The sequence below is a fragment of the Ammodytes marinus genome, assembly GCF_949987685.1.
Source record: "Ammodytes marinus genome assembly, chromosome: 3".
Lineage (NCBI taxonomy): Eukaryota > Metazoa > Chordata > Actinopteri > Uranoscopiformes > Ammodytidae > Ammodytes > Ammodytes marinus.
The window spans coordinates 23534000-23678178 of record NC_137232.1 but is presented as its reverse complement, the minus strand read 5'-3'; the positions used below and the strand labels follow the sequence as shown (position 1 = coordinate 23678178).

The window sequence follows — 144179 nt, the reverse complement described above, 5'->3', positions numbered from 1 at the left end:
CAGGAAAGGGTCAAGCAGGGGATTTATTTTTTATTGTGAACGTCACCTCTCCTCTTTTTTATTCACCTTTTTATTTCAGACATGGACATGGACATGGTGGGGCCTAGCACTTTATTTACTTGGGGCTTACGAGCCTCTTCAGGCAAGGTGTGTCAGGACAAAGCCTGAGTGGCGTGTGGATGTTTATGTGTGCCTACACTTGCATCGGCTCATGGTTTCCAACGTAAAAGCAGCCAGGGGTGCGTGTGTGTGTGTGTGTGTGTGCAGTGTGTGGGCTCACAAGAGACAAGTCCGGTCGTTAGGGTTGGAGCTTCCCTACAACCTAATGAGGTCGGTGGAGGCTTGTTATCAACATCTCTGCTCAACACCTTCCAGTGAGCGGATGGTTTACCATTTTTACCCTTATGGCTTGATTTGAGTAGGTAATGGCGGAAATCACCAGTGAAATAACCTTTACGTCTGACATTGATGCATAGGGTGAAATTTGTACCCAGAGGGCTTCTGTCTTTATAAATTGTCCATCCATGCCTTTTCTATTTTATCTCCCTTTATGTCATTGTATTACTTCCTCTCAATGTGACTTGTCTTGAGGCTTCCTGAATGGTCTGCGATATTTCATTTATTTTCTTGTTTTTCTTACAGCAGCAGCTCATCAGTGAAAAGTCCCTTGTCAGTTTTACAATTTGTACTCAGAATGCCATTTCCAGTGAAACAGGTTATTGCACAGTATATGCCAATCAAATGAATGACTACGTAGTCCCTGTTGTATTTTTAAAGTAAAATCAGGCTGGTCATCACCCTGAAATAATGAATTGCATTGTCTTTTTCCGTTTACTCCTCTTTTCCTCTTTATTTTTCTGTCAAAATATAGACAAATTAAAATGCAAGCGTCCATAAAAGACAAGATGTGATTCACTGTTATAAGCACTTCCTTTTAAACAACAACTATTAAACTACTGTAGAGCACATCCGATTCGGTCAGCAGGAGTTTATAAGAAGAGGTTTATACAGTATTTTTGTTAGTATCATTTTTCCATCTCTTTGTTTTTAATGTTACGTAACTATTTTTTACAAGCTTATCTCAGTGTGGTGCCTCACCAAACTCAATGTACTTTTACATGTGAAGAATGTTTGAAGAAAAATTTGTGATGAGAGGTGCAAAGAGAAAGGGGGCATAATTGCAATGCCAAGATAATGACAAGGTAATTGCTACGCTGAATGAGCAGGTTTATTTTCAGCACAGTAAAAGTCAGAGCTGTTACCACCTACAGAGTCAGCCAGCCTGTAGAAAAAAGGCTTCACAACTGTAATGAATTGCTTCTTCACTCACACAGCAACTAAAGGGAGTTATTTTCAGAGAAAGGGAATTCACAAGATGCTTTTCCAGCATCAATGATTTTGACCTGACAACTACAGTAAGAGGGCTGTGACAGATAGAAAACTAATAACGATGAAGGCTATCGCAGGGTAGAATCAAACACTTTGACAATATTGACAGAGTGGTATCCGAGTGAGGTTTTGCTTCCCCTTTGCATTATAGTGGGAATCGGGACAAGATGTTATGTTTCAAGAGCTGGAGAGGGGTCACAAAACTAAAACCTAGTATGAACTGCACATGCTTAATTTTTTATTTATTTATTTAGTATTCTTTCGGACAATTCCACACAATACACAATTTTCTCTTGCAAATATTCATACATCATACTTTGTGTTGTCCGAAGGGAGACGGAAGAAGCCAAAGGCTTATCAGGTCCCGCCCCCATCCTTTAAATGCGGTAAATAATTAGCATTCACATCGGTTTAGAAAAGACAAATAGTGTTATATCAGTGATTCTTGAGAAGCGGGACAAAAGACCGTCTTCCAATATTACAGTTTTTTTCGATTGCTAAACCACAGTGGGCACAACTGGAGCGACATGTGCAAAACTCTAACAACAGTATGCAGAGCAGCGGTTCATTCGGGCCAAACTCTAGCTCGTTTTTCATTCATTAAACACAATTTTCAAAACTCTACACACCTATCTCATGGCTTAACCACAACCTGCACAACACTGTGGATTTCCAGCCCTTTTTTTCAAACGCTAACACACTACTGCCACAACCACAACTGTAAACCACACATTCAAAACAGAATGAATGCCTAGTGCATTTCAAACACTGCAGATTGCAATTTCAACTGAAACACTAAGACGGTGTCTTGTTTTAGACTTGTTAGTGAACATATACAGTATAAAGGGAAAGCTCAAAAATATATATTTTTTTGGAAATGGACCAATGAAGACAGGGTGTTGGAGGGAGAAGAGTGGCAGTGAGAGTGTGGATGTGTGGAGGAAGACATAGAGCTGTAATGTCTGATGAAATACAGTAAGGGCTACACTGATAGACCCTGTTGTGAATCATGGTCTCTCATTGAGAGAGGCAGGGTTGAGAGTGCAACCCAATCTGCAAAAATCTAAAGTTGCATCTGTAATACGAATTTTCCAGCAAACAAACAGCTTAGAGTTGCATCCTTACTGTAAATGACAACATTACAGGATAGATGTCTGTATTACAATTATAAAATATTTACACAGATGAATACTACATTTGGAAATGTTTTCAGTAAAATATACAAACTGTGTATCTATTGAAGCAAACTTCTGATTTTCATTTATTTTTGTTTTCCTAAAAAAACTGGTATGTTATAAAATAAACAATTTCATGTGAAAGAATTTCACCCTTTCATCAAAGAAAATATTACGTAATTTGTGTGAAATAACTCAAATTATTCAAACTGTAAAGATTAAAAGTTTGTAATTTATGTATTGGTTTGATGCTGGTGTTTGTACTCTGAGCATATTCTGAGTGACAGTGTGTGTTATCTCAGTGAGGACAATTCACAGTGTTTGTGATCACTATAGATCTCATGGGTCTAGCATAAATTGAGGGAAAATTAAATTGTGTTTTTGGTGTCTGGCGATGTTGACACAAAATAAGGAAGGGCAAGGTAAAAAGCCCATTTTGATAAAAAGGACAAAAGCTGGGAGGTTGTGTCAAAGCTTAGCTCAGTGGCTTAGTATATGTTGGATACATACATGTAATTTAATTTGCCTAAACATAGGGTTTGTATTTTTTCAACATTGCACCCTGTTTTGTCCTACTTCTCAATAATCACTGATATGTTATGCACACAAATTTGGTTTTCATCATTTAAAGTAAACACTTTCAGTTTGTTTCAGTTTGAATAGTTGCTTTTTGAAAGCGTTTTACATTAAAAACACATTATATTGGTATTAGAGCATTTCAAACAATGCCAAAGAACATACAAGCAACACGGATAAAACAGAGCAGAAGGACAGTAATTGGATGTGTCTTGCACTGTAGATGGGTAATGAAGGTGCTTTGGTAAATGGCATGTTTCCGTTTTTGTCAATGTTCTTTTGCATGCACGCCTAGTAGGCGGTTGAGTGAGTTTGACATTCAAATTTCAGGGCGGTAAAATAGCAGTGATTCAAACCAAGCAAATCATTGATCATATGGGAGCTTTGTCAGATTAACAGTGCAGTTTTTTGCAAAGTTCAATAAACTGTAAATTGCATCGCGGTCGTAGAACAGGATGACATTAGTATTAGAAAGAAAGAAAGAGACAAAGTTTTCAAAGAAAGTTTTTCTCTTCCAGTTGCTTGTTTGCAAACCATTTAAAATCCTACTGGATATAAGGCTGGAATTAAAGTTCCTGTGTATGTATGTAGCAGTATAAAGGCAGTTACACTACCACAACCAGTGGCGGCAAGATCACAGCCCAGAAAACATGCTTGAAGGCTTCTCTAATCAAGATAATACAATATTATTACCACAATGATTTAGTTACAAAAAAGCAAAACAAGACCATTTGTGTAAATACAAGGGAATTATAAAATTATCAGGATTAAACAAGTTTAAATTAGGATTTCCTTATAATTACTTGGCAAAATCATGCCTTTTTTCCCTTCACCATGACTTAATGTTCGTACAAGCTGGCTTTGATATCAAACAAACACATGGTAGCACGTAAATAGTAATGATCTACACCAGGGTTTCTCAACGGGGGCGGTACCGCCCCCCTGGGGGCCGTTCGTACAACCTAGGGGGGCGCTGGGAATATAATATAATAATTATATTTTAAACTTTCTTAAAAATCTTATAAATCTTTTGACTGCAAAAATAGGTTACCTGAAATAAACAGCCTATTTTAACTTTTCATGTTTCTAACCCCTCGACCTCTTTTTAACTATTCTCTCCAATGTTCTGCGGTCTGCTGACTGTCACAGCCTTAGAAAAGAGAAGGCTCTGCAGACAGCCAATCAGAGGTCTTTGAGTCAGAACAACCAGCCAATCAAAGCCTAAGCGGCAGAGGAATCAGCCAATCACAGACTAGTATAATGACGTTTACTGATATTGCTAATGCTAATGCTAGCGCAGCGAGATTCAAACTTAAACTAACTATTGTCTCTGAGGTGGAGAAAACACAGAGTAATCAGCCAAAGCATGGAGTTAACTAACACACAAGCAGAACCATGTTAAAGACACAACCCTCATATGTTGGAGAGGGACGATATACTAAACGCTGTAATAACATAACATAAACAAACATGGCGGATAGCAAGAAAAAGTGCCGGCAGTACAATGCCAATTACATTAGTTATGGATTTATCCCGTCACCGATGAACACCACTTTACCAATGTGCCTGCTCTGCGATCAGGTGTTCTCTAATGAGGCCATGAAACCCTCGCGACTACAGGAACATTTAGTGAAAAAACATCCCGAAAAATCAGCTAAAGATCCATCCTACTTTAAGTCTCTGAGGGATCAACATTCAAGACGGCCCACCATCAACTCTCTGTTCGCCCGGAACGTCAATCAAAGCGAAAGCGGGTTGGTGGCGTCCTACAACATTGCTTTATTAATTGCTAAGTCTGGCTTACCGTTCACTGTGGGTGAGTCTTTGTGCGCTAGAGTATCTCGGTAAAGTTAGGGGGGCGTTTGCTCAAAAAAGGTTGAGAACCACTGATCTACACCATGAATTCACACGGTTGTAATACCCATGTGTACAAATCAGATGTTTTAATCTCTGTAAGGCTTATAACCTATAGGTTTGTAAATGTTTGTGTCCGAATTTGCTATTTCCTCCTGGAATTATTATTTGTTTTCTTTTTATCTGATGACTACGGAGCCCCTCTGGTGACATCTGTGAAGAAAAAAAAAATCTGTTTGCTCGATTTAGTGATCTGTTTGCATGACTTAATAATCTGTGGCCACAATTTATTAAATTGTGGGAACGAGATAATTAATTTGTGGCCACAGTTTAATAATTCGTGGGAACGAGATACTTAGGCTATGTTGTGGCCACGAATTAACAATTATAAAAGGAGTGTGTGCTGTGTTGTCTATAGTTGTAGTGTGTGTACTTCCGCCTGCACCAGATGCATGCGCACTCGTTGGTCATCAACGAGGTTGCAAAGTAGTAACTTCGGGAATATCTCTCCAAATAAATGTTTTTATTCTTCCTACGTGTTGACGATCTGTATTCAGTCATTGCGCCGCGGCCGAAGTGACAGAACCAGTTCTGTTGAACCAGCTGATCGTATTTTAAGGCTAATTCAAATTTCAGTTGCAACATCTGCCTTTCATTGCCCTACACAAATAAAAACGAAAAATAGCCAAACGGAATAATGGATAAATAAAGCCAGCTCAACTAGGTAGGCTACAGGTTGTGAAGGTAACGGAAGTAGGCTATCCTGTAAACCCTGTTGGCTCACGCATACGCCCCCTTCAGTGAGGCAGAGGAAGCCTACTTACTGGCTGCCTCATTTCATGCCTTTTTCAGCGCGGTTTTATGTTAGATCAGCATTTTATTTAGTCATGAAATAAAATGGCATTAAATAGGCTATCATTGTAAATCCTTCCGAGGTTAAAATAGAACGATATTTCTTCTAGCTTGTCCATAGCCGACATGGTCTAACCCCTGCTGCAACGATAGACAGGGACTACAGACGAAAATTAGCCATGTGGCTATAATCTGGCTCAATTGTATATTGTGCACTGTCCCTGCTAAAATAAACAATAAATAAATAAATGAGACAGCACACACTCCTTTTATAATTGTTAATTCGTGGCCACAACATAAGTAGATCGTTCCCACAAATTATTAAACTGTGGCCACAAATTAATTATCTCGTTCCCACAAATTATTAAACTGTGGCCACAGATTATTAAATCATGCAAACAGATCACTAAGTCGGGCAAACATTTTTTTTTTTTTCGGATGTCACCAGAGGGGCTCCGTAGATGACAGATAGAAAACAGCATAACCACAGGCTACATGGAAGACATGTCATTACCAAGTACAAGACAAACATACCCACTTGTGTTTCTTATCTGTTTTTGTTGGGCACTTGAGACGAGGGAGCTCTCCATTCTGCAGAGAAAAGCCTTGTCACTACTGTGGAAGTCCAGGATAGCCAGATAATGCCTCCTGCTTTCATAGATCAGTGCCGGGGTCACATGGGAATAGGAGGATGCAGTTAGAAGTTAGGCTGAGGGATTGTGGGTAGAAAGTGGTCAGGCTATTTAAGGCGAGACACCCCAGGTGAATAGGGATTTTTTTTTAACTTATAGATATCATCATGAAACTTTGCCAGTTGATTACTGACACAAACACAATCATTTTTTGTATTACATGTTTTTCTTTAATATTTTATTAAATATGCAAATATGGCAATATTTAACCAATTATGCGTAAATTTGGGTAATTTTTCGAGAAAGATTTTGAGATGTTGGATAAAGCCAGAGTTAAAATCTCTATTTTATTTTAACCACATATTAGTTTCTAAAGTTTTTACACAACAGATTTTGGATACAGCCTTTTTTCATTTAATAAATCAAAAAAGACTATGTACATGTCTTAGAAATGCATTTTCGGCATGTTTTTAGGAGGAAAATGTATCATAAATCAGACAATTAACAATATATTAACAAATCCTTCTGTAAAAACCTTTAAAATAGTGCTATGAATGATCATAGAAAGTTTGGTTGATGTCAGTGGTCTAGAAGTTGAGATATCTTTCGCAGAGTATTGGAAAAAGCTCATTTTGAGAAAACGGCCGTTAAAGATAAAAACGTGAATTCTGCTGATAATAGCTAGAGTAATTTATTGAATTAGGCCCTACACCCTTCAATGCCATATAGGCCTACCACTGCTTAACATATATAAACCATAGCATAGTAACATTTACATCCACATGCTAATTTAAACGTGGTTAATTCATTATTAGCCACTGTCTGTCAACCTGCTCCTGTCGGCACAGACGCTCTCTCTCCCCACCATCTCCCCTCTGATCGTCTGACAGTCTGTGTCTCTCCGACGTGATCGGCGTGATTTACATGTCTTTAACACTTCTCCCCTTCAAATGGCGATCATGTAATGTCCGTAGCCAATTGATTAAGTGTTTTTTTTGTCTTGGTTTGGCATATTTTCGACGTTTTCCCCATTTTATTTTGTGATTTTCGAGCTACCCGGGGCTAGCATCACGTGATGCATTTTAGCGAATCACATCGTCAGAAATGTGCATTAGCCAATGAGGTCGCTTTCCTAGCATTGAATCCCTCCTCACACTTTCACGATTGGTTACTGATACAAAGGAAATGACCATATTTGGATCAGATAACGTTGTTCTTGAGATTCAGAGCTTTCCAACAGTACCATGGTTATTATGATTCATACAGCGGTCGCGGTGCTGTATGTTACGTTAGAATGCTCACTTTTGACGAATTTAGGAGCAAAATACAGACGCAAGCAGTCAAAGTTTAGTAAAATAAACACCTAAAACGTATATTTTGGACATTTTATCCATACTAGTATGAAAGAAGACATGTTATGGAAGCTAAATAGACACAAATCTCAAAATTGACCAGTGCTTAAAAAAACGATGTTTTTGCCTGCCGTGTCTCGCCTTAAGGATTCTATGCAGGACAGGTCAACTGCGCACAATTCAGAGGTCGTCTGGTTGACTACAGCACCAGGGTTCTCAACTTTTGGAAATTGTTTAGAGTGAGACAGAAGCGGATTTCCCATGCTCATTTTATTGTGTGTTTTTAACACAAGTTCAGCTCAGTATAATTTATTTGTTTTAGGTAAAATATAGCCTATTGTTGTAATTTTATGATGAAAGTATAACTGGATTAATACCAAATGCCAGACTAGTGAGATGGGTGTTGGGCCTAGGGTAGTTGTTCGGGGTAGTTATTTCAGTAAAACTCTTAGTTCAGTTCAGCAAATATGGATACTGGATATTACTGATGCTCGCTGTTGTAGCTTCGAGTGGCAGATTTTGAGGCCTTCAGGATAGGGGTTTTCTGGCTCCCACTTGAAGCACTGTGGCTCCACACCAGCCATTTTGACCATCATAATGGACGACAATGTTGCTTCTAGGGCTAGTCTGTTTCTGGTGCTGGTCTTGTTAAGACCAACCATGGAGAAGACTATTTCGGCGTCCGCATTTGAATGTGGGAGCACTAAAACCAACTTGGCCCCTCAACTAGTAGGTGAAAAATAGAAAAGCAAGACCCATATAACATGGGTCTGCAGACCAATCTTCTGAAATGTTTTTACAGTTGCAGAGTTTAAGAGTCTGGGCCTATTATCTCATAATCCATCTATGAACCAACTAGTTTCCACAATCTTTTTTTTTTGCGGGGAGCATGCACAAGCATTATTCGTAGAAAAAAAAATGTGGGGGGCCCCACACAGGGTCTTGAAACGGGCCCCGAGATCGTTAAGACCGCCCCTGCACGCTTGTCGTGCCGCCTGACGAAATGCTGCGGCTTCTCTCTGCCCGTTCGCCTCTCCATTGAGAGTGTATTAGTGGGCGCAACAAACTCCTCGGCCCGTGTGAAACGGCCTTAACTACTGAACGAAGGAAATCAAATTAGTTTTTCCCCAAAAAACAGGACAAATTGTGTCCCGGGAGAGATTTTTCTTTCCCCGGGACAGCTGGTGAAAAAAGAGAACAATTTCGGGAAAAACGGGACGGGTGGCAACACTAGGTGATGGTGGTGACGGCCAGGATTTATCGAAGCTATATATATATAAAAAAAATAGTTTGGCAGAGTTATAATTTGCGTGAGAAATGCAAGGTGTGGCGTGGAGCGTGTGAATTGCCTGAAATGCGTGTGTCTCACTCTCATTGCGTGAGGGTTGAGAACCCTGCAGCACTATTTCATCTGTTTAATGATAAGAGATGATTATGCTGTAGCTGTTGCTCTGTAAACCAAATGTGTGTAAAACCTCAATATTACCACAAGATTTAAATAAAGAATAACGAAAAACATATACAGCTCCTCTTGTGCTTGTAATATCTAAGTGTCCTTTTTTTAATTCTGTGATATGTATGTGAGAATAGCAAAAGTCTATGATAGTGTTTGCGGAGTACACAAATGTATATAACCCACTCCAACGGAGTATTGCCTCTCTGATAGACAGCAGTCAGTTAAACTGGGAAGATACCAGTCTGAGTTTTTAACTGTTACAAATGGTGTCCCACAGGGCTCAATTTTAGGTCCAGTTCTTTTCACAATTTATATAAATAACATTGTTTCATCGCTAATAAACTGTCACGCCCATCTATACGCTGACGACACAGTACTGTATTGCATTTCCGATTCGGTGCACCAATCTATTGAGAACCTACAAAGCTCTTTTAACACCCTGCAGGACTGTCTAGTGGACCTCAGGCTTGTTCTTAATACAGACAAAACCAAATATATGTGTTTCTCCAGAGCAAAAACTATACATTTTAATGATCTTATTATTCACACAAATAATGGATCTCATATTGAAAGAGTCACTGAATATAAATATCTTGGCATCTGGATAGATGAAAAACTCTCTTTTACATTTCACATAAAAAATCTTGTCTGTCGTCTGCGACAAAAGATTGGATATTTTTATAGGAATAAAGCCACCTTCCCGTTGTTCAGTAGGAAAAGGATTATTGAGGCAGTTTTTATGTCTGTCCTTGATTACGGTGATGTGGTCTACCGGCATGCATCACATTCATGTCTAAAACTCCTAGACTCAGTTTTTCACTCTGCTTTAAGGTTCATCACAGGAGATGCTTATGACACACACCATTGTCTTTTATATGAGAAGGTTGGGTGGCCCTCCCTTAAAGAGAGACGTGATGCACATTGGCATGTTTTTATTTACAAAGCCTTGACTGGGAAGCTTCCTCGTTATTTAACAGAAATGCTGCTTGTTTCAGATGGGCTTTATCAGACCCGCTCCACTGACATACTTATGCTTTATGTCCCACAAGCCCGGTCTGAGCTGGGAAAGACAGCTTTTAGCTTCAGTGCACCTGACTCCTGGAACAACTTACAGCTAAAAATTAAACTAAATACATTCATATCCTTTGGCCAATTTAAACAGACTATCTTGGATCTGCCAAACACTACTTGTAACTGTTTTAATTAGACTATATTGTACTGTATGCCTTTTAATTGCTGCCACTCTTCCCCACTCTGTAAATGTTTCAATCGTTTTGTTTTTTCTTCTCTTCACTTGTTGTGTATTTGATGTTTTTGCATTGAATATTTTGTTTGTATTGTTGTTTTGAATTTGTTTTGACTCGACGTCATTGAAAATGAGGGTCACCCCTCAATTGGTCTCTCGAGGATAAATAAAAGTCAAATGAAAAATGAAAAAATGAAATAACAGGGGAGTAAATACATTTTAACATTTGGTTTTAAAAGTGTATTATATCAAATATTTAGTTTTTGTGTTAGTATCTATATTTGTTCCTATTTGTCTCTAAATCTAATAGTTTTGATGGTGTAATTGTATGTATACCAAAGCATGCTCCCTTAAATTACTGTTGCTAAAAAAACGGTTACATTTTTAAATTCACAAATTTTTTTTAAATATTCTCTGAGATTATTATGTTGTTTTCTTTTTAATAGGCCCAATTTTCGGCAATGACTATTCAAAGTCTGAATGCTTATTCATTTAACTTTTATTTATCCTCGAGAGACCAATTGAGGGGTGACCCTCATTTACAAGGACGTCTAGTTCAAACAAATTCAAAGGAAAAACAACAATACATACACAATATTCAATGCAAATACATCAAATACACAACAACAGGTGAAGAGAAAAAAAACTATTGAAACATTTACACAGTGGTGAAGACATTATGATGTGTTTATACTAAACACTCAGTGTATTAAAGCAGAGAGGAGAAGGTGGTCTTTGCATGCAACCGTATTTATTTACACTGTACACTGTAATGCTGTCTAACAAGCCACGCTTATCCAGGTGTGCATGCGCAAACTGTCCTTATAAAACAGGTTTATGCCAAAACTTATGATTATAGGTGAATCTGGCCTATAAGTATTTCCTAATTCCTAAACCAAAATGCAAAGTATAATTTTATGAGGACATCCACTGCAGGCAAAATACACGACAAGCGAGATTGTTTCTTGACATATACATTTAAAAAAAAAAAAAAGTCATGTACTTTAATCTCAGAAATTAAAATGTAGTTCTCAGAATGACATCCCTCCCAAGGCTCATTATCGTTCTTATATTACCTTCAATGTTTTTAATACGCGGCATTATAGATAACAGGAAAAAATTGACATATAACTAAACAACTGTTGTAAGTTCATTTCATCAACCGCAGCTATCTAGCTAAATGATGCTTACTCTGATAGTTGGTTAAAAACTTGATAAGTCTCCATCTGACTTTTTAATATTTCCAGCTGACTCATAAACAAGAAACAAATCTAACGGTTTCTTCATGTTCTTGGTGGCTATAGCTACTGCGAAGCTAAAGCTATTTTATAGAGGCTTAAACTGTCTTTAGTAAAGATTCAGCATCCTTACCAGATATATCCATGTTGAAGAGTTGTAAATAGAAAACAGTGTTGGTCTTTTTTACGTAGCAGAGCTATAGTTAACGCTTGTACTATAGCACAATATTATACAAAAAAAAGTTATTAGTAATAATAAGTTTGTTGTAAAAATTTAATCAAAATGTTATTTTTTCGAGCATAGTGGGTAGAGCCCACACTATAACAGCAGTCCTTGTTTCGGTGGTCGCAGGTTCGAGTCGACCCGTGCATGTTATCTCTCTCCCAATTTCCACTCACTGTCTACTTCAAACTGTCAAATAAAGGTTAAAACACCAAAAAATATCTTTAGAAAGTTATTGTTTTGGAGTGGTTGTTTAAGCACTGGGTTCAAAAACCCAGTAGATCAAGTTTCTATTGTGCGTATTTCCAGATAACTTATTTATGAAAAGTATTTGAGGACAAGGACTAACTGATTAATATGACTAATGTTATACTATCTTAGGTACAATTTGGTCTGGGGTTGCTGAAGAAAGCTTCCGTTTATCCAAAAGAGAGAAGGACAGATCACATACAGTGTTTTTTTCATATGCAGTAGACTAATAAATGTAAACCTACAGAAACTATTTACATATTTGCTTAGAGTGGTCACAGTGTGGTCTATCTGCTGCATCTGGCTGGGGGCTGCTATCTAGTCAGACTGGCCGCGTGAGTGCTGTGTGAGTGTTTAGGAGGAGGAGACAGCATCCCTCACTGAACTCAGCTCTCGTGAGCTTATATCCCGTAGCAGCTTTCGAAAGAGTCCATCATTTGAGTCGATCCTCATGGCGTGCTGTTAAAGCAGGGCATTTTGTGACATAAATTTCACTATAATGTATCAAAGAAAAAGTCTGGTGAAAAGTCACATCTTTGCAACCTTTCCCTAAATCCTTCAATTAAACAAAAAACTAAAGACTTTTCATACGATTTTGGCATTTTATTTAAAGATCTCCTATTATTCTACTTTTATGGTCTTAATTTCTTGTTAAAAACTGCTGTAGAGCAACCTGATATGAATCACATCACAAAAAACGATGTAGATTTTCGGGAAACGCTTCCTCTCATCTGGGCGATTCAGCCTCTTTAATGGGATTTGTTGTGAACATATAAATAAAATGAATATCACACAGAAATAAGACACATGATGAAGCATACTATATTTTCACAGCTACACACATTAGTTGTACAATGCTTGATCAGTGTGTATACAATGGATTGTGAGAACTTCAATATACCCTCACATTTGTATTTGTTGAAAAGTGCATTGTACCATACGTCAGATTGCGTTTATACTTTATGACTAGTGGCACTTGTCTCCAACACACATGGCCATAAAAAAGGCCACATTAAATTAAAGCACACATTTACACTTGGATTTGACATCCAATAACTGTTGGCACTGCAAAAGCTTGACATAATTTCAGCTACAACAGTCCATGTGATACATTTTTAGCTTGCTTTTGTTTTCTTTGCTGGCTGCCAGGTTGGTTTAATAGGACAATAGGACTCCCACTGGGTTCCATCTGTGATCATAAACTCCACTCCAGCTAAAGCTCCCAACCGTCCTGATCATTTAATGTGTCTGCGTTTCAGTGTGAGAGCTTTCTGAACCAGTAGCTTGACTGCTGTTCTTATTTACACTTCACATAGCACCCAGCAGCTGCTAGTGGAGGATTGCAACACCACCACTGACTGGACTGCTTCTTTGTCCAGAATTACTATAATTACGGGAGTGCCGCGAGATCTAGTACAACATAATGGACAACAAAAAAATAATCTTTCTTAAGACATCATTCAGTTGTTTTAACTCACATGTTCTTTGCTCAGACAAACAGGGTGCATGTTGGTTTGAACACAGAGAGTAAAAGGTGTTATCAATGCAGCACCTGGAAAAATTATTATAGAGAAAGTAGTATTGATCGGCAGCACAGTTATACCTTTGCAGATTTTGAAAGACCAATTTGTGCTCTGAGAGTACAATCTCTTTGTATTACAACTTTGAAGCTAATATTTTGGAGATATGACTACATTCATCATGATTATTATCTATTTTCTTCATTGTGTATCATATAAGCCCTGACAAACATACACCAGGCACCAGGACCTGCCATTGTAAGTGTTTTGTTTCATGCAGTATTGGTTGTCTAAATTTTCTGCGAATAAGGGCTTGATGACTCCGCCAGACTTGGCATCTCTGTAACAACATGAGGCAGTTTATTTCACTCTATTGCACTGGCAAGCATATAGACAATTACCCATTCTGGTCTTGTATCTAATAGGTTCTGGTTTTCTTCACTTTGGCATTGTGATTGTAAACTTTCTCTAGTATGGTTGGCAGAGGAGCTAGAGTTTTTTTTTACATAACTTATGAAATTCTCTCCTGTGGGACCAAGTGAAGTTGTTCACCTCCAATCAGTTTGCTTTGTTTTACTTTCAGTTTTACACCATACCTGTTGGCCCGGTGCCATGAACTAATCACACTGACAAAATTACTTGGCAGAGGGCCAATTACCAAGACAAGTCTTAGAGTTTTGCTTTCCTGGCTAGGTATCGGTTTCAGGTATTTTCTTTGCTGAAAATCTGTAAAATTAAGCACACCCCTGTGTTTGGCTTAGAAATAATTATAAGGGTATTTTCCTTTAATCTTATTATCATGTCCAAAGTTCTTTCTTAACCTGATCCTGTCTTTGCATTCCATCAAATTGTGGTAGGAATCACTTTGAAGCCCTGCATCAGTTTTGTCAAGGGCAGCAAACTGCATCATTCCACTTTGAGGCAATTTGTAAACCAGCTCATTCCCCATTTTTTAAGATTTTGTAGAACTCATTTTGATGAGATTTAAATTATTGGTGATTTCAATATTCACCTGAATTTGATCATCTACAATCATCTGAGTAAAACCTTTTGGGACTACATAATACATTTGGTTTTACTCATAGTGGCCGCGTTTCCCAGATTCGATCGTTCTTTGGGACCAAAGAAGGGTCTTTCTTTGGAGAACGCGTAAGATGAAGCGAAAGAAGTTTCTTAGTGGGAGCTGTCCACCGCGGTGGTGCTGAAACTGAATAAATCGATGCCAGGCGAATCAATCACCCACCTCTTTATCAGCGCATAAGTCACACACAGCACCCCGTGGTCTCCCCCACACAGGTGGAATTAGGCTACGCATGTATCGTGTATGTGTGGGGGTGTGTGTGGCAACAAGTGTATCCAAGTAGTAATCAAGCCCATTAGCGCATATATACCCCGTGGATATAGGCACACACATGTGAGAGTGGAAGAAAGCGTCAGCAAAAGAAACAAGCGGGCACCGTCGTTTACTGCGGAGGTGGGCGTCTTAGTGGACGAGGTCTGGCAGCACCGGGGAGTTTTATTCAGGGGAACAAGGGGCAAAAAGAACATCACGGTGAAGAACCGTGTTAGGCAGACCATAGCCGAAAATATGTCCCCCTTCAGCCCATGTGGCCTGCGTGACTGGTGTGCTGCGAGGAAGAAGTGGCAGGAGTTCTAGAACCAAACAAAGAGTGCGAAGGTTTCACTAATCAATCTCCCTTCGTTGCAGGTGATGCAGACGCCCAGTAAAGACAGCACGGAGTAACCCCTCCCCATATGGTTTCAATAAACAATTTTGGTTTCTTTTCAACCATGTATTGTGTGGATAATTTTGCATTGAAATGAGGGTGTCAAACCTAGCAACAAAAAGTCCCAGGCAAATTGTAATTTATCTAAGCGTAGGTTAATGACGTGTGCGTATTGTGCGCCCTTTCAACAGCATTCCAGTGCCAGACTTTCAGGTAAAGCACCCGGACACTGCAGCAATAATCCTAGTGTGCAGGACGTTACATGTAGCCTACATCTGCTGGTTCTGTTTATTTATTTCAGCCTTCAGGCCTGAGAGTTGATATTGGTGATGTGGTGGTTGTGGGTTTATGGTTTATGGTTTAGTGATCAGTGCTTGCTTGGTGACTGGTGGTAAAGGGGTAGGGGCTGTGGGTTGTTGGACCTCAGAAGAGGTTGATATGTTCCTAAAAACGCAGTGCAGCCAGGAGCTGCATCTCCGGGCTGAAGGCAAAATTGCAGCGGGTAGCTCTGGATGTGTGGAGACACCAGAGTGATCAGCCGTTGGATCTCCGCACGGGGCAGCCGGTACTTTGCCTGGACGGCCCGGTCTGATAGCACGTCCAGTGGGGAGAAGTGCCGACGCACGTATGCATTTATGTAAACCGTCTGGCTTCGCGTACGGCGGGGCTGTTGGTTCGCAGCGAGAAGGTGTTGTATTGCAGCCATGGTTTCTCACACGCACAGACTTTGGCAACGCCTTTATAGCAGGTGGAGCCGCTCTGCATGAGGTTCAGTTAAATCTGTTTCCTTGATATCTGTGAAATGCCACAGGGTTGTTGATGTTTTTTTTTGTATGTGTAGTAGTACTATAAACTCACATGTGTGTGGAAAACGTAAACGTCTAATTAAATTTTTTTTCTCTACTATTAGTTTATGTTTATTGCGCCAGGTCCGCATTGAGCATTGTTTTATTATTTCGAAAAGTGGAGGAAATACATTTCCCTGACGCGGCATGATCACTGACGATTTGGTCGCTAAGAAGGTTGTAAGAATGGGTCAGCTCCATCTTACACTTCTGTCTTAGTGAAAGAACTTGTTTAGCTAAGAACGAATCTGGGAAACGCAGTCTTCTTTCACAGCGTTCTTAAGAGCACTCCAAAGAAGTACCTAGCTCCAAAGAGGCTCTTAACGAATCTGGGAAACGCGGCCAGTGTGTGTGTGTGTGTGTGTGTGTGTGCGTGTGCGTGCGTGCATGTGTGTGTGTCAGAATGTGTAAGATATCTCAAAATCTGTTATAATTCATAAATATTCATCAATCATGTTTTTTCGCATTATACTGTATGTTGCACTCAAAATAATATCAAGCAGACTAGTGTCAGTTTTAAAAATGGCGTTTTGAAAATTCCTGATTTTGAAATAACCTTGTTGACCTGCAGACAAGAAAACAACACTTTCTTCATATCCTTGGATCAATCTAACCCTCTGTTTGTTGTACAACAAGAATGCCTACGTCTCCTCTCCCTCTCTTTATTTTCTCCCCCGTCTTCTCTATTCACTCTGGCTTCTCTTTGCTGGATCATAGGAGCTCTCTCCCCTAAGGGGATTTCAGCCTCTCCTGTCTTTTCTTTTATCTTCTGGGTGTTTCCTTTCTCCTCTCTGTGTAAAGTGTGTGCTTGAGCTTTGCTTCCTTGCTTCTTGTGTGTTTGTGTACAGTCCTCTTTTCACGCCTCCATGGATTTCCTCACCTGTACATATTTAGACATTTTCCAGTGCTGTCTCCTATGTTTCCAATCCATAATCTTGGCATCCTGATTCTCCACACTGTAAATGTATTATGTTGCTCTTTTCTGTGCACACAGAAATGCCTTTCTGTCCCCACTCTGTTGCTCTGCCTGTGGTTTCTTTCAATTATTGCTCCCCGTTAAAGGTGGTTTTCCTTATTCGAATTGGTGGGGTCTAGGGCCTGACCGATATATCGGCCGGCCGATTATAGCATATCTCCGAAAAACCGGCAATTGGCAAAAAATTGCCAATTTCTTATCGATTGTTTTTTTTTTATTTTTTCAAGCAATCATGTTGAGTGAGATGCATTGCTGCCCCGGAAGTAACCTACATGCATATAATTAAAGTTATAGCCTATTAACAGCAGCAGCAGGTGTGTTGTAATACATTGGATTAATTCACACTTGGCAGTTCCCCCTGACACCAATAGCAGAGTCATTGGTCATCTTTTGACTGTTAATAGTAATTGATAGAATTTATAAAGTGCTTTATTGGAGGTCATTCAAAGACATACACGTTTTGAGTTGACTTTTGAATGAGTTTATCTAGTCTGAGATGCTGATGTTTGGAGGGAGGGAGTTCCAGAGGGTTGGGTGCAGTTACATAGAATGCTTAATGTCTGAGTTTAAAAATGCGCACTTTAGACATACTACTTGTAACACTTTATTTATTTTTTTAGGTAATGCATATTTCAATAAATAAAAAGTTCCTGTACACCTATCGACAGTAAGTATTTATAAATATTTAAGGGTTAAACAAAGTAAATTTTATCAATATATATTTTGGGGATTTAAAAAAAAAATCGTCCGATTTAATCGTTATCGACGTCATTTTTCTCTGAAAATAATCGGCATCAGCACTCAAAAATCCATATCGGTCGGGCCCTAATTGGGTCTAAGATTGCTACAGATTGAAAAGTGCCTAGAGAACCTACTGGGCTTTGTAAATACAATTGCCTTTATCAGTTCTATGTCATTTTCACCGAAGCTGTGATAGTAGTAGCAGCAAGAAGCAGTTGTGGTTGTATGGGGGATGTGGATTGAGATTTGATCTTGCACTCAAAGCTGTTTGGCTAATGGGTCTCTCAGATTTTCTTCTGAAATCTACCATCATGGCCATGGAAGGAAGATAATTTGCACTGAATCCTCACAAATTTCCTCAAGTATAATACGGCCCATAATTAGACTTTTTCCAGAACCTTCAGGGACGACAGCAAAAGTGTTTTACTTTTAAAGAACTGCCTTTGAGTGAACTCCTACTGTTAAGTTGTGTTCCAGTGTAATGTATTGAGTCTATTTACAAAAGCCTGAATAGGGCTGGACGGTATGGACTATCAAGGTAACTTTATATCAAGGTATAATTTGAAGCAAAGACGGTTATTGTATATTGCTTTTGAAGGAGTAAAACACTGGTATGGAAGCTATTACTGTACTTGTGTATTACTATGACATAATTTCACGCTGTGTTAAAGGTGTTTGGTAACACACAAAAAAACTTTGTAGGTAGCACAAAAAAAACATATGTAGTAGGTAGCACTAAAAAACCTATGTGCTAGGTACAACCACAGATATTATATAACATGGATGTATCATCCGTGCTGAGCTCAGTTATTCACACGGCATCCAATAATCCTGGTTTATGCGCGTCGCCATTTTGTGAGATTTTTACTCCGCCTCACGTCGGGGGGAGGGAGATACGCCCATCTAGCTGACGTATACCTCTGAGGCAAAGTGTGGGACAACGGGCGGAGAGCTGTCACTCAAGAGATTTCGCCAATACATTTTAACCTCCAAAAGAATAAAAACTAGCCTGCTAGAAAAAATATCACCAGTGTTGTCATGGAGATATGACCTAAACATACAGACTAGAATGGTGGAAACAAGTGAGTCAAAGAAAAATTGTTCAGTCTTGGTACCACCCCCAGTAGCCACCGGAAGGTACTACAATGTGTGTCACTTCCCTATTGGATGCTGGTAAAAATCGCTGAGGTTGGGGCTTGGGTACAACAACAAAAAAAATGTGGTAGGTAGCACAAAAAAAACTTATGTATGTAGTAGGTAGCACAAAAAAAACTTATGCGGTAGGTAACACACAAAAAAAACGTATAAAGTAGGGAGCACAACAAAAAAAATGTATGTGTTTGGTAGCACAAAAAAAGTTATGTAGTAGGTAGCACAAAAAGAACGTATGTGTTAGGTAGCACAAAAAAAAATTATGTAGTAGGTAACACAAAAAAAAACCTTTGTAGTAGGTAACACATATCTATGTAGTAGGGACTACAATTAAGTTTGCTGCCAGAAGGCCGTTTATTTTAGTACTTTTTTTCAAGAGTAGTCTGGCTATGTATTTCTACGACAACTACTGCCGGTGCAGCGCAGCTGATTGATAGCAAACTAAAGCTGTGAAAAATATCTCAGTTTATCATACAATTAAACAGATATTTATCTTTTTAGGTAAGCATTTATATATTTGCTTTATCAGTCACAATAATGAAATCAGCAATACTGTGTGTTTTTTCTCAAGCACATACTGGCTTGGCATTCAATTGGGTCAGCCCGAGTAATTTATGTAAATTTGCATAAGCACTGTAAATAATACAGTGCTGCCCCCAGGGCAGCAGGTGGTCTTCTTGCTTCGAACATCAAAATATGGAAAGAAAAAAACGGTTATTCATGGGTTGCGCAGGTCACAGGGGAAAAGATCATTTACCCGCAGACATTTGTCTTATCTTTCGGTGCGAAGCTTCTGCCTTGATCTGGCGCCCTCAACTATTACAACTTAATGAGAGTTGGGAATCCCTTGAGGGATTAGCATTAGTACCTGCTACTGGCCTGAAGGTGTCTTTGCAAAGGTGGACGGGATATGGGTTACAGTAGTATTAGCCTCTGATTATTGTAACCAGAACAAGAAATTAAAATAAGATCACTTTCAATTATTTAGTAACAATCAACACTAAAGTTAGGAGAGCACCATTAAGGTCAGGACATGGGCAGTTCCAACAGAGAGTGGATTAGAACATTGCCATATTCAGGTATATGATTCATGTTTTAGCATTTGGCAGGTATCCGCTCTGTATGATATTTCCTGTGCAAGACACTGAATCAGTTTTGGGTCATGACCTCTGACTTACCTGTGGAGAAGACTATTATTATGAACAGATACCACGGGGATGTAATTTCAAGAATAAGATAGTAATAGTAAAGCCAAGGCAGCAGGAAGAGAGCAGATATTTTTGTTGACAAGCAAGCACCAGCTATCAGGCCAGCAGTGAGAACAGTCTCAAGTACTCTGAGTAAGGAAGTAGAGCAGGCAAATAAATAAGATTAGACAGCACAGGGCATCTGCAGGGTACAAATGCAAACTAGTGCCTTTAGAGCGCTGCTTACACATCCTAGGAGCGCACTTCCTTTACTCACACCCTCTCTTTCATCTCTCTAAATGTAAGTGCACTGAGGCTTTTCTTAACTCTCCTTTGATAACATCTTCTGAAAGGCATACTAAGCGATTTAATCTAGAACACTTTTTGTCAAAATCAGCAATTATCTCCTCACCACTCGCTATCTGTCCGTTGTGTATGCATGCTAAAAAAAAGTTAGGTGTTAACCATGATAGCATATAAAATGGATGTAGCATCCAGGCTGACCTCAGTTATACCAACTGCATCCAATCGTCCTGGCCTATGCGCGTCGCCATCTTGTCAGAGTTTGACTCCACCTCATTTCCTCTTGCCGAAAAAGGGCATTGATGTGACATCGGGGGGAAGGGGATATACCCATCTAGCTGACGTATACCTCCGAAGCGAAGTGAGGGCTAAAGGGCGGCTAGCTGTCACTCAGCTTGTCACGCCCTAATTATTCATATATTTTAACCTCCAAAGAATAAAAACTAGCAAGCTAGAAAAAAATTCACCCCCTCAGTGTTGTCATGGAGATATGAACTAAACATACAGACTAAAATGTTTTTTTGAACCAGGCCTTGAATAGGTTTAATAATGCTGTAAAAACGGCATATTTAACATGGGAGTCAAAGTTGCTCTGTTTTGAAACCTGCCCTTAGTGGCGGTGCTACTGCAATTTATGTCACTTCCGCATTGGATGCTGGTAGAACTTGCTGTGGTTGATGCTTGGTGTTAACACACGGCTGCCGCTCCGCTATAATGCCGATCTAAAAAGCCTTGCTCAGAGCCAGCAGCTGTTTATGTTTACTCTAACCGCGGCCAGAACGTTACAGATTGACGTTTCATGGAACGGCCCGGCCACCCGTTCTGAGTATCAACTATTGCCTTGGTTACTATAAACACAAACAAACAAACTGCATGCATAGTTTTGGAGACGTGGTTTATGCACCATGAAAATGACCTGCATTCAGTAGTTGCCCCATTTAATAACCTTCATAGTCAAGGCTGGAACAAGTGTGCAAACCTTGTCAAAGTGTAAAGTAATTTAATTTGTGCAGTGACATTCAGATGTACTCTAGGATAGACACCCAGGACTATCACAACAACACAAAATACAAATCGGTAAGAGATCGGTCATTTGAAAGTGAAACGTGTCCTGGAAATCTTTGAGGTTTTGATGATTTACAGAGATTGCCAAGGACTTGAAAATAATACCACTTCAAGGTCATGTAGGACTGGGAAGGGCAGAAAGCCATCATTTTAAGAATGGAAGCAAGCAATTAATAAATTCTGCAACATTAAAATAAAACAAAGCGTCAGGTTTAAAATGAAAAGAACATGAGGATTTATTTATCTCAGTTAACTCAATAAAGAGGATATCATCTAAAGGTACAACCATTGTAGTACAAAATCCCTGCTGATTTTTCACAGACACAACTGTTTCCTTAATGATTTGAGGGAAAGTAACACACAGAAAAGGTTGTACTGAAAGACAGTGCCTTTGGAAGATACCTTTTTGATTTGTATTACGCAGTGTCCTGAAGCCTCTTATTATTTCTGGCTAAACTATGGAATACAGGTACTAGAATTCATAACTCACATACAGTTTATTGATAATCACATTAGAATGCAATCTCTTTACAGCCAGTATGGGGAGGAGGAACAATAATTTAGCAGCCAAAAACAGTTTGTATGTCAATAAGCAATTTGGAACAGGGTAGTAATGTTCTGATTGTTAGCCTCATGGCTTGGGCACTTGAGATAGTCATGGGCGGAAAAAACATGAAATGTACTCTTTACTGACAGTATTCCCAACATTAAAAGCAGGGATTTACAATGTGCACATGTTAAAAAACATAGGTGCTAACTAAGTGTATACACATGACACACTGTATCATGCATTCCCTCTTCAAGAGCAGTGACAGATGACAGTCATAATGTACCAACTACAATGCAGGGAAACCATACTGACAACATTATCAAAAGAAACAATTACAAGGTAGGAAAAAAGTGATTGTTAAGTTGTGGAAATAAGCTGAAGAGATAAAAATAAGACATTAGTTGGGAATTTTAAATAGATTCCAGCAGCAGCCTGAAAGGCTGTTCAACCAATTAAAGTGTGAATGAACTGGAAGGAGGGAGTGAAAATAGAGATGTGAAAGTGGAGGATGACATAATCATTCACCCAGACAGGTATGAATGAACTGCAATGCATTGCAGGCTGTCATCATATCCTATTAGTTAAGTATGTATAAGGTAAGAGGCAAAACACAGTTTTAATTGCAGCAAAAGCTCAATATATACTGTATTTTATTGTATATTCTGCAATAATAATAACTGCTGCAACAAATACAAGATGTTACACAGTTGGATCAACTCTCACAAGGTTATTAAATAGTGTAGTTTCTTGGCTCCGTTACATCAAAGGTTTCGGTGTGAAGTTTGGTTGATAAATGAATCCGCTGAGACAGGATGAGTGAGGTGGATAGAGCGATTCCCAATTCCCTGCATGCCACACCTAGTCTCTCCTCCTGCGGGTGCCTTTTTAAAGTCCTATATAGAACCTACCCATTTTCTAATTAGCTGGAAGCAGTTTACATCCATATATGACCTATTTTACATATTACATATTACCTCATCGTACTGAAAAGGACTACCCATCCGTACTAACGTGGGAATATATATTAGCCAAGTTCCATGCATCTCAAATCTGAAGAGCACTTGACCAAGTGTATCTTGTAGCCTTCCCACGCAATGTTAGCCTTTAAGTTTACCCAGGATGTGGCCAAATACTGTAAATACTTTAACACAAAATGGCAACCCGCATGCAGAGAAACCAGGTGCGGTTAGATAGTATATTTTATAATGTCTAGGCCAGATACCACAATAGTTTACTGTACTTATGCATAATAATGTTGCAGGAATGGTTTCTGACACATTGGCTTAGCACACAGACATTTGGTTTTGTTTTGTTTTTTCTTCTGTCTGATCATTCAAGTCATGAAATTAGAATTAAAATATATATCATTTAACTTTCAAAGTCCTTTCAATCACAACACACCTGGGGCGCCCTTAGCTCAGCTGGATGGGGCGTAATTTTAAAGAATTAGCAAAGTAATGTGCTTAGCATGTGCTCATGACCAAGATACACTTAGGAGTGTGAGTCTTTAGGAGAGGCAATTATGCAGATGAAGTCATCTCAAAGGGGGTAACCAAGCCATTAGTTGTGCAGAATAACAATGGTGGGGATGAAGAGGTGAATAGCAGTGCTGAAGATTTGGATGGATGCAGTGGAGCAGGACCTTGATGAGGTTTCTGATGATGATTATTTGATTGGGAGGTGAATGGGGTTGAAGAGGGTTGCAACGAGCACACTAAAGTGACAACTGACCGTTTTACGATTTGACAGCAATTATTACATTTGACAGATAATGTTCTCATGGAGGTCATGGTGAATATGTTAAACTGACAGAGTGAAACGCCCACAGTCAGCTGGTTGAGTTGAAATTAGGAGAGAAATTGTAAGAGAGAGAAAGAGAGAAAATTTAGTCTGCTGCTCTCATCCTGAGCTGTTCAACACAATACCACTAATTAAGGTTTTCAGATATCATGATGATCTGTATTTAGAGCAGAGACAGCTCCACTTTTAGTTTGCCTCATCTGTATCTACACAAAATCTTGACATCCACATAGCTTCGTATTTATATTCTGCATTTGCATGTGTTGTGTTATTGTTGTAAAAAAACAAAGTTTTTGTGGTGGGGAAAATGTGTAATTTTCACAAATTGCTAATATGTTGTGGTGAATGCAGAGACTTTATGCTTTTACAATTGCTACTTACCAGCAGCCACAGGGCGCATTTTAATTCTAACAATTTCCCTAAATGAACCTCTTAAAGTCTAGATTTAGCCTGTTAAGTTCATTAAAGATGCCGGGGATTTTTATGGCTTTAGCTCAATCAGGTGAAATGATGATAGAGACCTTTCACATCACTTTATACACATTTGTATTCTTCACTATAATTTAAAATAAAGATGGAGCAATTACTGGGTGCAGCAGGGTTGAAGAGATTAATACAAAGTAATTGCTGCAAGAGTCTGGGTTCTGCCAAAACGTTCACTTTGTTTCTTTTGTCACAAGCGTGTGCAAACATTCACATGTGCGCAGCCACACTCAAATGCTGCCTTCTCTCTGTGTGTCTGAATGTTTTTGCAGGGCCCGTTCTTGGCCTTCGTCACTCACAGCTAATGGATGTCTTAACCCAGTATGCCTACAATGAGAGTTTCTTTGAAAATGGAACATGGGGCTTCAACAGGACAGATCAAGAGCAGAAGCACCCTTACAACTACTACGCCATGCTGCTCACTCTACTCATCTTTGTCATCGTCTTCGGCAACGTGCTGGTGTGCATCGCCGTGTCGAGAGAAAAGGCTCTGCAGACCACCACCAACTACCTGATAGTCAGCCTGGCTGTCGCTGACCTTCTGGTGGCCACTCTGGTTATGCCCTGGGTCGTCTACTTAGAGGTATGGACATGTTTCCCCTTTGTATATCTTATTTTGTATTATGCAGAAAAAATGCTTGTAACACTTTACAATAATGGTACATTAATTAACTGAGAGTTAATCCTTACTTAATGCTATTAATGCTTAGTTAATGCATATGCATGCTTAATTGTTAATGTTTAGTTATTTACCGTTAGTTAATTGTTGGTTAAGCATGAACTATGCTTAGTTTACTAATGCTTAGTTAAGCATTAACTAAGCATAACAGTGAGTTAATGTTTAGTTAATGCTTATTAAGAATTAAATAAGCATTAACTAAGAGTTAATAAATGTACCCTTATTGTTAAGTGTTACCAAAATGCTCCCTTTTTGTTTTTCTGTCTATCTTCTGGAGCAACATTAGAAAAAGTAGTCATTTGCAGACTGCATTTAAATAACTATACAAAGCTACTGTCTCTTTAATCACCAATTTCACACATGTATAAATTATTAATAAAACATCTGAGGGTATACGCTGCCAAAGCAACATATATTTTACTGTTCTAGAGAAAGATCAGTTTTTCACAGTAAGAGGTTAAAATACAGCAAAGCATGTTATGCATACAACCGGCATTTATATGAGGCAAGTTTTCAGTAAAATACTAATGGGAAGTGATCTTTGTAAAGCTGCCAGCAGTTACTAGCAGGTCAAAGTGCTCAAGGTGATACAAGGGTGAAGGCTAAAACAGCCAAATCAGCATTGTAAATATCAGTCAGTGGTTGTAGGCCAGGGAATGTAGAAACGCTATATGACCACATCAAAATGTCAGACCAGTCTATTCAGCCAGAGGTCAGATGTTTATGAATAATTCTTCCTAATTCAGGGGCACATCATTTTGCATTCTCTGCTGCGTGGATATTGCGGTTTTTTTCTTCTTCTTTTTTAAAGCTTTCTAGTGCAACCAGGACCAAGGTCCGACATTAAATCATCTGATCTCCAATCTACCAAATCAATAGCAAACAGGATGTGGGCTATCTTTCAGGGAAATCTCTCTCTCTCTCTCTCCCTCACTCTCTCTCTCTCTCTCTCTTTATCTCTCACTCTCTCTCTCTCTCTTTTTCTTTCAACCGTTACTCATCTATTCTGTCCATCTTCTCAGTCCTGGGTTTATTACTGACCACTATGCTTTAGGTCACGCTGTCTGTCGTGGAGAAAGGCAATCTTAGACTACAGGGACCTATAATCCTCCTGTGTCTCTTAGTGAGTCATGGTGATTATCACTCTGATCCGATAACAGTGTACAAATCCATCAAATGTCATGGTCTCCGTCCGTCTTAATGCGTGTTTGTTTGCACATGCGGCACAGTGGTGACAGGAAATGTGTCAGTGTAAAAGTAATTTTACATGAACGCAAATAATTTTACCTCTAGGCCAGTGTAATAAATGATTATTCCAATGCTGTTGAATGCACTTTTTGTGTCGGATCATTGGCACCAATTATGAAGCTAAAGTTTGTTTACCCATGATGAATGCAGACTGCATACTGTGTTTGTTTTTATCAGAACTATTCACTTGATTTCTCTGTTGACGTGGGCAGCTGGGTACACACAGAGGGAGTCTACTTCAAAGCACTTTGGGAAAATGGGTGTTGAATTGTAATCAGCCACACATCAGAGCTCCAAATTGTGGCATAAAGCCTCACTAATAAAATATTAACATGGGTATCACAGCAGAAAAAGTGAGTCGCTGATGGTGCAGAGTGTTTGATTTGAACCTTTGCTTGTAGGCAACACATCTGGACTGGAGTTGAGCCCTTGAACCGCTCTTTCATCACGTAGACATTGCAGCATGTTTTTTGACACCAAAGTGACAGTTAACACTTATTCAATAGCCATCTAGTCTCCTGTTTCTGCCGGCATCCCCTGCTTCTTTCTGTGTATCTTTGGAGAAAACTGTTCTCGCACAGCCCTTTGTGCATAATAATGAGATGTGGTCGCTTGTAGCCACTCATATGGGTCCAGCTCAAGAATCCTGCAGGTCCCACAATGCATATCAGGAACATTCTTTGTAAATGCTCTTATCTTTCAAACTACTTAGGGGGTTATGAGGGGTTATTTTTAACAAGAAAGCTTCCGCCAGAACAACAGACAGTCTTTAACTTTTTTCACAGACTTAGACTGCGTTCCACTGCCAATACTTCCATGCTATCAACTGTAGTATTACAGAAAAAGATTTAGGATGTCCCAAAACATGTGGTCAAATGCAGCATGCTGAAAAATGCCCTACGTCTGAAAGTGTCTTATTAGTGTGGAAATCATCAGCATGCTTTATTTAGCAATTCTACTGACTGAAAATAACCAGCGATGCGACAGACATTTAAGCAAGAGGCAAGTTGAAGGCGTGATAATACATTTGTAAAAGTATTTTCCAATTGTGTGCTGCATACAAACTATGTACTTTGTTTTATCACCAGCTGTAGTATGTAGTATAGTAAAATAAAGGGTACAGGATGGGTACACTATCCTTCATTTTAACAATATGTGGAGCACTTTAAGAGAAAAAGACATGCAGTTTAGCAGAAAAATGACTTTAGTCTCGTATATAACATTAGTCATTAGACTGTGCGATCTGGTGTTTCTGATGTATATTGTTGGATAATCAGTGAGATAATTTTGAAACTGGACCCTTGTTAGGTCTGAGGCATGTACGAATCGATCAGGGTGGGCTGATATTATTAACTTATTAATTTTGGGTACAATCAGACACAATTCAATTTAAAATTATCTCACTAAATAATTTATGTGAGCCACAGGAATTCAAATCTTGATCAGAGACCGCCACAATCGTTATTCCATTGAGGTTAAGAATTGGTTTCAGTTTCATGAAGACATATTTTTGTGGGGATGGGCACTGATACACGCTGTAACTGCAGTGTTTATGGTCTTCCATCCATCCAGACAGATTCTGTGGCCATAACACAGTTTATTCAGCAGTTTATTATGTAGACAACAACTCCAACTCCAACAGACGTTTTATCCGAACTAGGTACTGTCGTTTTAGGAAGGTCAAAATGTGTTTCCCAGCATGTGCATGTTTTTTGGATGCTCATCTAGATTTAGGACTGTTCAGATAGCCTGCACATAAGAAGTGGGGTAAACTGAAACAACCCTTGTAAATAAGAAATTATTTAGGAGTGGTAATAATGTTAATATTTCTGATTGCCCTCAGACCATCTACAAACAGGTAAGAACAGTTCATAACACTCTGAGGTAACAGCCATGGAGCGCTATGGTGGCAGATTGGTTACCTTGCATGCCATCTGATCACAACATTGCTGGTTCATTTCCGGCCGGCAACATTTATTGCATGTCACTGCCCCATATCTGTCCCGATATTTCCTCTCTGCTCTCAACTATCAAATAAAGGAACCCCCACCCCTCCCCCCCAGAAATATCCTAATGAAATAATAATAACAGACAGTTTAGAATAATTTATCAATAATACATTTGCAATTGTAATGTGAGAGTAAGAGGACCTCAAACAATGTTTGTAGACAGCTCACAACAGCTTTGGCTCAGAGTTTGAATGATTTCATGTTCTTTAAAATGTGCCCTCATCCATCAGAGACACACTTTTGGCTTTTCTCCCTTCTTTTGGACGCATAGCAACCCACACACACACGCGCACGCACACACGAGCACACACACACACACACACACACACGCTCTTCTTTTCTTTATCTATGTGCAACATTTTCTGTCTTTTTATTTATTTTCAGCGACTGTGGCTGTGACTGAGTTCCTCGTGTTGATTATGTATACGCATGAATTGCAGCGGGAGCTTAGTCACAGAGTGTAGGCAGAGAATTTAGCTTACCCTTTATCATTAAATGCTGAATTAGCTGTAATTTACAGTTTTTGCTTTTCTGCCAAGTGTGACTGATTCAGAGAGCATATGGAGGGAACATTATGCTCTAATAGAGGTTCAAGTTTGTTTAAAACCATGGTGAATAAAAATAGCAATAATGCGTGCCGAAATACTTAAGTCATTAAAGCTGGGGTGGAGGATTTGGGGAGAAAATGGCAGCTGGGATAGAGATTTGAATCCAAATACCTCAACCGCTCCACTTGTTCTCTTTGGTCCCTCCCTTATGGTCCCTCCCTGACATGCTCTACACCAACAACGTCGTGCCAAAGTGAATGGACAGTCCCAACAGCCAATAAGAACAGAGATTCGGAGCCTCGCTCTGGTCAAAGTGTCAGCTCATGTTAACTTCGACCAATCAGAAATCATATACCCCAGCTTTAACCTACGGAGGAGTGTATGAGTCAACATGAACTGGCTTTTCAAGATAAAAAAAATTATCTAAAAATGTAATTAATATTTTTACATTGAAGCCATATTATTTGTAATGTATTGTGCTCATACAGTAATTTGTAATATGTTTTAGGTAGTATCCTATAAGACCCAAGAAGAAACATCAACATTCAAATAACCACAACATACACATACAACAACACATACAAATTCAGACAGCTATCAATTTACAATTGAGTCAAACAAATGCAAAGCAAAAACAACAGCACAAACACGATATACAACTACTGTACGTCCAATACAAAACAAACTGATAAAGAGCCAAAACCATTGAAACATTTAGACAGCGATGTAGAATGGCTGCAATTAAAATGTCATGGGTGAAAGTACAATCTAGCCTAATTAACTCAGTTACAGGTAGAGTTTGGCAGATTTAAGATAATATGCCTTGATTTGTTAAAGGATATGAACGTATTTATTTTAATATGTTGCTGTAAGTTGTTCCGGGAGTCAGGGGCTCTGAAGCTAAAAGCAGTGTTTCCAAGCACAAATCAGGCTTGTGAAACATACATTTAAGCATATGATATCAACACAGCCACAGAAAGAGCAGGGTGCGATAGTTTAATATCCTCCTGATTTAAAGGGATGTCTCAAATTGCCATTTATACCCACTTTCTCAGTTCCTCGGCCCTCATTTTGGCATTTTCCCAACGCCTTACTGTATTTTTGCAAATTAAATTGGAATGCTGATACATTCTGCATTATTATTTTCTATGCACTGTGTGAATAAGCATGGATTAAGTTAGAGAAGTGGACGTGGGGGCGTGAAATATTAAGGACCAATTTTAAGAAATATATGTATCCCATGGTGATGATGACTATCCTTTTTCAGTGTGCATTTGTATTGATTTACACGCCCTGAGACATGATGCTATGAAAAGCAGTTTAATATCCACTGAATGCGTTTCTCACACTGATATGAATAGACCAGGGGCCTCATTTATCAACGGTGCGTACGCACAATAGAGTGCGTACGTGGCTCACTAAGCAACATTTGCGATTTATCAAAAGTATACTTGACGGGAAGAAGTGCGGTGTTCCACGCACAATATAACCCATGCGTACGGACAAAAAGTGGAGAAAGGAGAACTGGCGACTCCAGTCGGCAGATGAATGAAGTACGAGAACGAATGTGTCTGTGTAAAATTAATCGTATTAAGCCATGCATGCATGTCATACATCGGGAGTTCCTTTGCAAAACGGATAAAGCCATTCTTACAATTAATATGCCTCGACCGATTTTTCCATGGAGTGATACCAACAAAAACAAAACGAATTAGGATCTTAAATAGCCTACAAACGGAGACATATGAGTGCAAATAAAAACAAAATAGCAACGTTCGAATAAACTCTGCAGTTATTAAAGAATAACCTATCTGCATGTTGTGGAATTAATTCTGATAATATTGAGGTGGAATACAGCCTATTACTTTTACACTGACGCTGTTCTCGATGCCTCAGTCAGGCAGACAGGAGTGCACCTTTTCATACACTAATGATAAGCCTACTGTACATCACATAGGCTACTGTGATTTTTTTCACGGCTTTTAGTCCGTTTTATTTATGTGTTTTTCTTTGTGTTTAAGCACGTCGCAATTGTGTTTTGAAAGGGACTGTGAAGTTTATTATTAACCCTCCGCCGCCCGTCACTGCCCCTGGATGAATTCTCCGAATCTGTATCTCATGGGGGGTCTCAGTGCCCCCCGCTCGTGGCACAAACACTGTTGTGTGAGTGAGGATATGCACTTGTTTGCGTCCACTTTTATGTCGGATCACTTCTTTTTATTTCGGCCACAGCGTTCACAGAGATCGCCACAGGCTGCACTCTATCGCCTTTACGCTCACACTGCCACCAAACTATATTTTCCCTGTTCGCCACTTCTCCAACGGCTACTTCGGGGTGACCGCAGTGATCCACACCGTGTGGAGTTTATTTTTCCATTTCCCTTTCAGTCGGCGATTGCCACTACCGCCTTCATGCACTCAGTAAATGATATTCATTCGGGCGTGTCGATGACTATGTATGGGTAAATATGGGCGGTACGTGAAGCCCGCAAAGGCTGCGCCACATTTAGAGTTGATTGTGATTTATAAAGGGAAATAGGCGTAGGACGTGAGTGCGCACTGCTTCATAAATCGGAAAATATCTTTCGCACGCACTGCCCTAAATCCTACGAAAGCAACCTTCTAACGCAAATCCTACGCAAAGTTTGATAAATGAGGCCCCTGGGGCCTCATTTATAACGGTGTGCGTAGAAACCTTCCCAAAACATTGCGTTCGCACAAAGCCAAGAATGTGCTGCGCAAAAAAAAAGTTGAGATTTATAAAACTGTGCTGCGCACAGTTGCACGCAATCTTCCCTTTATAATTACCCACCTGCGGTGATTTGTGCGCGGACGATCTCCGCCCGGTGTCATCCCACTTCACCTCCCAGTTTCATCCCACAATCTACCATACATGGCGAATGCTAAATAGCTCCTGAATATGATGACGCACTTAATAAGCACGGAATTTTGACTGACATGAGGAAAAAAGGGAGGTAACCGGCCACAAAGAAAGCGACTGGGAAGGAAGAAAGCCCGTGCCATGCGTCGCTGTAACTGCCTCAAAAACACAAACACACACGCGCGCGCTGATCACATATCATGATTGGCACAGTCGTTATAGTCTTTGTTAAGATGTTTTGCCCAACTTTGTACTGTATGAAATATCACGTATTAGCGAAACTGTAGGACTAGCCTATATGTAGGACTATATAAAATGTGTTGTGAGAAATGAAATAATGCATTAGCCTATAGTATATTCCAAAGCATTGCTTCCCTTCCATAGATCAACACATTTCCAACAACGTCAGATTATAGGCTAGTTTAAACTTCGAGGGTTAGTTGTTATGGGAAAGAGATGCATAAAATAATTTGCTAAATTCATAACATGATTTTATCTAACGAAATATATAGTTTTAATTAATATAGTTGGCCTTAACTTTGTACAAAACTACTTTTTACACACAGCCTAAAATATAGACTATTTGCTCTCCCGCTGGCCACTCAGGGACACACCTCCCGACGTATATGATATTATTATAGAGTAGAACTATAAGATTCAATTTCAAAATATAATCAAAATATGTATAGACCTACTTGATAAGTAAATCAACCTACATCATTACTGCATGCCATAGACAACAGTAGCCTATATTCGCAACAATAGGTACGCACATAATTGATGAAATATATTGGGTGCCAAGGATATGTGTGTTTTTCCGATGACAGAGCTTTATTTCGTGGTGTTGCCATTGAGTGTCGCTGATTCCCCGAGTCAGCAAAACCTTGCGTGAGCTCTACGCATGGTCAAAAGTTTGCGTGGGAATACGCACACTTCTACGCAAAGAATTATTTTATAAATACCACCGTTTTGCCACCGCACATTTGACCGCACATTTCTGCCGTCTACGCAAGGTTTTTGTGCGTAGAAAGCTTTATAAATGAGGCCCCAGGGGCCTCATTTATAAAGCTTTGCGTGGGATTCACGTGGAAGCTGGCGTACGGAAGAAATGTAGGATGTACGTGCGAACAAAAATATTCGGATTTATAAAACAGTGCGGACTCACGTCCTACGCCTGTTTCCCTTTATAAATCACAATCTACTCTAAATGTGGCGCAGCCTTTGCGGGCTTCACGTACCGCCCATATTTACCCATACATAGTCATCGACACGCCCGAATTAATATCATTTACTGAGTGCATGAAGGCGGTAGTGGCAATCGCCGACTGAAAGGGAAATGGAAAAATAAACTCCACACGGTGTGGATCACTGCGGTCACCCCGAGGTACCCGTTGGAGAAGTGGCGAACAGGGAAAATATAGTTTGGTGGCAGTGTGAGCGTAAAGGCGATAGAGTGCAGCCTGTGGCGATCTCTGTGAACGCTGTGGCCGAAATAAAAAGAAGTGATCCGACATAAAAGTGGACGCAAACAAGTGCATATCCTCACACAACAGTGTTTGTGCCACAAGCGGGGGGCACTGAGACCCGGCCCCATGAGATACAGATTCGGAGAATTCATCCCGGGGCAGTGACGGGCGGCGGAGGGTTAATAATAAACTTCACAGTCCCTTTCAAAACACAATTGCGACGTGCTTAAACACAAAGAAAAACACATAGATAAAACGGACTAAAAGCCGTGAAAAAAATCACAGTAGCCTATGTGATGTACAGTAGGCTTATCATTAGTGTATGAAAAGGTGCACTCCTGTCTGCCTGACTGAGGCATCGAGAACAGCGTCAGTGTAAAAGTAATAGGCTGTATTCCACCTCAATATTATCAGAATTAATTCCACAACATGCAGATAGGTTATTCTTTAATAACTGCAGAGCGTATTCGAACGTTGCTATTTTGTTTTTATTTGCACTCATATGTCTCCGTTTGTAGGCTATTTAAGATCCTAATTCGTTTTGTTTTTGTTGGTATCACTCCATGGAAAAATCCGTGGAGGCATTTGTTCATTAGTTGTAAGAATGGCTTCATCCGTTTTGCAAAGGAACTCCCAATATATGATAGACCTACATGGCTTATAATAGGCCTATCTGGATACATTTTACACAAACACATTCGTTCTCGCACTTCATACATGTGCCGACGGAGTCGCCGTTTCTCCTTTCTCCACTTTCTGTGCGTACGCATGGGTCAGAGTTTGCGTGGAGGACCGCACATCTCCCGTCAAGTTTGGTTTTTATAAATCCCAATATTTGCTTAGAAATTGGCGTGCGCCCTCTTCTGGGCGTACGCAACGTTTATAAATGAGGCCCCAGGTCTGTATGGCGTTGCAGCCATACAGACCTGTAATTGTTTTGAGGCTCATAGGAATTCAACGGGCTGTAACTGATAAAGATTTAAAAGAGTATACGACCGTGCTGTTGGAGCTGATGCAAAGAACAAAATTTAGTGATGGTTACAAAGGAGAGAAACTGACACAGAACAAGAGGAAAGTGTAGAGTTTCCGAGAAGACAAATGTCAAGAGCAAAAGGTTGGAAGAATGCAAAAGAGAGGACAAGATGAGGAGTTGTTACAGGAACTCATTATGCTGTCAGATCATTCTGCAATCACTGCTAGTGTTGCAGACAACAGCGAGAGCATACAGTTCCTTAATGTGGCATTTAATTTTATGGAGACACAGCCCAGGGCCAAAGATTAATCATCCACACAGAGGCAGGAGTTACCTCGACACGACTCACATTTGCCTTACCCTTTTTAGAGCTGTGGGAGGAAGCAGGTAGGCTGTATTGGCAGGCAAGATGGGCGACGTCAACCCGCTCAGACCTGTCAAAGCATCAGTAGCACTGTTAGTTTCATCGTGGGGTTTGACCATGTAACAGGGAGCAACATTGGTATGACTACAAATGGGTTTCAACCGTGTCTTTGATTTAAAACAACCTGGGGCTGCCAGACCAGGATGCTTGTTAAATGTTGATTATCTCACTAACACTGTGGGTGTCTGTAGCTTTGCGATTATCTCACATCTGCAAAGAGTCATGAAGACATTTATGTTATGACCCGGTCTATGGGAACCCGGAGACACAACACAAATACGAAAATGCCCACTACCCGATCCCCAAACCACCACGCACAGACCTTACGAAAGTAAAATAGATGTAAATTTATTTCAGCTGAACAGTAAACAAAAGAGAGCAACAAAGCTTCAGGGTGAGTACTGCCAAAAACCTAACTAGAAACAAAAAAACAAGCGAATCCCCAACCTTAACTTGAAACAAACAAAGGAAACAAACTCTGGAAAAGAACTGGCAACTCACCCCTACCGGACACAACTGAATATAATAATTAACACATGACAAAATAATAGAAGTGGTTCGGGAAACCGTGAGTGCTGCTGCTCCCAACCATGCCACCGGCTGAGTGAATCCCGCGGAGTCTTTGAATGCCCGGAGGCTGATAGTGAGCCAATCAGCTTCCGCCACTTATGGAGCCAATCACTCGCACCTGCACCTGTGTAGAAAAGCTCATTCACACTTTGGTTGCGTTCCGAATCGCATACTTTCTACTATATAGTATGTAGAAAAAAGATTTAGGATGTCCCGATTCTTGTGGCCAGATTTAGGATGGTTAGAATACCCGGATGGTCTACTTCATGCGGCCAAGATTGTTAGTGTTGAAAAGTGCATCCTATTTGGGCGATTCTGACCCACAATCCAGTGCGCACGTGAAGTGACGTAACATCGACGAAGCCTATAGGTCCATGTTATGAAAACAAACGGGGATGCGACGGATATAAAAGCAAGAGGCAAGATCAAGGCGCAATGTTATGATGAAATAAGAGAGAAAAGTATGTCCCAATAGTATGTCTACTGCATCCTAACTAGATTCTTTTTATCGTCGGATGTAGTATGTAGAATAGAAAAAAGAAAGAGTATGCGATTCGGAACGCAACCTTAGAGGTCTCGCTCCCACCAACCACTCATGAAAACCAAAAGGAAAACAGCAAAGAACATAACAAAACTAACCATATACGGCCAGGGTCGTAACAACATGGTACAACCAAAGGAGATAAGATGTCCGGTCCGATGTAATTTGCAACATTCTTCTTCATAAAATAAATACAACAAATCATTATGTAAAAAAAAATTATTCCATAAAATGCATCTTTTTATTTTTTTATTATAGAAGAGATAGACTTTTCTCATTCACAACTCAGAGCTCTCAGTTGTGCTCCTGGATTTTAGTTTTGATGCTTATTCATTAGAACCTCATTCTCCCCCGTGGCTCAGTTTCGCCCTTTATCCCTTATCTCCTTCTGATACCTGTGTGGAGAAAAAAATATACACAGGGAGACTTGACTGTCAGGTTTTTTTTTTTTTGCGGAAAGATTCATGCTTAATTTCTGTCAACGCGTTGTCTTTCCTTGGCATGTGCAGCGGCTTTTGTGCGCTGGACTGTTGCTGTAAACTGTCTTTTGTTGATGTTTTTCTCTTCTAGGTAGTGGGAGAGTGGCGCTTTAGCAAGATACACTGTGACATCTTTGTCACTCTGGATGTGATGATGTGTACAGCCAGCATTCTCAATCTCTGTGCCATTAGCATTGACCGGTAAGTCTCCCACTGCCTGTCATGCTTCACGCATGGATTTCCAATTGAAATCTTTATCTTTGGAATAACAGAAAAGAACAGCTACCTTTTAATTACATGACCAGAAAAGTCTATATGTCTTTATACAGACTAAATGCCTTTACCATATGTGCATTTCACAACACACAACCTTTTTTTCATTGTTAATGTATATGTAAGTACTGTATATGGTTAAACTGAAAGATAAACATATAAATGGTTTTCTTCATCGCTTTACTGCCTGCTTCACCTCAGCTAAAAGTTTACTGGAGCTGCTACACTTTAACTTAATCAGAACCAATGTGGCACATAAACAATAAAATGTAGTAATGTTACTAATTTCAAAAGGTCAAAAAACTAAACTACTTTGAAAAGCTTCCAATAGTGCGAATGAGGCTACGATTATATGATAATACGGTAACACTTTACAATAAGATACACAAAATTGTAGTAGCTACTACATACCTACTACATAGATATGTGTTACCTACTACATAGGTTTTTTTTTGTGTTACCTACTACATAGGGTTTTTTTTGTGCTACCTAACACATAGGGGTAGCACAAAAAAAAACCCTATGTAGTAGGTAACACAAAAAAAAACCCTATGTAGTAGGTAACACAAAAAAAAACCTATGTGTTAGGTAGCACAAAAAAAACCTATGTGTTAGGTAGCACAAAAAAAAACCCTATGTAGTAGGTAACACAAAAAAAACCCTATGTAGTAGGTAACACAAAAAAAACCTAAGTGTTAGGTAGCACAAAAAAACCCTATGTAGTAGGTAACACAAAAAAAACCTATGTAGTAGGTAACACATATCTATGTAGTAGGTATGTAGTAGCTACTACAATTTTGTGTACCTTATTGTAAAGTGTTACCGATAATACACAGACAATAATATTCAAAATATATACAGCTCCTGAAAAAATTAAGAGACCAGTCTGGATTTCTCTTAAATCTTCATCTCTACATTTCTTAATGGAAATGCTCTTAATGGCAATATTCTTATTGTGAATTTGATAGAAATGTTGTCAGTAGTTTATAGTATAAAACCAAAATGTTTATTCTACTCAAACATAAACCTATACATAGTAAAACAAGAGACAGTGAACATTTGGAGTGGTCTCTTAATTTTTTCAAGAACTATATATTTTTTATGCCTGTAAATGATGTGTTTTATGTTTTGCCTGCCGTTGAGAATCTTAAAGGTTGAAATATTATTGTTGATATAAATCATCTAGTTTGTTTTGTTGTTAAACTGTGCCCTGTATCAGATCTAACTGAAGAAAAAGAAATACAATACACCAGTTAATATTCTTCCCCTTGATAATGGCGGATGTACGTTACAGTAATACACAATTTAATAAATTGCTATCTTCAACACTACTTCAAACGAGCAACTGTTCTGTCACAAGACTTCCTCCTAAATGAATGCCTTGATACAAAAATCCACTTATTAAGTTGTGTAACCGTCAAGACGACAGTTATTAATGACACTGCCTCTATGGAAGTGGAACACAAAATGCTGAAGAAAGTAGAGTAACACTGGAATGCTGTCCATCCAAAGGGCATGTAAAGCTCAAGCTTTCAATAAAGAGCGATAGGAAGTAATTATGTAGTGTTGACTACAGGAATATGTATTGAAAGTGTGAGAGCTCCATTGATTCTAAATGAAGCAAGTCTAAAGGATACAGAGGGTGCAGCATTTCCCGTTTATTATGGAAGTCTGTCGACTTTCTTTCCGCATGCGTGCATTAACATCTTAAATCCATATGCTAAAATACATATTCACCATGGGAACACAGTCTTATCGAAGCGACTGAATACAGATGCAAATGTCTCATATGTGGAGAAAAAACCGTAGGCCTATTAGTTTAAAGAATCCCATGGCAGTTCATTGTTGTTGTGTATTTGAAATGAATGTTACAAGCAAAGAGGAACAGCATCAAAATTAATATTTAGGTGTTATTTGTCTGACTTGTTCCTTCTTCTTCCTGGCTTCTTGTGAATACAAATCACAGAAGTGATGAGTGTGACAGTATATGAATCCCTTTCCCCTGGCTTGATGACATTTCAAGGTCTGTATGATGCTGATTTGTAGATATTCAGATAAGAGTAACAGGCAAATTTCCAGCTTCCTTTTATCGATTCAGCAGCTGCAGGCAGCATCTCAATTTATATATATAAAAATATTGTTTCTTTGTCTAAGAACACATTTCTTATTTAGCGATGTGAGAAGATTGTGGGGTCATCACATTATGGAAACTCATTTTGGTAATCTGTGTATTTGCATACAGGATTCACGCACATATGACTGTCATATTGTCATAAGTATTTATACATACATAGCAGGTGGAGTTACGTTGCCCTTACAGTTTTTCACAATTGTTTAAACACATTTTTTGGAACATCAGACACAATGTGCACAATCTGAAACTAATTTACCAACTGCTTAACCAATTCTGCTGAACTCCAAACACATTTCCTGCCTTAGACTCATATTCTCATTCGAAAACACAAATTTTTCACAACACTACACACAATTCTCTATATCTTGCACACTCTTCCTGAATTATCTCTCATGGTATTCACACAGAACACACTGCCGATCAAATTTCTAAACTCAAAAGGCTTTTGTGCAGTTAGCTATAGAAGGGTCAGAGATGAGCTCCTGTTTGCTGTGATTTACAGTAGACTGCACATTTTGGTACAAATACAGTTTTTGCCGAATACTGTAAACACTAAAAGTGACTGCTATGACCACAGCATCACAACCTCTAACTTTTGTAACTATGCCCTAAACCAAAGCACCAACCCTACAACCCTTTTGCACTGTGTTTGAAATTCTCCAACACACTTCTTGAAAAAATAAATAAATAATTGAATACCAATCAGTCTAAACCTTAGCACTACAAATAGACCCCAGGTGAGCTCAGCTCCTTTCTGAGACAGTAAGAGTCAAGGAAAGAGGAGGAAAGAGAGCGACAGGAGGACGAGGACAAAGAAGGCAACAGACAGAGACACATACAACAGGGACACTATAGTGGACCATGTTATAGATCATGGCCTATCAATGAGGGAGCCTGGACAGAGAGTGCAGCCCAACCTGAGTCGCTCCATAATTAGGAGATTTAGACTGGATATCAGATGATCCTTTCCCTGTTGCTTCTCAAAAGATGACATTGAGTGTGATGTTGATGAGGCGATGTGGCCAGACGCAAACAGGAGGCGGTATCCATAAAAGGATTCATAATCCAACCACCCAATTCCTTACAACGCTGTTTTTTTTACCATTGTTCCCTAATTTTACTGTAATTGTTTTTTACTGTACAGTACAGTAGTTTATACTGACACACTGAATTGCTTGAACTGCAGTCCTACCTATTCATTGTGTTTGTTTGAAATGGCAAAATAAACTATTCTGCAACATGTGTGTTGTTAGCATTTGGCAAAAACTGTAAAGTATTTGTGGTTACTGTAGGTGAAAGTGTATGAACATGCAAAGGCATAATTCTACTGATAAAGCATTCATATAGTGGTTTGAATTTATACTATAGTGTTTTCCATTCTGCACACCAGTGTTCAATGAGTGCTAGAAATGTCTAGTCATATGATGTGTGTGTTTGTCATTTGAAATGAAAACACCATTTAGTGAAGAGTTAACATTGTTTTGAGGGTAAAGTGTGCTTTTGCAAGAGAAGTGAAGGATTTAGCATTTTGTGTTTGAGTTTTGAAATTTGTGTTTAGGGTTTTGAAAAAGTGAGGTAATCTATCAGGAAATGTGTTCAAGCAATTGTGAAAAACTGTAATAGTGATGTGAGAAAAGCACCAAAGCGACTGAGAAAAACTGTAAACTAATTGAATACCAATCAGTCTAAACCTGAGCACTACAAATAGACCCCAGGTGAGCTCAGCTCCTTTGTAAGACAGTAAGAGTCAGGGGAAGAGGAGGAGAGAGAGCGACAGGAGGACGATGACAAAGAAGGCAACAGACAGAGACACATACAACAGGGACACTATAGTGGACTATGTTATAGATCATGGCCTATCAATGAGGGAGCCTGGACAGAGAGTGCAGCCCAACCTGAGTCGCTCCATAATTAGGAGATTTAGACTGGATATCAGGTGATCATTTCCCTGTTGCTTCTCAAAGGATGACATTGAGTGTGATGTTGATGAGGCGATGTGGCCAGACGCAAACAGGAGGCGGTATCCATAAAAGGATTCATAATCCAACCACCCAATTCCTTACAACGCTGTTTTTTTTACCATTGTTCCCTAATTTTACTGTAATTGTTTCTTAGTTTATACTGACACACTGAATTGCTTGAACTGCAGTCCTACCTATTCATTGTGTTTGTTTGAAATGGCAAAATAAACTATCCTGCAACATGTGTGTTGTTAGCATTTGGCAAAAACCGTAAAGTATTTGTTGTTACTATGAACATGCAAAGGCATAATTCTACTGATAAAGCATTCATATAGTGGTTTGCATTTATACTATAGTGTTTTCCATTCTGCACACTAGTGTTCAATGAATGCTAGAAATGTCTAGTCATATGATGTATGTGTTTGTCATTTGAAAAGAAAACACCATTTAGTAAAGAGTTACAGTTTTTCACAATTGTTTAAACACATTTTTTGGAACATCAGACACAATGTGCACAATCTGAAACTAATTTACCAACTGCTTAACCAATTCTGCTGAACTCCAACACATTTCCTGCCTTAGACTCATATTCTCATTCGAAAACACACATTTTTCACAACAGTACACACAATTCTCTATATCTTGCACACTCTTCCTGAATTCACTCTCATGGTATTCACACAGAACACACTGCCAATCAAATTTCTAAACTCAAAAGGCTTTTGTGCAGTTAGCTATAGAAGGGTCAGAGATGAGCTCCTGTTTGCTGTAATTTACAGTAGACTGCACATTTTGGTACAACTACAGTTTTTGCCGAATACTGTAAACACTAAAAGTGACTGCTATGACCACAGCATCACAACCTCTAACTTTTGTAACTATGCCCTAAACCAAAGCACCAACCCTACAAACACGATATATGCTTTGCACTGTGTTTGAAATTCTCCAAAAACACTTCTTGAAAAAAAATTAAACTAATTGAATACCAATCAGTCTAAACCTTAGCACTACAAATAGACCCCAGGTGAGCTCAGCTCCTTTCTGAAACAGTAAGAGTCAGGGGAAGAGGAGGAGAGAGAGTGACAGGAGTACGAGGACAAATAAGGCAACAGACGGAGACACATACAACAGGAACACTATAGTGGACTATGTTAGATCATGGCCTATCAATGAGGGAGCCTGGACACAGAGTGCAGCCCAACCTGAGTCGCTCCATAATTAGGAGATTTAGACTGGATATCAGGTGAGCATTTCCCTGTTGCTTCTCAAAGGATTGAGTGTGATGTTGATGAGGCGATGTGGCCAGACACAAACAGGAGGCGGTGTCTATAAAAGGATTCATAATCCAACCACCCAATTCCTTACAACGCTGTTTTTTTTACCATTGTTCCCTAATTTTACTGTAATTGTTTCTTAGTTCATCCTGACATACTGAATTGCTTGAACTGCAGTCCTACCTATTCATTGTGTTTGTTTGAAATGGCAAAATAAACTATTCTGCAACATGTGTGTTAGCATTTGGCAAAAACCGTAAAGTATTTGTTGTTACTATAGGTGAAAGTGTATGAACATGCAAAGGCATAATTCTACTGATAAAGCATTCATATAGTGGTTTGCATTTATACTACAGTGTTTTCCATTCTGCACACCAGTGTTCAATGAGTGCTAGAAATGTCTAGTCATATGATGTGTGTGTTTGTCATTTGAAAAGAAAACACCATTTAGTGAAGAGTTAACAATGTTTTGAGGGTAAAGTGTGCTTTTGCAAGAGAAGTGAAGGATTCTGCATTTTGTGTTTGAGTTTTGAGATTTGTGTTTAGGGTTTTGAAAAAGTGAGGTAGTCTATCAGGAAATGTGTTTAAGCAATTGTGAAAAACTGTAAAAACACAAAAAATCTTCTGGGGGGGATGCCCCCAGACCCCCCTTCAGGGGTTTACTTTTCTGACAAACATTACAATGGATACTAACATGATTTGGGCATTTGGGATTATAAATCATCTTTGAATTGGTTGTACAGCATATCACATGCTATTCATTCAGGGGTGCGATGGCCACCCCACTCTAGCTCTGTGGCCCACCTTGGCCACCCCCAGTCAAAATTTCCTGGAATCGCCACTGAGACACACACAACTCCGCGTTCAGGCTGCACAGCACATTAATCGCAGGTAGCATTTTGAGCTAAATCTGGCCACTTTCCAAATCCAAGACTCAATAGTTGAAACATTCTCTGAACTGGGTTGTCAGACAGCAGTGTTTCCCATTGATCATAGACTTTGTTTTGTGAAGCTTTTTCATAACAGGTATACCTATTGTAGAATTTATTCTGTGTATGTTCTATTTAGGCTACTATTTTCTTCTCTTCTAAGGAGATTAAAAAAAAAAACATTGATACAATCTCATAATTAGCTTTTAAAGTGCACCAGAATTTAACGTTAAAATATAAGAAATTTCCGGACCCCAACCCTAAACCCAATGTTCAACTCAAAGGTGCGCCACTGGCCTAGCCCTTGTGATAATAACAATAATTGATAGATTATCTATCTATCTATCTATCTATCTATCTATCTATCTATCTATCTATCTATCTATCGATCTATCGATCTATCTATCTATCTATCTATCTATCTATCTATCTATCTATCTATCTATCTATCTATCTATCTATCTATTAATAAAACTATAATATTAAAACGTGTTTGTTTCTTAAGAGGAAGTAAAAGATGCAAAAATGCTTGAGGAGTCAGACGAAAAAGGTTCAATGGTATTTAATGAAAAAATGATGCTCGGCAGTTACAAGTATGCAGGTCAAGCGGACAGCAAAAAAAGTGAGTCTCTCTCCTTTCATCAACAACATTATAACAAGTTCAGATATGCATTTGATTGGTCTATTTTGAATCATCCTTCTTCTTTCGTCTTCCGGATTGATGAATCTGCCATATGGGAGAAAAACGCCTCTATGCTGATGTCCTTGATAGAATAAGGTGTCTTATCTGTTGCTAAACTGCCGGTGTGAGCGAGCCTAACAGAGGGCCATTGTTGAAAAAGGATACTTCTTGGCCTCGAGGCTTTGGGAAAGTCAAAAATTGAACAACAGTATGTCATGGGTTGTCTCAGTTCTTACAGAAGGAGCTTTTTAACGCAGTATAGAGTTCTACGACTTTCTATATCACATGTTTATCAATGGTTAATTGTTAGTTAGGCTATATAAGATATATTGATTAAATGCATTAATGATGGGGTTATATCATCATTAATTATTGAGAATTAAAATCCTGACACTATCTATCTATCTATCTATCTATTTATCTATCTATCTATCTATCTATCTATCTATCTATCTATCTATCTATCTATCTATCTATCTATCTATCTATCTATCTATCTATCTATCTATCTATCTATCTATCTATCTATCTATCTATCTATCTATCTATCTATCTATCTATCTATCTATCTATCTATCTGTGTAGGGTGGTGTGTGTGTGGGGGGGGGGGGGGGGGACTTTGGCCCACTGTGTCAAAACTTAAAGGTCACATATTATGCTAAATGCACTTTTTAAATGTGTTCTAACATATCCATGGGTCCACGGTGTGCCTAGAGACAGCCAAAATATTTAAAAAAATAACAATCTCTCCTGTTCTCACTCTCCCCCTTTCTGAAACCCCCACCCCTCCCCCCCAATATACTCCAGTCAGAATTTTCCCCTTTTCTGACCTCACAAACTGGAAAGCCAGAAGCTTCCACTGTGCAGCCCACACCCCTATTTATTATTGGTCCACGGCCCTGACAGACAGAGGGCGAGGCATATCTGGCTTCGCTTCCGGACAGAGGGCGGGGGCAGCTCAAAGATTGTATATTTACGAGGGGAGCTGCAGCTCTTTTAAAAAAATAGGCCATTGTGAGATTAGCTGAACATCAGCATAGTACAATAAATTATCTGAAAGTTTTTTTCAGCAAACAATTAAAGAAAAACATATTAGGGACCACTAAGACCATATAATATGGTGTATAATAGAACCGAAAAGTGTATAATATGGGAGCTTTAACACACAGGCCGAATAGGACAAAGCACATGGAGATAAACTTCTAACTTATACGGCAAAATGCAACTCTTGAAACAAAACCTAACAATCCCATTTCAAAACAGTTTTTAGCATCAAAACAATACACACATGCACCTTTGAATTACTCTTTCCTAGCAGCAACAACACACAGATGTGCTTTATGCAAAACACAGATGTATTCAGTACTTTGGATGGTTTTTGACTTTGAAATTCTAATACAGATTTTTTTGGTGAAAGATTGATTCACTACAGTTGATCTAGACACATGAAAACAAAATGTAAACGCTTCAAATTTTTCCTATTATTTCGCCATTTCAGGTTTTTGCAAAATTAAAAAAAAAACACAAAGACACACAAGAAATGTTACAACTAGTATGTTCTACAAAACATAGTGTTGTAGGGGAATGATTGGAAAACATTTAGGCTATGGATCCTGTCTCCTGTTGGCATCTGGCCACATCACCTCATCCACGTCACAGGCAATGTCCTCCCTTGCCAAGCAACGGGGGAAATATCGCCTTGCATGCCGTATCCAACCTCTTGAAGAATTTTTGGGAAAGATTGATCCGCTATATTTTCATTTAGACACATGAAAAAATATAGAAAAGCTTCTGAAAAAAAGTTTATATTGCAATTTCATGGATTTGGCCCAAAAAAGAAAAAAAGTTAAAAAACACAACAAATAAGAGGTAGGATCGCAGTTCAACAAGCAATTCAGTGTGTCTCTATGAACTCTGAAACAATAACTGTAAAGTAAAAAAAAGTGTTGTAAGGAATGGGGCGGGTGGATTATGAATCCTTTTATGGATACCGCCTCCTGTTTGCGTCTGGCCACATCGCCTCATCAACATCACATGTAATGTCATCCTTTGAGAAGCAACAGCGAAAATATTCCTGATATCCAGTCTAAATGTCTTACAGTAATTATGGAGCTACTGTGTAGTTGGGCTGGACTCTCTGCCCAGGCTCCTATATTGTTAGGCCATGATCTATAACATGGTCCACTATAGTGACCCTGTCTCTGTCTGTTGCCTTCTTTGTCCTTGTCATCCTACCTCTCTCTCTCTCTAGAGGGGCAAGGAACTCTCCTGTTTTTGTAGTTGACTGGGATAATTTGGCGTTTCACTGAATCTCAGACTGGTTTGCTGCCCTAAATATAGTTCCATACAGAGAAAATACCCATAAGATACGGTGGTGATCACTGTAAAATGTGTTGCTCAAAGCTGAAGATAGGGAGGAACATTACAGTACTCACCCACGCAAATTATAAACCAAGCCAATCCCTTTTAAAGACTGTTTTTAAAATCAAGATGATACACACATGTGCCATTTGAACTACGATACTCTTTCAAAGCAGCAACAGCACATAGATGTGCTTTATGCAAAACACAGATGTTTTTAGAACTTTGTAAGGTTTTTGAATTTAAAAATACTAGTGCAGTGCCTGTAGGAAGCATTAGTTATGCATGCTTAAATGTAACCCGTCTTTCAAAGTGGGACACAGAAACAGATGTAGCCTACACATAGGCAGTGTCACATAGTCATTGAAATGGCTATCACATTCAGTGTTTCCCCTAGAATTGTTTTTAGGCCCGGTGGTAAAAGCTGATAAAGAGTAAAGAGAGTGCGCGCGGCGTGCGTACCAAATTTGTAGTAGAAATTGACCAAAACTAACCGTATTATGGATGAGCCTCTTTTGACAGCCCGCTACAAATCAGGGCATAGGGTTATGCCTTCACATTCGGTACGTTTGTACATTTTGTGTTTCCCTCAGGATTTTTTGAGACTGCTGGGGGAGAATGGACCTTCTAGTGGGGTCTTGGGGCATGCCCCTGCGGAAGAAAACCTTTACCTTTTTAAAGTTAAATGCATCAAACTGGTGCACTTTGAGAAGCTAAATCTGATTTTATTTTTTTTGCTCTGTAAACAGCTGTCATATGTCCTGCCTAAAACAATTTTATGGAATAATTTGGAGACACAAGCCATATAAACTATTGAAGAAAAACACATAGATATGAAAATAAAATACAATAAACACGAAGACCTAATATAGACAGGTATATCCTGTCTAGTATTAATTTCTGGAATAATCTGGATCATGAAACATTTTCTTTAATTTATCAAATATTAATTTAAAATAAATGAATTAACCTAGGCTACACATCATGATTAGCCTATCAATCAAAATGTGTGCAAAATAAGCAACATTTTGTATTCTGACCCATTATATTTCATGTAGCCTAGTTCTCAATTTAAAACATAAAAATAAAGTAGCATTGAAAATACCAAAAAATAAAGCTTGTAGGGCTACTATAGCCTGCTGTTTTCAAGATAACTTGCTGCGCTGTCTCAGCTGTTGATACAGATTGGTTGCCATGGCGACGTAGCAAATTTAACTTTCTAAGTTTTGATCATCACTTTTTCCTGTTCAACTCCCTGTTACTGAGTCCTAAATATCTCCAGTGTAGCCTATGCCATGGACCTATAAAGGAAGGTTCTTTCTCGTCAGTTTCCCTGTTTGACATGTGCGCTCCGAATGCACACGTGCATCGCGCGGCATAGCGCAGACTAAAAAAAAAAAAAAAAAAAGATTAATATTTTTTTTTTTTTTTTTTTTTTTTTTACTTTTTTTTTTTTTTTTTTTTGGGCAGCTGTTGGCCTGGCGGGGGTCCCGTTGGCCTGGCGGGCCCGCCAGGCCTGTATAATGGTAGGGGAAACACTGACATTGCTCGTCAATGTGACTTATGTTAATTCTTTCTTTAATATTTGTTGCGCCATATAATCCTCTATTTTTTATTGGTAATTGTAGCTTGAAGGCAGCAGCGTTTATCTTTGCAAACAAAATGAAGTGTATTTTTGCATCTTACATAGTTTTTAGCTCGTTTAGGTGTTAGTTTCTAACACATTTAAAACATTCTGTGTAAGCGATCATGTTTACATTCACCGGTAGCAGAGCTGTCCGAGACCGTGCTAGTTTAAATGGAAACCGCTATTGACACGCTAACTGAAAATTAGCGTCACTGCCACGGAAGTGTTTATAACTATAGGCTACATTAACTCTATGACAGTGAAAATAGCGTAAAGTGAGATCTTTAACACTAAAACGGACAGGTTTGAGGAGTTGGTGATGTCTGTGGAAAGGTTTAAGAACGTTTTGTTTGGAAAGCTGGGTTCATTGAATGAGGAAGTAAAACCAGGCTGTGTCGGTCTGCTGAGTGTTGTCTGTTCGTAAATTCATGCTTTGGTCGCAGCGGCCAATGAAAATCAGAGGGAGGCGTGGTTTAGCCGGAGACTACTTAATGCCCGTCTTTACTGTGGCCTTCATTCTGCGCATGTATTTGCCGCCAGCATGATATAAATATGATAACTTCTAAATTTTTGGTCCAAAAAACTTCACAATCAATCAAGGATGCACACCTTTGTGCCGTGCGCAAGCCATATCCGGAAGCTCAGGCCGATCTGACTTACAGCCCGAGACATATGCGAGCCACAGGAACACACACAGACAGACAGACGTTTCTTGCTTCATAGATAGATCATACAGACTTTTTGAAATATTGATATACTAAAGTTCATCTAAACACATGAAAACAAAAATAGAAAAGCTTCAAAAAGCACTTATCCACATCACACACAATGCCATCCTTTGACTAGCAAGTGGAAATATATTGCCTGTTGTACAGTCCAAATATCCTAGTTATGGAGCTACTGTGTAGCAAGTCAGGACTCACTCATTGTTAGGCCATTAGATACTGAATCAAATTGTTCTGTTTTCATTCACTCTTGTTTTATCAAAACAATATGGTACGGTCATCAAATTACAGTAAACTGTCTAATAAATGCAAAAACATGTTTACATTCATTCACAGCTATCCATAATATTTCAAATCCATTCAATATAGCTTTCCCATCGCTTATGCAGATTATAGGCATCTGTGGACTCACTTTAAGTAGCATATCACAAAATGTAATTAGAGAACCAATGTACCAATGTAATTGTTTTGGTCATACAAATGACAGGTATATTGATGTGATTGACCCCTAGATTCATGTTGATTAGATGTTTTCTTTAGGATAAAATGAAGCTTTAATGTACATGCTGTTTCATTACCACTGCCATTTATGTCCAGTGTGATGGACTCATCTTTGAGGAAAGGCCTTTATACTTTGTAGTCTTTTTACACTCCTGGTATCAATCAAGCACATATTCTGTATATGTTTATATTCAGTATATCTCACAAACACAGTTGTGTGTATCCTTGAGGCTCAATTATAAGAGTCACAATGCTGACTTTATAGAAGTTTTGATGGGTGTATCATGTATTGTTTGCTTGCATCGTCTTATTCACAGCCATTTTTGACACATTGCTACATTTCTTTACCCTGTAACCTCAGCCAACTGTCGATCAATGGAATGTTCCTCTTTGAGATGGCTAAATTTAATTTAAAAATGGATGACATTTATAATTTTGTTATCTTTTCCGAGCCTCACCAGTGCCAATATTAGGCCTTGTCCCAGAACTCTGTATAAGCACTATTGTGACAACTGGATAGGTTGTTCGATACCAAAGCCTTGTTAGACTTAAGATAAACTTGGTCAAATGTGTTGCACAATCAACAACAGATTAGATTTATTAGGCCTTCCTTTGTTTGTTTCTATGACACTTGATCAGATAGTCTTAGTGAAAGCCTTACCCACTTGGCTTCATGTCTAAAGTGTTTCAAACCAAATCACACAGAAATCAATGCATAACACATTGTCAAAAGCTACGCATTTCCTGGTGATTACAGTAAGCTCACTAATAAGGTCGAACAATGTAGTAAGGTCAAATGATAAGGTTTTATGGGTTTTTCGTAGACACTGGGAGAACATCCCAGCCTACCGTCCAGTTTCTTCATTTTGTGTAAACTGCAGCATATAGGACATTGCTAAGGGCCAGTCCACCATCAAATGGGATGAGATCAAAGATCATCATCTTTGATCAGATCCTATTTGATGGTGGGCATTTGATGATAGGCAGACTTGGTTTTGACACTTCTAGGCTTCATGGATGCTGTTCCAATTCAGGCCAAAATGTCTAATGATGAAGAGAACAAGTAACAAAAAGATAGAGGAATATATTTGGCGGAAGATCATTAAATCGAGCAGTAACCATACAAGTTCATGACATCTTTGACAACTTTTCATAGTTTCTCTGTTGTCTTACCCTTTTGTATGTAGAAAGTTACCTGTTTTTATACATTCAAACTAAAGTGCCTATTTTTTTCTCCTATCCTTACAGCTACACAGCAGTAGCAATGCCAATGCTGTACAACACTCGCTACAGTTCCAGGAGAAGAGTCACAGTAATGATCTCTGTGGTGTGGGTGCTGTCTTTCGCCATATCGTGCCCCCTGTTGTTCGGCCTAAATAACACAGGTAAGAAAGAGCATGATACACATGTGTTCCACAGTCTTTGGAAGACAAACAATAGGTGAGTCTGAATTGTTAGAGCCATAAGGTTGTGGCTGTACTGTATTAGTCATTGCTTTTACAGAGCATCACAGTTATAGCAGGCTTCGATTAGTGACATTTTAGGCTTGTTGACCAGCTCCTGTAGTGTATATCATGCCACTTTGAAGCTACAAGGATCCCTCTGAGTGCCTTGATGTAATGTCATGACATATGTGTGAGCCCCACAGCTGCTTTCAAGTTAGCAGTGACTGCATATGTAGTCAGTGTGAGCAGAAACAGGAAAGCCGAGACCACCCGCAGGAACCGTTGAAAGTGAAGAATTTAAAAAAAGAACAATAACGACTAAAATATGGATTGAATGAAAGGTTGTGGAATGGTGGAGGGACAGAACACATGTCAGAGGTTTCTGTTGATCTTTTCAAATGCAGATGATCACAACCTCAGTTTCATCTTGTTAATGGACTGCATTGTATATTATGCTGTAATTGTAATTTGTAATTTACCCATTCACCCATGCACACACATGAATGTATGAGCGTGTGCCATTTGAGTTGGGGTTTACTGATGTGTTATAAGACACTTCAACATGTGAGTAGGGGACCCCATTAAAAGGGGTACATAGGATTTTTTTTATTTTCCCAGATGTTTTTGGGGTAGCAGTGATGATGATATGATAAGTAGTAAACGTCCACAAAGTTGTGGGCAGATTCAAATCAATAATGGTAAAAACTGAATCAGCAGATTATCCTTTAGTTTAAGTCTTTCATATGGGTCAAGCATACATTTTCCATTATGCCCACTTGTTTCCAACTCAGCACCTCAAGGTTTTCTGTTAAAAATGTAACACTAGTTATTTAAAAGGGTCACCTTTTAATACGTTGAAAAACTCCCTCCAGAACTAGGTGCAAAGTGCAAAGATAGCTAGGTGCTAAGTGCAAAGACAGCAATAACAGTGACATCTAGAGTATATATGATGACTCAGCTGTACTGTATAAGCTGCCCTCATGGACTCAGGTAGAAACTTCCATTTCGGTATTGATTCTGGAAGTTGAACAGACAGTAGGGTTCCATCTGAAGACTGTCCCCTCAGTGTGTGTGTGTTTTGTTGTTACATAGTTGGTGGCAAATTTGGCTAATATTCACTCAGCAAAATTAAAAATGTACATGCAACCAGTGCAGGGAGTTAAAATGAAGCTAATAGTATCTCTACACTTGGCACAGACAGACAAAATGTTGGATCAGCTATAAGGTTGGAATGAAAAAAAGGAGATTGCAATGGTTTAAACCAGGGGTTTTCAAAGTGTGAGAGAGTGAGCCCCCCCCTCAGAGAACAAATTTCAGCGGAGCCCCCCCCCCCAAAAAAAAATAAATAAAAGTTATTTTACAAATTTAAACGTTTTTGAAACATTCTAAAAAAAATTGTGCGTTTTTAAACACATTTAATACATTTTAACATCTTAATCCAGTGTTTTAATCCTGCTTCCTTTAAGCATGGATACTACTGACTGAGTGTGCATCGGAGTGAGAAAGATAGGCAGACAGACTTGCCCAAATTATTGCCTAGTTAAATGTCATTCACACACCCAGTGTTTTCTTGCTAGTGCCTCCAATGTCCTGCTGGAGGAGAATAGTAGCCAGCAGAGAACCAGACCCTCCTAGGGGGGTCCGGGGGTATGCCCCCCCGGGAGATTTTTTTTCACCTTTTTAAAGTGAAATGCATGAATCTGGTGCACTTTGAGAGGATAATTAAGAGGCTAAATATGAGGAATTTTGTGTGAACAAATAATTTGGAGACACTGGGTCTGATGAATTAGAAGCTATTGAAGAAGGACACATGGATTTTCCATAAAAATATTAATTTAAAATAAACAAAATGTATGCAGGGTCCTCTGGGTTGGGCTTGGTGCTCTTTTTCTTTAACGAGACCTATTTCTCTGTAATTTACTGAATGCATTTAAATGCAGTGAGGGGAACGAAGCAGAAGAACTTGTGTCCAGCTATGCCGTGATCTTAGTATAAAAAAGAAAAACTAAAAAAAAAAAAATAATAATTTTTTTTTTTTTTTTTTTTTTTTAGTTTTTCTTTTTTTTACATATTCATCCGCGCCCCCCCTGCCATAACCCCGCGCCCCCCAAGGGGGGCGCGCCCCACAGTTTGAAAACCGCTGGTTTAAACTAAAGGGAGTTGGGATTTTGTTTTTTCAAATCACATTTCTAGATGGATTTAAAAGAGATTTAAATCAACAGCCACCCTTGGTTCTTAGCTGCAAGTTCAAACCAAAGTAAGTTTCCCATGTTATTGAAGAAAACTTACCAGGAGTCGCATTGACAAAAACACTACAGAGAAAAAGAACCATTTTGGATGGAACACAACAGGCAGTCTGGATCTTTATCCCCCCCCTGTGCTTATCTCCACAGCTACTCGTGATGAATCTCTCTGTGTGATCGCCAATCCGGCCTTTGTGGTGTACTCCTCCATTGTCTCCTTCTATGTTCCCTTCATCATCACACTGCTGGTTTATGTGCAAATTTATGTGGTCCTGAGGAAGCGAAGGAAACGCGTCAACACAAAACCAAAGCAGCGTCTATGTCAGGCTGCCAACCCTGATGTGGCCACTTCGCTGAAGGTGAGATGCCATAAAGATACAGCAGCCTATTATGGCTTCAGTATTAGACATATATTGATTTACATCTTTATTTCACCATTGATTAACGCATTTATCTCTAAGTACCTTTTGAACATTATATAAGACTATCTTCTTCAACCAGTGCAAAAAAGAATACAGAACAAAATATGCTGCCCTTTGAGTTCATTTGTTTTCTTCATACATAGAATCAATCATTTTCTACCCCAAATTATTCTTGACCGTGTTACGGAGAGGCTTTGTATTACGTAACCAAATACCGTAAATGGGAAATCCCACAATGAAAACATTGATTTTCTTTGAACTAACAATGGATTACATTCTAGGCAATATATTACAAGTGCAAGGCTCACTCAACTAAAGCATCTCTCCCAGGCCCCTACACGAAAATAACCCTAAATCTGCTTCCATATGAGAGACTAATTTGATTCTTAATGTTACATTTACTGGCACATTTCAGTGTCAGAAGCCATCATGCAACTTTAATTATGATGGCCCCAAGATGACCTTTAGCCTTTTCTGGTTATTGATTTTACTGACATGTTAAAACTCAATGGGCTCTGCACAGGAAGCCAAGTAAAGCTTTTGGTCCGGTGCACTACATTACTCATCATGATCATGGCTGACTTTACAATTTGGTTTTGGGGGGTGTCTGTGTGTGTGTGTGTTTATGTGTGTGTGTGTGTGTGTGTGTTTGTGTGTGTGTGTGTGTGTGTGTGTGTGTGTGTGTGTGTGTGTGTGTGTGTGTGTGTGTGTGTGTGTGTGTGTGTGTGTGTGTAGGTGTGTGTGTGTGTGTGTGTGTGTGTGTGTGTGTGTGTGTGTGTGTGTGTCTGTGTGTGTGGCTGTGTGTGTATGACTACTTTTGTGTGAATGTTATAGAGTGAGGTCAGGGGAAACATGTATAATGGTCATAGGAGTTTACAAGGAGTATAGTCTGCACATTACTCTATTGAATGTACTGATCTGTGAAGTCATTATATGGCAGCATATTGAAAGATTATGTACATTATCTTAATAGACTAAAATTAACACAATTTAATGAACTCATACTATAAATTGGATTGGGTTGTGTCATAATGGGGGAAATAATCTCAGTTGACAATTTCTTTGCGGTTGAAGCTGCAGATTGATTTTTTTGCGATCCAGCCTTTCTCGATAGCCCTTTTTCAGCTGTGCTTTGACATTGTACCCGCTCCTTACCTGACACAGCTGTTTTCATTTCAGGATAAGTGCACTCATCCAGAGGATGTGAGGTTGTGCACCATGATTGTTAAATCTAATGGGAGTTTTCCTGTCAACAAGAAGAAAGTGGTGTGTAGTCTTCTTTTGTTTTCCTTTTTTTCCCTTCAACGTTGAATTGTTTGAAACATATTTGTTTAGCCCGTAAAAGATTTAGCAAGGTGTCACCTTGATTTTTTTCTTTCATTTCTCAAACCCCCTGCTTCTGTGAGCACACCACACCTAGAGACTAAAGGCCTTATCATTGCTCTCTATTTATAACTCATTATTTTCAATGTTGCCCATTGTACAAAAGCCTAAATGAAAAATGACCGTCTGTTTTTCTGCTCATCATGATCAGATATTTATCAAAGATGGAATCCATGAGGGAGAAGATCTAGAGCTGGACGAGCTGAACAACAGTGGCAACAGCCAGAAACAGAAGCAGAAGCCACAGTGTGCTCTTGGAGACACTCCGGCCACCAGCAACCAGCAACTGATGCCCAACAAGGCCAACGCTAGCCCTACCTCCGCACCTCCCACACCCCCCGAGGAGGGCCAGAAAGCAGAAAAGAACGGAAATTCTACCATGGAAGCCTTGGGGGATCCAGCTCCCGTAGTGGCTAAAGCCTTCCAGACGCATGCCTTACCTAATGGAAAGACTCTGACCTCTGTGAAGACCATGACCATGAGCAAGAGGAAGATCTCCCAGCAGAAAGAGAAAAAGGCCACTCAGATGTTAGCCATCGTCCTTGGTAAGCTGTTTTCACTATCTATAAATAACCAGCAATCAGTGACATTATTTATGTAATAATCCCAAGATAACTACTATGTTTTTGGTATCAACTCTTGCAAAGTATTGTGTGGCGATTGCAAAATCAAATCACTGTGTGACTCTATTCAAACTCATCAATACAACATGTGTGTGTCTGTTCTAATTTGCCATGAGCTAACCTTTGCAATGTTCAATTTGGAAGAAAAAAAATTGGTTTTCCACAAGCTCCCAGCCGCATTAGGTCCTTGCCTGCCTCTGCCTTTGTATTTGTATTTCCAGCTGTTTTTGGCTAGGCCTAAAACAGATCTTGAAAACAAGACCGGGTGTGATGCAACAGAAGGAAATTGCCCTGATACTGAGTCCAACTCACTCACATGTCCCACATATGTATGTGGGACATGTGAGTGTCTATTAGGAGATCTTTACGTTTATGACTCTCTCTCTCTCTCATGTTCTAATATTTATGTTTTTTTTCCACAGGTGTATTCATCATATGCTGGCTGCCCTTTTTCATTACGCATATCTTAAATACCCATTGCACAACATGCACGATTACCGCCGAGATGTATAATGCTTTCACTTGGCTGGGCTACGTGAATAGTGCTGTAAATCCCATCATATACACAACCTTCAATGTTGAGTTCCGAAAGGCATTCATTAAGATCTTGCACTGCTGAACTGCAGCATCACTTGTCTCATCAGACTTGAGGAGGGAGTGACGAATAAACACATCTCTTCTGGCAAATACCTCATCCTGTCACAGGAAACGCACCACAGTGGGGATCTGCAACCTGCTTTTTAAAGCTATGGAGCTGAGTGACTGAAGGAAAAATCACAGTGTCTTATTGAAAGGCATGTTGGCTCTATATGTGATTTGTACGTGGAGTCCAGTTCTCCGAATCACTGAATGTAAAACAAGAAATGTCTGTAGCAATGGCCTGTTTCATGAAGAAAATAAAAAAATTGTTCTCTAAAATCATTGTGCTTGTCACGTAAGGAACCATCTGTGTAAATACTGAACACTTACAAGTTTAAAACTGCTATTTATTCTGTGTGTTCTTTATGTTTTGATGAGGGAAATTTGATGTGAATCTTATAGATATCATTCAGTGTTCATTGCAGTGTTAAAACTGATACGTTAGCTCTTAATCTTTAAACTTGTCACTTACTGGATTGTGTGTCAAGGCGAGAGATTATTCAGCTATGCCAATATCCACATATTTGCAATTTTATAAATTGAACAATAATAAATTATTATTATTATTATTATTATTATTATTAATATTATTATTATTATTATTATTATTATCATTGTTGTTGTTGTTATTATTTGCTGTAACTACCTGTACATATTTGTTCTTAATAAATTACCTGTGATTATATGCCTGCAATGGAAATGATGCATGTTACACTGCTCCTCTACTTGACTTCTCATGAAATGTATGTTTTAAAAAAAAATTAAATGTCTAATAAATGAATTTATGAGCACTGTCAAGTGCCACATGAATATGTTTGTGTTCTGTGTTTATTCGGATACACTCATAAATGACTTGTCATTATTTGGCAGCCTCTGTCTTATTTCCAGGAATGGTTTGCAGTTTGAGTAATGTTGTTTACTGGAAGTAACTCTGAGCATTGCTGTAGCGGAGTTGTTCAGTGGCCTACTAATGACCTGTATGTGGACGTGTGCAACCCCTGGAGTAGCTCCCCACGGCCTTTGGAATGAGGTGAACCTGGCAAAACTGAAATAATAGTTAGAGCAAGACATCCAACAGTGCTTTTATTTTTATCCTGCATCATTTTCAGTCCAACAAGAAAAATACATAATAATAAACGAAAATATGTGGTGATTTTTTGTTGAATGTCAGCCACATACTGCTATAGCATGAACACCTCTAAATTAAGTTTAGAGGTGACAATAATTAAATGGCTTGATACAGGAATCCAAATATATGTAGCCGTGAAGCAAAACATGTTGCCCAATGTAAAGCCTCACCCAGCGCACAAAATAAATGTTAAACATGATTAGAAATAAGGCTCCACATGGGGGCATCAATATGCATCGTGAACACATATGAAGTAAAGTGATTGTACTTATCAGAATTAATATTTTATTCCAAGAAAACAGAATTTATCTTGCATTACATTCACCTCTCGGCACCAACCTTAACAAAAGAAAGTGGAAGCAAGCTAATCAATACAGTCTCATAGTGTATCTCATCTCTCTTTAAAATGGGGGCGGGACCTGATAAGCCTTTGGCTTCTTCCGTCTCCCTTCGGGCAACACAAAGTATGATGTATGAATATTTGCAAGAGAAAATTGTGTATTGTGTGGAATTGTCCGAAAGAAAAATAAATAAATAAATAAATAAATAAATAAATAAATAAATAAATAAATAAATAAATAAATAAATAAATAAATAAATATTAAATGCAATAAATTAATAAATGATGACAGCGAAGCGGAGGATCGACATCAGCTCAACGGTTTTATCTATCTACCAGAAGGCAACGTTTGCAGTGTTAGAGGTTTATTTTTCATTGCCTTCAAAGTTGGCTGGGTCTGTCCAACATCGAAGGACAACCCAAGATGAATGGAGCACCTCAGGAGCTGATCTTCAAGCCAACTGGCCCGGAGGCTGACAGATAACAAGATTCTTCTTGTTTTAAAGTTCCCTTAAAGGGGCCGTAGTGTCCTTATAACAGCATAAACTTTACTCCCGTACCACATCTCCCATTTACTGGTTGCATACATGTATATTCATGTCCGTACTTTTTTTTAGCTCAGAAACTAATCTAAAGATATGGTATAATTCATGTGTATTTAATTTGGCATTTCAAACTCAGTTGCTTTGTCTTTGTCCTTTTCTCCTTGTATCAGTCCTTGATGAATTTGAGGGATCATCCTTAACTGTGGCGGTTGTTACCTTTATCGGTGCAAAAAACATAAATTGACTATTTACCGCTAAACTTTTCATTAGTGTCATCCTTTTGTATTAGCTGGATCCTTTTTTAAGATCAGGAAATTAGGAACATTCATCAAGATTCCTTTAGAAATTTTGTATTTTTTTGCAAAGCATAACAAGTATTTTTTTTTAAATAGCGTTAATCGCACGCTGTTGTTTTGTCCCTTCGATGCACCTTCACTTGTTGTCAAGTAGCCACAGCACTTTTCTGCTTCTTATTGGTGCAGTCACAGAGATGAAAGACAACTACACGTCTGAATGGCTCGTTTTACTTTTAAAATGAACGGCTCTGCCGTCAGAGCCCTGTTTCAGGTAGCAGGTTTTACAAACTCTGGGTTTAATCCTGAGCAACTCTGGGTTTTCGGTTTCAGAACAGTGCATCAGCGTTGGGTCAATCAACTCTGAGCGGGTTCACTCTGGGTTGATCACGTGCGTAAAAGCCATCGTCAATGGATCGCTGATAACTCCGCTCCTCCCACTAGAGTAAGAAATATTAACGAATGAGTTTATGGTATGGAGATGAATTGACGGGAATATTAACTCTGATCTAATGATTCTAATCACCTCGGCCATTCAGAAAAACAACGGGGGGAACATTTTTTGTCAATGGAATCATTACGCTTCCGTATGAGAAGCAAGTCTATTTTAAGAATTAAGTTACGCATATCAGCAGCAGCAAAAGTGTTAAGCTTGCGCCGCACAGCATTGCTGACAGTGTTTTATATTCGCTGTATTATGTAGGCAAGCTATGATAGCCTACTGTGCAGTAAACAGACTCTCGCTTCTTTTAAATGAGGAGTGAAATACACCCAGACACATTAGATGACAGTTTCCATTGTAGAGCCTGATTGATGTACAGTATAACCAGATTCCTTGTCCTCTAGTTATCACAGTTTAAATTATTATATTATTTCTTTATTCATATACGGCTATTTAACGAGGCTCGTCTGTGACTTTGGGATGACACAATAACGATCGGCCCCAGCCGCAGAATTACATTTCAACCTGACATAAATCTGTTCAGTGGCACAGACGTTAAAAAATCCCTATTAATAAAAAGAATGATGATATAGGCCTACATACAATACAAATAGGAATGAACGAGGGCTGAGAACAAGGCTACTGATCAGATAAATGATCGATCAAACGTAAAATCATCAGTACATGATAAAAACATCCCGATGGAGATTTCTATGGATTGATTTTGCTTTAAACTGTACAGTGACGCGTTGTAACAGTGACTCTTTCTTCAGTCGGAGCTGCAGCGTAACAAACTCAGTGTAGGTCTAACCACCTCCCGAGCAGGTTAGACATACGGTGTATGTTGCCGCAGTAACTGACTCTCGGTTGCGCTGAACCTGCTACCTGAAACGGAAAACCCAGAGTTTCCACCAACTCGGAGCGAACAAACTCTGGGTTGCCTCAAAACCAGCTACCTGAAACAGGGCTCAGGTCCTATTCGATCTAGTTGTATCCACTGCAACATACCCCCCAAACTCTAGAATGACAAACTTTAGATGAAAGGGCTTTCACGTTTTGGTGCTTAGTAATTTTGCTCTTGTTTGACATTTTTAACTTGCCATCACCATGCGATGGATTTTCTGATGATGCTGGGGGTGCCTCCTCTAGGTAATATGCACCTTATATTAAACAAACGTTTTTGTATTGAGAAATTGACATGACCAAACTTAGACCAATTACAGTCTACCATTGCATCATTTTCACTGTAAGAAAAGTATCCGTGCTTTTTTTGCAGCTCGCTAACATGCAGGGCAAGAGTCAGAAGCAACAACAATAACAGCATGATATTAATGCTCGTCTAATACTGGTAGTGATTGTCAGGATTGTACCAAAATGGCAGGCCAGAACCCAATAGCACGACAACAAACAGTTCAGGTATTGCAACAAAGTTTAATGAGGAATCAAACCAGGTGGTAGCGAGGCAACAAGTCCAAGAGGGGCAGGCAAAGGGAAAATCCAACATCCAAAAAGGCTGGGTCAAAACACGAATAGGCGGGCAGGTAAACAGGCAGGAATCCAGAATAGGCTGGAGAGCAATGTAACACAAAGACAATCTGGCAGGGAACTGAGGGAATGAACCGGTATATATACTGTGGGGCTAATAGCTGATGGGGAGCAGGTGAGTGTGGTTAGGCCAGGTGGAAGTAATCAGCAGGGAGTGCAGAGCAGGGGGGAGTGGCCGGGTCTGAAATGACAAGAGAGTTAATATGGGAACAGACAAGTGACAAAAAACTAAATTGTGGCTGAAGTAGTGACAGAACCCCCCCCTCTAGGGACGGCTCCTGACGTCCCACCAGGCTGATCAGGATGGTCCCTATGGAATGTGGTGATGAGGTCGGGGTCCAGGATGTGGCGAGCCGGGACCCACGAGCGCTCCTCAGGGCCATAACCCTCCCAATCAACCAAGTATTGGAAACCCCTTCCCCGTCGTCGCGACCTGATGAGACGATGAACCGAGTAGGCAGGCCCTCCATCAATGAGCTGGGGGGGCGGCGGGGGTCTGGAGCTGGGACTCTTTAACGGGTTTGATCTTGGATACATGGAAGGTGGGATGGATCCTCATGGAGCGAGGAAGACGGAGACGGACTGCAGCAGGATTGATGACTTTATTGATGGAGAACGGACCCACAAACCTGGGAGCCAACTTCCTAGACTCCACCCGGAGCGGAAGGTCCCGTGTAGACAACCAAACCTTCTGACCCGGAGTGTAACCGGGTGCAGGGGTCCGACGGCGATTGGCATATCTCTGGTATTGGTCGGACGAGCGCAGGAGAGCAGCACGGGCCCGCACCCAGGTGCGCCGACATTGCTGGACGAACGCCTGGACAGACGGGACACTGGCCTCTCGCTCCTGCTCAGGGAACAATGGAGGTTGATATCCTCGAGAGCACTGGAAGGGGGAAAGACCTGTTGCTGAACTTGGAAGTGTGTTGTGAGCATACTCCACCCATAGGAGCTGCTTGGACCAGGAGGACGGGTTCTGGGATGTGATGCAGCGCAAGGCAGTCTCCATCTCCTGGTTCATCCGCTCAGTCTGGCCGTTGGATTGAGGATGGAAACCCGAGGATAAGCTGACCGTGGCCCCCAACAGCTGACAAAACTCTGTCCAGAAACGAGAAGTGAACTGCGGCCCCCGGTCGGAGACAATGTCACAGGGAAGGCCGTGCAGACGGAAAACATGATGCAACATAATTTCAGCTGTTTCCTTGGCAGATGGTAACTTGGGCAACGGAACAAACTGAGCAGATTTAGAAAATCTGTCCACAATAGTAAGAATAGTGGTGTTACCCTCGGAGGGAGGCAGTCCGGTGACGAAGTCCAGATCGAGATGTGGGACCACGGACGATGAGGAACAGGCAGTGGCTGAAGAAGGCCCGCAGGGGCATGGCGAGCGATCTTGTGCTGGGAGCAAACACAGCAAGCAGCGATGAACTCCTTGGCGTCCTCTTCCATGGTAGCCCACCAGAACCGTTGCTTCAGCAGGGCTAGAGTGCGCCTAACCCCTGGATGACAGGCAAGGCGAGAAGAATGTCCCCACTGGAGGACCTGAGAGCGGAGATTCACAGGCACATACAGACGATTATCAGGGCAAGCACTGGGGGCCGGGTGGTCGGCCTGGGCCCGTTTTACCTTGTCCACAATGTCCCAGGTAACTGCACCGATGACCATCTTAGTGGGGAGGATGCTCTCAGGATGCGTGGGAACATGTTCGGATTGGAACTGACGGGACAGGGCATCTGGTTTGACGTTCCTAGAACCTGGGCGATTAGACAGGGTAAAATCAAAACGATTAAAGAACAACGCCCACCTGGCCTGACGGGAGTTCAACCGTTTGGCTGACCGGATGTACTCCAGGTTTTTGTGGTCCGTCCACACCACAAACGGATTCTTCGCCCCCTCCAACCAGTGCCTCCACTCCTCGAGAGCCATCTTAACCGCCAATAGCTCCCGGTTACCAACGTCATAATTTCTCTCCGCTGGGGACAATTTGCGGGAGAAAAAGGCACATGGATGTAACTTTTGGTCTTTACCTGACCGCTGAGACAGGACTGCCCCCACCCCGGAGTCTGACGCATCCACCTCAACGACAAACTGGCGTTCTGGATCTGGTAGGATGAGGATGGGAGCAGAAGAGAACCGTGACCTTAACTCACTGAACACCCTTCCTGCAGCAGGGGACCATTGGAAGGCTACCTTTTGGGAGGTGAGGGCTGTCAGGGGAGCTGCTACAGAACTATAGTTGCGGATAAACCTACGATAGAAATTGGCAAACCCCAGAAATTGTTGAAGCTTCTTACGAGTGGTGGGGACCGGCCAATCCACCACCGCTTTAATCTTGGTGGGATCCATGTGAATACTTCCGACTGAAATTATGTATCCCAGGAACGACACCTCAGTGGCATGGAACTCGGACTTCTCGACCTTCACGAACAGCTGGTTCTCTAGGAGTCTCTGGAGAACCCTGCGGACATGCTGCACATGGTCCTGTTCGGACTTGGAGAAGATGAGGATGTCATCAAGATAAACAAACACAAATACATTGAGAAAATCCCGGAGCACATCATTCACTAAGGCTTGGAATACTGCAGGAGCATTTGTGAGTCCGAAAGGCATTACCAGGTACTCGTAGTGGCCCCTAGGGGTATTGAACGCCGTCTTCCACTCATCCCCCTCCCGAATGCGAACTAGGTGATAGGCATTCCTGAGATCAAGCTTGGTAAACACAGAGGCCCCTTGCAAAAGTTCAAATGCAGAAGAGACGAGTGGGAGGGGGTACCTGTTCTTAATGGTGACATCATTCAGACCGCGGTAATCGATGCAGGGCCGGAGGGATTTGTCCTTCTTACCCACGAAGAAAAACCCTGCTCCAGCAGGTGATGAAGAGGGACGGATGAGGCCTGCTGCCAGTGAGTTGTTTATGTATTCGTCCATGGTCCTGGTTTCCGGGGCTGACAGAGAGTAGAGCCTCCCCCTGGGTGGGGATGAGCCAGGGAGGAGGTCAATGGCACAATCATACGGGCGGTGTGGGGGAAGAGAGGTGGCCCGTACCTTGTTAAACACCTCCTTTAAGTCGTAGTACTCCGACGGGACACCTGAGAGATCTGGGAATTCATTAGAAGAAGAGGTGCTGCAGGCAGGTAACAAGGCAGATTTCAGACAGACCGCAAGACATTGATCACTCCATTGTAGAATGGAACCGGTTCTCCAGTCAATGTGTGGATTATGTTTAATTAACCAAGGATACCCCAAGACAACTGGCTGCTGAGGTGCATTAATCAGGTGAAAGGTTAGTGATTCAGTGTGGTTACCTGATATGCCCAGATGAATAGGAACTGTGCGATGGGTTACAGTGCAGAGGAGGCGCCCATCGAGAGCAGTAGCCTCAATAGGCTCGGCCAAGGGTTCCTGGTTAACACCCAGCTGCATGGCAAGGCCCCGATCCAGAAGGTTGGTGTCAGCTCCCGAGTCAATGAGGACAGCGACAGTATGGGACAGACCATTAAAGTTGAGCTGGGCATGAAGTAGTGCTTGAGAGGGACCTTTGAAGTTCTTGATGCGGCTCACCAGCGCCCTCTGGATTCCTGGTGAGCCCTGTCTTTTACTGGACAGGATGACACGTAATGGCCTCCCTCTCCACAGTACATGCAACAGTTCTCCCTTTGGCGCCGTTGTCGTTCAGCAGCTGACAGCCTGGTCCTGCCCAGCTGCATGGGTTCAACTGGGTCACTAGAGGCAGCAGCGGTAGGAAAACACGTTGAAGTGGAAGGTGAAACTGGAAGACGTGGAAGGCTACGGGAAGTGCTGGTCAGTACCTTCTCTCGTCTCCTCTCCTGGATACGTCCATCGATGCGGATAGCGGTGGCGATGAGAACGTCCAAATCCCCTGGAGGATCCCGGGCCGCCAGCTCGTCCTTGATGGCATCAGAAAGTCCGTTGTAAAAGGCGTCAGCCAGGGAGGAAGAGTTCCAGTCACTCTCTGCAGCGATAGTCCGGAACTCGATGGAATAATCAGTCACTCTCCGGCTCCCCTGAGCCAGGTTAAACAGACCCCGAGCAGCCTCTCGACCAGGGGTAGCATGATCAAACACCTTCCGAAGACCCTCAGAGAAGGCAGCCACAGAAGAACAGAGAGCCGACTGCTTCTCCCACTCGGCGGCACCCCAGTTCCGGGCCCGCCCAGTAAGCTGGGTGATCATGAAAGCCACTCTCGACCTCTCCGTGGGATATGTGAGAGGTTGTAGTTCAAAAGTCAATGAGCACAGAGTCAGAAAGGAGCGACAGGTATCTGGAGCTCCAGAAAAGCGCTCTAGAGCACTTAAGCGGGGCTCTGGACGGGAGACAGCAGGGACAGGAGGGCTGGTGGGTGGTTGAACCGCTGGGGTCTGACTGTCCAGCGTGAGCTGCTCAAAATGCTGATTGTGGCGTTCCGAAGCTTCCTGGAAAGCCACTTCCATAGCGGTGAACTGTCTCGAATGCTGGTGTAGGGCGGCACCTTGTGCTGCCACTTCTTCCTTAAGAGCCTTTGTGTCGGCTGGGTTCATCTTATGGCCAGATTGTACTGTCAGGATTGTACCAAAATGGCAGGCCAGAACCCAATAGCACGACAACAAACAGTTCAGGTATTGCAACAAAGTTTAATGAGGAATCAAACCAGGTGGTAGCGAGGCAACAAGTCCAAGAGGGGCAGGCAAAGGGAAAATCCAACATCCAAAAAGGCTGGGTCAAAACACGAATAGGCGGGCAGGTAAACAGGCAGGAATCCAGAATAGGCTGGAGAGCAATGTAACACAAAGACAATCTGGCAGGGAACTGAGGGAATGAACCGGTATATATACTGTGGGGCTAATAGCTGATGGGGAGCAGGTGAGTGTGGTTAGGCCAGGTGGAAGTAATCAGCAGGGAGTGCAGAGCAGGGGGGAGTGGCCGGGTCTGAAATGACAAGAGAGTTAATATGGGAACAGACAAGTGACAAAAAACTAAATTGTGGCTGAAGTAGTGACAGTGATCACAAAAAAGGACATAATGAAATTATTTTGATTTTGGAGGCATTTCATCATTTATAATAGGTCCATGGTGATGACTGCAAAGGATAATCAGTCATGAAGAGCTCATCTCCTTTTTGATGAATCAATCAGATCATTACAGTATCTTTAGTCATCATGCTAAACTAATTTGACTGTCATATGGTGCCAATGTTATATTAAACAGACATATAAGATCATATCCAACGCTCTGCAAGTGTATTTAGCAAAAAATCAAATCATATCATTTTCAGATTGAGTTGTGCTGATTATTCACTTTATAGCTATACAGATTCTCATTAGAAGTTAGCTTCCCCTTTAATGCTGAACCATTATACCAGTCAGTAACAACAGTGGCTTAACAGGGAACACAAACTGTTGTTAATGTGCCATGTCAGCTCAAAATTCTCTCATGTCCTTTCTTTTGTTTTTCCAACAACAGAAGAATCAGAAGAGAAGGTGTCTTGCTAGATTCCATTGGATCCCTTCAGGCTGACTGATGCGATGTACTTGGTAACACAGTGTAATGTTCTTCCACTACTACCACCATCTCTGAGGACATTTGGATTCTATTTGCCCCTTAGCAAACACTATCAGAGCAAAGTTGTAATGGGACACTGTCCTTTTGTGTCAATGAAAATACAAAAAGATGCCATAAACTTGAAATAAAACCTGAAATATTTATGTGTAAAAAGCATTTTGTACTAATCCATCTAATGTATTTTTACAGTCCTTACAGCCTGGTTTATGTGTCTGTTTGTGTGACTAGCACAGATTCATATTTAATCCATGCATTCTCTGTCTGCTATATATGGATCTCCAACAGTTCTGTGTGACGCGTGTATATGTTATTAGCATAATAAAATCCCTGAGGGGAATTTCCCAAGTACTGAACCAGCACCAATCATGTCTGTCACCCACTGTGTGTTGGTACTCTTCCTTCCTTCATAATAACTACCGAATCATTTTAATAAGCAGCTGTACTGGTTAACAATTTAGCTGTACCATTAATTACACATTTCTTAGGGTCAGTCTAAATCAATGAAATGCATAAAGCTATAGTAAGCATAAAGCACTCACTTCTCATTTTGTTATGCATATTTGCTATGTAAGTCATTGTTATTAAATTTGGGGTTTACTTCATTACTTTTTAAAACAGTCAATGACATGAATCTGAAATCAGTGTCAGGGAGCACTCACTGTATATCTAATACTAGAATTTATTTGGATTAATACATAATTAAGACTGAGTTAATGTTAACACAGTGAATTCAAACATCACACACTATAATATGAGCTGACATACACGGCCATGCAGACAAAGACACACAGTCTTCACACAGACATCTGTAAGCATGCTAAGCAGTTACTCATCACAACAGTAATACAATCTTTATGTACTCATCCTTTTTTTCGTCAGTCTGTAAACAGCTTTATACGTCTTTTATAGTTGTTGCTGCGGGGCGGCTCCATGTTCCTGATTAAATTTGTGATTACATCAGGGAAAATCTCTGAATGCTGGCTGGCCTGCCCCCAGTGTCACTCCTCCTGCTGCTCCCTAGGGCTCCAATTCCAGCAACTGATTGAAGCTCCTTTCTACTTTGTTGTTACCCACACAACACAGGTATACACACCACATCTTTACTCCCTTACAACCTCTGGCGTGTCTCATAATGAATGAAATCACACATGTCCAAGCCGGGGAACTCATCTGTGATTCATAGTTTCACACACACCTTATCACTGATTCTGCTGCCAAGAATATCAGAGGCCAATGTCAATAACAAAGCCGGTAACCTTGACAGGCAGTTGTGCATGACGAGAGATATTGCAGCTGGAACTCAGGTTCTCTGAGGAGAGACTTCACTCATGTCTGCCATCCCCTTCTCCTCCCCCTTCAGTGTTCAGTGTGTGCTCTCTCCCTCATCACAGGCATACTAACCATGTCCACATATACAGTACTGTAATCCCCAGAGGTAAAAGAGGGAGAGTTCAAACGGAGGTGCTATAAGGAGACTTTTCATTAACTGAATCATGATACCATCCCATGATTGTTCAAATATTTGTAAATCAAAACTGAGTGTGAATACTGCTGGACAATCAATCAGGAAGATGTATTCACTGCCCATTCCTTGAAGTGCTTAGAAAGTGGCACACTATGGAAACGGCTTTGGGAGAAGTGAATAGTTATCCTGAAAAAGACAAGTTTTCTGCTTACTTAAAGTGTGTAGTTAAGTCTTATATCACATACACGTTTTTGTCAATGTTGTTGTAAATGTTGTTGATTAGATTTTCTAATTAAATGTCTTTTTATACATGTGGTGTGCAAAAACACCAATAAGTGCTCAGTCTGTGGTTCTGCATTAGATGCCTAAATGCTTTTTAGGGCATTTGCTTTAGCTCTTGGCAACAGTGGTAAGGTTTAACATACAGCACAGGAAGAACATGCTTATGGTTCAGTGAAATGACAAAAATATGTATTTTTTAAATTGATCGGGAAGTTTGGATGGGAATCTGTCTTCGGAGGTTCTCTAACCCTAACTTGAGAGCCTGAAAAAAATAAAATGCTGATACATTGTTTCTGGACATGGAGTGCTGCTATAAGAAATCCAATAACTTATAGTGTTTTTGAACTTTGTCATGCTTCAATTTCATTAATAAACTGTGTGTAAAATGTGAGTCGTTCCTTCAATTTGGTTCGATTTAAGAAATGGGAAACAAGAAAGCTGAGCAGGCATGCCCCTCATCTCGTGGACGAAAAAGTAAAACTTTCAGATGATCTAAACTAACCATAATCACTCAGTTCACTTGGGATGACAGACCTGACTGAGAAACATATTCATGTACTGTATGCATTATTAGAAACAATGTGTGTGTGTGTGTGTGTGTGTGTGTGTGTGTGTGTGTGTGTGTGTGTGTGTGTGTGTGTGTGTGTGTGTGTGTGTGTGTGTGTGTGTGTGTGTGTGTGTGTGTGTGTAAGCTTTTAACATTCCATCTAAGTCAAGCAATACCATTCCCAAGGCCACTACATCAAGCAATACCATTCACAAGGACACTACATCTATGAGCACTGATACAAGAGGTAAGGAAGCTGTCATTAGTGTTGGTGGAGGAACTTGAGCTGCAGCACCTTATGTGTGCTCCCCACTTTAAAGGATAAGATGAAAGTGTCATATTTAATTTTTTTAATCATCTACCTTCTATATGTTGCTATTGTTACTGTATACATTTACTTAAAGAGTGTTGCTGTTTGTAAGGCACTCAGTTGGTCTTCCCACATAATTGTCAGGGAGCTGATGTGACATTTGAAGGAGGCCCCTTTGAAGCACAGCAGCCCCTACACTCTTATCATCATGCCAGCTCCAATGAGACACTCGCACCGTTCTCAGCAGCTCTTCACATGACCTTTTTGAAAAATGTATTTGCTGCAGTAGCTGTTGAACAGCTTGAGCACCCGTCTTGGATGTTAGCAATTATTCACTTATATCATTTTGGGTGATGAATGATATGCCTTTTGAAAGTATAAATCCTCTCTCCTACTTGTTATAAGTCTTGATTATGGTAATTATTTCTTAGAATGTAGCTTTAAGCACATGACATGATTCTCTCACATAACCCTTTATTTTATCTTCTGCACTAAAGTGATGATGGAAACAAATGAGATGACAGAGACAAAGCCAGTTACAGGAAGAAGGAGCGAGAATGTCAGTCAGTTTTTTTGCAAGTTGTTCTTCAAGATGAATGGTAATTATGATTAACCGGTTGAGCTGCATTCACATTGCAGGAGATTGGATATGCTTCACGTCTTCTTTCCTCTAATTCTAGCTAAACATGACAGTATATGTTTAAAGCAAAAAAGACTGAAGTTTTCAATTCATCCCCCGCCTCTCTTTTATAACCAACGGATTCCACCTGGCGCCTCTTCTCTGCTCTATTGGAGGTCTCTGAAGAATGTACAGAGTTGTTTGTAATCATTTAGCACCCTCAGGCAGAGCATCTATCCGATTATTCACACAATCTAGCATATCAGAAGCTAGGGATTGGCATAGGAGCACTGAGATATGTTGTTAATTGGAAAGCTCTCTTGGTGAAGAAAGTCATCATCACATTGTTGGTGAGATGATACTTTCCTTCTCTATCTCCATCTCCCTCTCTCCACATGAGCCCTCTTTAAAGACTTCCTCTTTCCCCCTTTCCACATCACTACTCCCCCCCCCCAGTTCTTTCTTCTCTTTACTCCCCTCTACAATCAGAGACAAGAGACGGGTGGTGTGCTGCTCCTCACCCACAGAAGCGGAAAGAATTTGTATTAATTTATTTTAGTTTGATACATTCGGAGTGGGTAGTAGCAGGGCTGTATCTACATTGGAAACACTGAGATAATGTCCTTGGTCTTTTTAATGGGGATTTCCTTCTTAATGATATTTCTTTATTCTGTCCTGTGACATAATAATTATAAATGAAACAACTCATTAAGCTTCAAGTTCTGCTCCACCAATAGCTTGAAGGAGTTTAATGGCTCAACTTTAAACTGTTCACTTTAAATATCTTAGGTGAATTCAGCAACTGTGGCACAGCAGATTTGCAGGTAATTAGTCATGAACAAAAGAAATACACAAATTTAAATTACCGAAAAGTCAGGGGATTACCACAGACATGTAGATGTAGGATTCATGGCAAGCTTGAATGTCTGTACACATATTAATGGCAATCCATCCAATAGCTGAAATGTAGCATATTTAAAATTAAATCATTTTAGGTCATACACAAAAAAAGCATGGAATCACCCCACAAGACGTGCATTACATTACAAAGATGTTATCTATATTATACGTCAATTGTGCATAGTGGGTATTTCTGCATTCCTGGTATTTTTTGACCCATTTTACTTTCTCTCCATTCCACTTGAGTGGGATTAAGATAAATCAAGGCACGTGCAATTATTCCTCATTGACTCACCCTCATTAATCAGAGAAAGAGTGTAAAGCTATAGTTCCCTGATTAGTCAGCAGTATGATATCAGAAGAGGTCCCTTAATATTGTGTGCAATCAGCAGAAAAGGCAATTATCTATTTTGGGGATGGTGAACATAATTTTGCCTGCTACTTGTCCTCCCATTATCCAATCACACTATGTAATAAAGTCTGACAGCATGATTTGCTGTCAGCTATCAACCCAAAGGGACCACATCAACATCCCTGTGGCTGAGGCATCACACATACTGCTTGACAGTCATTAAGAATGAGTGATTTACCTTGTTGCAACCGTCGTTATATGTGTGTGACAGTGTGAGTGACATCCAGATACAACAGAAATAAGGGAGAGAGAAATTAATCATCGGTGAATTATTCCATGGGCCTCTTCGTAATATTTTTCTACAGAGACAATGTCCTGGGAATAAGCCCTATTATAACCAATCATGCTAAACATTAAAACTGTCTAGTAATGCATAGTTTCTATCTTGCTGCAAAGGATATGAAGGACATTTGGCCCAATTTCATAGGAAATGTTCAAGTATAATATATGACCTTATCGGAATTATAGAAAAAATTAAATAATAAGGCCGCAGTGTTATCAACACAGCTCAAATGATCATTAATTTGCCATCATGGGTTGTGCTAGTGTTGTTATAACATGAATCATTTTAAGAACTGTTTGAAGCTAAAGCTGTAAAGCTGTTCTTCTTCAACAGTGAGTAAAAACTGATTCATTCAGAGGGGTTTTTCTTGTGCCTCCCCGTCGCAAACAAACACAAGCACTCACTTGTGCATAAACACGCACAGATACACAAAGCAGACAAATAATATGTCAACATGGAGGAGCTCAGGCACCCTAGTAGCTCAACTGGTACTATTAAGGCTGAGTCCTATCACAGTGGCCTTAGTCTGGCATGACCACTTCCGCCAGCGTCTATTCGCTTGCGTCGAAAAGCTACGCAGCCCTGACGCAGCCCCCTCCTTTTCCGGTTGCTGGCTTTCCCCTATTGTGATCCCCCTCAAATTCGGAAACAATTCGCTCACAGTCAACCCGTGTGCTTATGTGCAGCGCTCTCTCTCTCTCTCTCACACACACACACACACACACACACACACACACACACACACACACACACACACAGGGTGTGAGAAGTCACATTACTGTAGACAGAAATAAAGTGTGGCGATACTTCGGGATAATAATATTGGCGGCGGCGGTCCGGGATGCATCCTAGCTTAGCCTAGCTGTCCAACTTCATTGTACAACTACCCCCGGGCAGAAATACCCTCATAAACTCTGGAAAATGAAGCGTGGGGGCACCGGACCTTATAACCAGCTAGATTAAGATCCGCCGTTCCCTTTCTTTGGTGAATTAGGGACTATGCAGCGGTGTTTTAGCGACGGGGAAAGATTCCAACGGCTTCCACTATCACCTAGCAACTCTTACGGCTACTTGCTGCAGTTGGTGTAGCGCTCACAACGTCAAAACCCTGTTCTGCCTGTAAACAGACGGACTACGGCTCTGACTACAGCGATAGGAGGTGGTGACATAAGTTCTCGAATGCTAAAAAGTCTACTCGACCGCCGTAGCCGTCCTCTCAACTGCCGATGATAATGTTACCAGAGATAACACTACGTGGGTGGCTAGTTAACTCCGGTTAAGTTATCCCGTGAGCTCCTCGGGGGCTAAAGTGTATGGTGTCTTGACATGCTGGTTAGAAAGCAACACACTATGTATATTCCTTTTGTCTTTAATAGTTTTTGTGTGGCGTTTGCGGGTTTAGCCATTTCTCTGACAGTCTCTGGACGTGAAGACGTTCCATCAAAATAAGTCCCCCCCCGGCACTATTTTGCAGGACACCGCTGCTGCTTCCCGGGGTTAGCCCCGCCCTAGATGATTGTGATTGGTTTAAACAAATACAAACAGGCTAGCCCAGTTTCCCCCGGTTTCCCCACCCGAATAGACGGCTCTAAACAGAGTGCTTCCAGACCCTACTACTTGCTGTAGTTTGGTCTGGCTTTGCGAGACTACAGTGGCCTTGGTCCGACTCTGGCTCCAGCCCTGTGCTGCATTCAGGGCCGCCGCTCCCTATACGAAGAGTACGCAGGCTGCGTAGGGCACCAAGTTCCTGGGGGGGGCACCCCAAAAAAAAAAAAATTATAATTATAATTATAATTTTTTTTTTGTTTTTTGTTTTTTTTTTAATTAAAAAGGAAAAAGAGATGGTCCGGGGGCCCCCCAAAATAGTTTATTTTTTTTTAAAGTTCATGATAATCATTACATTACAAAAAATATATAAATTAGTTATGAACAGGCTCATCGTTGTTTTTTCTTAATTGTGTAACCTATCCAGGGGTGGATTACTGCACAGGCACACCGGGCACAGGCCCAGGGGCCCAAGGGCTCAGGGGGGCCCTTAGCCAGAGATACTGATAGTAACTTTTCATGTTGCATAGTCAAAGAGCTCAGTCACTGATGTCAATAACAGGGTCCAAAAAGGAATAGCCTAAATATAATTTCTATCTAAATATGATTTCTATCTTGTTACATTAAAATGTAACAAGATAGAAATCATCATGGGCCCCTCAACTAGTAGGGGAGAAATACAAAAGCAAGTTAAAAACAACAGCATTAGTAGCTCTGTCTAAGGGGGTTGAAGGCCCCCTCACACATACACAAATAAACTTTATATGTGTGAATTTTAAATTGTTCATATCTACCCTTTATCTGTTGAAATGGGCCTCTCCATCATAGAACATGGGTCTGCAGACCAATCTACTGTTTTTACAGTTGCAGAGTAAAGAGTGCTACCTGTTTAAGAAAAATCTGAAAAATAATGTTCCTTCTGCATCTCAGGATTTGATATCTCTCTAGTCTCTAAAATTTCCTCAGAAAGTGCACCAGATTGATGCATTTTACTTTAAAAAGGTAAAAAAAAATCCACCCACCCCCCAACAAGGTACAGGGTCCCTCCAACAATACCCCAAGATCCTGTGGGAAACACTGAGTCTTCCTTAATATGTTTTTGCCATTAATTGTATGTATCTGTGTAGAAAATTCAGTGTACCTGACTGGATAGGGACAAGTGGGGGGCCCTTTAAGAGTGTAAGCCCAGGGGCCCATTATCTCATAATCAGTCTATGATCCTATCACTCAATTCCTTTGCAAAGGCAGTTTTTTCACATGTTAAGCTGTTCTTTCTGTTAGTAAATGCTGGCAAATGTGCCAAAAAGCAGTCGCAGAGATCTTGCAATGGCAAAAAAAATTCGCTCGCGCCCTGCGGACGCGAGCTTCTGGGTGTTTTTTTTGGGGGGGGGGGGCATCACTGACAATTTCTGCTTAGGGCACCCAAAAGCGTAGCAGCGGCCCTGGCTGCATATCTTCCCTGCTTCTTGCCTCTCCACTTTACTATCCAATAAAAGCAAGAACAGTCGCACAGAATTATATATTTTTCATAAAACATGGATAAGCTATCCACGCAACACACACAAGAAAAGATAACCTTCAGTTTAAGCCGAAGCATCAAATGTATCGACAGCTCTGAGCCCTGAGCCCTGAACTCAAACCAACACAGCATGATTTCTCTTATTTCTCAAACTCCACCAAATCATCAGCAAATTACACAGTACGTCAACCCATAATGAAAAGCCTTTTGTTATTGCCACTAATCGTTCACTCCACTAACCGCTTCTTGCTTCAAAATTAACTGCCACAGGTGCGGTGCGCATAGCCTATGCCGACTCATTCACCGTCCTACTCATAGCCAAAAATATTGAGACACACACACACACACACACACACACACACACAAAGGAGGAAAAAAGACAGGCATATGCCAGCTAGAAAGAGTGATCCTACCTTCATGCTTATTTGCCCGGAGCAGCCCATAACACATCCATAAAGCCCTCGGCCTCTTTCCCCTGCTTCTTTCTTTACTCTTTAATCCCGTGCGGGCCATGTCAGCAAGCTACAGGTGCAGCTCCGCTATCGCCTCACCTCTTTTGCACCGGGTCAAAGGGCATTATAGAAGTGCGATTAATCTGCGTTAATTTTTTTAATCGGGTTAATTTTTCTGTGATTAATTAATCGAAATTAGCGCGTTAATTTGACAGCCCTAATATTTACACCATTGGACTGATGTCATACATCAATATATCCTGCCTGTTGGCATCACAATGATTGATGCGTTCTATCCTCATCCATATCGTATCTTATTGTTGTGAGTTTTCTAGCAATAGCTTGCAGCCCAAATGTAAACAAGTGCCTGTTTAACATAAGAGCCTACAGGAGACTATTATTTACAGGTTGTTTAGGTTTGTGACAGTATTGCAGAGGCAAACCACAGCCTGCATGTTCAACCTGCTGCAAACTGATCCTCAGTAACTGTGCCTGTTGTGCCCATATAACTGTACATTCATCAGCCATAATCCATGACTGCTGCAGTGGGATACTTTAGTGTTTGCAGTATGGTTGTATGTGTGTATATGCCTATATGCATGTTCGTGCAGTGCGGTAATTCTCCATGCATGCGTTTTGACCCGCTGACATGCCATTCCTGAGTTGTACTCAATAATGCATACAGTTAGTGACCGGGGGTCCTTTAAGTTTTACAGGACGGGAACTGCAGCATTAACTGATGGTTTGATTTGTCCTGTTTAAAGGGAAGGAGTGGCTTGTGATGAAAACAGTTCTGGTTCATTTGGCGATGTGGATGTAATATTTACTGAATCCTGAAGGATAAGATGTGAAGGGAGAAGGAAATGAAACAGATACAAATCTGAATGGTGTTTGATTCACTGTCACTTTTTTCATCCTGGCAGCTTGTCCATGGAGAGAAGTGTTTGGTAGTTTTGATATTGTGATCTCCAATGTACTTGCTCTACGGAGGCAATATATCTTTTGTCATTGGAGGAGTTTGGTAAATGAAACCCCTCAAGGACTGATCACTGCACTGAAAGTCCAGTAGTCAGATTCTAGACAAATATTTTCTTTATTTTCTTCTTTATTTTGACAGAAAATCCATCTCCTAAAAAAATGTACTAGTTCAAACAAGCTAGTTTTGATTCATGTGAATTTGGAGTGAATCTTGCATTATTTAAAGGCTACATAATTGTCTTTTCTCCAGTCCCAGGGAAGAAAACCTGAAAATTAGTCATGAAGAATATTAAAATTCTGATTGCACACAACAACAGTCATTTAGGGCTCAGGTGGTTAATCGGGTTGGCCAATGATCCAAGGGTTGGCGGTTCGATCCCCGCTCTGCCACCTGTGTCATGGTTGTTGTGTCCTTGAGCAAGACACTTCACCCACCTTGCCTCGTGTGAATGTGTATGACTGCTGTATGTTTGAGGTAGTGGTCGCAGTGGCGAACTTAGTCATTTTGGGGCTCCAGGCGAACAGTAATTTGGGGGCCCTTGCATCTAATGTACCTTATATTGCGCACACTGAGATACTCCATACAAGGGATGAACAAAAGTCACTAGCTTTTTTTCATTTTGGATGAGACTACTCAGGTACGTGTCAGAGGCTTTCTTAGCTTGGATTGGTCTAAGAGGATCCCACATCACAGGGTCAAACTGAGCCATTAACTGAACCTGACCCATGACATGTCCATTGCCTAGTCCTAGTTCATTAAGTGTGTCAGAGGGGCCACACAGAGGAAGCTTTCTCTCTGACAGGAAGTTGATGATTGCCACTAACCTGGATAAAATTCTAGAGACCAATATGACTTTGCTTTCAATTAAATGTGTTGTTTTATTTTTTAAATACACAGTTAATTACAAAATAGCCTGTGTCCACAGAGTCTAGGCCTATTTGAAATAAAATCTTCAAATGTAAAAAAATAAAAATTAGGTTATAACCCTGCCTTCTTTAAGCATGGATAGTAGTGACTAAGTGTGCAGGGGAGAGAGAAATATACACAGATAGAGGGAGGAAGAGATAGCTTTATTTTGCTTTTTTACTTAAATTGATCATTGATGGCTTTAGACTGACTCCTGTCGCAAGCCTATCAGCTGTTGTTCTGAACAGCTGTTACACACGGAGGTGAAAACGAAATTGAAACTTAACTATCGCCTGGCTGGGCTGACTTAAAGTGGAGCAGCCAAATATAGCCTAAACTAATAGGCCTAAATATTGTTACAAAAATACAGGCAATGTGTTGTGTGATTTTTGTCAGTAGCCTACAGTAGACCTAGAGGCTGGCCCCGATCGCCACTAACTGTTCTGTAATACACGATCGCCGATCACGTGAACACACAGGCGTCTTTTTTTTTTAGCATATATGCATCCAATCCGTTGCACCATTAATTATCTCCATCAGTTTGTTGACATACATTCACGTCATTAGCATAGCTGCTGGCTGAGCCAGAGCCACTGTTGGATTGACAGTAGGAGCTGGAACGTTACCGGTTAATGATGTAGACATGCTGTTCTTCCGTCTGAGGTCCCGCTGCCACCGCGCTGGGTGCTGTAAAAAAGCTTAATAGCTTCGGCAGCTTTGATATTAAGTCCTGACTTTGGTCCTTCTTCTGTTTGTTTTGTGACCCGCTCTCGTATGTTCGCTTCATTTTGGTATAGGTAGGTTAGGTTTATCTCGTCTCTCTCTTCTCCCGCTATTTACTTTTTTGGATTTACATGTGAACGTGCAGCGTCATGAGCGTAATGTGCAATAGTCCATGTAGTGCAGACTGAAGGGGGGTGCACGGTTGTCAAAACGCGAGTAATTAGACATCCCGACGATACTATTGTGAAGAGATTTTTTATAAAAAACAATAGATATGGGGCAAAATATAAAGAGGGCATTTTGGGGGCCCCAAAGGGGCCGGGGCTCCAGGCAATTGTCTGGTTTGCCTCAATGGACGGCCCGCCCCTGGGTGGTCGGAGGGGCCGTAGGCGCTGAATGGCAGCCACGCTTCCGTCAGTCTGCCCCAGGGCAGCTGTGGCTACTATCGTAGTTTACCACCACCGGTAGGCTATGACTGTGTGTGAATGAATGGAACCTGGAACCCTGTAAAGCGTCTTTGAGTGCCTTGAAAAGTGCTATATAAATCCAATCCATTATTATTATTCATTATAGCTTATGGAAAACTGCTCTCTTATTTTGCTAGATTGTCTTGACTAGTAATTTCTTTATTATTAAATACAATGTTGCAGTCAGTGGACCCTACTTCAGGAGACTGTGGTTTAATTGCCTCTCAAATAACTACCTATCAATTCACAAGAAATACATATTTACAGTGGTGCTGTAAAATCTTCTTTAGAGGGGGCAATAGTCCCATATATAATTGGAAAATACAGCATAGCACAAGTTTGCAGAAATTATTATTTCAGTTGCCAAAGGGTTTTAAGCTAAACAGCAAACAAATAAGACATAGAGAGAAGACTGTACCACTTAGGTACTTCTATTTTATTTTCATAATGATAATAATAATATATTTTTTTATAACTGGTCCATAAAAAGCTATATATAAAAGCCTTTGAAACAATTAAAAAAAACTCATGCTTTACAGTACGTGTGAATGCACTGGGGTAATTCTGCACTAAAAACAGCAATCAAATTGTTTGCTTTGCCTGACAGGTACAACAATACACTATTATATACCATTACAAAAACCCAAACACTACTTTAAGTTTTCAGGGTTTGTAATGCAATTTAAAGGGGAGGTAAGTAATATTTTTTGTTAATAAGTGTTAAATCTCTCTATATGCATACAGCAATCACTTGAACAGTATGTGCAGTTCATAACACAGGTCTCCCAGTCATTCAACTTTGCAGTAATTGAGAGTAAAAATTTTGAGTATCCCGCTCGTTATTATCCAATCAGGAGACAGAGCACTATTAACCCATTGATGACGGCTGCTGCGCGATGCCACATTGGCTCTCCTGCCTGATGCTGCATCGCGCAGCATTATTACTTTATCTAATTTTCATGGCATTCCCAGCATAGAATGCACTGTCATTGGTTCAAATCCACATGAGGTGGGTTTTGTTGATTTTTTTAAGACCACGTGACCACCCAAAAGTTTTGTGGTTTGCCGAAAATCACGTCAATCAAAAAAATAAAAAATAAAACAAAATAATAAAAAAAATACGCCGGCTATGTCGGCGACAGAACAGTTAGTGGCGTTTGGTGCGCAGAATCAAGGTCTACTATAGACTACTGACGAAAATCACACAACACATTGCATCTATTTATTAACAATATTTAATAATTTTCTAATTCATCTAATTTTGACGATTTTTTGAAATATTTGTTGGTTTGTAAGCGCTAAGGGAGCATGTTTAAATAAAACCTGTGAACCTTAACTTTTAAATGTATTTTATTTCATGTTTCTATGTGCTACACAGGCTTAGATATTAAGGTTTTGGTAGACTTGACAGTTCGTACTATTTTTTCAGAAAACCCTCAGGCATTAAGGACATGCATCCTAGATTGCCATAGTCATCAATGGGTTAAGAGGAGGATCTCTGTGGCCGTGAATGATGGCTCGCTGCTCTCCATCGAGGTACTATTTTCTATCTGTGTGTTCATGTGATGGTAAAATATGGACGAGAATATGTCCAAAGACTAATCTTGATTATGGCTGCTACCCAACAACTAAATTATTTTGTGTAGACAAAGTGGAGCAAATTGCTTGTCACTTGAATTAATTCAGGGATTTGCTATTCTTTGAACCACATCAATTTTGAAGAACAAAAACTAAGAAACATGAGCCAATTCCAAGCCTTCATGGATTTGCTATTTTTATAAAAGACCTAAATGAGATGATTTTCTGGGTGAGGAAACAAAGAGGCACGTGATGCCTGAAATTAACAGACAAGAATAGTGTCTTAGAAGATACAATCAATTCTCTCAAGTGTCAGATGCTGCTTAACTATGCAAAGAGTATTGTAGGGTATTCAAACAGTGTAAAGTTGAAGGTTGGGGGGTTTCTTCTCTGTGCTAAGGAGACCGAGTTCCACCATTAATCATTTTACAGGGGCATGACAACGCCAAGGAAAGGGCGCTGAGAGGATAATAAGAATACACTGGAGAAAACAAGGCCATTGAATTGGTTTGAAAGCTTTGAGAAGACATTGTGCAGTATAGGAATAGATTATAAGATGAACACACTCCAGGCAATGATTAAGAATAATGCTTCTAAAACAAGTGTGTTCTGTTTCTCACCCACAGCACTCCTTCATTCAGTTAGATGACGTTTACCAAGCTGAAAAAGAAAACCCATTTGCACAAGATCAAAAAACTCACCTAGGGGATTTAGAAAGGCCAACCAAGAGGTGTTTTTCCAATGTCACGCTGCAGAGTGAGAGGTCGCTAAGCGATGACAGGGACGAAAAATGTTTTCCATATCATCACTCCCTCAGGAGACATGACAGTTCACTCCATCAATGATTGTTGCAGGGACCAGAGAGGTCTGCCGGTGCCTGCTTGCACATGAAGAGGCGCCACACCTGCATCAGTCCTGATTGAAGCTGCTTAGCACTGCAGGACACAGCTCAATGACAGTTTAACCCCTCCAAGAGGGTCTCTGCAGAAAGCGTGTAATGGCTCTCCTTTGAGACGCTAAGTGTGATAAGTAGCCGGATTGCATCCTATCATTAAGATGAGAGCTGTGAATGTCAGACAGGCCTTTTTTAGGTGTCACAGAGGCACTGGCAAAACAGAATATAACATTTTAAAATATTCATCCAAACACGATGTATAATAAACTCTGGTAAACAGGCTTAACACTTTACAGGGGTCGAGGTAACATCAGAGAAGGAGGGCACACAGCTTGTCTAAAGCAGGCCCATATCTTAATGATCTAACTGTGTAAGCTGTTGAAAACACTACTATGTATGCAAATTGCTACAGATGAGTTTTACAGCAAATTACAGCTTTTGTATGCAACAACACAGCATTCATTTGTGTAGGTTGAAATACAGCACATCATGGTGAGCTTGCTGTAGTATACAGTCGTTTCAAGCCAGTTCATTCAAAGCAATTAGAAAGTTAAGTTTTATGTTAAATTAAAACTATTCTACAAGTGAGTATTATTGCATGGCGAACAAGCAAAGGTGGACTTGCATCATAAAGGTGTTTGATTAAGCTATTGTTTTATTCAGTATCAACGATACATTTGTTACATGAGTACAGAAAGTTAATAACTAATATTGTGGCACCTCACGTAAATGAAACATCAACAACATTGTAGCCCTCTTCCTCCTTTTCTTAGCTCTTGGTGATTATGGAACAAGCAACTTACATGACATTATCTTCTTCCTGCTTGTCTCCCTATTAGAAAATAAAATTAGTTTAGATGCCTGCAAACCCAATTACTGGCTGATAGAGGGTGTCACCACATGTGTGAAAAGGTTGGAGCAGCACCATTGATTTAGCTTTGCCTGATTAGATGATGTTGGAAAAGTGAGTTACATTTTCCAGGGATCCACCTTAGAACAATGGTATAATTACACACAAAGACACGTTTCATTTGAACAATAGAATAACAAAAAAAGTTGTTAGACAGGTTCATCAATGACACAGCTCTGTGGATTCCACACGTGTGTCATTCCCATCTGCTCAATTTGCTGTGACTGTTGAGATGACACTGTTTGCTTTAGATAACAGTCACACAAAATGTGGTTTGCTTCCAATTTTTAAGACACCGAAGGCTTCATAAATTTCGAATGGGAGTTGCTGCAGTAGAAAGGACATTTTCAACCATAAATCATCCCAACCAATGTGAAATACACAGCCCTCCTCCTAGAGCCTCTCTTCATAATGTCAAAACCATGTTTTATTAAACTCGAGACGATAAATTACAGTGAGAGCAGGGTCAGCAGTTATTTGCCTGGTCAGGCTCCTGATAAAAGCCATATGCCATTATACATCCTATGCTACCCAAAAACTAAATTGGTAACCCAAGTGAGTCCTGTAGGGTGTTTAAAAAGTTTTCAAAAATAAATTCTACATCAGAAAGGTCAAAAAGGTCAAAGCATTAATTTAGAGAGAATAATCGAGGCTATTGAGACGCAATTAATATAAATAAATATGTCCTGTGGCTTCTTTTCAACGTAAAACCCATTTAGTGTAATGCTTTAATTGTCAGTTATGTTTTGTTGAGGTTAAAAGTTGGTGTAAAACTGTCTTTTTACACTTCAAAGTGGATTGGTTTTTAACAGAGTGGTGGGTACAGCCACAGATGTGGGTAATTGTAGTGAATCTCAAACCTCTAACCCACACAGCATGCCCCTTTCCAATTTTTGTAATCCCCTTCAGATTAGAAAAGGATGGATGGGTGTTAAAGTGTTGTCACATAAAGGCTAGCAGCAGGAGACAACACAAACAAGCAAACTGACAGCACCTTATATACTCAAACTTTTTATTTATTTTGGAATAAAATAGAGATTAAAAAATAATCACAAAAAACATAACTCTGTTCCGTTCATTGACATTATTTAGATGTGGCTCAACTCCCAGCCCTCCGTCAAAACAGTGAGTGTGCGGTTCAATTCAGGTCCCTCATCCATGCATTTCAATTAAATTGAATAATGTGTTAGGTGTGTGGTAATGAGTGTGTCATGAGCTGTGCCCTGCCTCCTTGTATCTGCAGGGAAGGACTGATAATCATATTTCATATCATAATTTTGCCTCGTCATGAAGCCTATGTGTATTTTATAGTTGGGGGAGTTCAATAGACGCATCTAAATGAGTAACTGCGGACCACTAGTTCTGTGGTAATCCTTTTTTTTCTTTTTTTCAGATTATAAAACGCTTAACACTTCTTTAAGTCTGACAGGTTTAATCAAATGAATGTCGTTATAAGTTAGTACAAAAGCAACTCTTTAATGCTTTCATTGTCATGCTTATATAGCAGCAGCAATAATTCCATGAACAAGGGAAGCCCACATGAAGAAGGAGGAAGTGGGATTGAAAAAGGAAAAAATCGTGTTTATTCCTTAGAGTGTACTTGTCTGGTCCATGTGTTGACTCCCTCCCACTGTATACTATAATGTCAATGTAACTGTCCCTTTACAGACTTTTTTTGCGATCATTTTGATTTGGCATCCGAATGTGGCATGAGCCCTACGTGGTGCTTCCTCTGCGATTATTGTCTACTTCTGCAGTAACTGCACTATTTCCGATTTTTCACACCTCTGGGCCACATTCAAAGCTGTGGATCCAGAAGAGTCCAACAGAGTCTTTACTGCTCCATTAAGCAGCAGAGCATTTACAACCGTCACATTGCCATGCTGGGCGGCCAGGTGTAAAGGTGTCGCATTTCCCGAGTTTACTGCATTGACATCTGCGTGATGTGATATCAAGTGGAGGACACTTGGGAAACTGGCACTGGCACTGGCACAGGCCACGTGTAGCGGCGTCCATCCTTCGCTCTCCTCTGACATGTTTGGGTCGGCTTTGGCTGCCAGGAGCTCTGCCACCACATCCTGCTCCCCCTGGTGGCAGGCCAGGTGCAGAGGGGTCCATCCATTCTGACCACGAGCGTTCACACAAGCACCCAGACTCTCCAGCTGCACCACTGTGGCCTTATGTCCCCTTTGGGCAGCTAGGTGCATGGGGGACCAGCCCTGGAGGTTCCTGGGTTCTGGGTTGGCCCCGTTGGACAGCAGCTGCCTGCATATGCCTGTATGGCCCTTCTGAGCTGCCAGGTGAAGCGGAGTGTATCCTCTGCTGTCTGCACCGTCAATATTCCCCCCGCTCTTCAACAACTGTCTGACCACTCTGTTATGGCCTTCCTGGGCTGCTAAGTGGAGAGCAGTGGAGAGGGAGCAGTCTGTAGCACTGGGATCTGCTCCCTGGGAGAGGAGGAGCTTGGCAATGTCCAGAAGCCCGTAGGCGGATGCTAGGTGGAGGGGCGTCCTCCCTTTCGCTTCCCGTTCTCCGACTGCTTCCTCCGACAGCCGTGAAAGCAGCAAGCGCACCACTCTTTCGTGGCCGTTCTGGCATGCTAGGTGGAGGGGCATCCAGCCGGCATTTTCCGGGGTATCCGCCACAGCTCCTTTGTCCAGCAGGATACGGACTGTCCTGTCGTCGCCACTCTGAGCAGCAAAATGAAGCGCTGTCCACTGGTCCTCATCTCCCTGGTTGGCATCTGCGCCATGGTCCAGCAACAAAGAGATGATGTCATGAAGCCTGGAGAAAAGAAGTTTCATTCATAGGGTTCAATATTAGTGACTTGTGTCATGATAGCGAGGTTGCCAGGCAACCAACCAAGTCTCCAGTCTTGATACTTAGATAAGATAACCATTTTCTGGGTCTAGCTGATATTTAAGCACATAAGTAGCCTATACAATCATGAAAGTGATACTAATCTTCTCATCCAACTGTCGGCAAGAAAGTCAACCTTTTTCCTTAGTGCAAAGAATTTGGTTTACCTTTGAACTGCAGTCATTTTCAATATAGATTTTTCCTTTTTTTGCTTATAAAACCTTCTACAAATGTGTAAACAAAATTGTTCTACAAACCTGTGAACAACAGCAATAATAAGAGGAGTGTATCCTGTGGCAGTCGTACAGTTGACCTCAGCACCCAGACCCAGCACATGCTTGACACTCCCCGCATCCTTGCTGGCTACGGTGTAGTGGAGGAGGCTCTTTTCACCTGAAAACTGTGTGTGGATATCCTCTCTTTTCACAGTCTTTCTGAAACTACCAAAGTCTTTTTTAGAGAGCAGAGAGAGAATGTTGTCTTCAGCTGTAGAAATCAGGGCAAAGGGGTGAGAGAAAGAGAGATTCAGAAATCGTATATGAATAGTAGGGCTGCAACTAACGATTATTTTAATCATCGCTTAATTGGTCGATCAATTTTTGGATTAATCGATTAATCGGATTTAAAAAAAGAAACATTTATAATTGCCGCATCTTTATACAAAAACTGAACATTACTCCAAATTCACAGTGCAAACTGAAAACAACAGGTTGTTGCTCCAACGTCGCTGAGCTATTAAACGTAATGTTAAATGATGAAAAAAAAATTAAAACATAACTGGGATAACACAAAGCAGCAGCTGACTGAGTTTTTTTGGACTAGATGAATACTAACCCTGCGTTCCAAATCACATACTCTTTCTTTTTACAGTAATATACTACATACTAAAGTACAGAAGCGAGAGAAAAAATCATCGTATAAGGAGGATTTTTTTCAATATGTCGAGAAATGTCAAGAATAAAGACGAATACTCCAAAATGCTATTGGAGTTAGTGGGGCATTTATGTATTTTCAGCATACTACAATTGACCTGCATGTATTGGGACATCCTAAATCTTTCTCTGGCATAACAAATAGTAGGGAAGTATGGGTATTTGAACGCAGGATAAGTTGAAGGAGTTCTTTTAACCAAAAGACAGTCGAATGTACAACACTTTGATATAGGTCTACAGTCCAGTGTTAAGATATGTCCAAAATACAAGCTGTGGTAGCTCACACTATAGCTTTTCAGCACCACTTATTCGCTCAACTATTGAAAACACGCTGAAGGCTCGCCGTGCATGAAACTGTCGTAGGCTGGCTGTAAACAGTTCTGCAGTTCTGAGTGACGTATTAATCGCGCGACTCAACAAATACATAACTTTTTTTTTTGCCAATGCTTTTAGTAATCGATTTTTATCCAATTTATCGATTCGTTGTTGCAGCCCTACTGAATAGTGTGTCACGTTGCATTACATTTTTTCAGTTGTTTTCTATTAAAATAAACAATTAAAGAGTAAATGTCGAGTCTCCTCGCTTAATTGTGTGCAGCAGTGTACTTGTGTACTTGGTTGGCGGAGGGTTAAGCTTTAGAAAAGCTGCAGCTCAGTCAATATTAGCTGTTGTGTGTAATGTTTACCTTGAGCATTAGCGTTTAAACAATTTTATTTATTTATTTATTTAACCTGTATTTAACCAGGAAAAAAAACCTATTGAGAGTTACAGACAACACACAGGGACCAAATGAAAATAGCACTAAAAAATAAAGGAAATCAATTCACACTGCAACAATCTTAAATAGACCCATTTCTGTAACCAGGGAAAAAACTATTTAAAACACTGACATCTTAGAGTCTATCTCAATTTCCTTCATTTTCGACTTAAAGGCATTCAACGAAATTAATTCAACAAGTCCTAGGTCTTTCTGCAGCGTATTCCACACATCGGGGGCAGAGTATACAAAAGCCTTTTTACCCTCTTCTGTCCGTACATTGGGAACAGAAAGCAACACCAAGTCCTGTGAACGTAAAAAGTGTGGACCAGCACTTTTCCGCATAATAAGGGAGCATACATAGCTAGGTAGCACACCAAGTATTGCCTTATAAATAAATACGCAGTAGTGACTGAGCCTACGAGTGGACAAAGCAGGCCATCCTATCTGAGAGTACAACTGGCAGTGGTGAGTCCGAGCCTTACAGTTTGTGATGAATCTCAGAAATGAATGGTACGCCGAGTCAATCATATTAAGACACTGAACAGAGGTATGCTTATACAGCAAATCACCATAGTCCAGAACAGATAAAAAAGTAGCAGCCACATGTCGCTTTTTTACATTGAAAGAGAAACACATCTTATTTCTAAAATAAAAACCCAGCTATAGCATCAGCTTTTCAACCAAATAGAGCACATTAGGCTTAAAGGTGAGGGTGTTAACAGAATTTAGTTTGCCTTAATTGTATAATATTTTAAACAATTCATGCTTTCGGCTGTGAACTTTGTTCTATAGTCAACTTAAGAGCCTCAAAGATTTTGGCTCTACACAGATGTATGATGTATTCATGTTCACGATGGTTAAAAGTTCATGGAGGAGAACTCCCTAAAATCTCCCAGTGCATTGCTTGATTACAATCAAGCCCCAACCTCAGCGATTTTTACCGGCATCCAATAAGGAAGTGACCTACAACTGTAGTAACCAGAAAGTGCCACTGGGGGTGGCGCCAAGACGAGCAGTTTTTCTTTGACTCACTTGTTAGATAGGCCGTTTTCAAAGTCTTATTAAACCTATTTACAGCCTGGGCCACAAAACCATTTTAGTCTGTATGTTTAGGTCATATCTCCATGACAACACTGAGGGGGGTGAATTGTTTTGGCCCACGCTAGTTTTTATTCTTTTGGAGGTTAAAATGTATTGGCGCGATCTCTTCAGTGACAGCTCTCCGCCCGTTGTCCCTCACTTTGCCTCGGAGGTATACGTCAGCAATCTCCCTCCCCCCGACGTGACGTCGATTCCCCTTTTCGGCAAGAGGAGTGAGGGATCTTAGTGTCCCTGACAGCAGCAGCAACACAATGGTCACTTAAGTCATTGCAAAAAACACCAACAGCAGAGAATTTATGGGGAACACTAGTCAGAATCAAGTCAATTAAAGTTGACTTTTCAGGGCATTTTAGATTTGGACGTGTGGGGCAATTAATTAATTGGGTAAGATTTACAGAATCACAAAATATTTTAAAATCATCTGATGCTGGCTTAAGCCAGTCCCAATTAAGATCACCAGTTAAAATAATTTCAGTGTAGTCAAATCTGGATAGAATATGGACAAGAGACGGCAATGCAATATTTAAGGCAGATGGAGGCCTATAACATCCGACAACAGTTATGCATAGGTCCTTAACCAATTCCACATCCAGTGCCAGAAATTCCAGTTGCTTGCTAATTGATTCAGAGACAATTACCTTAACATGGAATTTCGACTTTACACAAATAGCAACACCTCCACCTCTCTTTGGTCTGTCAGCACGATACACATTGTAGCCATCAATACAAATATCATTATCAGCAATTGATTTTGTCAGCCACCTACACATTTGTATGTTAGGAGCAATTGGAGACAGCAAAGTAAAAGGATCGATTTAAAAGTGACGTGAATCATCTGTTCAATACGCTAGTCAATGCACAAATGTTTCATTTATTTTTTCTTCTTGCTAAAGTCGACTCTGCTTTTCAGTTCTAAGGGTAATATTAAAATGTTGACGGCACTTTAAATAGCACTTTTTAAATGTCAACCCTCCAGGCTTTGTACTGCACTGAACAAGATTTTCCATCCTACTCTACCCATGTGTTTACCTGGGGGGAGGTCAGGCATCTCAGGCAAAGCAATCTAAAGTGGAAACGAGTGAAAGGAAATAATACAAACGTTATTAGCGGTGACATCAATCATCACAAATGGTTAATAAGCAGCACATACATCAATCAATATGCAAGTGTTTGCGTTCAAGGGTATGAATGATTCAACACTTTAACAGCTGCAATACTAATAAACCTGAAACATTATTGCCCTTTTGGCACAGAACAGAGCATTCACTTTTCTCTTATACGTCGCACTAGCAGCTAAAAAATACTATTACATGTTGAGTTCCGTATCCAAAGTGCCTAGAGGACAAATCCTAATAACTTTGGCGATCCCCTGGCTTTCTCAACATTTGTCAATGTTGTGTTCACAACCTGTTTCTGCTGCTCTTTATGGCAAGGGTAAAAGAGATACAGTATATATTGCAGTACCATTTAGCCAGAGTATTAAGCAGAACCAACCTTGTGTATCGGGGAAACCAGCCAAGGATAATCTGATTTTGCTCCGTTGTCACTGTTTGACATTGTGATTGGTCCTGGGATCCACAGGATTTCACTGAGAGCCTCTGTTATCCTCACAGTTTCTGCAGTCAAAGGAAAGAACTGTTCTGAAATTACCCTAATCAAACAAATGTATTCCTACACTCGCAGGTCCAAAACCCAGTAGGAGCATGTAGGTCATGTGTTTATTTGATAGATTTGGTAACACCACAGAGATGGTCTGAAAATCACAAATCGGAATAGTATATGTGTATAAATACACATGGCCCTCTTTTTAATTAATGAACTTGACATCTTGAGCCATAAGCGTTTGTCTCAACAAAAGCCTTGTTTAAATGTTTTCATGTCATTTGGATGCATGCCTTTCACTCAAGCGTTACATGCATGGGAATGTGTTCACTATGAGCATGTGATAACTGTGGATTTGATTATTGCCCACACGGCCAAAGGAAACAACACGTTTTTTTTGTGCATTTTTGTCTGAGAGAATTTGGAGGAAAAGGGGGACGAGTGCCAAATGCGTTTTGATGGGGCAGATTAAAACATTGCTATTTCAACAAGATGCCAACATTTCTTGTCATATTGTGTTGTTTAACTTATTGGCACACATCCTCTCTTCTAGTGTGAGTGTGAATGTTTCACTGTAATACTGTCGTTGCCTACTCATTATTGTTTACATCTTAAAGGAAGCTTTTAACTATTGGAGAAATATAATTATTTGTGCTAAAATCATGATAAAACCATGTGTGTTTTGTGTACATGTATGTCAGATTTTGACTAAACATGACTTTTAGAGATGATACTGTTTTTTGTTTGTTTTCTTCATTGCGATGCATTTGGCCATTACATTTTTTTAGTCAAAGCATCAACATAATACATTGGGGAATATGGTGGAGCTGCATTTCCATTGGATGCTTGAAGGAAAACTGGCTGTAAATGATTTAATTGTGTATTTTTGTTTTCTCTTGGTCTTTGACTGCTATACCTGAGAACTGTGGCCTCTTTGTGTGGTTCTGGTCCCAGCACTGCGTCATGATGCTGATCAGCTGATCACACTCAATGGGCTTCTTTTCAGGGATCATCTCCATACTGGGTCTCTTACCATGTGATACCTGTAGAATAACTGTTGTCACACTGCACCCTGGGCCAACAAAACAGATGTCAGATACGAGGTTCAGTGACCTCAGCAGAAATGCGGATTTACTTGTTTTTACACAGTTTTAAGATAATTTGTCTAAGGAGCACTGCTTGTTCCAAAGTATGTGTTACACTTAATCTTTGACAACATTCTTCAACAAACCATGGTTATCTGTTTGTCATGCTAACGTACCAGTTCCATAAGTTGTTTTTATACCTTGTATTGTGTGCTGATTACAGTAAACCAACAACCTTTTCAGATGCCGGTAGCAGGATTTATTTTGATATATTAGTTACCTCATGTTTTCAAACTTTGAGCAAATGTAATCTAACCATCTCCCGGCTTTGGCTTCCTGTTTCATGGACAAGCATGAAAATGGTATCTATCTCATTTTACTTCAATCTAAAAAGCGAATACGCTATGTTATAAAATGTCACACTACAGTATATCCTAATCCTACCTGTATAAGGTTTCCGCTGCGTCAGGATCTCCCAAATCACAATTCCAAAGCTGTGGATCAAAGCAGAGAGAGACCTTCAGTCCTCATTTTTGTATATTTTGCAATGAGTGAACATTGTGGAAGGCCATCTTTCATAAAAAAGGCATTGCATTTTTTTTTCTTCTTCTTTAAAAACACAATGCTTTTTAAATTGATGACTATAAAGGGGTAAGGAAGCTTCAGTCAAACATGAGTATATACTCTGTAAAGAGTATTTCCCAGTAAGTCATGAAAGAGTAAAAATGTGTGCAGCAGACAGCAAGGTTAAATTGTGGATTGTGCCCTGAGTCAGAACAAAGGCATGTACTCTGATGGTGCAATTTCTAAAATGCCAGTGGGAAGTCACCTGTAAACATCAAAGGTAGTTCCTGGAGGATCGGGGCACTGAGGGAAAGTCTCTGGAGGAATATAACTGATGTTCCCTCTTGCTGTCAGATGTTGCATGAACAACTGCTTACTCATGCCTTCTTCCCAGTGAATTAAACCAAAATCTGAAATCTTATCAAACATAAATTGAAGCCAGATTGTACAGAATTAGCATGTATTAATCTGCAAAATGCAAATGTCATGCATACAGTTTCATTACATATTGAGTTCACTGAATGTCACTGACCTTGACATGGAGATGGTCGTCCAGTAGGATGTTGGACGTCTTGAGGTTAAGATGGAGCAGTGGAGGTTTCATGCTGTGGAGGTAATTCATGCCCATTGAGGTCTCGTGAATCATCTGGAACTTCTTTGGCCACATTACAGTGTGACTGGCCAGGAGATTGTTCAGAGATCCATTACTCATGTACTCCATGACAATGGCAGTTGCTTCCCTGCACAGTCCGCAGATAGGCAGGGTGTACTTGAATTTCACTTGGGCTATGATTGATGCCTCGTCTATTATTCTCCTTTGTTGGAAAAATAGCGGTCAGTGAAGGGGCTTTAATAGGTATTTTAAAACTTAAACATTGTAACATTGTAGACAAGGTTCTAGACTAGTGAAACCACAAGATCTTTGTAAGGCTCAGACAGCAGGATAATGATCAATCTTTGTTAGATGTCATGATTTAAATCCTACCTGTAAATGTTGTTTGAACACAAGGCTGTGTCAAAGCTTTTCAGGGCACACTTCATCCGCAAAAGCTTGAGTTTGACCTGGTACACCTGGCCAAATTTGCATTCTGACACCTTAATCCAGTCCGCCTCAAAGTCGTCCTTCTTGAAGTTCCTGAAATGTCCAGGGGATTCGTCAAGTAAATCCATGAGTACATATCCTCTCTGACACAATCCCTCACAACACTCTCACAGTCTAATCCTACACGTAAACAGGTGTATCCTATGGATCAACATTGATCAGTGGGAACAAGGTGGAAGGTGTCTCATGCAGGGGAAATGAAAGTTGTAGAACATGAATGCACATGTTACAGTAATAAGTGGCAGCTGGTTGTGTGAAAGGAATATGGAGTCACATACAAACTAGGCTACACTGTTGATCGGTGGGAGGAGCTGAGGTGCAGAACTTGTTTGCACTGCAATGTTGCAAACCCGGTTTTCGCTTTCTAAACTGATGACTACTGCTTTCGGTCAACTGCAGTGTGACTTATCTTTCACCACCAGTATCGAGATTGAGAGGAAGACTGAGCAATTCCTTAAAAATTATGTAATTTCAGCTCAGACAGAGTATCACATTGTAAATTGGGTCTGTATAGGCCCATACAGTTAATGAGCTGCTCAATGAACCATGTACTCCTGTCAAACTGCACTTTAACAAGGTACTTAACCCCCAGCAGCTCCAGTGGAATAGACTCAGTAGTTGGGGTTTGAGGATATAGCGATTCTCCATTGCACCAGGGTGTGTGTGTGTGTGTGCGCGCGCAATACACACATGCCACAACCTGATTTATAAAAAGAAAAAGTGATATAAAGCTAATTCATAAGAGTGGATTTTCATGTTCAGCTTGATCTATAAATATGAAAATGTTGTGTCATGTTTGTCTGTTGGACATGCAACTAGCCATTAGATGGTTGTGCTGATATAATGTCTGGAAGCATGGGGACCGCAGTTGTTCTGGCTCCGTCCAAAAACTATAGGGCCTCTATCACTCTGTATCTATGTATTTGTTGAGAGTGTTCATTTCCTGGGGCACTTGTCACAGTAAGGCAACAAGTAGAGACCACAGGAAGTCCTGTCCAAGAAATAATCCAGCCCTAAAAGCCCTTGTTTCAGTATTTTGATACCTTTTGAAAGAACAAGGCTAGACCCTGTGGCCAGTCTTTTAGATAAGCTGAGCTAACCGATTTATCAGTCTGTTATTATCTTATCTTCTGTGACAAAACATAATTGTCCAAATCACCAAATTGTCTTACTATCCTATCGAGGTTTATGAAAAAGTTAGAATAATTGGTTGCTTTCAGCAGTTCTTTTCTGGGATGAATTTACTCTCTGTATGGTTTTGATGGATTTAACGTAATTCCAATTGGAATTGGAATCCCGATTTGAGGTAATATCAAAGTGAATCTTACATACATTTTTTGAATTAAGTATTCCAAACCAATGTGCAAACACATTAGGATTACTTTGCTCTGTCAATTAATCTGTGTCAACAACACCAACAAAAAGAAAAGCTAAAAATTAAACCTCCATATTATTTGGAACACATTGGGCTTCCTAATCTTTAACAATACCTAAACAGATCAATACATTGCCTTTATTTGTGCTCAAGTTGTACATTAATACGTTGTTGACAAAGCTCAGGCTTTCATGTTTTCATTAGTGTGACAAATGGCTGAGCTAATTTTTAATTAATTTTTTTTTATCTTTCTGCATCATTACAGCGATAGAGATAAGATTTCATTTGCCTGGCTTTTGTGAGAGGATTGAAGCAGTACGAAGTTAATTCAAGAAGATGAGGGAACAAAGATGTCCTGTACCACCTTCCTTTTATTTAACACTGTTATGGCCCTGGCTGTATGTTGTTAGTTCTGTTCTGTTCTTTGCTGTTTTCCTTTTGTCTTTTCCTGAGTGGTTTGTGGGAGTGAGACCTCTGCTTGCGGATAAGCTTTTCTGTACAGGTGCAGGTGCTGGTGATTGATTCCGTAAGTGGTGGAAGCTGATTGGCTCGCTCTCAGCCTCACGCTATTCAAAAGCTCCACCGGATTCACTCAGCCGGTGTTATGATTGACAGCAGCAGCACTCGCTCGCGGATTCCCGAACCATTATTAATATTTATCATGTGTTAGTTATTGTAGTTAATTGTGTCCGGTAGGCGTGAGTTGCCATTTATTTTACAGTTTGTCTCATGTTTTTGTTCACTGTTAAGGTTAGGGATTGCTCGCTTTTTGTTTTCAGAATAGGTTTTTGGCATTAACTCACCCTGAAGCTTTGTTGTTTTTCCTTATTGCTTAGTTGAAATAAATTAATATTTATTTTACTTTGGAAAAGTCTGTGCGTGGTGGTTTGGGGATTGGGGAGTGGGTATTTTCGCATTTGCGTTGTGTCTCTGTTTTCCCCTAGACAGGGGCATAACAAACACCTGCTGCTCTGTTTATAGACTCTTCAGTTATATTTTACCACCGTTAAACCCACTTTACGGCTGAAATAATCTGGAGACATGAAGTGTGAAAGAAAAAGATGAACTCAGACACGTACACAGACTTGCACAGATATATTTATATACATATATCCTGTGGGCCCCTAGGAGCTTCGGCATATGATATAAATTTGGGCCAACTCCCTTGGGTTTCCTCATTCCAGACAGGACATTAAGATACAATGTGGTTCCTGCTGAAAGCATTATGCAAATCTGACAATGCGGCCGCCTATCTCTCTTCTTTCTTTCTGCAGCTTTGATAAACTGTAAATGTAAATTTCGTTCATAGGGATTTCCGTCTTTGATTTATGTCGCATGAGGACAGGATCAATCAGTCCTGTCTTCTGTTCTTTTTTAAGCTACGAGGTGGCTCTCGGTTCAGGCTTTCATTCCAGATAGACGGTTTGAAAGTGTTATCAATAATTCCACTTTAATAGGATGTGCCCCCTTCTTAAATTGGCGAGGTCACCCTACAGGGCTGTGGTATGAAGAATGAGCACAGACCTATGGCCTATGGTTCTGTGTAGTCATTAGGCTGCAGAAACCCTCAACAGAAAATGCTGTAAAGACATGACTGGGAGACTTGAAATGATTTCAGATGAATTACTTTGCAGCACACTGTTGATCACTATAGTCGGCTCATCATAACGTATTAATAAGGCACAAGCTTTTCTACACACAGGCTGCATTAATACCTGTTACTGGCATGCACTGCTTTATGTTATTTTTGTTAGACAACAATCTGAAGAACTCCTTTCAACTCAATGTTCTCCCAAGTGCCCTAAACCTTCTACTCTCTCGCTCTCTCTCTCTCTCTCTCTCTCTCTCTCTCTCTCTCTCTCTCTCTCTCTCTCTCCCTTTATGTATGCAGGCGTGGTAATAACTTCATTTAACATTCATTGCAGCTACAGTTTCATGCTTCACTAACTCACGCTATTATTTAGGACGGACTCATGGATTGATGTTCCTATGAAAAGCGGGTGCTTGTGATCAGATTCCTGATAGGCTACCTGAGGGGAAAAGTCTGTATTCATTGATGGAACCCACATCTTGCAGGGCAGCCAATCGCATTAGCAGGCTCCACCACGCTGGGTAAACTGACTAGCTTGAGCCAACAGCTTTCCCGTTGTCCCTTGTGTCCTCTAATAACTACTAAACTTAACTCTGGCAACGCTGATTCATATTCTATGACCGTAGTAAGCACTTAGCATAACCAAACTAGGGATGCACATGACTGTTCGGTAAAACTAAAAGTATTGCCCATTGTAATGGCGAATATATTAGTAACTTACATCAGTCTGAAACGTTTTTCTACTTTAGGAGGTTCCTAAAGACAGATGTCTACAAGGAATGTTTGTCGGGGGCAATATACTGTAGGTTGCAAGTCTATGTCCTCTGCTCAAATATAGTAAGAGGCTAACTACTAACTGTTTGTTGGCAGACCTCGAACCACCTCTTGGGTTGGTCCGTCCCATGGCCATATGAATCTTATTTCTTTGACTATGTTCTGTTTTTATGTTCTGATTAAACACTTACAACTTGTTGAGTTTTAGTTCTTCTTATTTCTGTACAAGTAGCTATATAGATGTCAAGATTACCACGACATCCATCACTTGGACTTGAATATAAAATGTGTAAGAATGAATGTGTGTCGGCCTACAGGTGTGGTCTAGTAAAACAGGGAGAAAGAGAGGGATAAAAAGGTGAGAGCAGCACAATGCAAAGCAAAACGGTTTTCTTGAACACTGCCTAAAGGCCCGCTGTGATGACATTCATTGGTCAGCAGTTTTTTTTCTTATATAATTATATAATAAAAAAATATATAATATATAATTATAATGCTGTCTCCCTGGCATAAAACAGAATTCAACTAATTTGATAGTTGTGTTCACAATAAACAAAGTGGCCTTGAACTTTGACCTCCAAAATCTTAACAGTTCATCCCCAAGTCCAAATGTAAGTGTGTACTAAATTTGAAGAAAACCCTCAAAGCGTTCTTGAATCTTGAGACATCACATTCATGAGGCATTTGTTTATAGTGAACTTGAACTTTGCTCTCTGAAATCTAATAAATTGCTCCTTGAGTTAGATTTAGAGTGGATGTTTATGCACAGTTTGAGAAAAATCCTTCAAAGTGTTCATGAGATATCGGGTGGCCAGGGCAGAGGGAGGGATGGACAACCAGAAAAGATAATGGCTCCAGCCTACGGCTACTGCCAAGCTTCTTTAACTGATAAAAAATGGATGAAGGTTTTGATGTGTGAAACCAATGCAAGATTGTAATGATTAAGGAATCAGGTCAGAGTCTAAGAACATGAATTAAAGTCAAAGCCATAATGAAAAAAAGGTATTTGTAGAGGAACTGCTTTATACTTATTTATTCAATGATTAAATGGTAGATGATGATTCAACATTATTTGCCATATCATATTATGATATATTGATGCATTTTGATTTGACATCTAACATTCAAAGTTATTGTTTACAGTAAAAGGGTTTTTGATTGCAATTATAAATGATCTTGAATCTTTAATATCCTAACTAAATGAGTCATTTTACCTTTACAGACTACCACAGAATCCATGAATGAATACATTATATTATTCTCGAAGTGGGATATGGTGAGTATTGATTTGTTGCCACTGAGGGAAAATAAAGCCATCAGAGCAGCTTTTTCTATTTAGGGGATGCTGTCTATTTTCAGTGAATGATAATAGACTGCTCATGGTTAAGTGTGAAATTTGACTGCAACAGCTGTGTCACATATGAGAAGAGGTGTGAATTGGATTGCTCCTCATCGTCTAGTCTATCCCGTACAGGCAGATACGACTGTCCGCCTCTGTTCTATGGATAATGTTATTGACTGCTCCACTGTCTGTTGACTAATATATTTACAGGCAGGTATTTCGGTAAAGATGTGATCAGCGTAATTGGCAGTGGTCTCTCCTTGGTCACGGTAGGAGCAAGTCACCACCTTGGCGGAGACAGCCACAGCAAGCTTGTGGTGGGGTTGCAGATTGGAAGAGCCAGACTGCCCGGCGACGGTAGGCCAGCCACACCAGCAGCAGCATTACCGTGACGACAGAGAAGCCAACCACCAGGCTGATGATGACCAGAACCAGGTCCAGCTGTGACAGGTCTGGGAATCAAACCGAGAAATAATTTGACATGATCCTTCACAGAATTTAAATGTATTTGATAGTGTGAAGTAGCTCCCTTTAAAAACAAATGTTTTCATTACATTTTAGAAAAAGAGTGAGTCCTTGTGAAACAATTATTATTTTTTTACTCACAATCTAGCCAGTGTGTGTGTGTGTGTGTGTGTGTGTGTGTGTGTTTGCACACTAGTGTAGAGTAGAAGTCATGTGAATTTTTACACAAATAGCCACTTTACAATATGGCTCTTCTCTTCACATGATATAGACAAATGGCGTGGTAGTCTCATGTTCTTTCCTGCGGCATCCCCCATACACGCTCTATTATCTCAGATTGATCTTCTTCTTTTTTTGGCACATCTAATAATTACCTATCCCCTCTGGGAAGGTAGAATTCTTCACTTCCTTCAGAATTGGACCAAAAGATATGCGATTTCTGAGACTGGTGACAACAGCCTCTGGACCCTCGAAAGGAAATGCCCTCCTCTTCTGAAGGCACTTATATAAAAAGACAATAGTAATATGTAACAAGTGAGTATGAAAAATGACAGAGTATCTTAAAGGATGACATTCCTGTTCATCAAAAATAATGAGAACAATGCAGAACTTGTAATTGAAATAACACAGGTGCACTTCTCTGATAAATATGTCTAAACCCTGTTTTTCATTCTGGTAGGAGTTTTGTTTGAATGCAAGTGCATGCAAGAGCACTAACATCAATTTCAAACAGAGAGCTGGAAATAGGTTTTTAGCTTGAAAGCACCGCTTTCTCTTAATCTCAGCATTGTAGAAGTTCACACAAGGGAGTTGACATATACCATATACTGTTGCTCTCATGCAAATGAAATGTTTCTGGAAAACGATGTAGACATCAAGTGCCATGAAAAAAACGCATTTCAAGGAACGAGGGAAGAGAGAATCAATGGATGCACACAAAGAAAGTTGCCGTCTATGTGGAAAATATAAATGTTCCCACTTGGGGCACACATATTGTTGTCTCGTAACAGCAATTCATTTTTAACAATAGTAATCTAGTGAAAACACAAACAAGAAAATAACAGAAAACATGAGGAGACAATAGAGCCATAGAGGTGCTCTTCAAAAGCAGACAGCAAAATGAGTCCAGAGTATATCCTACAGTTTCACCTCTACCCTCTAAGGTCAGATGATTCAGTTTTCGAGACCCCTTAACCAACATCAGCACGATATGGCAGTTGGTATCAGCGTCCTTTGCTACTCTGCAAGGGTTTTTAAAACTTTGTGCAGACCCCATCTGACTTCCAGAGTAATGTTTTAGGCTATCATACTCAGTCAGTACAGCTCATTCTTTTTTACATTTAGATAAGCAGTTCCAACAACCATGGTAGGATATCTAAATCACACGTCACCCTGACCCTACCCTATTTTATTTCAATAAAATGATGTCTTCTTTTGCTAAAAAATAATCATTACTTTCCTCCTAGTGTGTCCTTTGTAAACATCCAATCGTCTCTAGTTACTCATCCACATTGGTCTCCCTCATCTCCCACAGCCCATTTACAGCATCCTATTCTCGCTCCTTATCTGTCTCCCTGTTTTCACAGTCACACTCGTGACATTAAATTAAGATATCTTTCAGACTCTCATCCTCTCTCAATCTATTGCAGTGGTTATACAGTGCATCCATCTCAGCCTTACCCTTTCACAGTCAGATCCGTTCCTCAGGCAGACGCTGAGATGACAGTGTAGGTAGGTACGCCACTGAGTAATTAATCATTTGGAAGAGACTGATGGTGAAGCTGGTACTGGTTGACAGGGCACTGGGCAGCAGTGTGATCCCTGCTGGCTGTGCTGCTAACCTTAGGCACCAACACAAGCACATGTGTAACCCGAACAAAGTCATTTTCCTTCATAAGTTATGTTTATGCTGTATTGATAAAAAATGAAAGCAGAAAAAAACACAAAGCAACTATCTATCAATATTTTGTATTACATTGAGTCGCTCAAGAGAAAATAAATCAGTGTTAGGTAAAGGTCTGCTTTGACCTAACTATGCTGTTGGATCAGTATTATTACTTATGGTGCTCAATGTTAATTAGTTGTGTATTTAAATTCAGCATGATAATCTATAATGTATTAGTCAATATGCTGATGTTTGGTTTACTTGGTATCTAAGGAGATTTGTTATCATTTTAAACTAATGTTGTAAGTCTTAATCTTTTTTATTCATCCATCCTACAAGAGATACATAACAAAAAGAGGAAGTACATTTATATGGTATGCAGGAGTACATTGAATTTCCATCTGTCTGATGCTGTCTCAGTGAAATAACACCATCAACCTACAACAGTCCTATGCTTATCGAGCAGAGGCTATTCAGCTTATAAAAATGACCCTACGGCTCCCTGGATAGATAGGAATGATAGTAACAGTATATCTCAAGTAAACACGTGTAAGCAATGACAGTCTGCCCAGCTTGCGTAAAAGGGTATTCAAACAGTTGAAAAATCATGAATTTCTTTAATACATTTAAAAAAAGCAAAGGTCAGGTACTTCCAATTTATTTTGAAAGGCTCAGTCCAATGTCTACTTTATAGGCAGCATATGAACTAAATACACCTACAATGAAATAGTAAGAATGAGTGCATGACATGCAGTCCAGATGGCTAGATCAGTAAATGTAGTGTAAAATAGATGTTCTGAGTTACTTTTGCTTGAAATTGCCCTTTTTGGCAATGAAATGAAAACACATCAACGCCTATATCCCTTTGAATGCAGTCACCCTATTGAAGACTTTGCTTTGTACCTGGAGAATAGGCAGCAGGTGGAGTTGCTGAGATCAGGCTGGATGGTCGGAGACAGGCAGCAGAAGGTGACCTCAAGGTTTATCTGAGAGTTATTTGTTTTCAGATTGATATGCACTCGGAGGTTCCCCGGGGCAGGCACAACATCACCAGGCTCTACACCTTTCCCCAGGTTCAGACTCATCTCTGCTGTGTAGTTCCCACTGCCACACAGGGCATCTGAAACTTCTGTTACACTGGAAATAGACATATTATTGCTATTTGCAAAAAGGAACAATTATATGTAGGCCTACTGCTTGTCCATTTACCTTAATCGTTTAACTAAAGAACCTACCGGTAGCTGTATTTGTTTAGGCCATTAAATACATACACAATACAATTGCTGCTGAACATGGCGTAAACTAAAGGATATGTCTAATCAAGGATTTAAAAGTGTGTGTGCAATTGATTTATCACCTTTCAGGCAGCAGTTTGTTTCCATCCATTCTGCTGTACTACAAAAAATATGACACTTGCTTCAGACATGTAATCAATCACAGTGAACGATTTCAAAGCTTGTAACTCTTGCCAAAGTTGAGAAGGTACTGTTTCTAAAACCCACCTTCAACTCTGTGTTGCTGCAATTAAGATTAGCTGCCAAACAGTATCCTATTCAATACATTCAGTAAACAGGACTGCACAGTCAACAACCACACTGCCAGCTCTGTGGGGTCTGTGTTTGCACAATTCTGCTTTGAGCTGAGTGCTGATCTCAGCGTGCTAACACACCCACAATGGTAATGCTAACAAACGTGGTTGGTGTTTACCATGTTAGCCTTCTAGAATCTACAAAGTAGATGAGGCTGATGTAAGGGATTTGATCATAACCACAGCGCTCGTTACAAAGCTGTAAGACATGTCCCCATGATTCCACTGTGAACCTCTTGGTTTGCTTCCAAGACCATAGCTCATCATGTGGGCAATTATTTTAGGCAGCAGACATATTGGATTAAGAAGTGGCCTTAATGCATCATCAGGAAGTGTTTTCAGAACTGAACTGTCCGTGACTCCATGTGACAATATTAATTTAGTGGAAAAACAAAGCTGTTCACTGTGATGGATTATCTACTTAGCAGCATGACTCCTGGAAAATATTGTTTTTTAATTTGTTAACAGTGATTAATAGATAATGCCAGAATAAAAGGAAGCACACTATTACCCAGAGAGATACAGCTGAGGTGAGGTCTTACTCCGCCTTGTCAGCTCTGATTCAGACAGCAGTAAAAGCTTGCGCCCAGACTCTTTTAATGCTGCATCAACTGACCTGGTGGCATTTTGTGCCTCAAATATCTCATCTTTGGATGCTCCTCTCTTTAATTGTGTTTTCATATTTTTTTGAGTGAGGAGGGCGAGCTCTGTAGTCTGTTCAGTGGTCTGCCCAGTAGTTGCTTCAAGTTCAGATAAAGTGACCTCTGTTGCAAAATCTTCCGGGGCTTCGGAGGCTTCTCTGTGAGAGAGCCTTTGTGTTGTTTTTCCTAAAAACTGAGCCTGCGTAGGTGTCCCAAGCCTCTCCAAATGATCCGTTTCAGAAATGACTGTCCATGTTTTTGTTGAAGTTTCATAGGCAATACTGTTGTCAATTTTTGTCATAGTCTCCTCAACTTTGGCATGGTCATTATCAGATTTACTGGTTGATGTTGAAAGAACTGCATTGTCGAAGTTGGTGGCCTGTGGCGTAGCTTTTCCAGGTACAGGACAGTCAGCGCTACATTTGCCATTTCCTTGTTTTGTGCCAGGAGTGTGCGCTGCATTAAAATTATTTCTTCCAGTGTGCCCAGCCTTTGTAGCTTTATGATCAATCTCACCTGTTCCGGATGTTGTTTCAGTATTCTTGTTTGACTTAGCACAGCTAATTGACCTACAGCTGATTTGATTATGAATCTCTGTACGTGAGATCTCTGTAGGTTGTACAGAATCAAACACAGCTCCAAGTATTACTTGAACTAATGAGGTCTTTTCAGGTATAACATGCTTCTTATGTTGGTCACCTTTGTCAGGTGTATTTGGACTCCTCTCGTGTGGTTGATGTTCAGAAGCGCTATTTGTTGTTACATAAGTTGTATAGTCTTGAAATGGTGAATATTTCAATCTTTTAACCATGGTAGGTGTTGTACTAAGTGCTCCTCCAGCTCTGTTCAACAAATCTACTCGGACACCCTGCACAGGGTCACTGAAATGGTGTGTTACTGAGAACATATCAGCGGAGGCATGCTGGCTTTGTTCTTTATCAGTAATAACACTTGTGTTAGTGGCCAGTCTCGATTCATGAGCTGCTGTGTACACAATAAGGCTGCTTTTAGTTGATGTCAGAGACACAAAATCATTGGTTTTTGCAGTGGTTGTCTGAAATTCAGAAGTAACATTCATTACCCGACCAGCAATCCGCTGTGTTGGTGCATTTGGGACCTTAAGGTCACTTCTGAAATCAATATGTGGAACAAGGAGAGTATAGTCGCCCATGGTTTCTGGAAGTGCATGGGGATCGTCTTGTTTTTCAGTTGTTTTAGCTGCATTACGTTCCGTATAAGAAGTAGCATTGTTAGTCACATTGTTAGCCTGTATTTTCAGTAGTTTGGAGACCCTATCTGACTCAACAAATGCAGTGGTGCCAATTCGATCATCTGTGTCAAGCACAAGTATAGCTAAATAATTTCTAACAATCACAAACTCCTCATGTATTTCCGGCTCAATCCTGTGGGTAGTCTGTATTGCAAATATGATGGGCTCATAGCTTGTCACATTATAACCGTCAATAAGATTATTCTCCGGGGTAGTTCTCTCTGCGTTGTTTACTTCATTGTTTCCATCTACATTCAGCAGGTCATTGTGGTTCTTATTTGTGTTTTTTAATGCTAGTTTCTGGGTCAGTTGTACAGACAAATATTTGAATTCATCAGTTTTACTACCATTGTGTTTAGCCATGCCAATTGTTTGTGCTATAGAAGGGGACGGGTTCTTTTCATCTCTATTTTCTGCCATCTGCTTGGTGAATACACCTGGATTTTTACGCACCAAGCTCACCATCTTTTGCACACTGTCATTCTCATCAGTTTGATTTGTTTCATCAGCAGTCCCTAACAAGGCCTCAGCTTGGCCACTTCCCCCATTTACATATTCAGCACCAGAGTAGGCCTGCAATATATCCTTTTTTGAGGCTGATCTGGTTAACCCCGTCAGGCTATAGGTGCTAGGTAAACTGTCACCTCCTAACAGTGAAAGATTTAGAAGTGGTGACACGCTGCTGAAAGTAGATTGATCATTCTTTGCTTTAGGGCTCATTGATGCCATTGGGGTCCTTACAGATCAGTGCTCGTTATCATCAACAGAAGCATACGGAGCATCTGAATGGGCTGACAGTTTGAATGGAAATGGCTGGCCAGCAGTCATACCAGAGAGAGAGGAGGAGGAGTGACTTATCTGAGGGGCGAATTGCCCTTGGTGAGACTGCAACTGGCCAAAGGATATGTGGCCATCAGATTTCAAGGCTAGAGGTGTTCTGGTATATGACTTATTAAACATATGTAAAGCAGCATGCACTGAATTAGATATATTCAATTCTTCAGTCATGTTAGAGGTTAAGTGGCCCTTGACACTGGACTTAAATATATTTGCAGGTAAAAAGTGTTCTGATTGCTCCCTCTCATTGGTAGTCTGAAGGAGGGAATTTGCCTTCAAACTCGGAGCACTAAATGTATGTACCTGAGAGGCTGTGAATAATTGATAAACTGTGAGCAGTAGTATTTACTGTAAAGTAGGGCTTAGCTCTCAGGAACCCAGTTGTGACTGCCAACCCTGCGGTTGTGAGTAACAACATATTCCTCCTCCCGTTTAATACAGGGTAAGCTGATTTAGTTGAGCTGCTGTGCGGAAAAATTGTTGGATTCACCGCATTACTCAGTTTTGAACTTATAACTCCAAATGTTTGGTTGAGTTTTGGGACCATTTCTGATATGGCAGTCAAAGAAAACGTAGCCTCAACAACTTTGTTCTGGGTATTTTCTTTAGCAACTGAAGACGTAGCTCCATGCTTTGTAGGCTTATACCTGTGGCTAGACTGATGACGAGGTGTAATCTGTGTGTATGGCTCTTTGGGAAAATATGTTATTATTGGTAGTTCTGAAGTCTTAGATACCACAGTTGAGTGGCGTGGTCTGGGATTGCTTGTCACTTTGTAGGAAAATTGCTTATTTTTCATTTCCACAATTTGTGCAATATTATCACCCAGATGAATGCCATCGGTTTCAGTCATTCCCAACTGTTTATTCAAACTGTGGCAGGAAGACATGTTTGTAACGGGGTGCCCTTTGTCGCCGTAAAGTTTTTTAGAATTAGTAGTCGGTCCAAGGGGAACATTTGTCATGTCCTCTCTCCCAATGTTCTTGTTATATTTAATGCCTTCTTTGCCTGATGTTTTTACTTGCCTAGCCTCTGCTCCTTCTTTTGTCAAATACTCTGTTTGCTTTTCAGCTTTATTACTGGTTGGATTCCTTGTATTTATTTTAGTCACACCTTTTCTCTGAGCACATTCTATGTCCCTCACTTCCCCTTGTCTTGGATCTTTGTTTCGTCTCAGATTAACATGCTCTTCTCCTAAGGTCCCTCCACCTTCCTCTTTATTTGTGTTGGCCTCATGCTCGTCAATACTATCCATCTCCCAGTCTGCATATTTATTTGTCTCAACTCCACTAGTAATTATTGCTTCTGGCTCCCCGCTTTCTATTTTATCTGATTTATCTGATAATGTGTCACTTGTGTTTCCCATCCTTTCATTCTCCCTGCTCTCTTCCTTGTCTTGCAGCCTTAGTATTTGTTTTGTCACTTGATTTTCTTTGCCCTGCTTGCCCTCTGTCTTAATAATCTCTTTGTCCCCATGTTCGGCAACAACAGTCGAAACCTCATTTTCATTTCCAAGCTTGATGTTTTGGAGTATTGGTGACTCACTGTTTAAATCCCTGTTATATTTAGAAAATGACTGTCGTGTTTGTGCCACCTGGATATGATTGATAACGTCAAAAATCCTTGCCTGGGTGAGCTTTGATTGACGCACTAAAATTCGGCATGCTGTCAGTCTCTCAGAGAATGACTTGCTTGATAGTGTTGTTTGAGTGATTGTAGACACATTATCATCAACGTTCTGTCTTGTTTCTGAAATAAACAACTTCCCAGGCACAACAATGTTCCTTCTTGTAAAAGTTGGAGTTAGTGGTTCTTTCATAAATGGTTTATTTGCTGGGCCAGAGGGACCCGCATTTTTAACAAGGCTGTTGACAATGTTAGATGTCTGAAAATATTCCTTATCTGCCAGGTGCCTCTTTGTTGTTGTGGATGCCAACTTGATGGCAGTATCTTTTAGTAAAGAAGTCAACACAGGTTCTTTGTTCTGAGAGCTTAGTTTAGCTGGCATTTGGCTCTTTAATGGGGAGAACAAAGAATCAGCTGTTCCTGTCAGAGAGGAAGACTCAGAATTTTTGACTGCATAATTGGTTGGCCTACTAAGGCGAAAGAGTGTCATTGCGCTGTGAGCTCCAGTCAACCTCATTTTTGCAGTTGGCTGTGATTCAAAGCTGTGATCACTAACTTCTGGAAGACCACTTTTCTGCATGCTGTGGTGAGCTGCGGCAATTAAAGATATATTGCTTTCTGACCCATTGCTGAAGTCCGAAGGTTGGTTTTGGAAAAATACATGTTTCAAGTTTGTTAAGAGACTGTGGGAAATGCTTTTGTTAATCTTACTTATATCGATCAGTTTTGACTGTGGGTCCCCCAAAGTGCTGATCTTCTGTTTTACAGTTTTTTCAGACGAGCGATGAAGCGGTGCGGTTGTTGAACTGGGTTTCTGTGTGATAGAAGTCTCAGTAGGGATTGTGTGCCTCGATTGTTTCATGGTGTCTTTTTGTGTTACTGACGACAACTCAGCAAAAGACTGTGTTTCAGCAGCATTTGTTCCTGCATCAGAGAGAAGATGTTCGACTTGGGAATTATTCAACATGATACGCCTACCACTCACAGTTTTAGCAAAGGATAAAGGAGGAAATTTCACATTATAAAAGAGTTGTTCCCTCACACCGAAACTATAATGCTGGGTGTTTTGGTAACTTTTGTCCTTGTTCAGTATTTCTTCTTGATATCTAGCTATTTGTGGAGTCGAACTGGGTGATGGTGTTGCAAATTGATTGAAATCTAAAGAAAGCCCATCTGTATTAAGAGAGTCTGTGACGTCATTAGGTGACCCTGCAGGCATAGTTACAGATTTCTCAGCGGACATGGCCCGTCGATCTTTTGGGCAGGTCAAACACAAGTTTGCCACTGTTTTTCCTGTCACTGACTCTTCTGCTGTATGACTTTGTAGGATGGATTGCATCGTACCGAACAGATATCCTTTTCTTCCAAGGCTTGAAATTCCCTTTTCTCCCTTGCCTTGAGATCGGTTGTCATCATTGTCATCACTCAGCACAGCCGGGTTATCAATTACACGAGGATATGATGCAGACAAAATTGGAACTCCCGGCCCTCCGTCAGCAGATGTGAGAGTCACTGTTTCTCTGATTCCTGTTATCAAGCAAAGTGTGAGGCCAAATAAATGCTTTCACTGCAGCTGCAGACAAATGGACCCGTGGCTTGGAGGTGCCATTCATCATTGATTCATATGCAGCTTGTGTAGAAGAGAAAGGAATCTTCTTATATTTCGAGATCAAAGGGACATCGGATTCCGTGTGCATCCTCACAGCTGAACTGAACTGTGTTCTATTGATCTGAGAGAGTTTTGACCATTTCTGGAAACAAATGACTCTCTGCTCGCTGAGGCAATTCTAGCTAAGGCTTTTGTGATTTGTGTAGTCTCATGGCTGTTGGTCTGGTGTCAAACAAAACCACCACAGGAAACTTGGCCTTCATCGCCGTCGCAGTGTGTCGATGTGTATGCTCTGTAGGTATTGCTTCGGTGCCATGACCAATAGTGTTTTCCTCTTTCAAAAGCAGATCTTTTGTGACGGTCGTGCCTTTTGTTTTTTCTGTGTGGTTACCTTGGAAATCTTCTTTTTCTGCCCTGACTACAAAGAAAAGGAAAAATGTGTCACTCAAATTTCTTGCAGATCCATGCAGAACGGTCACATGTATTTCCTTCTAATAATAATGAATTCAATTGAATATTAATGTTAAAAGAAACAATGATTTAGACATTAACATTTAATCACTGGTTTTAAAATCCCACTGAGAGTCAACAGGGGTTGCATGATATATTCAGCAGACAATAATTAACAGCGAGAGTTGATGTGAAAATGATATTGGTAATTAACAGAAAATCACAAGGTCCATTGATATTCAACCCATAAAAGTCAGGTTATGTTACACCAATAACAAATAGCTATTTTTGTGGATGTTGTTTATATATATATTACTGTTTCAATCTCTGCAATGCATTGATTAGGATTGCTGCCAATTAGGCAGTATTTTTAGATGTCTGCATCAGTATCAATCATTGCAGCTACAAATTTGATGGATTACAACTTAAAAGTGACAGCGGAATAATACTGGGTTGGTGGGGCTTGTGGTGGTGTGGCCTAATGTGATCCAAACTTCCCTTGTGGTGCCCTACATCTAAGCAATGCAAATGGGGTTGACATTGTGGCCATCTGCAGAGGGCTGTAATGGCCACACAATGGACATGGTAGATATAAGGTGGCTTGATGCCTGTCCATTCACGTGTGCTAGTGATCTCAACATAGAGCTACATCCAGCATTGGAATCATTTATAGTTTAGAGCAGGATTTCACCAGTTGATTGGCGTGAGTAGCAAAATACCAAAAGATATTTGTCTCGCAAAAGAACCTGAAGAAAACAAAATTCAGCAGCTCAAAATGACCTACTGTATCTCTATTTTCAAGCAAGTTCAAGCAATTTCAGATGCAGACTGCTAGTGGAGGTAATGGACAACCATTTCATACAAATCTATGAACAAATGTTCCCTGCTGTAGGAAATGTGTTTTACAGCTTGTTAAATGCAAGCAAAACTAATGGTTTACATTCACACCTCTACAAAATACCCTCAATAATCTGAACCCTGTCGTCGTAGCAGATTTAAAGGAGGAAAAAGTAAATGATGTTTACACAGGGCTGTACAGTGCGACAGTTTTGATCGCATTTGCTACTGAAATTGATCACGTGCGATGATGAATACAACTCCAATCGCACTCGTGCTAGTGTTGCCACCCGTCCCGTTTTTCCCAGAATTGTTCTCTTTTTTTCACCAGCTGTGACCCGTTTTTTGGGGAAAATGCCAAAACCTCATTTGATTTCCTTCCTTCGTTCAGTAGTTAAGGCCGTCTCACACGGGCCGAGGAGTTTGTTGCGCCCGCTATTGCATCGGAGAGGCGGGCGGGCAGGGGCGGTCTTAACGATCTCGGGGCCCGTTTCAAGACCCTGTGTGGGGCCCCACACTTTTTTTTTTTTTTTTTTTTAATAAATAATGCTTGTGCATGCTGCCCGCGAAAATAAAAAAGATTGTGGAAACCAGTTGGTTCATAGACGGATTATGAGATAATGGGCCCAGACTCTTTGTACCGTTTTAAAGTTAAATGCATCAGAGCAGAGGAACATTTTAATCAAATCTTGAGCTGCAGAAGGAACATTATTTTTCTTAAACAGGCACTCTTTACTCTGCAACTGTGAAAACAGTACAGTAGATTGGTCTGCAGACTCATGTTATATGATGGAGGGGCCCATTGCAACATATACAGGGTGGAAAGCTACTTTTCATGAACAGTATAGAATTTACACATAGCAAGCTTATTCCTGTTTGTGTGTGGGGGGCTTAGCTGTCCCTCATGAAGCCCCTTAGACAGAGCTAATAATGCTTTTGTTTTGCACTTGCTTTTCTATTTGTCACCTAGTTGGGGCCATGATGATTTATTTCCTTATATTTAGGCTATTCCTTGTTGGACCCTGTTATTGACATGAGTGACTGAGCTCTTTGACAATGCAACATTTAAAGTTACTATCAGTATTTCTGGCTTAGGCCCCCCCCCCGAGCCCTTGGGCCCCTGGGCATGGTTGCATGCAATATTATTCTCAAAGTGCACCAGATTGATGAATTTTACTTTAAAAGGTTGCATTTTTTTCTTCCGGGGCCCCCCTACAAGGTCCAGGGTCCCCACCCACCTCAGTCTCCCTATTTAGCCTATACTGTAAAAAGCACTGTAGGTGTGTATGGTTATTATAGGTCATTACACTGGTCAGTCTGAACTGGTAGCCTAATAATGGCCGAGCCCTCCGCCCCAAACATTCAAGTGTCCCTTTTTTTCCTAAATCCAAGGTGGCAACCCTAACTAGTGCGACAGCCTGCCAAATTGCAATTGGCAGGTTAGATTATTTTGTCTAAATTGCAATCAGTGCACCCCTATTAATTTTTCTACAATTATTACTGCACACACTAGGAAATAATATTAATTGAGAATCTCAAATGAGACCAAGATGACATGCTCAAAGGTAATTAGAGCGAAATGCAAGGGTTAAGGTTATGCAAGTTTTCGATCATACTTTGTGTGCTACCAAATTTATTTTTGTGCTACTGATTTTTTTTGCTTGCTAGCACCAGTGCTACCACTTTAAAACATAAGCGTACAGCCCTGTTTACACCCCTTGGTGTGAGACTATTTGCTAAGATATACAATTTTGAGTTTTACTGTTTATTCAAGCACTAATATCGCCCTGTTTTCCATTTAAATGAATGTGTGTGGCTAATTACAGGGCACATCATGTCAGTTTTCAATATTGAAGGCAAACACCTATAAGATACTATTTAAAAGATAAAGGAAATAATCAAATACTGAGGGAGGCAACATAATCTAATTATATTAACACTGCTGAATGTTTTTTTTCTCTTCACAGTATTAGCTGGGAATACATATGCAGGTCATGTCAGCTAAAGTGGGATGCAGACCTACCGAGTTTTTCACTCTGTAGATGTTGATAGTATGTTTGTTATTTTAGCATTCCACTATAACATTAACAGTAAATATATTTTTACAAATGTTTCGAGTGCCATACTCCCTCTGGGGTCGAGAGGTATTTTCTCGGATTTAACATACTACTATTAATACCTATTTTAAATGTGCAAGAAGATAAATTATACCAAAGTGTATTATATGGAAATGTTAAGAACACATTAGGCCTTTGTTTTCTGAGGTCTACTTATGTCCTAGACCATTGTGTATATAAATAATTGGCTTAAATGCTGAAAAAATGTATTGCAATTTTTGAAAAACCTGGAAATTTGTGTGAAAGAAGAACCTTTAGTCATCCTGTTAAATTGTTTTGGCTCTTGAAATTGCTTCTCCTAAGTTTTAGCATCAGAAATGCAGCGGAAATTTTCCAAAACACAGTAGGGAAGTGCACAAAACATGACTAATATGAAATTTGGTCCAGACGCTATTTGGTAGAAATGTTGTCTCTACTTTCAAAAAACATTAGGAAATTAGACTGAATGAAGACTTTGAACCACATATAATGATTCATGGGATGTATACTAATAAAAGAGGAAGCATCACAAAACATTTTTCAAACAAACCATTAAGTAAAAATATAAAAACAATAATAACAAACTACTTTCACACTATACTCTATACAAGCTAAGTGGTAGCTAGGGAGCTTATCTTATGTTGTATTCATGGTAAATTATGTTTATAGTATATTATATTCATATGTATGGTATATTTATAATATTGTGTCATCTTATGTTACATTGTATTATGTTATATTGTATCTTATTATATTATGTTCTGTTATGTTATGCTATGTTGTGTAAGTGTAGAAAATGATATATTTTAGAGGTTAAAATATGAATATATATATTATATTTTTAGTGTATTATATTATATTGTGTTATATTGTATTGTGTCATATTGTATCTTGTTATATTGTATTATATTATATTATGTATTTGTAGAGTTATATATTTGTAAACGTTAAAAAAAATATATATAGTATATATACAGTATATGTATTTTTTATTTTATATATATAATTAATAATGGTAAATGAAGGTGTTAATAATGATAATTACTATTATTGTAAAAAGGGTCAGCATAATAAGCCTCGGCTTCAGCCTAGACCTTTTCGGCCATTATTTTTTTATTGATCGTATGTGATGTGCTTTGATGGACCGAAATAAATATATTTACTACTACTACTAGGGAGCTTCTGGGTCTTGCTTCTCGCTTTTATTTCTAAGCCTGTAAGGGACGGACAGTATCACAAGTCATACCCCGGAAACAGGAGAGTTTGAGATGATGTTTTAATTTTATTTTTCAGCCATGTCTTCAGAGAGATATTAATAAAAAAATATGCGCGCAGCCGGTAAGTATTTTTTTGGTTTGTTTTTTCTTTGAAATAATATTTGAATGTGAAAGAAAAAAAAGTTCCCAGAAAAAAATCCTTAGAACTTGTTTCACTGCTTGTACATACACTTTTGCAACATTTCTCATCAGAGCTGTATGTTCAAAACTGAAAACTGTTAAAAGTATAGACATTCAAAAATAAATGTTTATATAGATTCAATCAAATATTTACAAGTAGTGACTCAAATGAGCTGTAACATAAAACCGGTGTACAACACCTAAAAAAAGATAATTCTAAAAGTAATACATACCCATGAGCAGAAAAAATCCAAACATGAAACAGTAAAGCCTTCTCATTTCTGCTCAGTCTTGTTTCTCAACGACTCAAGCCCCAGTGGATAGGTATTCTTATTACTATTTAATCCAACGGAGCAGACGGCATTGGTTGTTTGTTGACATACACAGATGGTGCCATCCCTCACAGGGAGCTTTTCTCCTCTGCAGTTCATTTATACATGGATTACATTTCTGCACAACGGTTCCTTTTATGGTCTCTGCAGGTATTACGTAGCCAATTGGTCTGCAAAAGATGTGAGATTAGAAAATGCACTCTCAAAATGACATCTCAAATTCATTTATGCTGTGTTTTAATTTTTCATTTGTGTTAAAAAACTATGATATTGTAGCGTTTACGGCCCGACACCGCGGGGGCTAGCTAGCGGAATGACGAGGACACAGAGTAGCTGACGTTTAACCGGAGAACCGGGCTTTATTGTGCCTAGTGTACAGGCTAACCCGGGGTTGGAGGAGTGCCCAAAACAACAAAAGGGGTTATAGCTAACTGCGGCTGATAGCGGCGTGGCTTATTAGCTAACGGTCGATTGTAGGAGCGTGTCTTCTTCTCTGCCTTATTTCCCGAACTGGCGCCTACTTGGCTCAACTTCCCACTTCTCACGCTGTCCCCGCCCCATAACCCAAACTGGCCTATCAGGCTGAACTAGGGCAACTCCTTCCCCCCATAACTCCCCATCAATCCCCCCCATAGTTCTGCTGGGTCGCTACACGGCCCCCCCCTCTAATTCCTCGTCCCTGAGGAAGAGCATAGTCCTGAAAGCGACCCGGGAGTCGACGTTCTCTCTGTGGCCTCCTTACTCCACCATCCAACAGAGGAGCTCCTGTCGTTGCAGCCGTGTTCCTCGGCACCACAGCTCCAAGCGGCGTCACCTCCTCTCCTGGAGGCACGTTCTGTTGCTGTCTCGGTGGGGTCCTCCTGCGGCGAGGTGACCTGGCCCGCACCCTGGGGGGTGTCATGGGGAAGGCGGGCTGCTGATTCCCCCGATATGGTGCCATCCTATCCCTGTGCAGCACGACTGTGCGTCCTCTGGGAGCCAGTTTGACCCTATACACAACCTCGCCAACTCTCTCAACCACATAACAGGGGCCAACCCAGTTGCTGTCCAGCTTGGGGCAACGACCTTTTACCCTCTTAGGTGTATACACCCAGGCGAGGTCCCCAGCCTGGAAGTCCTGCCCCTTAGCGCGCATGTCGTAGCATCGCTTTTGGCGAACCCCTGCCTGCTGGGCTTGGTGTCTGGCGAAACTGTGAGCCGTTTCCAGGCGGTCCTGTAACTGCCTGGCATACTCCGGGCCAGCCATGGCATCTGGTGCATCGGGCGGTCGTCCGTAGGCTAGCTCTGGCGGCGTTCTAAGCTCCCTGCCCAACATCAACAATGCAGGAGTACAGCCAGTGGATTCTTGGACCGCACTGCGGCATGCCATGAGGATGAGGGGTAGTTGCAGGTCCCAATCACTCTGATCTGGAGCGGTGGTGAGGGCTAATTGGGCGCCTAGGGTCCGCATGAAGCGCTCCACCAACCCGTCGCTCTGAGGGTGAAGTGGGGTGGTTCTCGTCTTCCGGATGCCCAGTTGGTGACACATTGTGGTGAATACTTGCGATTCAAAATTCCGCCCTTGATCGGAGTGGAGCTCCGAGGGGGTTCCAAAGCGGCTGAACATTCCTTGCACCAAGGCTTCGGCCACGGTTGTGGCTTCTTGGTCAGGTAGGGGGTATGCTTCCACCCACTTCGTAAAGTAATCGATGGCGACCAACACATACTTGTTCCCTCTACCGGTACGGGGAAGTGGGCCCAACACATCGACTGCCACCCTGTCCATCGGTGCCCCGACACGTTGCTGCTGTAGAGGTGCACGGGACTGACCTTGGGGGCCTTTACGAGCGGTACAGGAGTCGCAGCGGCGGCAGTAGTCCTCAACATCCCTCCTGCTCTGGCCCCAATAAAATGCCTGCCTTAGCCGTCTCAACGTCTTTGTCACCCCAAAGTGGCCTACTCCGGGGGACCCGTGATGTGCCTCCAGCACTTTGTCCCGGAGGTCCTTTGGCACGACCACCTGCCAGCGTGGCTCCCCAGTGGCTGGCTCACGCCAGCACCTCTTCAGGACTCCTTCCTGCAGCTCCACCCCAGGCCATTGGGACCACAGGCCTCTGACCATAGCCGACTGGGCCACCACATCTTCCCAGGCCGGCCGGTTTCCTGTTTCCAGCCACCCTATGACCGTTGTAAGGTCAGGGTCCTCAGTTTGCAGTTCAGCCCAACCCTTAACATCATTGGGTAATAGGGCTCGACAGATCACCTCCCCCGTCTGTAGGTTAGCTGCCTCCCGTTCCTCCTCGCGGTTGCAGTGGTGACAGTCTGGGGCACACGGTCGGCGGGAGAGGCTATCTGCATTTGTGTGACTCTCACCGGCTCTGTGTTGGATGGTGAACTGAAAGGCCTGGAGTTGTTCAATCCATCTGGCGACTTGTCCTTCAGGCTCTTTAAAGGACATGAGCCACTTCAAGGCAGCATGATCAGTTCGAATGGTGAATGGAAGGCCACAGAGGATGTGCTTGAAATGGTTCACTGCGTCAATCACCGCCAACAGTTCTTTCCGTGTGACACAATAGTTCCTCTCCGGCTTATCCAAGGTACGACTGTGGTAAGCAACAACCCGCTCTCCGTCAGGGGTCAGCTGCGAGAGTACAGCGCCAAGGCCTGTGTTGCTAGCGTCCGTGTCAAGGATAAATGGCAACTCTGTGTTAGGTGCAACCAGAACTGGGTCCTTACATAAGGCTTGTTTCAGCTCGTTGAAGGCTGCATTCTGTTGTGGTCCCCATTCGAAAGGTGTGTCTTTGCGCATTAAGACGAACATGGGGGCAGCTACAGTAGAGAACCCAGCCACAAAACGCCTGTAATAGGATGCAAGTCCTAAGAAGGATCTCAGTTGGTGGATGTCAGTGGGGGTAGGCCAATCCCTGACGGCTGCTACTTTATCTGGCTCCGTCATGATGCCAGCTCCACTGATCCTGTGACCCAAGAAGGAGACCTCCTGCCGAAGAAAACTGCACTTCCCCGGGTGAAGCTTCAGGCCTGCACGCTTAATCCGCTCTAGTACCTCCAGCAGGCTCTCAAATGCTGAGTCAAAACATGGTCCATGGGCAAGGAGATCATCCAGGTAGACGAGGCAGCGTTCAGGGGGCATATCCACAAGGACCCTTTCCATCAGCCTTTCAAATGTGGCCGGGGCGTTGCATAGCCCGAATGGCATGGTGGTGAACTGCCACAAGCCACGCCCCGTGGTGAAGGCGGTCTTGGCTTTGTCTTCTGGGGCCATGGCCACCTGCCAGTACCCACTTTGGAGGTCCAATGAGGAGAACCATGCCGAACCAGCCACGTAATCGAGGGACTCATCTATCCGCGGCAGTGGGTAAGAGTCCTTCACAGTTCTGTCATTCAATGGCCGGTAGTCGACACAAAACCTTGAGCTTCCGTCCTTCTTAGGAGCCATTACGACCGGTGACACCCAAGGGCTCTCTGATGGCTCGATAATGCCAGCATCCCTCATATCTTGTATCATCTGGTCAGCAGCAGCTTGGCGGGCTTTGGGCAATCGTCTAGGCCGCTGGCGGATTGGCTGGGCATCCCCTGTTTTGATAAAGTGCTGGACCAAGTGCGTTTGGCCAACGTCGTTGGGGCCAGTGGCAAAACTGTGTCGATACTCATACAGGAGATTCCATAACCTATCCTGTTGCTCAGAGTTTAGGCCTTCCCGATTCTTCTCCCAGATGCCCCGGACAGTTTCATCGGCTGCTGACTCTTCCCCAGAGCTGGGGATCACACTTGCGGTTCGTACGACAGCATGGGAATGTAACTGGGCATGTGTGTCTGGTTCTGAGGTTATGAGGTTGTCGTCGGACGGTGGAAGAGGGCTTTCTGCAAAAGGGGCCTCCCAGTGTGGAGGACCAGTAGGACATGGTGGGTCCCCCTCCGCATCCCCGCTCTCACCAACCTCGTTGGCCATCTCAGGGGGGTGGGGATCATTCAGGAAGGGGATGGTCGTCCCGTCTTTGAACGTTACTGTACGTGCTCTGAAGTCTAGTGAAATTCCTGCCGCACACAGAAAGTCCATTCCCAATAAACAGTCCTCTTTTATTTCAGCGACCCAGACTGGTTGGCAGGCTGAGTAGGTCTCTATTTCGATCAGAGCCTCCCACCTCCCCAGCATGGGGGCCTTTTCCCCGGTAACTGTGGTGAGTTGAACATCTGTTGTTAGTGTTTGGGTTCCGGCAGGCAGGAGGTCTGGATGTAGGAGCGACGCAGTTGAGCCTGTATCCAGCAGGGCTTGGGTCCATCGGCCATTAACCAACACAGGCACTCTACAGCAGTCGGCGGTGGTTGAGTTACGGGGTAGAAGAGCATGGGTGACAGGGTGGTGAAGCGCTTTTGTAACAGGTTGTGTGATATTGTCTTTTGGGAGCGAAGGGTGGCTCGGGTCGCTCCCTTTTACACCGAGCCCCGAGCGTTTCCCGGCGCCTGCAGGGCAGAATCAGGCACTGTGCAAAGGCGCCATATGTGACCCCTTTGGTGGCATTTCCAGCAGACTTGACTCTGTCGGTCGTCCGGTGACATCGCTTTACGTTCGGAGCCCGTTGGATACGAGGTAGGTCCCGGAGACTGAACGGCTTGGGTCTTAGGCCGTACAGAGACCTGTCTGGTTTGGTAGTCCAAGCCTTCTGTGAGTATGTCTTCCACTGCCAATGCTTTATCTAGTGCTGCCTCCAATGTCTGTGGGTCAGCGAGTCGGACTTGCTGGCGCAATGGAAGGGGTAAGAGGCCACGAATGAAGGCTTCCTTAGTTAACACCAAGCGTGTCGCATCATCAAAATCGGGAAATCCCCTTTGTGCGAGGTACCGCAGCTCAGCCGCGAACACCCCTAACTTTTCTCCGGATTCCCGCACTCGATCGTTGAACCTCTGTCGCATCACAACTGCCGGGGTGGTGCTTCCAAAACGCCTCTTCAAGGCCCTGAATATAGCCTGTGGATTCCCTAGGTCGGCTGCGGTCACGTCCAACAGTACTCTTCTTGCTTCCCCTTCCAATGCTGAAACTAACTGAACAGCCCTTTCCGCCGGGGACCAGTTATTGGCGGCCGCTAGCAGCTCAAACTGGGCGTAATAGGTTTCCCAAGATGTGAGGCCATCATAACGTCCCAATTTTATGCGGCTGCCCCTGGGGGTGGGGTCTGGGGCAGGTTTTTGGAGAGTAACCAAGGCAGCAGTAAGTGCGGTAGTCAGAGCCGGAACCAGGTCACTTTGTTGGTTAGCAGCGGTAGCCATGGAGCTAGACTTGGAATACGGTGCGTCGGCGGGAACGTTAGCATCACTGTCATTAGCAACTGTTGCATAAGCATCGTTAGCGATGGCTGTGTAGGTGCCAGTATAGTTGTTGCCCATATTTGCATAGTCAGTGTTGGCTTTACTATCACCAGCATTGTTCCCTGCTTCAGGTGGATTAATAACACAGCCTTGTGATTCACCCATCATGGACATTATGCTGCCTTTAGAGCCATCAAGGAAATGTCCAAAGGCACGCTCCATTGCAATGCTCATTCTCTGCATGAATTCATCTTCTAGCTTAGCTGTAATGTCTTTTTGTAACTCTGGGATAGAACTTGGTTGGCCAACCACTTTACCTTGAGGATATTTCGGTGTGATGACGTCATCGTTGTCCGGTTGGCCGAAGCCCGGGCTGCATGCATGTAGTTTGTTTACCTCTCTCTGAACAGCGAGTGGCTTGGCCGTGGTAACATGGAAGGGGCTTTGAACTGCAACATCGGGGACTTCAGTCAGCAGAGTGGCGAGTGGTGAGTGAGACTTTTTTTCCTTTCTCCTCACAACTTGACTTGCATTAGTTGGTTTCCTCATTGGTGTGTCCGGCGGGGTGTATGGGTTGAAGAGGTCGGGCTTTCCGATTCGTTCAGCCATCTCGTTCCTGCGGTAGCCGCTAGCGGTGGTAGCCCGCGCGTGTGAGGGGAATGGAGGCTTGGAGATCCCACTTCTGACACCAGTGTAGCGTTTACGGCCCGACACCGCGGGGGCTAGCTAGCGGAATGACGAGGACACAGAGTAGCTGACGTTTAACCGGAGAACCGGGCTTTATTGTGCCTAGTGTACAGGCTAACCCGGGGTTGGAGGAGTGCCCAAAACAACAAAAGGGGTTATAGCTAACTGCGGCTGATAGCGGCGTGGCTTATTAGCTAACGGTCGATTGTAGGAGCGTGTCTTCTTCTCTGCCTTATTTCCCGAACTGGCGCCTACTTGGCTCAACTTCCCACTTCTCACGCTGTCCCCGCCCCATAACCCAAACTGGCCTATCAGGCTGAACTAGGGCAACTCCTTCCCCCCATAACTCCCCATCAATCCCCCCCATAGTTCTGCTGGGTCGCTACAATATGATTAAACTGAGTACCGACTGTGGCACAGATTAGTACTACTAACTACTAACCCTCGAAAGAGCATTCCAAATGAATAAGGATACACCTTTTCATCTTCTCAGTGGTTCCAGCAGTCTTGTACATGGACGTGAAACTTTATATGACAAACCTGCCATTCATCTGCCAAGTGAGTTGCTATGAAATATCACTTTATTCTCTCATTTGCACCTGTGTACTTAAAACGTGACAGTTTAAGAATTACTTACATCTATCTTTTTACACGGTAAATATGTATTGGTGTAGTAGGTGAAGAAGTGTCTTAATCTCTGATAAGAAAACAAGCATAAAGCAAAAGTCTAGAGTCATGTTAACAGTTCAGTGGGGCTTTAAGTTCTCTGGTCAAACCTACTCGCAATAAACATGCTAACAGGCTGATGTTTAGAAGGTTTAGCCGGATGTCAACATGTTAACCATTTTAGTTATGCCTGTTAGTACTCTAACATTTGACCTAAACATAGAGTATAGCTGAGGATGATGTGGACATCATTAATAATATCAAAAACAAATTAAGAAGATGATGCAAAATTGAGACTTAGAGGGATGACTTAAGCTATTCATTCTGAGGTTGAAACAAATGTCTAAACTAAATTCAATGGCAATCCATCCAATAATTGCTGATGCATGAATAACTACCCAGAGAATCCCACCACAGATAAAAAGTATGATGTCTTTATCAGTTATCAACTGCAGCTTTCTGTAAATATTTTTTTTTAAATAAACAAAGCAAGTACACATCTAAGAAACTGAATGATGATAGAAATGCCAAAGGTTGTCACAAACTAAAAAAACCTTTAGAACTCAAACGTTGAACGAACTTGTGAGGGTATGGCTGACCAGATTAACAGCAATGTTAGCATTTAAGCAAGCAGTGTACTGCAGTATTAAGGTCTAAAATTGTGTTTTTCCTATAAAATGTTAATGATTATTAATCTAATAACAGACATATAACAATGGAAAAACTAACTGTAATTGCAACTCGAATCACATGCATTTATGGTAATCAAAGGTGTACATTCACATGGGTGTGAAAAAAAAGGACAGCCAGATGTGTTGCTAATGTTTATTACCTTTTTTATGTAGAGTACGCAATTAGGATCAAAACCTCACTCAAATGTAACAAATCTTTGATTTTTCTCTAGACAGATTAAACGTCCATATTATTTTAAAGAAAGTATAGATATAAATAGGAGCAATAACTAATCATGAGAATTTCAAAAAGGTTAAAAGTTATTTGAGTACCGGGACTGGGATTTTTGGGGGCTCAATTTTTGTTTTAGGCATCGAAGCCCAAAAAATATAACAAGACAGGTGACAAGCAAAGTTATAATAAAACAAGCTGTCATGGGTTCATGTGATGAGCTTCATACAGGAGTGCAGAATTCCAAGGCCATGTAGTTCTCGAAGTTTGTTCTTATGTCTGGATATGATAAAAACACACAAAAAACAGGGTTGGCATTCAACTAATTCGATTCTTGGAATTTAAGATCAACAAATCCTCAACACGTTCACAGCAGAGCTCTGTAGCATACTGACACAATAAATAGGTGTTGTTTTTGCTTCAAGCTTCCATTATTAAATTTGATGAAACAATCAAATTGATTTTACGGTAATTATGAGCATAACCCAAACAATAGTCAAAACCTGAGATCAATATTATTTAAGTGTCAAGCTGTTTCCTGTTTTCTTCTCTCCCTCTTTCTAGACTGTGGGGAACACAACCTAAAAATCCCCCCACTGCAATAAAGACATGGTGTTGGGCTGCTGGCTATTAGCGTATCTATTATGGTAAGGAAGTAAAGAAACTTGCAATACAGTGGTAATGTTATCAAGAGCTATCACCAGCATAAGCATAGTTATCCAATCATTTTGTTCCCCCTAAAGACTGTGCAGTGCATGTGGTGGATGAGAAAATCATTAAGGCTAATATATATATTGTATATTTTATATATTATAAAAAAGGTTTTGAATGTTAACTTTGAAATGAAAATAACAACAAAATAAACAAATATTTGAATAGTTCAGGTCAGCGTGAGCCAGAAGTCACACATTATGTTTAAGCAACTTGTTTAACCAGTCAAGCCATCACATTAGCTCATCGTCATTGTGGCATTTCCTCTGGTGTCTCTATGCTACTTCAGGCTAGCTGTATAATGCAATCAACAGCATGTGGGTTATAGAGTGAGGTGAGAGGGCACCTGGGCTCAGATCGACAGAGCTTTCCCAGAGCAATGGCTGCATTCTGCTGCACAGCTGTCCTCTTAGCATCCCCTGCAGCGAGGCGCAGTAGCAGCATCACAATATCCGTTCCTAGCAGATTGCTGGCAATTCCATCCAACTCGAGGCAGTGGGCCAAGCACAGGGCTGCATTTCCTGACACCATCTCATCACAGCTGGAATCCAACAAGAGACGTAAAATCGACAGTTCTGTGTGGAACGAAAAATCAGTGGCAAATAGGAAAGGATGAGACGCTTTGAAATAGTACATTAACAAACACACAAGGGCATGGAAATACACAACTATACTGACATTCACACACATACAGTATTTATATCCATACATCATCATTTTTCTATTTTGTCAATCTTCAAACAATAGCCATGGACTAATGAAATAGCTGTTAAAGTAATATTGACATTGTCAATAATTTCTCACTTTTATCAGACTTCACCAGCTCCACCCTTGCCAAGTGACTGGCCGCAGTGCACACTGTCAGAGTCTTAATGGCATACTTAGTGGCAGTCTGCCCTGTAGCCTGGGTAGCCAAAAAACAACAAAGACATAAAACATGTACTGCAAAACACAAGTATATTAATTCTAATAATTACTTGATATGAAGAAAGGTAAACCTGTGGTGAAATGTGTAAACATATGAATAATACATGCATATTAAATTAAAATTATGACCCCAATCAAAAATTAAATTATGATGAGTAAAGTGTTTTTTACAACAAAGCTTTGACTCTATCAGTGATCACTTAAGTTGTGTGTCAATGTAATGTCGGACACTCGGGTTTCAGATACTGTATGGAGCGTTACACCAGCACTTACATGCACCAAATTTCTATCAACCAGAAATATATAACCTTAAATGATTAAGTATTTTTAATTTAAAATAGTTTAAATCTTTTCAGAACAATTCAGAAATAGAATATTATGACACATGTAAGATACAAATGAGTTTTAATAATGTTTTCACAGTTACTGCATGCACCTTCAGAAGCCGGCGCATGGTCCGGACCACATCCCTCTGAATAGCATGCTGAACGGCCTCAGACGACTGAGGGAGGACAGTGCTGAGTACGCCCGTGGCTCTCTGAGGACAAAGAAGGATGTTGGCATTAGCAAGGGAGATTACAGAAACATACAGTAGAATACTGAGATATACAGAGTAAGATTGGAAAACACAGCACAGAAATAAACAGGACAGCAGAGAATTGAGAGAAAACAAAACTCCTATTGGAGAAAGAAAGAAAGAAGTGGTGTAAAATTTGAAAGAAGAAAATTGCTGTTTCAAGATGTGAAATCGGTAGGTGTTATGGAATGTGTTTGCAGCTAAAAAGTCCATTGTTAAAATGGTGAGACAGTTGCCTGAAAACATGTTTGAGTGACCAGAAAATTATAGTGACACTTTCAAGGACAGGATAATAAAATATGAGATAAATAGCATTAGACGTAAAGCAAACCAATGCATGAGAATTAGAAAAGGGTCACACATGAGTCCTTGCTTTATCTTCCAGGTAGGATTTGTAAGATGTTATCATCATTATTTAAAGTCATTTGGGTGCCTGGTTCATCTTAAGTCGTGTTAGAAAAAATAGTTCTAATTTTAATGATATTAAACCCCCCTCATCAATTTGCATTTACTCGTATGTATAATCAAATAGAATAATCGATATATTCTTAACTTGTGACTAAAACTTCTCTCAATATTCTCTCACTCCAGACTCGTGGGAAAGGAAGGGAGTGAGAGATGAGTTTGCAACAAAAAGCCCCTTGATAACTTTCGATACGATAACGCTAGGGGCAAGACGAGGTGTCTGTTTTAAACAAAGGCCTTCTGTAATTCCGTTTACTCAGCTGAGCAACACATCTCATCCTTCAAGGACATAGGCAGGGTTCATTCTGCTTCCGCATAGGGCAGGTTCATCAAGAAGAAAGCCAGAAGATTGGACGATTTCTGATAAACATGTGACTAAATAAACCAATGAAATGAATATCTGAACTTGTTAAATATTATTGAATGTCCGGAGAGACTGGACTTTCTGCACTTTTTTGGCTGTTCTTTTGTCTGTTTGATCCTGCATAAGCTGTACCTTGCTGAACATCATTTTTTCATTAAATACCATTGAACTTTTTCATCTGACTCCTCAAGCATATTTGCATCCTCATCTTCCTCTTAAGAAACGAATACGTGAATTAATAATATAGTTTTATTAGTCGCATATAAAGTAATATGGGGGTATGGATATGGATATAAATAATTCATCCGTCTGATACATTTTCGATAAGAGTTCCTTAACAAATGCAGCTTTCAGTTGAGTATTCCTGCTCTCATTTACTGTATTCAGTAGCCACCAAATACTGAACTAAAATTTGTCAGGCACCAGAGACATAGTTCCAATGAAGTAGTAATGTTGCTTCCCAAAATACTAGGCATACTTTTTGCAGGTAATAATACTGTATGTCAGGCTGTGTTTCAGAGTTATTATGCCCCCTAGTGACCAGAAATGGATGACTCCAGCTTTAATCACATTTAAATATTTAAAATGTTTACTAAATGTGTGACAATAGTGATTTTTTCCTCATGGTTTAAGCAAATTGACCACAATTGAAGTAAATAACAGGACAGCATGGATCATTGGGGCGATGGGGACACTGTGGATTGGGGCTCATGGTGTTGGTGTAACCGTTACGATGCATTTAAGAGAAAGGGTCAAATCATTGCAAGAAAAGTAAAAACACAAGCAGAAAAAAAACAGTGAAAAAAAATTATGTCGAAACAAGGTGAGAAAGAGAAAATAGCACCACCCACATAGTTGAGTGAAGAGAGTAAAGGGACACATGATGTGAGTGGGACTCGAAGGACATTGCATAAGCAGTGTGAAAGTGCTTTACCGGTCATATAACAGACTATAGCACCTGGAGCTGGAGTTTTAATCAAATGTAATGACACATATACAGGATCCTTTGCACATTGTGGATTGCTGGTGCCCCCTTTTGGAGCAGATTGAGCTCAGAGGCCCATGAACCAATAGTATCCAGCTGCAGCCCCGGAGACAAACACCCTGATGTGACAACAACACCCAGGCGTGACGAAGTACTGTGGTGTGACGGACTTTACCTGTAGATTTTATTTTTGCCACGTCATAAACTTCTAAGTTGTAAACAACGTCAAACAATAACAAGACCGCAGACCGATACTAAGTTTGTGTTATTTATATTGTTTTGGCGATTAGGTTCAGGCATCACAGCTGGGTGGTTAGGGTTAGGGCAAGGGGACAGGGAGAGGTTAGAATATAATAGATAGAACATTAGATTAGCCACGGCGCTATTGAGCTCCACTCGGCTGACGGAACACCGCGGCAGCCATCTTGAGTATGTCACATCAAATAATAAAAAGACCGCAGACCGATAGGCTACTAAGTTTGTGTTATTTATATTGTTTTGAGGATTAAGTTCAGGCATCACAGCTGGGTGGTTAGGGTTAGGGCAAATGAGTGACGTAGCAGACATGTCATGGAAGTTAACAGGGGTGTAAAGTAGCGAATTACATTTACTCGCGTTCCTGTAATTGAGTAGTTTTTTTGTGTACTTGTAATTTTTTAAGTGATTTTTAAAACCTATACTTTACTTTTACTTTGAGTATGTTTATTTTGAAGTATTGTACTTCGCTACATTTTATATCACCTGCGTTACTGAGTAAAAAAATAGATAGGGAAACGAGAGAAAAGAAAAGAAATATCGCGGGGGGCTTTTATTTTTACGGCACAATACCGGAAACTAACAGTGAAGGATCGACAGGAGGAGAGAACATATTGCGACTAAATGATCACAACAAACATTGCTTCCCTCTATCATTAAAACAAAATAATCCCAGTTTAACTATCATTGTACCGCACGTGAAGACGTGAAGGCTTTTAAATGCAGCAAACCTTTCATCCAGCCGTGCGATCGGCCCCTCCCTCACCTGTGGTTTAGCTTTCAGCTTAACAGTGCAGAGTAGGATGGAGACGGTACGTGTTGCCGGGAGCTTAAATAGACTAAAATAATGTGCAAGATATGTTACGCGCGGACACGCAAGTCAGATGACATGCGCGACCGAGAGAAAAAAAGGCATATTCGACCCAACTGCACCTCAAAACATCACGACCTATTAGTTTACTCACTTTAAGTCAAATCCAAGTGGTCTATGACCAAGCAATAAAGGAATAAAAAACACAGGAAGTTTAAAGCTCCTTGACTCTTGCCACCACAACAGTCATCAATTAAGAACACTGTAGCCTACAATGCAACTTGTTTATCCAGCCAGCTCCATGAGATATAAATAAAATATGCCCTCACATTCCTGCTAGCAAAAGACGTGCCCTATCAACAACATTTGCAACGGTTTATTTTGATTTTGACACTTATTTATTTAAATATTAAAAAATATGTTTTACTTATTTGCATTTTCCTTGTTTTCAGTTCAATTAGGATATGTTTAAAGTCCAAAGCCATGGTTTCAAATGTTACATACAGTCAAGTGCGAAAGTTTGTGAACCCCTTGAACATTTTGGAATTTTATTTATTGTAACCATCATTAATTCATTTTTATCAATACCAGTATTTTTTATATGAAATAACAGATGTTTGTTTATCAATTCAACATTTTTCTTTTCCAGAAATCAATTGTTAAAACAGATAAAACAAATTATTTGACGAATGTTGTATGTGCAAAAGTTTGTGAACCCTGAGCTGCATTGCTTAAATGGAGCAGGTAAACACAATCAGATGGGCCAAATTGAGTCATGAAATGGACCAATGTAGTGAGAGATCTTTAGGGAAGAAATTGGGCGGCACTAGATACAACAGAGATAAAACCAGGTCAGTTTAGGCTCACCAAAGTGAACCCATACAGGTCAGACATGCTAAAAGGGGAAACAATCTCAGAGGATCTCAGGAATAGAGTTGTGATGCTGCACATTTGTCTGGGGACAGCTATAATTATTTTAAAAAAAGTTTGAGCTCCATCGGTCCACCGTGAGGCAAATCATCTACAAATGAAGAGCTTTAAGAGTGACTGAACATCTGCCTAGAAGTGGACTTCCTTCAAAAATATCCACAAGCGCCACAAGATAAGTGATTTTTCAGTTAAAAGCCAACCCAAACATTACATCTGGTGATTTGCAGACCTCTCTTGCAGCATCTGGGACAGATGTGCATGGTTCCACAATAAGAAGAAAACTCAGTCAACATGGCTTTCATGGGATGGTTGCTGAAGAAGCCTCTGCTCTCAAAAAAGAACAAAACTGCTTGTCACAACTTTGCCAGAGAGCACCTGGAGATACCTGAAGTCTTATTCTGTGGACAGATTAGTCAAAAATTGAACTGTTTGGTCATAACCAAAACCGCCATGTTTGGGCAAAAACGCAATTCTGCCTACCACCTAGAGAACCTTCTCCCAAGTGAATAATGGTGGTTTCAAATTGTCTGCAAATCTCCAGGTGTAATGTTTGGGTTGGCTTTTACCTGAAAAATCACTTTTCTTGTGGCGCTTGAGGATATTTTTGAAGGAAGTCCACTTCTAGGCAGATGTTAAGTCACTCTTAAAGCTCTCCATTTGTAGATGATTTGCCTCACGGTGGACCGATTGAGCTCAAATTTTTTTTTATGAATTTATAACTGTCCCCAGACAAATGTGTAACATCAAAACTCTATTCCTGAGATCCTCTGAGATTTGTTTCCCTTTTAGCATGTCTGACCTGTATGGGTTCACTTTGGTGAGCCTAAACTGACCTGGTTTTATCTCTGTTTTATCTAGTGCCGCCCAATTTCTTTCCTAAAGATCTCTCATTACATTGGTCTATTTCATCAACCAATTTGGCCAACCTGATTGTGTTTACCTTGCTCGATTTAAGCAATGCAGCTCAGGGTTCACAAACTTTTGCACATACAACATTCGTCAAATAATTTGTTTTATCTGTTTTAACAATTGATTTCTGGAAAATAAAAATGTTGAATTGATAAACAAACATCTGTTATTTCATATAAAAAATACTGGTATTGATAAAAATGAATTAATAATGGTTAAAATAAATAAAATTCCAAAAGGCTCAAGGGGTTCACAAACTTTCGCACTTGACTGTAAGTGCATGTTGCAGTTCTTAAATCAATTAATAATTGTCTATAATAATTGTGATTACACAATGTCAATTAAAATAATTATGATTATGATTTTTGTCAAAATCGAGCAGCCTAACCTTGCAATGTCCATGGTTTAGATCAATTATACAGAATTACATTATTAGAACTGCAGCTGCAGTCTGTTTAGGTCTGTAGACTGGTTAAATTCCCACATTAACAGCCTATTTGCTCCATGTTTGCTTATCTAAAGTATAATGACACAGTATACATCCATACATGTGTGGTGACATGATTTGTTTAATTTGTGCACTTTAATTTGTAAAAGTGTTGCATTAATTAAACAAAACTAGTTTGAGATTTATATCCCCTTGTCTATATATATAATGCCCTACACAGAAGAGACCCCCGCACCCTCCCACTGTTAAAAAGTAACTAGTAACTTGTACTTTAAGTACATTTTAAATCAGCTACTTTTTCACTTTTACTTCAGTAGATTTTTAGACCAGTACTTTTACTTAAGTAAAATTTCATCCAAGAAATCATACTTTTACTTGAGTAGAATATTTTTGTACTCTTTCCACCTCTGGAAGCTAAATAGTCAAAAATCACGTCCGTCACACCACGGTACTTCCGTCACGCCTGGGTGTTGTTGTCACGCCAGGGTGTTTGTCTCCGGGGCTGCAGCTGGACTCTACTCCCATGAACAGACCCATTACTCAAGAAAACTATATTTTACTTTTGTTTAGTTATCTGAAAGGATTGTTTATTGCTTAATAGGATTTGTGCAAGCATCTTCAAATGTCTAAGTACCAATATTTCTCAAAGCATACTGTACTTTGTCACACAAAGACAGCAAAACTGCCACAAGATGTTTTAAGCAACTAAATAAATGATGTGTGAGGGTTTCATAGAGCTACTATGATCATCTTTTTTCAACTCTCCTGAGTACTGTACTGTTGTGCTAAAGTAAGGCCTACTCACAGTTATGACACCTCCATCACTACCTCCCATCAGGCCCAGACAGCAGTCAGTTAGCGAAACAGCATGTTCCTACAGAAAGGGGGTAAATCAATTTTCACTTCCATTTCACATCTGATTAGGTGACTGATTAGGTCACAAATCACTGTTCACACGAATGCTCCTTCTGCCTCCATTTACACTGGCTTTTACATGATAGAATATACAATTTGAATCTATTAAATTGCAGTGGTGCACACTGAATTTTTAAAATCTAAATGTTTAGTTCTCGCCAATGTATAACTGAAACACAACACCAGGCACAATAAATATCACACTTCAAATATCATGTGTCTTACCGGAATAACTGGAGAGGTGATTGTTGAAAGGTTGATGATCAAACCAAGCATAGGGTAAAGGACTTCTTTGTATTCAAGTGCACTGCACTGCTTCTGCAATGACAGACAACCAATTCTAGACTGGTTAAAATGTATACAATGTTTAAAAAAAATAAAATGTTCATAATATCCAAGAAAGACTATATAAGTACGTCCTATATAATAACTATGATGTCTTATTATGTCATTCAGTGTAATACTAAGATGTTTTATTTCTAGCATGCAAGTGCTAGAAATGCATCTGAATTCCACTAAATCAACAACCAGAAAAATTTATTTTTTGATACTAACAATGGCAACCAAAAAAGCCTTCCAACATTCTGGATCGTGCGTAAATTTTCGACGGATGACGTCATCTTGAGCCAGACGGCCAACAGCCAGTATCAGTGATCCAATGACATGCTGATTGGATATGCTGATATTCCTCTGAAGAATGAAGCAAACAGATTATACATTTTCAAAGACACACACACAGTAACAAATATTCAGGCAATACTGAATAACAATGTGAAACTTTGTGTCTGCATATCTTACCAGTATTGTTGTAAATGGCACAATGACAGAGTTTGTCAACACATCCCTTAACTGAATGCAGAACCTGTAATAAAAAATGCAAACAGTTATATAGTTCATGTGACACAGACGTAATGTGTTTATGGCCAGATATTTATATAAATGGTTGATGATCTTCCACTATTAAACAGACCAGCACATATACAAAATCACGCTCTTGTTGTTTTACAATGAATGAACATGCGTGGGCGAAGTGGAGTGAGCAAAGTTGAATCCTCAGTTTGAAGTTCTTAGCAGCCCAAAATTACACAAGTCACTGAAGAACTGAGGGCCCCCCTCCCCAAGGTGATGAAGAGTGCACCGAACATCACCATACCCACACTATCGTTTACTTCCCCTATTGTTTAACACTTATTGTCTGACTCATACAGGATCCTATACATTGCTATTCAATTTAGTGCTCAAATAACTTTGTTATCAAAGATTCCCATTTATCTACATCGTAGGCAGTAAAAAGCTGGTGGAAGGCAGTAGAAGAAACAATAATAAAACTTGCTGTATGCCATACATTGTGTATGCATGTGTAAAAATGCATATAGATTCTGTAAAGAATTCCTCAGAGAGGAACAACAATATCCATGGAATCCCAACATTGAGCTTCTACAATGAAGAGCAAACCTCTGGTGGATATAACACTTTGTTTCGAGTAACTCTTTGAGCTATAAACAAGGAAAATTGATCTCCTCATTTCACTGCTTGACACCTTGTCATATTTCCTGCTGTGTTGGAGAGCATGGTTTGTCCTTTCATGTCTATTATCATGAGGCGCCAGGAAGGAAAACAGGTTGAGAACAGCCTTTTGCCTTCAAGTGACATTAACACTTGAATAGCGCATTTTGAATTATTAAAGATGCAATACATTCCATTTCTCAGGGGATCCCCCCCCTCACAAGATGTGACAATGACAGATAGGGAAGTGTTGTGGGTCGTATCTTGAACTGTAGATAATCTTGAAATGTCAACATTCAGAAATAAAATGAAAAATGTTCAAGGGTGTTTGGAGAATAACTGTTGGGGCTGTGTTCAGAAATACTTGTTATATGCTGCAAAGTTCTGCAGAATCTTGACCGCTGTGTTCTCCTGCTGCTTCTTTGTGATGCACACCATGAGGTTCCTCACCAACCTTTAAGGCCAGATTAAGAGTGGTGCCAGAAATAGAGAGAGGGAAATGGAGGCGAAACAGAGAGAAACATAGAAAAAGAGAATCAAAATGTTTGCTAAATGACATATGATGTTCCTAATGAATATATTCAAGATATATTTACATATGTATTATGTTGTACCCAGATCATGATGGTGTCCACCTTTGAACCAATTACTTTGATGATGCAAAAGAGGAATGGCTCCTTATATTCTAAAAATCCAATCAGTTGTAGCTAAGATATAATCGGGCACACAGATATTATTAAGAAATCCCATAGTGTCATGTTTAAAACTATTTCCCCGATTGATGATAGACAACATCTCTTGAAATCTCATAAATGGATGTGGCAAATCGACTGACAAAAACATGTGGTCAAAGGCTGACAGAAAGTCCCTATGCTTATTTAGGGGGACAATTTGAAATGCCAAATAATTTAATGGGATGGGAGGAGGTAAAAGCGAAACTATTGTAAATCATTTTGGTTTATTCAGCCAACCCTCTCTGTTGCATCTGATAACAAAATTATATAAATGTCTTACATGGGCACATTCAGGTTGTCAGTGGCCAAACATCTGCCATGTGGCATTTGTGAGTACAAACATAGTAATGCCAGGCATTCTGTCTGTACTGCAACATTCTCTGATGTCAGTGAGTGAACAATGCACTGTCTGGTCATTGGGCATGTCATCATCATCTTCTGGTTTTGATCTGAAAGCAATGGAAAAACAGGGTATGTACAAAGACACTTCACTGGACACAGTACCCTCTTATGATTGCAACAAAAAACTACAAAGTCAGTGAATGACATGCACATTTAGCTGCTATGCTTGGGTTGATACTGGCAATACGTTTTGTTGTTGTGTTACACTGTGAAAAGCTGAAACCCACAGGACTTGTGTTATTCAAAGACAAAAGAAGGCTTGAGCTGATGCTCAAGAACACTGACAAGCTGTTCGGAAAAGACACAATTCCATAATAGGATTTAAGATTAGTATTTAAATTATTTATTTTTGGGTACTTTAATTTTCTACATACCATTTCCTTGACAAACAACCCTCCATAATTTCAGAACAGATGCAAAGAACTCCTGGCTGCCTGGACCCTTTGTTTCTTGCAACATGTAACTGTGGAGGAAATACACCGTAAAATGATCTTTGTTTGATTATCCTGACTTAAAACAAATTACATATAAATATTACTGTCAGAAAGAAGTGTTATTTAGTTCGTTCAATATTACCTTTATGGTCCAATATTAGTAAAAACAAAATGTGCACTGATAGATTCTACTCAAACATTGTAAAGCACCTTACCCTTCCATGTATCTATCTTTGATTGGCACTTGGTTGAAAAGTCATCTCCTATCCTACTTTTTGGAATAGACATATATTGTCTCTGCAGGAGGCTTGTGTGAGCTGCTACTTTCTGACGCATAGCTTAGTCTTATCATATTATCTTCTACATTCTTGTAAGAATATCACAATAAATAGCCAACCTAACAAATCCTCTTTTTATATCATGAATAGAAAAGTTTTAATTTAATTTTAATTTAATTAAACCAGACCCTTTTTCCACTTTGGACTTCCATTTTGAGGACATGAATTCAGAGTGCCCCTAGGAGACCTAATCCTATTTGGTTATTGTCATCAAGCTCACACTGCTACTTCTTTGCACTCTACACACCGGACACTGTGTTCTATCTAAGTTAATAATAACCTTGCTGATCCGACATTCAAGAGTCATTATAGGTATGATGTACAAAACACTCTTTCTGGGACAGAACAAAGGGCCTTTGCTATGGAAGTAAATGAGTGTCATCGGATTTTGAAAATAAAAAGCCATTGAATTTTAAGCACTGAATATTTATGCATTGAAATAACGTATCTGAATTTTTTGCAGCATTGAAATAATGTATCTGAATTTTTTGCCGCATTGAAATAATGTATCTGAATTTTTTGCCTCTGAATTTAACTCATTACATTTTAAACAACTCATTTTCACCTTTATTTGACAATGTTCTCAAATTCAAAATTAAATATATTCAACGTTAAAAAATTAAACGTGCCAAATTCAACTGCAAAATCCCATGTATGAAATTCAGAGTAAAACTTTGGGGACCCAAGGAAGAGCAATCGATCATAGATGCTAGATCGCGTTCAAACAAAGAGAGCCAGTGGGAATATTAGCTTGTTGCCTTGGATACCCCTGACTGATGTAGGAAGGCAAATCAGGTTTTAGCCATGTCAAACGGCTACACAAGTAACGATGGTGCTTGGGTGAGTACAAACATGTTTCTATATAGGGAAGAATATAATGGCTAGCATATATATAGAAACATGTTTGTTTCCCACTTGCTCTCTTTGTTGAACGCGATCTACTATCTATGATCGATTGCTCTTCCTTGGGTCCCCAAAGTTTTACTCTGAATTTCATACATGGGATTTTGCAGTTGAATTTGGCATGTTGAATTTTTTAACGTTGAAAATTAGATTTTGAATTTGAGAACATTGTAAAATAAAGGTGAAAATTTGTTGTTTAAAATGTAATGAGTTAAATTCAGAGGCAAAACATTAAAAAAACATTATTTCAATGCGGGGAAAAATTTAGATACATTGTTTCAATGCTGCAAAAAATTCAGATACGTTATTTCAATGCATAAATATTCAGTGCTTAAAATTCAATGGCTTTTTATTTTCAAAATCCGATGACACTCATTTACTTCCATACTTTGCTCAATCCAGCACTCACTTCAATCTTCAGTGTGATCATCGTTTCCTCTTTGGGCAAGCACACAAACAGGCAGGTAGAGAAATAGGGAGAGAGGGCTGAGAATGATCTCTCTAGTTGAGGCCATCTGTCAAACCACTGAGGGCTGACAGCTACCTTTCGCTCTGGTCTCCTTACCTCCTCACCATGTCATTGCTGCTGATGATACTAAAGCCATTGTTCAATCTGAAAAGGGTCTGGCCTGTACCTGTTAGGAGAGAACAGTAGATAGTGTAAGAAGACGGAAAGAAACACAATACCTCTGTCGGTTTAGCTGGTATTAGTCACTGTTTGACAGTCACGGGCACAAGAGAAAATAATTACAGTGCAGTAAGGATGGTCCTTTTTCTGCTCATAATGAGTTGGAGTATACACAAAGTTGAATGGAGCAGTAAAGGAGTGCTTTTAGGGAAGAAAGCTTGTTGTGTCAGCCCTGTTGTGATCCATTCAGGAGTTATGTAAGTTCTGCCCTTTTCTGTTGAATGGGACCATGAGACAGACATTGTATAATTTGACAGTACACTTGGCTTAATGAAGAAAAAAGGATAAGGATTAAGAATTGGATAAGAACGGTTTGTCATTTTGCAGTGGACAGCCAAAGCAAACGAATATGGTGAACTACAAATAGTGATACATATTTAAAACAAAAACAGAGAGTAGGCATTACAATATGATAAATTTTTATTTTTATTAAGTTGTATGGTTTGTTGAGCAGCAAGTGTCAAGCTTCACTCCATCAATCACACAAGCCTTGGCTGTGTGTTCAAAGTAAGTGAAGTTCTACAAAGGCTGTATGAATGTAGCATTCAGGTGGAGCATGTCAGAAGTAATTCGTAACAGCTTATTTCTCAGCTCGAATACAACAAAATAAATACTCCTGAGAGGGCAGTTGACCTTGGTGAATTGTACGGCTACGATGTGATACAAAAGCTGCAATTCCTGCCTTTTGGCAAAAGCTAAAAAGAGTTATAATGGTCAATGTGGAGTTTCAAAGTCATTTCTACGGTCAAAACCTTCACAACAAAAATCAAAAGCTGACAGAGGAGGGGTGAAAACCTGGTGGAGAGCAACTTCTGTTTGTGTACAATGGCCCCTTTTCAAACATTAGAGGTTATTTTTTCAATCTGGTGCCAACACTATCAAATTGGTGCATGCACTGACACACCTTGGGTACAAAACATTTCCACCATTCAGTTATAAGCTACAGCAGAATGGTATGATTCATCTTTATATTGGAGTATGGGAACAGTATAATTATTCCTTTGATGATCATATATTAAATGTAACAGCAGACGAGACCATCAGTGCAAATAATGCTATCTTATATAGTTTTTCTTAATGCCTTTGTCCGGGTAAGTTCACCCAGGAACAACAGCTGACTTCGTAAAAACACTGCCACTTTTGTCCAGAGGCAGCTAAAATTGACGCAAACTGAAATCTCCTCATTACCACTTTAAGTGGTAGTTTAATGAAAAGTTGTCAATGCTGTTTTTCAACATTGTTGGAAGTGTTTTGATTTCATCTTTCTTGATGTTGCTAGACATTTTTTTTTTCTGAAATAGAAAAACAGCTCACGCTGTGCCCTGAAATATATATAAGCATTGAGGGGCACTTTACACGGTGAAAACGTGACAGTTTTTCCATTTTTGGTTTAAAAAAAAAACCCCATTCAGACACAATTCATCTGACATCTTCACTCGTACACATGTTTTCAGAGGAAACGGGACGAAATCGCTGTAGTAGCAGTGTAGCTGCCATGCCAAGCCAATAGTCAGCGGTGACACAGCCTAGTAGATAGCTCTTCCGGTACAATTTAATGCATAAAACCTTACTGTAACCGAAAAGTAATGCCATTAACGTTCATAAAGCGGTTGTTGTAAGCTTGGGGTTACAAGTATTGTAAATTACAAGCTTTCTGTCCTCTTATTTCACCGCATTGAACTCGTGAAAACAGAAGACATGCTTATAGTGAAGGGGCTTTGTGAGCGGCTACTTTCCTGTTAGGCGTACTTCAAAATAAAAGTCGACTCACGTTTGTCCAGTGAAATGCTTAACTGTGAAGCCGTAGCCTTAATGCTCCTTTTGTTGAACAGTAACTTAACCGCTGTGCGCTGAACTATGAATAGTGTTTTTTTAATGTAGAGAGAGCCGTGTCCCTGGCATATAGAAGCTACACACGTTTATTTTGCTAGAAAAACCGGCAGAGCACAAATCTTTCCCCAGAAAAAGTGTCGGGTGGTCTCAATAACTTACTAATCGCTTAGACTAAATTGTGAGCCCTGCACAACACTCTCCGCTGATCACAGTGATGGTGCCGCGGAGACACCTTTCATGTTATGTTGTCTTCTAACTTTATAACTCGCATGTGGGTATTTTGACAGCAAATGTTATAGTCGACTCTGTGGAGTCCTGCCGCTTCCTGGGCTCCATCATCAGCCAGGACCTTAAATGGGAGCTGAACATCAGGTCCCTCACCAAAAAAGGCCAGCAGAGGATGTTCTTCTTGCGCCAGCTGAAGAAGTACAACCTGCCAAAGACTATGATGGTGCACTTCTACACTGCCATCATCGAGTCCATCCTCACCTCATCCATCACCGTCTGGTACACTGCAGCCACGGCTAAGGACAGGAGCAGACTGCAGTGTATCATACGCTCTGCTGAGAAGGTGATTGGCTGCCACCTTCCATCCCTCCAGGACCTGCACAGCTCCAGAGCTCTGAGGCGGGCAGGCAGGATTATGGCCGACCCGTCCCATCCTGGTCACAGACTTTATGAGACTCTCCCCTCTGGCAGGAGGCTGCGGGCCATCAGGACCAAAACCTCCCGCCACTTGAACAGTTTCTTCCCCTCTTCAGTGGGGATCCTTAACAGGTCCAGAGACCGCCTCCCCCACTGACTGTCACTGACTCGGGCACTCATAGCCATCACCATTTTGTAAATTCTTACAATTTTTAAGTACCTTACCTTAGTTTTTTATTCTTTTTTATTCTATTTTATAATATTTTTAACTTATCACTTATGTTGCTGCTTGTTTATATATGTTTATATATTGTGTTATATATTTATGATAGTTACTGCTCGTTTATTGTTTATTGTTTATTGTAAGCACCTTACTCACCAAAACACATTCCTTGTTGGTGTAAAACCCTTCTTGGCAATAAACTCCTTTCTGATTCTGATTCTGATTCTGATTCTGATAGACTACGCATACGTGAAGTGGAGCCGTGACGTCAGCGTTATCAGGGAAAATGGTTTCGGTGTTTACAAGAAACCAAAACCGTTGTGTTTTCCAAAAAATCCTCCCTGGGAGTAGATCTCAAAAACTTGTGGATTCATGCTTGCGTTTGCTGTTTTCATGTAAATGACATAGTGCAACCGCGAGAATATTTCCGCGTTTGCACCGTTTCGTGTTGTCGTGTTAAGTGCCCCTGAGACTCAATGGCATGTTCCAGAACCCCTGCCCATCTAGAGGACCTCAGGCTGGGCTGACATAACTCTACAAAACCAAAGACAGGAACCACCATGCATTCATTAGCTACTAGCTCTAAATCTGACAGACTTGAGAGCAGGTGTGCCACTGAGGTTATGCAATTGACACCTGCTATCCCAAGTGTTTCAATACATTGCAACCAAGACATCTCTAGAAGACTAATTAGTGTTTGCTGTCATCCCATAACAACCAACGCTACACCTACTTCCAGCACCAAATACAACTAACAAGGCCAACACAATCCTGTACCTGCACTACAGCCTATTACCATATGTTAATATTAGTCATGTCGTTTTCTACGTTCATTATTTATTACATCACTTAATAGATGCAGCAGCCCACTCAACAGTTCAGCAAGCAAATTGCATCACCATTCATACACCAAGTTCACATTTAATTGAGATGATCAGGAACATAACACAAACCAAATCATACTAGCTCTGGAGATTGTACTTATCATCAGGCACACAAAATGGTAGTAGACCACTGGTTGTTATTGATTTTTATTGATATAATAAAATAAAAATACAAAGTTAATTGTTTTGCACAGCAATGTATGCAGCTGTTAAGGTGTCATCTTAGGGCCCGTGTCCACCTAACGCCTTTTTCCAGCGTTAAACGCTGGCTGTGCGCTCGGGAGTGTGTCTACTGAGCGTTTTTTTCGACCGCTTTTTTCGACCGCTTTTTTCAAGCGTTTTATGAGCTGGGAGAGAGAGTGCTGTGATCGGGGGAGAAAAAATGCTGATCGTCACCTGTCAGTCAGACCTATCAACACTGGTTTAACTGTTTAGGCATGCTGTTTTCTATTTAAATCGTTACATTTTAATATGAGTAGTCTTATGAAACAGAGAATACTTTCCACCATCCTCTGTTTGGATGAGGAGTTATCGCGGCTCCTGCAAACACACACGGAGCAAGTTGTAGGCTGATATGTGCGCATGAAACGATCCGTAGGAGATAAAAAATACAGAGAATCAAGTGTTCGCCTAATCTGCTCCCACAAACGGGCTCTCCTCCCTCTGTTCTGATCATTTTAAGTCACTATTTTCGTACAGTTTCGGGTAAACAGAGACGGAAAAAGCAGTTTCTCTTCCGTCTTCTTTGTTGCCAAGGCGACGAGTCCCGACGATCTACTATCTGATTGGCCCTTTAAAAAAAGCGGCGGTGACGTCCCCACCGCCTTTCTGAAAAGTTAAACTTTTTTTCAACTTGCAAATCTCGAAGCGGCCGCACAAAAAGACAAAAAACGCTCGAAAAAAAACGCTGGGCGCTGCGCCTTTTCTCAGAGCGGCCGCCTTTTGCCGAGGCGGCCGCTTCTCATTGGGAATCAATTGAAAAAAGGCGCTTGCGGTGGGAAAAAGGCGTTAGGTGGACACGGGCCCTTATAGTGTTAATTAGTGTAATGTTATGTATACCTATACTCTGCACAGTGGCTCACCAGAGAGCACTGAGGATTGGCCCTTTCAGTCTGGCTCTATAGTCTATATTGGAAATGTGCTCACCGTGACAAGCAAATGGAGCATGAAGAGAAATCAGTGATGGACAACATGAGGTCTCCCCTCTCTTTCACTGTCAAAGAGCAAAACCGCAAACAATTTGTTTTGGCCTCCCTGCTTCACCTGATGCTTTGATGTAAGATGGTCACTGTGAGTACTTAAGGCTATTTTTCCTCCTCAAATATCTTTAATCTCCCAGGCCATTTTAGTATTATAACTGAGAAATAGGTGGTCCGGTAAAACAGGTTATTGGGGAACGTAGACAGAAAAAAATGTATAAAGAAAGATAATTGTACAAATCTTCCCCCGCCCCCACAACAAACTCACAGTCAGTTAGTGCTTGTGACAGAATCTCCATTCCTCCACTGTAGTAGAAGGGCTTCTGACCAGGCCTTGAGAGCTTCTCCAGCAGCTGCGGCACCCTTGTGGCTTTCTCATCTCCCTTGTCAAACTCTTGCATCGCATTCATCTCCTGTGTCTCTCTTTCCTCTTCCAAATCTACCTGGGTCATATGTTCTGTGTAGAGAAAAACAAAGGAGATCAAAAAAGGGAAAGCAGACTGTAACCTTTAGTCGCACAGCCATAGAACAGGGGGAAAAGTGAAAGCATCATATAATGCAATAGCCATCCACGGATTACCCCACCTGCCTTAACATGCACTCAAATAAATGGACTTCAGTTGGTAAGACACACTCTGACAATCAACTCAACAACAATGGACAGCATCCCCTATGCTTTTTATTGGCTTGATGGGCTCTTGAGTATTAAAGTATCTCACTTTAATTTGAGGGATATACCGTATGTATGTATGTATGTATGTATGTATGTATGTATGTATGTATGTATGTATGTATGTATGTATGTATGTATGTATGTATGTATGTATGTATGTATGTATGTACTGTACTGTACACAACATGTACCAAACCAAACGCTAAAATTAAGTTGTTCCAATCTAAGATGTGAATAATAAAAAACAATAAAAACCTGATTTACCTTTCACCATCTTCTCCCTCCCAGGTTCAATTTCCGCTATCTTCTCAAAGCATTTTCTGGACTATAAAAGAGAAGGATTAGGTTCATCACTGGTTATTTAATGTGCTTCCGTGGTCTCCCCAAGACCCATGGAAATCAATATTGTCCTGCAAAAGAACTCCAAAAGACTACAGTATTTAAGTACAAAGGTTTGGTATATAGCAAACTATGATGCACCTTGCCAAAACTGCATTGTATTCAAAGTTTTTTAACCAGATATTAATGTTTAACATATACCTATCTTCAAAGGGATTGATTTAAATGCCTATACCAGATATTTGACAAAAGATTGCTGTGACACTAGAACTGTATATAAGCTTCATGCTTCAACGTAAAGTTGTTCTCTGTTCAAGGCATGCAACCATTTTAAAACTATATACATATCCACGTTTCTGCGATAAGATGCAAAGTGTTTACTGTATACAAGAATACGGAGCAAAAACAAAAACAGGTGTCATTAGGTGTAATGAAAGGTAATTTTACTCACCCCATTATAGTTCTTCAAAGCCAGATATGCTTTCCCCATGTGAAGATAAGCCTTTATGCACCTCTCATTACACTAACAGAAAAAAAATTATCATGGGTATATTTGTTTACGCACTTCAGAAGCAACACATCTACGTGTCGGTTATTAAATGTGTCTGCATTGATAAAACTATCAAATCAAGAAAGAAATGTTCAATCTGAAATTCAGAAACACTGAGGTGCGTGTGAGTTATAAAACACACACAAGGTTTAAAGAAAAGTCACGTCCAAGTAAACTACCATGCTCGGTAGTTCACAGAAAAGATTTGGAACATTTGTTTAATAGAGCATGAGTCAGATGACATTATTACGAATGAAGGAGGACTGTCCCCACTTCCAAGCCATGCATACCTTCAAGGCCCATTCACAGTCACTGATGGCCTCCTTGTACTTTTCCATCTTGATGAAGGTCTGAGTGAGTTTAAACATTGGACAGGTGGTAAACAATAGGCATTGAAAACAGACAAAAAGAAAATCTGGCAGCACCTAGTTAATTATTTGATTAGTGGTGTAGCATTGCTTGAGTATTTATACTGTAACCACAGTGGACTTTTAAGCCTTTGGAAGCCTTCATATTCATCATATTCATATGTAAGCCTTCATATTCATCAATCAAGGTATAATTATTTGTAACTGCTGCCTTAAATCTGGAATTAACTTGTGAGATTTGTGTACCAAACATTTACTACAAAGCACAATTTATAGGTTGAAAGAAGAACTCAAGCAATGTCCAAACATAAAACTATTCAAAAAGAGGTTAAAGGAAATTATTCTCACAGGGTACAATGATTTGATTATTATTGGGTGTTAATTGTTAATTTATTTAGTGTGTTATTTATTCTTTTGTGTATCTGTTTCTTTTTTTTTCTTTTTTTTGGGGGGGGGTTCTATAATAAATTATAGTGTTGATACTAAAATATATCAATAGTGAGATAATATATAAACTTATTAATGAATGTTTACAATGATTTATTTTATTTTTTGAGAAATGTGCAAGACATTATAGTATTTATTTGATATAAATAAACATATAACTAATACATTTTATGTGTAGAAATTGATATATTTTGATATGTTAAAAAATATATATATATAGGTACTGTATAATAAATAATAACAAATTAAAATGTTAATAATAATAATAATAATGACAAGGGAAGCTTAATTATAATGAGTTAAGGAGAAGGGGTGGGATTAAATAAACGTAAACTTCTTCCCACGCCTTTGGAAAACATGTAATTCCAATTAGCAAGTGTTTGTCATTCATGTATCTAATTATGCTTTCTATTGTGTGTAACATCATTATTTTCTGTAGGACAATTTCTGCTTTTCTCTTACATGTTCGAAATAAAAATGTCAATCAATCAATCGATCAGAAGAAAACCATAGGTTGAAGATATTTACTTGTGCTCTGTTGGTGTACAATTGCTGCATATCCGGTAGTTCAGCCAAGCCATCACTGTAATACTTCACAGCAGTTTCATAGTCTTCTTGGGCATAGGCTTCATTCCCCTTGTCTTTAAGTGCTGCAGTGATACAAACATTACAATGTTTAAATTAACATATTGCTAAATCAACAGAAGAGCGATAAGAACAAAATGTTCAACTCCAATAGAGAAGAGAGAATCACACACCAGTTGCCTTTTTAGCTCTTGCAATCTTTCTTACTCTCCTCTCTTCAGCATCGGTCTCCATAATCTTCATGAAATTTTCTGTTAAAAAAAACGAAACAACAAAAAACTCTTGAGAAAATGGCTACGACAGAGAAGGAGGTTTCTGTAAAGCTATTTGACCTAAGCTTAAATGTAAGTTTTTTTTTGTTAGAGTTTTGTTCCGCATGTTTAGAAGCAACTTTATTATTATAAGATCAATCTAATCAAAACTTGGGTTTTATTCATGTTACAAATGCAGTTCTTAACCAGCTTTTGAAAACCATCTATTGTGAATATAAAAATCCCACAGAGTTCATACAGTGTGTTATTATTCATTCCTGTTATTATCAATTATTCGTATTATTTTAATTAATATGTATCATCTCCCAAATAAAGATACAATAAAGGGCATAATAAAGTAATAAATAATAATCAGAGTCATTTAAAAACGGCTTCTGTCTACTGATCCTCAAGCAAAGAATGGCCCTTTCTTCCTTTTTTGTGTAAATTGAATACAGTATGTTACATCAACTTCAATCTCAGTAGTAATACACGTAGAGATGTAAAAGGTTCACACATCAATTTGCAGCTTTATTAGTGTTGATGAGTTTTAACCCCTGAAGGTTAAAAAAATAAGTGTTGATTTAATTAAAAGTTGTTTCTTATGGGATTCCACATTCAAGATGCTGGTACTTACGGATATGTATGCAAGAGGAGTAGCATGAAAAAAAGTATAACAAGTTTTAAAGATCCTCCCTTTTCTAACCTCCGCAAACTAAAAAACAGCACAAAACGTGGGGACGTCTGAACTGGTCTGAGCAGGCAAGTGGCACATAGCCAAAAACATTATCTATTTTCAGATAAAACTTCCAGAGGCCCGCTGTACTGCTGAGGACACACCACTCTTCCTCTTTTGACACATGGTGAGTCACCAACCTGCCAAACAGGCACTGTTAATGAAAACATTTCATTGCGCTTCAGGGAAAATGTCTCAGCACAAAAACTAGGCTCAACATTTTAAAACAGTACAATGAACAACAATCAGATGTAGTGTAGGAATTATGGACTTGAAATACAACTTTCTGCAAGTTATACTCATAGATGTATCCATAAGACTGACTGACATAAAGCAAGACTTGGGGTGCGTCATAGTTAAGGTTAAGAACATGGATATTCTCAGCAACTGCTGACACCTAAACTGAAGTGGAGAGCATCCCTAAAGCTGTGTTTGTTCAGGCAGGCTACCATCTTGGAAAATTCTCAGAGGAGTTTAGAAGCAAAAACCTTTGTATACTTTTAGTCATTAAATCAAATTGCATCCTGTTTTCCTAGTTTATAATTGGAAAAAACGTAGACTTCAGAAGGGAAAAACAGATTCATAAACGGTAGGCTTCATTTCTTGGTGTATTTATAACATGTAGGGTATGTATTCCAATATTTGTCTGCCTAAACAACCAAATAACCTGCTCACCTGGACTTTCATTCTGCAGACTCTGTAAAAGATAAAAAGACTGATGAAAAGGATGTTAACAAAAACCTTTCTAGTCACTATTTTTTGTACAGAGGAGAAAGAAAATACAAAGTAAACAATACAACAAGAAATGGTTGGTTGTGTAGGCCTATCACATGTAATATGTGCATGTGCATGTTGTGTTGGAGTGACAGAGACAGCAGACAAAAGAGAGAGACAGAAAGACAGGAAGACGGACAGGAAGTTGCACAGACATAGAGAAAAAGACTGAGAAAGACAGACAGAGAGAGAGCGTCGCTACACTTGGGTGACTCCCTGTGCATGTCTCTACCAAGGAAGGCTGCAGTGGTGGGTTTATGTTGATTCTAGTCTTGTTGACGTTTGTCCTGCAGGGTTCATCCAAGGTAGCAATACAACCATCAGCTTTCGCCATAGCTTTTTGTTGTACTTCCACATCACAAGAGTTTAGATCCTTCACAAGCTCGCCTGAAAAGAATAAATTGAATATTTAATCATTTAGGCTATCAAAATAAATAAATAAAATATTTAGGGGAAAAAAGGTATAAAATATACATTCTATATACTTCGTGTACACATATTATTTGTTTGGCCCTGGACCCGATTAAAGTTGTTATGTCTTCAATTTACATTGTAGTCTAAACTGTAACCATAAGTTACAAAATACAAATTCCTTCAACTTCATGAAGGTGGACAACAAATGCAGTAGCTTACAACAAAATATCCGTTCATTAATCGTTATATGGAAGAATAAGATAGTAGCCTATATTTTACAGTGCATGTATTTTTATTTTTAATTTGGAGTTGATGACAGTCGACTGTCAGTAATGACAATATTCGACTGTCAGTAAATACTTTATTAGAATGAGTTGATATTTAAATTACCGCGAGCGATTAGCCATTGAGCGTTAACGTTGTAGTTGTAGGTTAACACATTTATTCTTTCATAGTCTGTATGGAAAGCTAACGCAAACTAATCACGTTATTGTTTGCTTTTTGCTCCACTTCACTTGACAAAGATAGACATTCAATAATTGTGTAGGCTATCAGATAGCAATTAGGCTACCTAGAGTTAGCAGCGTTAAAACGATTCACAGCAATAATACTCACTTATTTTGTCAACATTTTTCAAAAACCTCTCGACGTCTACAAGTTGGTCCATCGTGCATTCAAGTTTAAGACTTTCTTTGGTTGTTTATTAAGGTTATCTCTGTTATGTTAGCTAACGCTGAATAGCAAGTTGTCTTCAGAAGTCTCTGTGTTGAGTAACCATAGTGACGTGCTGCCTTCAGGACTCCTCGTAAATTCTATACTCAACTGAAAAACTGCACGTCGTTATGTTGGCTATTACGAAAAAGATAATAATAAAATAATAACTTAAGTCAATAGATGTATTAAACTACCCTGGGTTGAAAATGCAGAACAAAGACTCGCTAAAGATTTACAAATATTATCAAAACAAACAATAACATCAAGACCTGTACGCTATCAAATTCCCATTGTCACTTATTCTGTTGACTGTTGCCAACATGTTCCCTAATCCTCCTAGTACTACCATGTGTTGATGTGAATAAAAAATTATAATAATGATAATAATCCCTCACTCAATTATTACTTTGCCATAGTGCAGTGTGTCGCAGAACAGAAGTAGGCTTAGTAGGTATACACCATATAGTAAGGTCTACACATGTTTTACTTCATGATTGTGATCTTTACCACAGCCCCTTAATGCTGCACTTTTCACCCTACATCTGGGTGGTCATGTTTTTGATATATTTGCCTCAATCCAAAACAACAGAACTGTCAAATCCATTTTTTTTTCACTAATCAATATAAGTAATTTAATGGCTCCAAGTTTTTAATATTTTCCTCATTAGACTGTAAAGTGCTTTAAGGAGTGCATCCATACTTTGCTGTGAGTTCAGGAGCAACATAGGCCTATTTTTATCTCCTCAACACTTCAATGGACCTGCTGTTAGATTGACAATCTTGATGTGGGAGCAGCTTACTCTGCAACAAATCAACACTGCCTCCATGTGGTTAAAGACTCATAAAGGGATACAGTTATGTCACGGAATATTCTTTTAAATCATGTGATTCTCTTGAATTGTTGAAGATTTGATGTTGAGAACATTTTAGGAAGGAGTAAGAGATGACTTATTAACAAACAATTGTGAATATTTTCAGTGAAAGAATACAGCAGCATTATGAATGGAGAGGGGGGAAACAGGCTTTGATACGCCTCATCAGCTGAAGAGTGCAAAACAAATTTTGTATTTAAGGCAAAATCAAATGTGTTAGGCAGTAAGTCCTCAACACCTGTAACTGTATTTCCCTATACTTTATCTTTATTGAAGCACAGAGTGATGAAAAATTACATCAATAACCATATAAAGAAAGGGTGAATTTGATTAAAAAAAAATCATTGTTTTAAAACTAAAAGCTTAGCAGATCATTTATGCAATGTTATTGGGAAAAAAAACATTACATAGACGCAAAAGCACAATTGTTAGATTCATATTAATTAAACTACATATGTGATCATACATAATTTGAAAAAGGGTAAGAAAACGGATGGATCAAGGCATTCCTGTTCAATCCTGTTTGTAGAAGGGGCAATGCAGTTTCAATTTCCTTCTTCAAACAAAATGATCAGAAATAATTGACTGTCAACAAAACAACCAGTGGCATTATTGTTGAGGTATGGGCACCTATGGGTGCAGTGCAGCTCTAGCACATTGGGCTATTGCAAAACATGTTATGTCTGTTTAATTTATATAGCCCAATTTGACAAATAGGTTTTTCCTTAGGGGGCTTTACAATCTGTACAGCACATGACTTCCTCTGTCTTTAGACCCTCCATCCAGATTAGAAAAAATCTTTCCACTGAAGAAAAAACTTTAGGGGGGGAGTCAAAAACCTCAGGAAGAGCAGCAATAGACATGCAATAGATGATGTGTGAAGTCTTTGTGTACAACTGAATTTTAAAAAATGTCCTAAAAGGAATTTGAGTTGTGCTGAATGTTGATCTCATCACTTCGGGGGCATTGTGCTCACATCCACTTCCCAGTCAACAACTGCCACAGGAAATGAGGCTCTTTATCTTCATTTGCACACAGCACATGAGGATAAAAACATTCCAGAGACTAAATGCAGAGCATTCTCACTTTCGAATCACTATGATCTTGTTGTCGAAATAATAAGCTGTACCAGTATAAGGGCTAATGTCTGACACATACCATAGTGTCAGGGTTCTTTGAGTCTAAAAATAGCTTTCCGGAACCAGAGAGATCACAGAAGGGCACCTGAAGGGAGCATTTAACAATGTGGTGGATCATGATGACCATGAGACCTTGCATCAAATGCGTGCAAAAAAAGATTAATGTGTTGAACTCAATGTCCTGCTGCTATTTATGCATTGTGTACCAGATTAATACCCGAGCTGGGAACTACATTGTGCGTATCAGTTATTGAGCAATAGTAACAGTTGCTGT

The 144179-nt window shown here is 40.2% G+C and overlaps 3 protein-coding genes across 4 annotated transcripts; 1 reads left to right on the top strand and 2 right to left on the bottom strand.

Annotated features, from left to right (window-relative positions):
• Positions 1 to 24880: 24880 nt before the first annotated feature.
• drd2a (dopamine receptor D2a) lies at positions 24881 to 55611 on the top strand (the record flags this gene model as incomplete). Its single annotated transcript, XM_080053469.1, has 7 exons — positions 24881 to 25174; positions 36501 to 36610; positions 50125 to 50261; positions 52715 to 52923; positions 54166 to 54252; positions 54521 to 54914; positions 55415 to 55611. The coding sequence occupies exons 1-7, from the start codon at positions 24896 to 24898 to the stop codon at positions 55609 to 55611; spliced, it is 1413 nt and encodes a 470-aa protein (XP_079909595.1). The 5' UTR covers positions 24881 to 24895.
• Positions 55612 to 80087: 24476 nt separating this feature from the next.
• ankk1 (ankyrin repeat and kinase domain containing 1) lies at positions 80088 to 90483 on the bottom strand. Of its 2 annotated transcripts, none has more exons than XM_080053484.1 (9): positions 90166 to 90483; positions 89713 to 89995; positions 89446 to 89597; positions 89061 to 89110; positions 88448 to 88603; positions 87424 to 87545; positions 86959 to 86992; positions 83393 to 83621; positions 80088 to 83060 (listed from the first exon to the last, which is right to left on the bottom strand). In XM_080053484.1, exons 1-9 carry the CDS (start codon positions 90348 to 90350, stop codon positions 82022 to 82024), a joined length of 2250 nt encoding a protein of 749 aa, XP_079909610.1. In that variant the 5' UTR covers positions 90351 to 90483; the 3' UTR covers positions 80088 to 82021. The 2 variants fall into 2 exon arrangements, with proteins under 2 accessions (XP_079909610.1, XP_079909611.1); XM_080053485.1 differs by having other exon boundaries at positions 83393 to 83585.
• A 27528-nt stretch (positions 90484 to 118011) lies between these two features.
• Positions 118012 to 141924, bottom strand: ttc12 (tetratricopeptide repeat domain 12). Its single transcript, XM_080053549.1, has 21 exons — positions 141796 to 141924; positions 140999 to 141153; positions 140668 to 140689; positions 139179 to 139256; positions 138949 to 139070; positions 137896 to 137955; positions 137507 to 137578; positions 136981 to 137041; positions 136312 to 136500; positions 131137 to 131206; positions 129271 to 129359; positions 128775 to 128943; positions 128125 to 128214; positions 127053 to 127116; positions 126810 to 126944; positions 126480 to 126572; positions 126145 to 126213; positions 120032 to 120133; positions 119473 to 119572; positions 119015 to 119243; positions 118012 to 118236 (listed from the first exon to the last, which is right to left on the bottom strand). The coding sequence occupies exons 1-21, from the start codon at positions 141845 to 141847 to the stop codon at positions 118167 to 118169; spliced, it is 2091 nt and encodes a 696-aa protein (XP_079909675.1). The 5' UTR covers positions 141848 to 141924; the 3' UTR covers positions 118012 to 118166.
• Between the last annotated feature and the right edge of the window lie 2255 nt (positions 141925 to 144179).

Excerpts from the sequence above, each read along its gene's own strand:
- ankk1 (XM_080053484.1), bottom strand. The coding sequence starts at position 90,350 with ATGGATTTACTTGACGAATCCCCTGGACATTTCAGGAACTTCAAGAAG. Across the intron at positions 89,111-89,445 it reads ACTACCTTTGATGTTTACAG|CTTTGGAATTGTGATTTGGG; the intron begins GTGACTTCCCAC and ends TTTGATCCACAG. Across the intron at positions 87,546-88,447 it reads AAAGAGGCCACAGTTCTCAG|AAACTGTGAGGATAACAGAG; the intron begins GTATAGCAGTCA and ends CTTTGACTGCAG.
- ttc12 (XM_080053549.1), bottom strand. The coding sequence starts at position 141,847 with ATGGACCAACTTGTAGACGTCGAGAGGTTTTTGAAAAATGTTGACAAA. Across the intron at positions 131,207-136,311 it reads GTCACAAGCACTAACTGACT|GTACAGGCCAGACCCTTTTC; the intron begins GTGAGTTTGTTG and ends CTCTCCTAACAG. Across the intron at positions 118,237-119,014 it reads CTCTGTCGATCTGAGCCCAG|ACATAAGAACAAACTTCGAG; the intron begins GTGCCCTCTCAC and ends TATCATATCCAG.